At 37.7% G+C, this 144,179-nt stretch overlaps 1 protein-coding gene across 2 annotated transcripts; it reads right to left on the bottom strand.

Annotated features, from left to right (window-relative positions):
* Window positions 1–25,573: 25,573 nt before the first annotated feature.
* LOC149256981 (silicon efflux transporter LSI2-like) lies at window positions 25,574–130,135 on the bottom strand. Of its 2 annotated transcripts, none has more exons than XM_089368811.1 (3): window positions 128,964–130,135; window positions 121,330–121,519; window positions 25,574–26,359 (listed from the first exon to the last, which is right to left on the bottom strand). In XM_089368811.1, the coding sequence occupies exons 1-3, from the start codon at window positions 130,116–130,118 to the stop codon at window positions 26,097–26,099; spliced, it is 1,608 nt and encodes a 535-aa protein (XP_089224937.1). In that variant the 5' UTR covers window positions 130,119–130,135; the 3' UTR covers window positions 25,574–26,096. The 2 variants fall into 2 exon arrangements, 1 of the variants encoding a protein (XP_089224937.1); XR_016245893.1 differs by lacking the exons at window positions 121,330–121,519; window positions 128,964–130,135 and adding exons at window positions 26,482–26,610; window positions 26,856–27,094 and having other exon boundaries at window positions 26,233–26,359.
* Between the last annotated feature and the right edge of the window lie 14,044 nt (window positions 130,136–144,179).

Below are 144,179 nucleotides of genomic sequence, written 5' to 3'. Positions count from 1 at the left end.
CCTTTTGTAGTGCCATTCCTTTCCACATTTCCAGCACACCACCTTTACAGGTTTTCCTGGAGATTTAGATCTACCTCTAGATTTAGATCTCCCACTCGATGACTTATTTTTGTTTTTGTTCTAGGATCATCCTCGTACAGACAAGGCATCACCATTCTGGATCTCCATATTTTTCTGTCTCATCTCCTCCGTCAGCAAGGATGAGACTATTTTATCAAACTGCAAGGTAGTTGCATTGCTACCTATTACAATAACCAGACTATCCCACGAATCTGGTAGAGAACACAACAAACTGATGCACTTATCTTCATCTGAAATTTTAATATCAACAGATGCTAACTGACTTACCACAGTATTAAATGCATTCAGATGCTCTGTCACTGAGTCTCCATCTTTCATCCTCAGGTTATACAGCTTTTTCCACAGGAATAATTTATTCACCAGAGACTTAGATTGGTACAAAGTCCCTAACTTGTCCCACAAAGCCTTCACCGTAGCTTCCCCTGATACATTCAACAATACTGAATCTGAGACACACAATCGTATTTTGCTCTTTGCCTTCTGATCCAACTTCTTCCATTCTTCATCGGACACTCGCATTGGTTTAGTACCGGTATCTACCGCAATCCACTGATCTTTATCCTCCAATAGATCCTCCATCTTGAGTTTCCACAACTCAAAACTCTGACCATTAAATTTCTCGATCTCTAACTTTCCACTGCTCGCCATCTTATTTCACCACCAGAATCGATCTCGCAGTTCTCCCAGTGAATAGGGTCTACCACAGGCCTGAGCGAAACCCCTCAACAACAAAGGCGTACCCTTGAAACCAAAACAGTTCTCATACCAAATGTAGGTTTTAACCCCTTACAGAAATTACCTGCATACAAATTCTAAAACATAGAAAATAAACAATGCGAGAGCATAACACATAAAACACATATACACAAAGATTTTCCCCTGGATCCCAAAATCGGGGCTACCAGCTTGATTTTTCATTATGTTCCTTTCAATGTTGTAATACATATTTATACATGCCGAAGCAAACAATACCATGGACTGAAAACCATCGGGTCCAATACCATGGACCGAAAACCATCGCGTCCAAAAAACATGTGTGAAAATCATGCACAAAACCATAGGTGGGTCCGCCCAACCTAACATAGGTTCCAAAACCAAAATTTTCTGGGGCGCTACCCCGAACCCCATAAAGTGGGGTCACCTGCACCCGTCAAACCCCCTGTGACCCCCCCGCTACGTAATTGGCGCAACGAAGGGGGGGGGGGGGGGGGGGGGGCTCTGCCCCCCCTCTAACCCCCCCGGTTAACTATGTGGGCTAGTCGTGGAAAGAATATAACACAACCCTACATTAGCAAGGGGTGCACTCATCTCAACCCACATGTGTTAGAACCTTTCATGCACCTTCCTTGACTCACTGCAACAGTCACACCCTTGCTACCAACAGAGTTATGTTACTTGCCTCTGTGCGAACTCGCGGTCAAGGCATTACCATACGACCTACTGCTGGGACTCCTATACCAAACGGTATGAGGTCTACTTGGGAATTCTTACCAGGGATATCCCCTATATGTTGGCGGGTCCAACACCGTCAACAACTCCATAAACCAATTGTTGTTCCCCCTATATAAATATGCCAAGATTGCTAGAAAAATTCGTTGCAAATTCATGTTACTATCATAAAGAGAATCATGGTTAGTGTCATAAAGAGGATGTGAAAAATTCCAATCATTAGAAACATGAGATGGAAAAACCCTGACATAACTTATTTCTTTCTCATGATCAATGCAACCAAAGGAAGGAACATCATTAATAATTTTCTTCAATGTCCAATATCTTTTGGTTTTAACCATGTACAATTAATTATTGCAAATAGAGTGTGAATAAAAACAAAAAAGATGTAATCGCATATGCTCTCATTTAACATCGAAATTTTACCCAAGAAACCAACAACTTGGAAAACAAGAAAAAATTATCAATATTTTATGTTTTTACAATGTTACAATACAATATGTATATCCTACAACATCCATAAATCCCCAATCCATTAACCTTGAATTAAAATACAACTATAGTTATTTAATTGGAATTACAAAACCATGGAATGATCCACAAAACCACTAAAAGTGAAAACCTTGTACAAAAAAACACAAAAAACCACCCAAGGATTTTTTCTTAGGGCTTACCACCCCTTACGCCCCCTCTCTCCCCCAAAACAAAAGGGTTATCATCCACTCTATGACCTTCCCACTATGCCTAACATACGTTAATTGTTATGGAACTAGTCGTGTAAAGGATATAACATATACCCAACATTCTTCGACTTGTTTTCTTTACATATTGTTTTTCTACAAGAAAATTTCTTGGTGCTCATAGACTTTGTTAGTGAATTTGCAACATTCTTCAAGACACCCACCTACACTGGCAACACCATCTTGTCTTCAGCCATGTCTCTCAAAAAGTGATGCTAAGCATCAATATGCTTTGTCTTAGAATGATAAGTTGGGGTTCTTCATCATTGCATTATGACTATCAAAATTTATCCTTAGACAAAAAATTCATATACTTAAAAAAGGATAAAGTTGTAAAATGGGGAGACCACCTCAAATGTTTTAACAATAAAAACTTATTTTTTTCAATAGCGTTATATGACATACATAATTTTTTTAAACAATACATAAAATATTTTATATAACATGTGTATTGAGCCATTTTATAGGGCACATTAAAATGATTAATGTTTTAACCATAAAAACTTATTTTTTAAAATAGCTTTATATGACATATACATAATTTTTTAAAACAATATATAAAATATTTTACATAACATGTGTATTTAGCCATTTTATAGGGCACATTAAAACAATACTTTGGTTATTAATATTTTTAAAGATACGTCAATATTAATTCATATTAAAATATTTTATTATTTAAATTACGTGTTAAAATATTTTTGAAAAGTAAAAGGTTTAAACATATTACTCACATGTTTTTTTACTTTTAATTACTTTACATGAAATTATATTAGGTCATATGGACAATTAATTAAACATGCATAGCATATCTTTTTTTCTTTTTTATTATAACTGACATTTTTTTTTTGTTTAGATAATATTTTCTTTTTATTTTAAGAGGGACACGTGCCAACTCCAAGTTGAGCACAAACATACTTACATATCACCACACTGGCATGTAGAATGAGTCTCTCTACTCAATAACCCACATTGGATATTTTATTATGTACAAAATTAAAATATTTTCTTTTAACATTTCTGTTGTATATATTGAAATATATGAAGTTGATATCAACATAAATTAGTTAACATAGATCTTTAAATAGTTTATTTAAATCATGTGTTAAAATATTTTTGAAAACTATAAGGTTTAAGCATCTTACACACATCTTTTTTTTCTTACTTCTAATTATATTAGGTTATATAGACAACTAATTAAGCATGAAGAGCATATTCTTTTTTCAGAATAATTTATTTTTATTTTAAGAGGGACACGCAGTGACATACTTGCACAGATCCATCTCAAAATACATCAAGGTCATATGTATCGTCTTCATACTGTGAAATCTACATTATTTTTTCTCCGCGTGACATGACCATATAATTTTGTTCTTTAATTTAGTCTATGTTGCTTGCCTTGAATGGTTTCTACATTTATGTTTGGATCTTTTGAGTGGTTTGTGTGTGTCTGTGTTTGGATACTTTGAGTGGTTTGTGTGTTTATCTGTTTGGATTTGGATGGTAATGTTTGTAATATTATAGTTTTTGTGTTATATTTCTATATGTGTTGTAATTGTCCATTAGCAATTATTTGGTGATGAAGAAGGAAGTCAATAGCTTGCACAAGGATTGGTATTTTATTATATAGCCATGTGTTTTGCCAAGTATGACCGCGATGTGTAAGTATGTACGTGGTCAAAGTTAAATTTTAGCTAATGTTGACAAAAATAAAAATAAAAAATTAGAAATCTAAATAATGGTTATGTTCGTCTCTCCAATAAATAATAATAATGAAAATAGAAAAAAATAATGTTGGCCCGAAACAAAAATGAATATGATCTGAAGTTCTTTAGCATATATGTTGAATTTGAATGGATCATCCATTTATCTTCAACAATTTTTTTTACCACATCAAAATCATATATGTTGAATGGATCATCAATTTACCTTCAACAATTTGTTTTACCACATCAAAATTCCAAATTAGGTAAAATTTTAAACATCTTTACTCTTTACTAAAGCCACTACCATTTCTTAAAGTAAAAAGGTTAATTCAACACAAAGAATCCAAAATCTTGTTGTAATCTTTTAATATTTATTTTAATTAATTATTTGTAAAATAAATCTTTAAAAGGAAAACCATATCTTATGAATATATTTAAATCTCACATAAATATTTCCATGTCAAAGTTGTAATATTTGAAAATATTCATTTGATGTAGTTTTATTATAAATTTTGTTATCATGCCAATAAAAAACATCATTAAATATAATATTAATATTGAAATATTAATATTAATATTATTATTATTATTATTAAATCTAAGATATATATATATATATATATATATATATATATCTATATATATATATATATATATATATATATATATATATATATATATATATATATAAACTCTAGATATATATGGGAGGGAAGAACATAAACATAGAGTGATAGAGGTGGAGAGATAGAGGGAGTGAGAGAAAGGAGAAGAGAGGGAGGGATAGAGAGATGGAGTTGGAAGGAGAGAAAGGGAGGGAAGAAGAAAGACATAGAGAGAGAAAAGTGGAGAGAGAGAGAGAGAAGGAGTGACAAGGAAGAGATGGAGAGAGAATGTTTATGCTTGGGGGTGAGATAGAGAGACAAAGGAGAGATGGAGAGAAGGGGGGAGAGAAGGAGAGAGAAGGAGAGAGGGAGGGAGATAGTGACAGAGTTGGAGGGAAGAGAGAGAGAGAGAGAGAGAGAGAGAGTTAAGGGGGATAGATAGAGGGAGGTGGGAGAGAAAGGGGGAGAGAGGAAGGAAGAGAGCAAGGATGCGAGAGAGAAAAGGAGAGAGGAAGGGGGAGAGAGAGAGAGAGGAAGGTAAGAAGAAAAACACAAAGAGAGAAAGGTGGAGAGAGTGAGAGGGAGTGATAACGGAGATGGAGAGAGAGAGAGAGGAGAGAAGGAGGGAAGAGAGATAGAAGGGGAGGGAGAGAAGGGGAAGAGAGAGAGTGAGGGAGAGGAAGAGGGAAGGAGACATAGATAGATATGGAGAAAGAGTGTGTATGTTTTGGGGGTGATATAGAAATATAAGAGAGACAAAGGGAGATAGAGATATAGATGGAAGGTGGAGAGAAGGAAGAAGAGATAGAGGGAGAGATATATAAATATGGTGAGAGAGAGCATGTGTGTTTGGGGGAGCTGAGATAGAGAGACAAAGAAGGAGAGATGGAGGGATATATATATATATATATATATATATATATATATATATATATATATATATATATATATATATATATAGATATATATACACATGGAGGGGGGAGAGAGGGAAGAAGATTTCTTGCACTAGATGCATTGATTTCAGTGTAGATGGTGATTTCTAATCCTATTTGATTGCTTGCACTGAAGGAAATAAACTAAATTAGAGGGGAGAGGAGGAATGAAGAGAGAGAGAGAAGGACATGAGTGAGAGAGGGAGAGAAGTCTACGAGAGAGAGAGGGAGACACAAATATGGAGGGGGAGAGATGAGGGGAGAGAGAAGTAGAGAGGGAGGGAGAAAGTGTTAACGGGAAAAGTGTCTACTCAGAACGCCCCTATCCCACTAAGGTGTGACAGTACCTTAGAAACAAACAAGGAAAACTACTTTTGTATTCTTCTTTATGAACTGTAAATGAAGAGGAATAGGATGAACCAACCTGTGTCTAGTGCTAGTCCTTTGATCCAATCTCTTTCCTCTTTGACAGCTTCCAGCTACCTGCTCCCTTACTTTCCCAGCTTCACCAAGTTCCTGCAAGATCACAGAAGAGGAAAACTACACAAAGACATGGATTTACATTCATAAATAGCTTAGGATCAGATTTAAGCTAAACATGCAAATATAACAAAACATCATTGATACACAAGCATGTAGGAGAAACTCAAATAGTTTTATTGATATAACAAGAAGGTCCAGGAGGAGTTACAACCGATGATTCCTGATCCAGCATCAACCCCCCAGCAAAGGAATCCCCTCTTCACCTCCAACAAAGCATAAATCACCCAATGCACTGATCTCTATCTCAAAACCAACAAAAATTCTCTGCAAAGTACAAAATTCCAGCCTCTGGATCTCTGGGATGAGGGATCCATATATAGATGTATGCAAAGAGGATGAGTCAGCTTATGATTTGACTAGTGGCCTCTCTCTGTCAGTTCTTGCTTCCACTTGGAGACTGAGAGCCTCTTACTCATCCTTGGTCGAACTCAGTGAGGCAAGTGTCATTGGGGAAGATTCTGGAAGCTTCCATTGTCTGTCCACCTCGCGGAATGACACTGCCATTTGTCATTTCCCACTGAGCGCACCCTGGTAGTGCATTTAGGTGCATTGCAACGCACCTAGCTAGTGTACTCGGGTGCTATGCAACGCAGCTAGCTAGTGGAGCAGCTGAAATGATCCTGATTTGACTGATTCTGAGTAGTTTCTGGTGGAGAACTTCTGGGAGAAGCTATAATTGGTTGACCTTGTTCCTCTATGGGTAGGAACAACACTTTTAAGGACTTAGGATCCCTTGGTTTATGGACATTTCATGCTTAGAGTTGTAAGGCACAAAAATGTCTATAACAGTTGCCCCCTAAAGTATGAGGCCGTTTATCGGGTGAAATGCTTTATTAGGAGGATCCGAAGTTCTTTCAATGTTGGGAGGAGACCTGTAATAAGATACAATACAATACATTATCTTCATACTGTTTTCATGATCTAGCTGAGGCGGGCATTCCCATGCTCAGCTTTATAAATTCATTTTTATGTACACAAGACAGACAATCATCTGATGGTAGACTGATGATTCTGATGAAGTCATCATCCTTTTGGTAGGATGATTATCTGTGCTGCAATGTTGTACATGTCAATGTTTTATTTTTCCTGAATATATATCGCAGCCTGGATGGATGAAACTAGATCCGGGGTCTTCAATCTCGTCCGATCTTCACTCGAAGTACAAGTCGATCCATGTGAGAAATGTTTTGAAGTCGAACATGGAAAGACATCGCTTGATTACCAGTCAATGATGTAAACTGTTAACAAGCGCGAGAGGAATCACCGATAGTGATGATGACCCTCAAGGTACTGCAGTACAATTCACGTGGTGTGAATAAAGGACTTGGCGTCGAACATCACGCAAAATCTTTCGGTCGAAGTTCATTCATGTATACCTCTCGCCGGAAGTGAGAAACTTGCCATTGAGGCATGCAAGCTTCAAAGTACTGAATGGGGTGTTCCTAGATCAACTTCTTCGATAATGAGCTGATGTCGACAAGAAGCGATCCGTCAAAGGAGGGCCTTGATGAATCCCACATCAATGACACGGAATGGAGCAAATGGTTTTGATGGAGGTGAAAACGATCTGATGATATATGGTTCAGGATGGCGGTCATGAAGGAATGAAGTATAATGTATGGTAGTGGATGGGACACGGGTGACTTCTCTGGATGACTTCTCTTGAACATGTCGGCAACACTTATGTGATGGATTGGTAGCATTTACCCCAAATGTGGATGGTATGGCGTGACCATGATGATGTGACCGGTGAATGAAACAACCCAACCCGACTCAGGCACGGAGTGGAAGTGTCATGTTCAAGAGCGACTTGCTACCAATAAAGATTCTTTGAGTTTCTTCCCAATTTTTCCCCAGTTATTGCTGACCAGTACCTCTTTATTTTTGTCAAGCTTGAAGAGGATAACATATGCTTGTTCTATAATTTGCCCATCGGGCAAACCCATCGCTATGTTTTAACAAGCCTAGCGATAGCGAAACTCGTTCTCGTCTAAAGACAAGTTTGTCGCTATTAATCTTTTTAACGAGTTTAACGACAAAGATAACTCGGTCCTTTTCATTTTTAGAGAGTCTGAAAAGGTACGTGAAGGTAACTCCGAAATTCCTTTTTCGTCATCTAGTCCCTTAAGTCCGAAAAAGTATAAAACAATACAAAAGGGATGAATTTTCGATAGTTTTAACGAGCCGAACAAAACAAGCGCTCAATCTTTTTGTGCAATAATCCCTCAGGTCCAAAAAGATTAAAATCTAGAGGAGGGATAGCACTTCCGGTCGCTTTAACGAGCTGGAAGGCCAAAACTCGGCAATCTTTTCATATTTTACGAGTCAGTTGAAAAGAGCTTAAAGAAGACTCGTCTTTTGAGGAACGAGTGATAAAATGGGTAGCAGCTGATTCCAGGTAATGGTTGGAATTTTCCAATCATGGCAGTGTCACAAGGATGGCTAGTGAAATCACTCTTCGCAGCTATTCCTCAAAATGGGTAAACAATCAAATGGAGGTGAATGATTGGCCAATGGAAAAGTGGAGGTGACGGTGCAAACACGACCAAGGCTTTAATGGCTGAAATGCTTCATTCACGGTGGTTATTTACTAGAGAATAGTTCATTTTTTAATGAGCTTAAACGCGGGTGGAAACACTTGCTCATGTCTTATGTTTATTTTTTAACGAGCTTGAACTATGCGCTAAAACTGCTCGATTAGATGGTCTTGTTTTTATTTTTTACCATAAATAGCTTCGTCTTTCCAAAGATAGTACTGTATTTTCAACTGCTTCATCAAACTAGTTAGAAATGAACAACATTTGCTTGAAAATGAGATTAAAACGCTAATATTTTACTTTGAACTAGGTAAAAAGCAATTAAAAGGTGTTTTTACCTCTCATTTTACCATTTCATTTGAACTTGGTTTGTTGGAGCTTTGGAGGTGCCTTTTCCCCCTTGATTTTCATCAGCTGATTTCGGGAGATTCTGTGGACGATTCTCGGTGCCGTCTGGACCAGGTAGGAGCTAAACCCGAGCTCTTTCATTTCATGGTTTCCTTTTTGCATTCTGTGCTTCATTCCCTGCTTTTCTGAGCCCCTGGGGTTTGATGGGTTCGTTCTGCCATCAACGCACCCTGAGTACATCGAAACCTGCGCTGAATGTTGGCCAGTATGAAGGCAGTTTGACATTCAACGCAGGTGGAACACTGCTTCAGGTACGTTGGGCGCAGAAGCGGAATTTGTTGCACAGTTTTTGATGAAAATTTTTGCCTGTTTCTCATCAAAATCAAGATCTAACTCCTCTCTTGTTTGTTTTTCAGAGATCTCGGAGCAAGATGACCCTTACATGGCGAGAACGAGAACATGAAGAAGAGGACATGATTTCCCTACATGATCCGGTTACAGTGAACGCGCTGCGGAACTGTGGCTTGCTGAAGTTCTTCCGCATCTCTAGCATGAGACAGCAGATCAACCTACTGCAGTATTTGCTCGATGCTTGGGATCCTATCAATCAAGTTTTTCAGATTAGGGGCAAATATATCCCCTTGACTGCAGTAGACATTTACTTCTTGACTGGCTTGTCGAGGCGGGGTGCCCCCATCTCTTTGTCAGGTTCGGCCCGAGGAGGTGACTCTGTGAGAGATTATGTCCGCCAGTATTGTAGGGAAGGATCTCAGCCGAGTAAAGATGGCAAGATAATCATCGGTGATGTCACTGACAGGTCCCTTAGGTCTATCCTGTTTACTTTTGGTAGGATGGCCGATAGTGCGTCTCTTCATGTAGCCAACAGATGCTATATGCAGCATGCCTTGGAATGTCTCCAACCGAAAGTATTCAACTGGTGCGACGCAGTACTTCTTGTGATGAAAGATCAGTTGACCAAGATAAAGGACGGGAGGTTGAAGAACTTTGGGTTTGGTTCTATTTTGACCGCCTTTGCCTTGGAGAAGATACCACTGATGCAGCCGCAGTACATTGCACTCGACTTACCTTCTCCTACTGAACCACGTATGAAGAGATGGGTTGACCACATGTCTAGGCATAATGGCCAGTCTCAGATTTTGTTTTCTGATACCTTCTTCAGGTGGTTTGATTGTCAGGAGATGGTTTATGCCGAGTATCCATACACTGGCATGGGCTTCCGGGGTGATCCATATTTAGTACTGCCGGAGGGCGAGCAGTGGGGTGCTATTGGTAAAATCTCTGACCATATCACTGTTTACTATTTTTTATTTATAATGTCTTTGTGCTTTATTCTATCAAGACTTTAATCAAACTCATGTGTACATGCAGATGTTGGTCCTGTTCGTCCAGTAGTTCGCCTGAGAGTTCCATCTGTTGCCCCAACAGGAGAGGCCGCCGGGAGGGTTATTCTTCGTGCTCTCACAGCTGTGCAGGAGCAGGTTGAGAGCCTTACTCTCAGTATTCCAGATGTGAGGATTGACGAGATACCTTTGCAGTTACAGCGGCATACTACTGGTGTGCCTAGACGATGGACTCGTCTCTTACGCATGATCGCACAGGCTGTGACTTGCTATCACGAGCATCATTAGACTAGGGTGCCCCCTAGCATTTTGAGTTTTTGGGTCATGTGACTGATTTTGTCTTAGTTACAGAACATTATATGTAAACCATAAACAGCTATATATATTTTGATTTTCGGGGTTTTATTTTGGTTGAGCTATATGATCCACATGTAAAACATTGATGATGTGTTTCTTTTTATAAATGTTGCAAATGTCTATCTAACACATAGTTTGCTAATGAGTCGGTTAATGTGTTTAAGTTTCTGGAAATATGTTGGTATTGAATAAGATCAAATTGTCTTTCCAAAATCTTAACCCTTAGGAACATGTGATAAATAGCTGGGTTTCGGATGGAATATATACCATTGAGTTGTAGTATTACGAGTTGTGAGTCTAGCCTGACAATTAGTCGGCGTATACCATGGGTGATGGCATCAGAGAGAAGTTCTATCAACGCGCTATACTCAGCGATGTTATTCGTTGATTGACCAATACATACACCTCTGAAACTTACTAACTCGCCGCTTGGATCAAAAATGGCCCAGGCTGCGGAGGACAGGTTCCGCGAACTACGACTCGCTCCGTCGGCATATCCAACACATGTCTCCAAAAGGTTTGACCTCTGCAATAAATGTAAAAAGGTGGATTACTCGACCAAAACAAACACTTTAGCAAAAACAAAATACAACAAAAGCATATTGGTTACTATTTAAGCATAGTAACGCTTGAGGTACAACCCATTACGAGGTTGCGCCAGTGGAATTCCGTCATAATCCATTAACTCGTAGGCTCATTTTGCTAACACTCATTTAACAATATAGGGGCCCATCCATAAAGACTTAAATTTACCTGCTCCCAATTTATCGGGTTCTTGGTCGTAAAGCAAGACCAATTCACCTTCTGAGAAGATACGGGGTTTGACATTTTTGTCAAACTGCGCCTTGACTCGTTTCTTATGGGCTTCGTTAGCCAAAGCGGCATCACGACGGGTTTCATCCAATTGGATTAATTCCAAGAAACGAGCCTCTTCCTCTGAAGTTCCGGGGAGGAGATCGATTGCGAGTTTAAGAGACGAGATTTCGCACTGGACTGGTAAGACTGCTTCCAGGCCATATACCAGTTGGAAGGGTGTGAACCCGGTTGCATTTCTTACCGATGTTCAGTAAGCCCACAAGGCTGAGTATAGGATTAGGTGCCACCTTATTTTGTGAACTCCGATCATCCTTTGCAACATGCGCTTCAGGACCTTATTGATCGCTTCAACTTGTCCGTTGGCTTGCGGATAATACGGAGTAGAGCTGTCGTGAGACAATCCTAGTTTGGCAGCTAATTCGAGCATCATGTGATTGTGAAAATGCGATCCATGATATTTTACTATAGCCTGTGGTACACCGAATCTGGTGACTACATGATTGAAAAAGAAAAGGGCAGCTGTTTCACGAGTATTATCTAATGTAGGCATCGCCTCGGCCCATTTGGTAAAATAGTCAACTGCGACTATGATATACCCATGCCCCCAGGTCGAGGTGGAGTTACATGTCATGAAATCGATGCCCCATTTGGCGAACGGCCCAACAACAACTATTGGCTGTAGAGGTGCGGGTGGTCTTCTGGTTTTGCTATCAAAAATTTGACAAGCATGGCAACTTCTGACTGCGGTTATGCAATCTTTGAACATTGTTGGCCAGAAGTATCTTGCTCGTAAGATTTTTTGTGTTGTAGCATATCCAGATTGATGCCCCCCACAGGCCCCTGAATGACACTCATTCAGGGCTTTTTCGGCCTCCTCATGGGTGAGGCACCTTCTCAGAACTGTATCAATACCACGACGGTAAAGTGTATCACCGACGATCATGTAGTCTTTTGCCTGGTATTGAATACGTTTTTGTTCAGAGTGTGAGGTGTTAGGCCTAAAATTTTGGGTTTGGAGATAAATTATTATATCTCCATACCACTCATTGCTTGTAGATATCAGAAACAAATTTTCATCCATGATTGATTCTTCGGATGTTTCATCGTTGGACGACGATGGGAGATCGCATAATAGTTCTGCAAAAACTAGAGCTTTCTTTGATTTGGATTTTACGAATTCCAGATCAAACTCTTGAAGGATTGCTATCCATTTTGAATATTTTCCCCCCAGCAACTGTCGCAACAATATATAAGTCATGGGGTTGCAATCGGACAGAATGGTAGTTTTCCGAAAGAGGACATAGTGTCGAAATCTTTGTATCGCTTGAATAGCTGCAAGCGCTAGTTTTTCAACGTAAGAATATTTGCTTTCTGTATCATTTAAGTTCTTACTTAAATAATATATAGGATGTTCAATTCCATCGACTTCTTGAACTAAAACCATTGCGATGGTTGTATCTGCTGCAGCCAGATAGAGGTTAAAATCTCTTTGATAATCGGGGGCGTACATTAAAGATGCTTTCATTAGGGAATATTTTAAAGCATCAAAGGAAGCTTGCGCGACCTGATCCCAGATGAAGGGTACCTCCTTTTTCAAAAGACGTGTATAACCTTTAGCAAGTTCGGCGTAATTTGGAATGAACCTCCTCAGAAAGTTTGCTTTCCCTTGGAGTTTCTGAATCTGAAGCAAATTTGAATGTGGAGGCAAATTTATGATTGCTTGGACTTTGCACCGGTCGAGACGAATCCCATCCTTGGAGACTATGAAGCCAAGTAAACGACCAGAACTGACGCAAAATACACATTTGTGTGGATTGAGTCGTATCTTGTAGTATCGGCAACGTAGAAATATCGCTCTTAAATGCTGCGGATGATCAGTCCGCTTTCGCGAATGAGCCGGAAGGTCGTCGAGGTATGGTTGAATGATGTTTTTGAAGTCATGGAAGGCATTATTCATTGCCCTCTGAAACGTTGCCCCTGCGTTCTTTAAACCAAAGGGTAATTTTTGATAGGCGAATGTGCCCCACGGACAAATGAATGCAGTCTTTGACTGGTCCTGTGGGCGGATATTTATTTGATTATACCCGGAAAATCCATCCATGAATGAAAATATTTCGCATCCGGCGCATTCATCAATTATCTGGTCGATGAAGGGTGTAGGGTAGTTGTCTTTTGGACAAGCTTGATTTACATCCCTGTAATCGACACACACTCTAATTGTCCCTTGTTTTTTCATAACAGGGACAATATTCGATACCCAATCGGTTAGAGGAACCGGGTAGATGAAACCAGCATGGAGAAGTTTTTCAACTTCTGCCTTAATGGCAGCGGCTTTCTTGGGGTGCACCTGCCTTAGTCGTTGTCGCACTGGTTTAACATCTGGATACATCCTAATTTCGTGTTCAACGATACTCGAGTCGATGCCTGGCATTTCACTGTATGACCAAGCAAAGACATCTCTGAATTCGCGAAAAAGAGCGTTATATATTTCCAGTTCTAAAGGAGAACAACATTTGCCAACATAAATATTCTCTACAACATCTGTTTTAGTCGAGATATTTATGGCTATAGTCTCTTCAATGTTGGATAAGTTTCACTTGGAATCCACTGTATTTACAGTATTTGAAAGGAAATCAAATACTGATGGATGATAAAGGTCATGTTGAGTCTTTTCTTCACAATCCGGAAGAAGGGAACGATGGTGGGAATCATTCCATGGTGCTCCTTCAACTACCATAGCTTGGAGAATTCCTTCGTCGGTGACATGCACTTGCGACCAAGGATCTGAAAGAGTACCATATTCTCTAGACCTATCTATCCAAACGCTTGATGAGCATTGATTTGGGTTTGCCTCCCATGCTAGAAACATTGATTGCAATAATATTTCTATTGGGCTTGGGGGCAAAACCATTGCATGATCCATGTTGATATCGTTTTTAGAGATCTTTGTGGAAGATATCATATTGCAGGTTCCTATCGACGCTACTTCCGCCAGATTGATTGGAGGTGGAAGAGCGAAAGTTCCCATTAGTATAGGATCTTTTAGTAGGCCTACTCCGATATTCTGAAGCGAATGGGGGCTTCCATGGATCATGGGAATGCTTCCTGTAACTTGAGAACCATTGGGGAGGAAGTTTTGTTGATCGACAATTGTAATCCCTCCTTGAAAGGGAAATGCAATCTTTCTAAAATAGGTTGACACAATAGCTGCCATGGCATATATCCATGGTCTTCCTAGTAGGATGTTGTAATCAAGATTCCCATCGATGACTTCAACATCTATTTCTACCGTTTTTCCCCTTAGTTCAACTTTCAAGTTATTTAGGATACCATATGGGGTATATGTCCTTCCATCGAATGCTTTTAGCGTTGTCACAGATCGCGACAAGGTTGGAGATCCTAAAGTTTTCCAGCAACTCATCGACATAATGCATGTAGATGCCCCCTCATCAATAATTGTTCGATGAACAGTTTTGTTGAGGGCTTTCACTTGAACAAGGAAAGCTAGTTGAGCCGGTAACTGAGGATCGTACCCTTTGTGGTTGAAGGATACAAGATTGGAATCCTTTGGGTCAATCCCACCAATCGCTGATAACAAAGCCTGCCTTTGGGATGGGCAATTTTGTAGTACTTCAAGAGTCGACATAGCGGATGGCGATTGGGCCAAATCTTCCACTATGTTATAATGCTGCGCCGCTCTAGCGCGGGGATTAAATGTCGACTTGTGTACTACTCCCTTCAACGATTTTATTGTTAATTCAGGAATGATAGGTGGTACAACTTCTGTCGAAGTTGTTGTCGAACTACTTGGTTGATCTTTATCCTTGTTGTTCGATAGCTGCGGATTCCCGTAATCTTTGTTCCTTGTCGAAATCAAAGCATCATTCTGTTGTTTCGAAATCGACAACATTAGCACTTGAGACGGGGAAGCATTTCCACTCTCAACCAGATTTGCTCCTGGATTTGGGAACGGATCAGTTAACACAGCTGAGGTTTTCTAACTTTTAAGGAATTTCTTAAGCTCAGCTTTGTATGGACAATCTTTCTTCCAATGATCCTCATCGCATATATGACACCCTGTGGAGGGTTTCCTATTTCCAGGAGGGTTTGAAGAATATTTTTCAGGTGATGATTCATCCTGTTTCTTCTTCTTCCCTTTGCCTTTCTTCTTGCTTCCTGGTTGTTTGGTTTCTTTGCCCTTATCTGTCGACATGGCATTTACTTCTGAAGCAAGAAGTTCGTCTTTTGCATTTTGATCTGAAATCTTATGGGCCTTCTTAGATGTAGCCTTTGTCGATTTTGTGTCTGTTGTGCCAATCACGCCGTCGCCGACGTGAGAGTCATTGTTCGATTTAGGAGGAGGAGGAATTGAGAATTCCGGTCTAGCGGCGTCAGGTATTTTGTCGTAGAGCGTGCCAGACTGAGTATAGATCAAGTCCAGATATTGCGCACGAGCGATAACTTGCTCTTCCATTACGACTCCCCCCTTTGCCACATCTTCCGTAATGGAAGGTAGTAATGACTTGATAAACCATTCAGCTAAGATCTGATCGGGAACGTACGTTTTTACCATCCTACGACGACGTTGCCACTCATGTATATGGTCAGATATGTGAGTGGCTGTTGTCTGTTTGAAGTTGGTAAGGAGTTCTGTTCCCGTTTCATACCTTATCGGTAATTGAAAATGGGTTAAAAAGGTTGTGGCTAAGGTACTGAAGTTGTCGAACGAAGCTCTAGGCAGCTCAATATACCATTTTGCCGCTGGACCCGTTAATGTCCTCTGAAAGAGGTGAAGCCTTATCGAATCATCATTTACGGTGTTTGATGAACACCATAGATGAAATGTCATCACGTGATTCGATGGGTCTTCACCCAGATTTCCATTAAATTTAGGAATATCTGATGGAAGTTTATGCAGAATTGCTGGCCACCAAGGGGCATAAGCAATTGGATCGTTTGTTAAACGGTTTAAATCAGGTAACTCTAAAGTTGCCACGAATGGTAACTGCTGATTCAGATTAGGTGAAGCATACCCAAGGTAAGATGGGATTGCCTGAGCAGTTGGTCTTTGCATGCCAGCATAATGCATTTGATGCTGGTATGACTGATACGGTTGGTGGACATGATCATTGTAAAATGGTTGATTTTGACCGTTTTGAATGTACGACTGTCCACTGTTCGCAAAGATTTGCTGCTCAGAACCTTGGTATACTTGTTGGAATTATGGTTGTTGGTATTGCACCAGCCATGGTTGAGAGGCCATGTGTTGTTGCGCTATACTAACCGTTGGACCAAGGTGTGGGGTAATTGTACCCGTCTGGACCTGTGTCACCCCACCAGTTGGTGATCGCGGTTGAGTCACAGGGTCAAGGGGCTGTTGCATTACAACCTGAGAAATCTGAGGTTGACATACAACAGGCAGCGTTTGAACTTGTGACACCGTCACAATAGCTGGTGTAGTCGAGATATTCGACATAGGTACACATTGTTGCATCGAATACACAACCCTTGGTTATTGAGGTAGTAGAGGTACCCAACCACTTGAGGTAATTCCAGTATAACCTGAATATTGTTGTGAACTCCCGTATGGATATCCTCCTGGAGGGGATAATGAAAGGGCATACTGCCCCCCATACGGTGGTAATCCAGAACTCAAGGGGATTGTTTGCCCTTGGGGACCAGACTGCCCAAATTGACCTCCAAATGGATCAATTTGTTGAGACTCAACACAAGAGTTTCCGGATATTATTCCGGATGAACAAACAGGAACGGACCAGACTGTCGAAATAGCCCCTGGGTGGGCTCCTTCTAGCGATTGAGAGCTATTTGGGACAAATGGTATGCCGGCGAACATTGTCGGAGTGACGGCAGGGAGTTCTGTTGTCGCTGTGTCAGACGGCACAGTCCTAGATGTTGACAGTTGTTCAAACATTTGGAGTCTATCCAAAAGATTACCTAGAGATTCTATAGGAACTTCCACTGGTGGTAGACTAACTTCTGATGAAGAAGGATATAGAATGGTTCCGACTCCAAAGTGTGTTGGAGTACTTGTTTGAGGATCTTCTAAAATTTCTTCAATTTCAATCAGACCAGGTGGAAGGGGAAGACTGTCAGGTCCGTAAAATATTTCTGGTGCCGAAGAAGGGGTGGAATCGACAGCGACAGATGTTTGAAGAGCAAGACTCTCCAAACCAGTTGTAGATGGAACTGGTTCGGTAACACAAGTGTTTACTCTCAGACTAGGATCAGTATCACTGTCCCTCTGTGGCTGTTGAACTTCTTCTGTAGAGGCAGGGTTTCCAGAAATGTTTGGAGTAACCGGAATCTCAGATGTTGTTGGAACACTTGTTCTAACTTTAATAGGAGATTTCGAACCGGTTAAACAAGTTTTCTTTGTCCGTACTAGTTTCGATTCCGGAGACAAAGACGGTGGACTCGTAAGCCTCCGCGAACGACGGGGTTTCAATTGAATTTCTTCCATGATTGCGGATTACTCGATCAACTAAACTAAAAAGGGGAAGTATGTTTCCGAATTAAATGAATTTTAGACGCTTTTGACACAACTTGTTTTTTCAGTTTTAAAGAGTCGAGAAAAAACAAAAGATGACTCTAGTCTCCTTCGATTTTTAATGAGCCTGAAGTGACAAGTTCTCAGATGGACCTTTTCCGTTAAGGAGTCTGAAAAGGAACGAAAGGGACTGCTCTGGAGATCTAGGTAGAGGGAGTACCAAACCAATCGCAAAACTGCAGAATACTTTTTACGGTACGACAGTCAATCTTCCTGAATGCTGTGTTCAGTGCATTGCGATCAGTAGGGCGGTCGACACGGCTTCCTATAGATAAAAGGTTTTAAGCCTATAGGGGTCTCCCAATATATACTCGACGGTACGTGGGAGCACAAGTCCGTACTGGCACTTATCGCCTCAAAGTGGAGGAATCGCCCAACCATCAGTGAGGACTACAGTTACCAGGCTTTACGACGCCGGAATACGTCTCTAGCCTAGACCTCTAAATGTTGTGCGTTAAGTTCCAAAGCATTGTTAGATTCATTCAGTTTATTTTAAGTTGATCTTTCTTAGAAGTTTGCCTTTTGAGATCACCACGAGATGTAGATGTAATTCCTAAAATGAAATCTAAAGATGATAAGCAAACTTTTATCTCTTTTCAGCAATGAAAATCCTAGCTACAAGGGGAAAAGAAAGACACAATATTTTCTCAAAGAGCAAAGAGCACACTGTAAATGCACTTTTCCTAAATCAAGCCAAACAGATTATCAATATGCAAATGCACATATGCATGTATTTGTCTTCACTTTCTTAATATTGATGCCTAAAAAGAAAGTTGATGTACAAATCTGAATTTGCTTTCAAGTGACAAACACAAACAAGCTTCTTTTCGAAATCAAAAGGTAGAGAAGATTACGACACTTTATGATTTTGAAATAAACACTCGTTTCGACACTAGAAAGTGACAAATTCAAACCAAAGGTAAAAGTAAAAACATAATCGACTGTCAACAGCAAATGAACTTTCTCCTAAGATCAAAATCGACACTTACGACAGATCTAAATCCAAGGATGACAGTATGACTATTCTACTTTTTCAATGGAAAACTGTAAATGATGTAACAAACACACAAAGAACATCTATAGTCTTTTTGTACAAAGGAGGCGGAATTAAGGCAAAGAAAAGGGGCTTTTAAACAGACACACACTGATCACAGGCTGCAAAATCAGAGACAAAACTGAAAAAATGAAGCAAAGAACCTCAGCTGCACAGGGCTAGGCTGATCAGCGCACCTGCTACATAGAGAAACTGAATTGCAGTGCAGGTAGCCCTCTCGGGAACTGCGTTGAAATGCAGAATCTCTTCATTGTGCCTGCGCTGGGGCAGAAACGAGACTTCTATCCGGGTTTTGGGTCATGTTTGCAGTTTAATCTATGGATTTTGGCCGAGTAAAAGCAATCAGTAATGCACAATCAGAGGGTGGATTTGAAGGAGGTCTAAGAGCTATCATAAAGGGTAATCAGTTCATTTGTGAATCAGCTGTTTAAATCATAAACAAATACAGTGAATGGATTGAAGTAGCAGGTGTCTACTTTGCATTTGATAATGGCAAATGCAGTTCGATTGCTACTTCTGTGTTTATGAAACAAACAACAAGAGAAACACAAACAAACTAACTAGACACGATCCCCAGTGGAGTCGCCATTTTGTTAACGGGAAATGTGTCTACTCAGAACGCCCCTATCCCACTAAGGTGTGACAGTACCTTAGAAACAAACAAGGAAAACTACTTTCGTATTCTTCTTTATGAACTGTAAATGAAGAGGAATAGGATGAACCAACCTGTGTCTGGCGCTAGTCCTTTGATCCAATCTCTCTCCTCTTTGACAGCTTCCAGCTACCTGCTCCCTTGCCCAGCTTCACCAAGTTCCTGCAAGATCACAGAAGAGGAAAACTACACAAAGACATGGATTTACATTCATAAATAGCTTAGGATCAGATTTAAGCTAAACATGCAAATATAACAAAACATCATTGATACACAAGCATGTAGGAGAAACTCAAATAGTTTTATTGATATAACAAGAAGGTCCAGGAGGAGTTACAACCGATGATTCCTGATCCAGCATCAACCCCCCAGCAAAGGAATCCCCTCTTCACCTCCAACAAAGCATAAATCACCCAATGCACTGATCTCTATCTCAAAACCAACAAAAATTCTCTGCAAAGTACAAAATTCCAGCCTCTGGATCTCTGGGATGAGGGATCCATATATAGATGTATGCAAAGAGGATGAGTCAGCTTATGATTTGACTAGTGGCCTCTCTCTGTCAGTTCTTGCTTCCACTTGGAGACTGAGAGCCTCTTACTCATCCTTGGTCGAACTCAGTGAGGCAAGTGTCATTGGGGAAGATTCTGGAAGCTTCCATTGTCTGTCCACCTTGCGGAATGACACTGCCATTTGTCATTTCCCATTCAGCGCACCCTGGTAGTGCATTTAGGTGCGTTGCAACGCACCTAGCTAGTGTACTGGGGTGCTATGCAACGCAGCTAGCTAGTGGAGCAGCTGAAATGATCCTGATTTGACTGATTCTGAGCAGTTTCTGGTGGAGAACTTCTGGGAGAATATGTAATTGGTTCACCTTGTTCCTTTAGGGGTAGGAACAACACTTTTAGGGACTTAGGATCCCTTGGTTTATGGACATTTCATGCTTAGAGCTGTAAGGCACAAAAATGTCTATAACAAAAAGTGAAAGGGTTAGAGAGAAGAGAGAGAGAGAGAGAGAGAGAGAGAGAGAGATATGTGGGGAGAGAAAGGGATAGAGGGGAAGGACGAGAGAGAGGACGAGAGAGGGAGGGAAAAAGAGACGGAGTTGGAAGGGGAGAGAGGGAGGGAAGAAGAAAGACATAGAGAGAGAGAATGGAGAGAGAGAGAGGGAGCGACAAGGGAGAGATCTAGAGAGTGTGTGTATGTTTGGGGGTGAGATACATTGACAAAGAAGCAGAGAGGGGGGGAGATATAGATATAGATTGGGGGCGGAGAGAGGGGGGGAATTTCTTACAATAGATGCATTGATTTTAACATACATGGGAGAGAAACATCTTACTTTTTCTCTCTTGCTCTCCAATATTAATAGTTTGAATTACTATAATACTAAAATCAATGCACATTGTCAATAAATTTTTTTTGCTTACAATAAAATCAATCACATTGTTAATATAATCACTTTAAAATTAATGTACCATCATATATGTAGTTACATAAAATCAGAAATCAACATCTACACTGAAATCAATGTATCTAATGCAAACAATCAAATATCATTAAAAAAAAAACATCTACAATAAAATCAATGCATCTAATGCAAGTGATCAAATAGGATTAGAAATCAACATGTACACGGAAATGAATGCATCTAATGCAAACAATCAAATATAATAAAAAATCAATACATCTAGTGCAAGAAATCAAATATAATTAGAAATCAACATCTACATTGAAATCAATGCATCTAGTGCAAGCAATCAAATAGGATTAGAAATCACATTTACATTGAAATCAATGCATCTAGTGAAAGCAATCAAATATCATTAGAAATGAACATCTACATTGAAATCAATGCATCTAGTGCAAGCAATCAAATAGGATTATAAATAACAATCTACACTGAAATCAATGCATCTAGTGCAAACAATCAAATAGAATTAGAAAACATCTACATTGAAATGAATTCATCTAATGTAAACAATCAAATAGGATTAGAAATCAACATCCACACTGAAACCAATGCATCTAGTACAAGCAATAAAATATCATTAAAAATCAACATCTACATTGAAATAATGCATCTAGTGCAAGCAATCAAATAGTATTGGAAATCACCATGTATGTTAAAATGAATGCATCTAGTGTAAGTAATCTTCTTCCCTCTCCATTTATATCTACATCTCCCCCCATCTCTCCTTCTTTGTCTCTCTATCTCACCCCAAACATAAACACACTCTCTACATCTCTCCGTTGTCACTCCATCTCTCTCCACTTCTCTCTCTCTCTATGTCTTTCTTCTTCCCTCCCTCTCTCCTCTTGTCCTTATTCTCTATCCCTTTCTCTCCCCCCATCACTCTCTCTCCCTCTCTCTCTCTCTCTTTTCCCTCTAACCTTGTCACTTTCTCCCTCTCTCCTCCTCTCTCCCCTTCCATCTTTTTGTCTCCCTCTCTCTCTCTCTTAGCCTTCTCTCCCGCTCTAACTCCTCTCCTCCTCTTTCTCTTCATTCCTCATCTCCCCTCTAATTTAGTTTATCTCCTTCAGTGCAAGAAATAAAATATGATTAGAAATCACCATCTACACTGAAATCAATGCATCAAGTGCAAGAAATATTCTTCCCTCTCTCCCCCCTCCATCTGTATCTATATCTCTATCCATCTCTCCTTCTTTGTCTCTCTATCTCACCCCCCTAAAAACCACATGCTCTCTCTCTCCATATTTATCTATCTCTCCCTCTCTCTATCTCTCTCTTCTTCCCTCTCTTCACCTTCCATCTATATCTCTATATCCCTCTATCTCTCTTTTGTCTTTTTATATCACCCCCAAAACATACACACTCTTTCTCCATATCTATCTATCTATCCCTCCCTCTTCTTCTCCCTTAGTCTCTCTCTTCCCCTTCTCTCCCTCTCTCCCCCCTTCTATCTCCCTTCCCCCCCATTCTCCTATCTCCCTCTCTCTCCATCTTCGTTATCACGCCCTCTCACTCTTTGCACTTTTCTCTCTATGTGTCTTTCTTATTAGCTTCCCCTCTCTCCCCCTTCCTCTCTCCTTCTCTCTCTCACATCCTCGCTCTCTTCCTTCCTCTCTCTCCCTTTCTCTCCCACCTCCCTCTATCTCTCCCCCTCAACTCTCTCTCTCTCTCTCTCTCTCTCTCTGCCCTCCAACTCTGTCACTATCTCCCTCCCTCTTTCCTTCTCTCCTTCTCACCCCCCTTCTCTCCATCTTTCCTTCTTTATCTCTCTATCTCACCCCCAAGCATAAACATTCTCTCTCCATCTCTTCTTTGTCACTCCCTCTCTCTCTCTCCATTTTCTCCCTCTATGTCTTTCTTCTTCCCTCCCTTTCTCTCCTTCCAAGTGCATCTCTCTATCCCTCCCTCTCTCCTCCTTTCTCTCACTCTCTCTATCTCTCCACCTCTATCACTCTATGTCTTTGTTCTTCCCTCCCATATATATCTAGAATTAATATATATCATTATAATATAAAAAAATTAATATTGTATTAATTAAAAGTTATTAAGTTGAATAATATTAATATTATAATATATTAATATTAGATTTAATAATAATATTGATATGAATATTAATCATATTAATATTATATTTAATGATGTTTTTTACATGGCATGACTCACCAAATTTTATAATAAAACTATATTTTCGGAAATATTTATGTGTATAGAGATTTTAATATATCCATAGGATACAATTTTCCTTTTAAAGATTCATTTTACAAATAATTAGTTAAAAGAAATATTCAAAGATTTTACACCAAGATTTTGGATTCTTTGTGTTGAATTAACCTTTTTCTTTGATTTAAGAAATGGTAGTGACTTTGGTAAAGAGTAATGGAATTTTAATGTGGTAAATTTTTTTAATTGTATTGTGGTTTTTTCTATTTATATAGTTATTTTCATTTTTGTTTGAGGTCAACATTAATTTTTTCTATTTTCATTATTATCATTTATTGGAGAGACGAACATAAACATTATTTAGATTTCTAATTTTTAATTTTTTAATGTTTATGTTGGCCGACATTAACTAAAATTTAACTTTGAACAAGGACATACTTGCACATCAGGGTCATACTGAGCTGTAGAATGCAACTATCAACAGCTCTCACCATAATGATAAATCTTCTTATTTTTCATGTCTCATATATCATTAGAAATCCAACAACATGATATCAAAGTCATATGGAATAGTGAAAGTTAAAGAACAAATTGCAGAGACATAAAAAGAAAGGCAATAAAGAATCATAGACATAAAAGAGAGGCTTGAAGAAATAATAGAAGTGAAAGAAATCATATGCGGCCCAATCAAAGAGATGAAAAGGAATAATTTGACACTTTGCTATAACATATTGCCCAAAGATTGCAATCCATATCCATATGAAGCAGAAAAACCCTAGTGGAGGAGAGAAGAGGTAACATCAGAGAAGGGTAACAAAAATAAAAGGATAAAAGAAACGGTATCACCAATAACAATGAATTAGGGTAGACCTCGGGGAGAAAAACAGATGACTTGCAAAACAGGCACAGATGAGAAGAGCTCATTTACCAAATGCAGGTGACAAAACACAATAAAGTAAGAACTGAATTGCATCCTAGTGATAAACAAACGCAAAAGCAATATAGTGATATGGATAGAGAAGACAGATTTGTCTTCTACAACACTCGCAAACAGATTTTCTAAAATAGAGATTTCTTCTCCAAATTTACATAATTGAAGCTTGTGTCGGAGTTCTGGAAATTTCTTTGTGATAATCGGATAAAACTTCTCCCTAAATATTCAAAGAGAATATTATACAAATTATTTAGATTATTCTAGACAGTTTCAGTCCAGCAAAGATTCTATTTTTGAAAATGGAAAGTCGTGATGTTAGAACAAGTTAACTGTTGTAACAGCCACAAGGCATGGAATAAAAAATATGTGCATGATTTAAAAGGTGGCCATTTATAGCAACTGAATATTTACCTGCAAACATTGTTGTGTTTCGCGGTGAATCAAAACAAAGTATCGGTGGAGTCTCGGCATGGCATCAAATAATCAAGCGGAGTAGTTTGCTCTGACAGAGGGAGTCAACATAATTAAAAACATCTGGTTTACAGATTAAATATCATTCGGCATTTCAATCTAAACAGCAGCCCACGAGATCTTCAGTTGCAACATATACCCAAAAAAGAAATGCCTTATAGAGTACTACGCATTCCATGTCCTCTACAAATTCAACTCTGAAACAGAGTCAATGACAAACTTAGCCACCAAGTGGGCCACAGGTACCTTGAGTATAAACGGAACCCTGTGGACGTGCCCAATGGCACGAAGTGGTTTGAGGTTGGGTGGCAACATGGCATGCATTGGAAGAAGGAAAATAGGTTTATGGGTGCATCATCTCTGATTCAAAGGCAAGAAGGTGAAATTGACAAGTTAAGGAAGCAATTGGAAAAACTCTAGGTAGCAGTATGACCTCCTTTGGCAGCAATGAGCTCAACATCTTGAGCAACCCAGATTTGCTACTCCTCCACAGCCCCTTTGAATATCCTCCACAACCCCTTTGAATTGAATATTCCTGTTCCTGATGATACTCAGGAAAAAGAAGATGGCTTTTTTGTTTGTTTGAAGAACTCCATGAAAGAAGATGCCTTTTTTTTTTTTTTTTGAAGAACTCCATGTAATTTTGGATTTTTGTTTTGGATTAGAAAATTAGCTAAAAGCAGGCCATGGATAAGAAATATATGAAAAAGTTGGCTTTGCAAATTCTGAACTGTAAACCAACTCTGGATAGTTACAATATTTTCTACTAATAAAATTTCCCAATCATTATTTAAACAAAAAAGGACATTGCATTAAAAGAAAATTACAAATATTGCTGTGTTTTCCCACCTCCTTGGAGGATAAAACTTGATACAGCGTAAAAAAGGTCCTCTATCTTTTGTCACTCAACCAAATAGTTGAATATCTCTATATTCAAATATTTGTTTTATCAAATGCCACGATGGATGAGAGTACCTTAAGATATTTGAAGATTACTTTGGTAGGGGCATGATGGATCACACTACCCCATGCTATTTTAAAAGTATTGAATTCCTATCATCCTATGCTACCATCTGTGCTCAGGATCACAGGAAAACAATGTAAAGAAAAACAAATATATATTACATCCATTTCACTTAGAAACAAACTTGCAACCATTTACATCTAATTGCATGTCAAATCTGTAAAATTATGAAAAACAAAACCCCATAACTAGAGGAACATTGAAACTTCAGAGTTCAGCATGTTCTAACAATACACATATGGCTAAAAACAAATACAGGAGTACTAAGCCAATTTCTTTAGCTTTCAACCCCTTATAAGGGGTAAACCAGCAGCCACAACAATCAATGTTGCCGGAAATCCAAATCGCAAATGACGCCAAAATGACATATTATAGTCAAAGAACTGCACCCTTCTGGCCTGCTCACAGACAATTAAGTTTGCAGCTGAACCTATTAATGTTAAATTGCCTGCCACGGTGCTAACCCATGCCAAAATGAGCCATATTTGAGTCACACTTGTTCTGGATGCTACTGCAGATGCTGCCAGTCGAGTGCCCAGCAAAAGCACTGATACAAACAAAGTAGCCCATCAAAACATTCCCAGAAAATTTATAACAGTGAGGCATCAAAAAAAAAAAAATTAATTACTGCCGGAAGTAATAGTCAGATACAATAGAAATAGTTCTTACCTACAGATTAATTTATATCAGGCACCTAAAAATGAGGAGACGATAGGAATAACATGTCATACATAGTTTCCAAGTTGAATAATATCGATCTTGATACTTCCTGAAATCTTCTAAGGCAGCAAACTTAACCTAAATTTAGCAGTCAATTATACAGTCAATCAATTTTCACAGTGGAACAGTATATGAAATAATGCAGATCATTGAGGACTGAGTTGTGTCAGCTATTCTGCCGAAAATAAGGGTCTAGGCAAATAATTCATTATGGACCCAATATGGAATACTGAAAAGAAGAAAACGCAATGTTGAGCTATATGGAATATAGAAAACGCAATGTTGAGCTATATTTTCACACATTCCAGTAGAACAGATATTACCATTCTCAAGTTTATTGCCAATAGTCCTTTGTCAAGTTATGAATTGAGAGATGCAGTCTTCGACGGTTCTCAGGGTACAGGAGCTGACGGGCGGGCGCTTAGAGTAAGATCTGAGTTCTGGTGGCAATGCTAGCAGGAAGTAGCTCGACAAAACAAGTAGCTATAAAGTGTAAATTCCTCTTGCTAAGGCTTCACCTGGACTATCCCTCTGGAGACAAAGCAAGGCAGCAGACTATATGACTTGTCGAAAGCGGATTCGGGGTCGAAATGGTTGTTGCTGCCCATAGGAGACCCTCCTTAAAGTCGAGTTCTTCATTGACCGCCATGGCAACCTATCCTGATTGAATCCTAACCCTCCACCACACTAACGCGAATTTGATTCAATTTTTCAACCGCTGAAAGAAGCTATGCCGGTAGCTGAACGACTCAAGAAGCAGGGTGTTATTCTTGATTTCTTATCGCGGATGCCTTTCCCCATTTTCCCAACCGGTCAGTCACATTCAAGCAGGAGTTAATGCAGAAATTGAAAAACCTTTTGTGACATTGGTCAATGATCGAGACACCAATTATTATTAGACTGATAGACCTTTCTTTCAAATCAGTTCACTTCTACTTTTAGTTTACACTTCTTGTTTCAGTTAGAAAAACTGTAAAGAGAAGAAATGAATTGAATTAACCAGCAACTCATAGGTGAGCACGCTGCTCTTCTTTGGAGGCTGCACAAACTGGAAGATACACTCTCTATTCAATTAACCAAAGATGATTTAATAAATACATCACAAAAGAATAGGGAGGTGAGTTGAGAATAAGGAGGTGAGAATAAACTCCTACAACCTAGGAACTAATCCTAACTTAAGGAGTTACTTTACAACCATGTAACCATTTCTCCATTAACACAATATAATATTAATTATTTTCAACTCTCCCCTTAATGGAGAAAAGATTATTTTGAAGTCCTAACATCCCCCTAAACAATTCAAACTTCACTTTCCCAAGAGGCTTAGTAAAAATATCAGCCACATTGTCACATGTTTTACAGTGTTCAATAAAAATTTCTTTTGATTGGACCTTTTCTCTAACAAAGTGAAACTGAGTATCTATGTGTTTCATGTTCTTATAAAACACTGGGTTGTTTGCCAGCTTAATGGAACTCTGGTTGTCACATTTGATGACGATCGCTTCTTTATGCTCTTCTCCTGCATCATGGAGAAGCCTCCTCAACCAGATAGCTTCACATGTCGTTGCACATAATGCTTGGTACTCGGCTTCAGCTAAAGATAAAGACACAGTGCTCTGCTTTCTACTGCTCCATGCTATGACCCCAGATCCAACACTGAATGCATAACCCGTGATAGATCGTCGATCATCCAGGTTAGCTACCCAATCAGAGTCTGAAAAACCTGCTAAAGTAACATCATATGTATCAGTGTATAAAATACCATAATCACTAGTACCATGAAGATACCTTAGTACATTTTTTGTTGCCACCCAATGAATTTCAAGAGGTTTAGACATAAACTGGCTCAACACACTAACAGAGTATGCTAACTCTGGTCTACTTGTAGTCAGATATATCAGACTACCAACTAGCTGCGTGTACATCGTCACCGCACAATTTTAGATTCTGCTGCAAAGGATTTGATGTTGTCTTACACTGTTCCATTTTGAACTTTTTGAGTAGTCCTCTGACATACTTTCCTTGAGTAAGGAAAGTCTGCCCAGAGTCTCTCCACACTTCCAGACCTAGACAGTAATGTAAACTTCTGAGGTCTTTCATTTCAAAAACCTGTGACATATGCAATTTGATTTCTTTGATTAATGCATCTGCATTACCTGTTATAATCATGTCATCCACATACAAGGAAATCAAAATTATCTGCCCCTGTTCATCATACATGGTATATAGATTTGGATCATTCTTACTCATATGAAAACCATGCTGTAAGAAAAATGAATCAATCTTCTCGTACCAAGACCTGGGTGCCTGTTTTAAACCATAAAGGGTCTTTTTCAATCTACAAACTGAATGCTCTTGCCCTTGTTTAACAAACCCTTCAGGCTACATTAAATAAACCTCTTCCTTTAGATCACCATTTAGAAATGCAGATTTAACATCTAATTGGTGTAGCTTCCATTGATGTTTTGTAGCTACAACAATTAACATTCTAATAGTATTCAGTTTGGCTATAGGAGCAAAGCTTTCTTCATAGTCAATTCCCTCTTTTTGTGAATAACCCTTTGCTACGAGTCTAACTTTAAACTTTTCTATACTCCCAACTACATTAAATTTAGGTTTGTAAAGCCACTTGCAACCTATGGGTATTTTTCCTTCACGCAACTCAACTAGTTCCCAAGTATTATTTCTAATAATAGATTCAAATTCTTCATTCATTGCGGCCCTCCACTCATGAGATTGACTAGCTTCTTTATAATTTGTGGGCTCTATAACATTTAAAATGTTTGACATTAAAGCATAGTCTTTCAATCTAGCTGGTAGTTGAGTCTGCCTACTTGATCTTCTCGGTAAGGGACTCACCTCAAATCTGTCTGCTTCAGACCTTAGCGGGCTTGACTTACTGATTACATCACCTGCCTCTTCCTCTTTCTATTGTTGTTGTTGTTGCTACTGCTGATTGTCCTCACTGCTTTCTTCCATCAACAATGGAATGTGCCACTCTTCAAGGTTGTTCTCCTTATTTCCTTCCTCAACCTGCTCATGAAATAACACATCTCGACTTGCAAAAACTTTATGAGTCAAATGATTAAACAACTTATGAGCTTTAAACTCAGTGCAGTATCCTACAAAGATGCATTTCATGGCCTTAGGGTCTAACTTCTTCTTATCATCCTTGGGAATATGGGAAAAGGATTTTGATCCAAAAACCCTTAAATGATTCACCGCATGCTTATATCCATACAATGCTTCAAAAGGAGTTTTAAAGTTGAGACGTTTAGTTGGACTCCTATTTTTCAAGTATATTGTAGTGTTGATGGCTTTAGCCCAAAAACCATTGAATAGACCCTTACCTTGAAGCATACTTCGTGCGCACTCCACAAGGGTTCTGTTCTTTTGTTCTACAACTCCATTCTGCTACGGAGTGTGAGGTACTGTGAACTGTTGAATAATCCCATGATTCCTGCAAAATTTCATTAACTCTCCCAACTTGTGTTCTCCCCCTTGATTAGAGCGGAGAATCTTAATGAATTTCCATGTCTACTTCTCCACCATATTCTTAAATTATTTAAAGCATTGAAATGTCTGGCTCTTTTTTCTGATAAAGTATACCTAGGAGAATCTAGTGCAATTATGAGTAAAGAGTAAAAAATAATATGCACCACCTAGTGACCTAGTCTGCATAGGTCCGCATATATTTGTATGCACAAGCTCCAAAATATCTCTTTTCTTCATATCAGCATTCAAAGGAAACTCTTACCTATGCATTTTCCCTAATGCACATCCATCACAATCTAAATGAACATTCTGAAAAGTAGGAAGTCCATCAACCATACCTTTCCTTTTCAGTAGCATGAGATCTTGTAGGTTAAGATGACCGAATCTCTGATGCCAAAGATTCTCAACTATCAATCCTGTTGAAGCCAGAGCTTGGTGTGGCATGCTCTTGACGTTCAACCTATACAGGCCTCCCACACACACTCTTGCTGCAACTGGTTCCTTCTTGCTGTCCTTTATGACACAGTATGTTCTGAAGAATTCGACTTGTAGGTCCTAATATGCCATCATTGAAACAGAGATCAAGTTCTTCTTGATCCCAGGTACATACATCACATTTTTAATATATATGATATTACCATCAGGCAACATCACCAGAATATCACCGTACCCCTTAATATGATAACCTTTGTCATCACCTAGATAAATGTTAGCTCTTGTTATAGACATATTTGGGCACTGCAACCCCAATCACATATGTCCATAAACCAAGGGCTTCTAAACCCCTAAAAGTGTTGTTTCATACCCTAAAGGAACAAGGTCAGTTGATTACATCATTTCCCAGAAGTTCTCCCTGAAAAACTACTCAGAACTGGTCAAAACTGGACCATACAGACTGCTCCATGCTGAGGGTGCGATGCATCTCACCTATTACACACAGGGGGTGCGATGCATACTGAAAAGCCCTTCTGTAGGGTGTGATGAGTGAGAGCAGACAAATGGTAGAAGCTGTTTTCTAGGTGGAAACTCAAAGAATCTTCTAGAAACTGCTCATATGACACTTGCCTCTATGAATTCGCCCAGGGATGAGTAAGAGATCTGAAATCTCCAAGTGGAACCAAGAACTATTAGTGAAATGACACTAATCAAAATCCCAGAAGCTGACTCACTCTCCTGCAAACATCTATATATGGATCCCTCATCCTAGAGATCGAGAGGCTGGAATTTTGTAATTTGCAAAGAAGTGTTGTTGGTTTCTCTTTGAAGACATTGTTGAGTGATCTTGCTTTGTATGAGGTGAAGAGGGATTTCATGCTGGGAGGATGATGCTAGATCAGACAGCTTGGTTGCAATCCTCTCTTCTACTACTTCTATCAATAAAGCTATTTGAGTTTTCCTCCATATGCTTGTATATCTCTGAATCTTGTATTTGTATATGCATTTATATGGTTAATGTACATTTGATCCTACATTGTTTATGGTTATATATCTCTATGCTTTGATGGTATTTTGCTGCCTTGACTCTACAGGTGTTCTTTGAAGCGGGACAAGTGAGAAAGGAGTGGCGAAAGCTCTATCAAGGGAGAGAGGAAACGAGAAAGGAGACTACCGAAACACTGAGGTTGGTACTCTCTGCTTCTCTCTCATCTATCTCTCATAAAGGAAAACACAAGTAACTTTAGTTTGTTTGTTTCTAAGATAGCTACACGTCTTAGTGGGACTAGCAGCTCTAAATAGACACTAGTTTTCCCGATAACAAAATGGCGACTCCACTGGGGAATGAATAGTTTGTTTGTTTTGTTACTGTCGTTTGCTTTATAAACCACAGCCAGAGCCTGAAGTTAAGCCAGCTAGCCTTCGAACTGCTTTTGCTATGCAACTGCAAAGTAGATCAACGTTGCTTTAGTCAATCTCTAGGTTGGTTTATGAACTGAACATCTAGCTTGCAAATATCCTAAGTGCCCTGGTGGTAGCTCAAATAACCTCATTAGATTAGCCCCTATACTTTGTGTGTACTGACTATCATTAGCTCAGCTTAAATCTCTGAACTTAGCTGCAAACTGTGAGTGAAAACCAAGCTCAATCTCGTCCCTGGACCATCGCATTGTCTCTTATTGGCAATCTGGATGCATCGCACCTCCCGTGTGTTGCAGGTGAGATGCATCCCTGTTTCCCTGTGTTATAGGTGCAATGATTGAATGAGACCATTTCTGCCTCCAGATTTTGGTTTTTTCTTCATTGTCTTCAGCTTTATTCAGTTGTTTTTTTGTCTATGATCAGTATATCTCTGTTGAAACCATCTTCTTTTGCATTATTCAGCCTCCATCAGAAGGAATTGTAAATGTTTTTTTATGTATTTTTCATCATTTACAGTTCTCCTTTGCAAATAGTAGCTTAATCGAACTGTCGTCTTTTGATTTGAAAGTGTCACAAGTGTCGTTTTCAGTCAAGAGAAAGAGTGTCGCAAAGCATTCCTCTTTTAGATAGTCGATTACACTTTTGCCATTGTATTTGATTTGAATTAATAGTATTTCAAGTGTCAAAAGCAATTTTAAATTTGAAATCACAAGTGTCGATGTAACCTTACTTTTGTTTTTTGAAAATGAAATTGTTAGTACTGTCGCTTTGAAAGAAGATAGTTCAGACCTATACTTAGTTTTCTTTTTTTCATTCTCACATTAAGGAAACTGAAGAAACAATACATGCATGTGCATTTGCATTAAGACTACATGCTGAAGTTGATTTAGGAAAAGTGCATCTAGTGTGTGCTCTCTGCTCTATGTTGAAAGAATTTCATCTCTCTTTCCTTAGTAGCTAGGATTTTCATTGCAAAAAGAAAGTAAACCACTATTTATCATCTTAGATTGCATATTTAGGAATTGTATATTTACATCACGTGGTGAACCTTAAAGGAAAACTTCTTAAGAAAGATCAACTATAAAATAAACCTCAATGAACATAAAAACGCTTTGGAACCCAATGCACAACATTTAGAAGTTTAGGCTAGAGACGTATTTCGGCGTCGTAAAACCTGGTAACTATCGCTTTCATCGTAGGTTGGGTGATTCCTCCTCTTTGAGACGACAAGTGCTAGTACGGACTTGTGCTCCCACGTACCTTCGAGTATATATTGGAAGACCACAATAGGCTACATCCTTTATCCTTAGGAAGCCGTGTCTGCTGCCCTATCAATCGCAATGCACTGAACACAGCATTCGGGAAGATTGACTACCGTACCGTAAAAAGTATTCTGCAGTTTTGCAATTGGTTTGGTAATCCCTCTATCTAAATTTCCAGAGTAGTCACTTTCGTTCCTTTTCAAACTCCTTAAAAGAAAAGGTCCATCTTAGCACTTGTCACTTCAGGCTCATTAAAAATTGAAGGCGACTAGAGTCATATTTAGCTTTTTTTCGACTCTTAAAAATTGAAAAAGCAAGTTGTGTCCAAGCGTCATAAAATTTATTTTAATCGGAATAACGTCACTATTCCCTCGTTGGTTTTAGGTTGAGAAAATGGAGTCTACCAATCAAGGATTTCCCCTTGGGGGAAATCCTAGCCCTTTCTCTTCTTGGGGAGATGTTGGTGCTCCACATATGGCTACATTGTCCCTTCTAGGACTCACAATTGGCCTGCCAGGATTGCTTTTCTCGACCTCTATCATTCAAAACACCGCAATTCCTCAGCAATCCAATCAACAAACAGATGAAGTTGCTCCCCCACCTTTCTACTTCATTTGTTTCTCCCTCTCCTTCTTCCTCATCACTTGGTGAAGCTAGTAACGCTAAAAACCAAGTAACTGAGAAGAAGAAGAAGAATCCAACAACAAAAGGGGGCAACCGTGCATCGTCTGGAAAAAATCCACACGCTGCCCCTTCCAAACCTAAATCTCCATGTGTCATTTGCAAGGGAGACCACTATCATCGAGATTGTCCCTGCATCCCACGGATCCTGAGGGACTAGTCTCCCTGCTTGCACAATCCGGTGTCTTCAACCTTTGACGATCACGTTGAAAACACACCATCAACTAGTGAAAACGAAGCCAACGGAAAGAAAGGAAGATCTAAATTTTCTTGTATACTGTGTGAAGGCAATGATGTCCTCCATCGTTGTCCTTTCCTAGAAGAAGCTAAAAGAATCTTGGATAACCGTCCTGCGTCACCGCAACGACTTCCTCCTGGATACAAGAAACTCTTGCTGAGTCCATCGGTAATTGAAAATCTGACTGACACACCGTTGTTGTCGGTCGAAGCACCTATCATTGAAGATAAACCCTTTGAGTTCGCACCGGACCAAAGTCAACAGGTCGAGACGGCAGTCGACCCAATCTTTTCTTCAGAGGGTCCACCTTCAGATGATACTGTCACCAAAGAGAACGAGAATGACACCATTCAAATTCTTTTCGTAAACACATAATCTGATTAACATGGGGGCAATCTACCCATTCCTTTACTGCAGGAAGGAAGTTCGTCAGAGGTTTATCCAGCCGTTTATTCGGTCCCACCTCCAAGCAATCTAGTTGTTTCCTTCGATTGGAATCTACTAGGCAGACCCCGCCTACCATCTAATGTACCATTCTGAATCATAGTACAAGCTTACAGAATGATCATGGTTGGTACTATTATAGATGAAGGGGCTTCTGTGAGTATCCTTTCCTCAACTGCTTGGAAAGCGCTTGGTTCACCATCGCTTCTGCCTGAGATTCGAAATCTGACAGGCTTCAACAAAGGAACCAGTCGACCGTTAGGGATCCTTCCAAATTTGCCTATAACTTTGAGAAGGAAAACCATTCATCTAAACGTGATGGTAGTCCAAGGACCTCTAGATTATAATCTACTCCTTGGGCATGACTACATTTATAGCATGGGAGCTATCGTTTCCTCACTCTTCCGAGTGATGTGTTTTCCACATGAAGGTAGAATGGTCCACCTAGTTGACCAACTTTCATTCCCTGGTTCAAACACAGCTATTAGTCAAATTCCATCCCTAACTAGTATTTTTGCACAAGGAATGTCTCATTAATCTCCAGTCCGTCCACCTGATGATCGCGAGTGATTTGGTGATTGTGACTGAAACCCAGGAGGCATGCGCCCTAGTCTACTTCAGCAGGAAAACCTCGGATATAAGGTAGGTTTCCGCGTAGGAATATGACTAGTTTGACAATCCTATCCATCTAGGAAAATGGATCGAACTGGAAAAGGATTCCCCCGTCAAAGGTTATGTGATTGGCACTAACAACAATCACCTTTTTCCATTTCGATGGACATCGCCAAGGAAGTGTTTTGTTTGCGACGCAAATGGAACAATCTTGCTAATGCAAGAACTTCCATATGGTGACCTGGAAACTCTACTTTATACCTGGGGGCATGCAAACCTTTTTGCATGCAAGTGAAAAGCGACCATTTATTTTCTTAGTTTGTAGGCTCTTAACCCTTTAAACTCGTAGGTTGGTCGTTCCTAGCTTGCATAACGAAAGGCTCAGGAGCAAAGTTGCACATGGGGCAAGCTCCCTAAAAAATGAACCTACTAATGAGACATCCTTATTATACGACTGGCACGAGCAATTTTACGCGAAGTTCAAGCTCGTTAAAAAATAAACCTAGCCATGAGCAGTTTTACGCGAAGTTCAAGCTCGTTAAAAAATAAACCTAGCCATGAGCAGTTTTATGCGAAGTTTAAGCTCGTTAAAAATAAACCTAGCAATGAGAAAATGTTCCCCCAAAGTTTAAGCTCATTAAAAAATGAACCCACCTTCAGTAAATAATCTTTGCGATCGCATAATTATCATGTTTTGAACCTTGGTCGTGTTCTTACCATCACCTCCACTCTTTTTTAGCTGATCATACACGTCCATTTGATTGTTTACCCTTTTGAGGAACATCTGCGACGAGTGATTCTATTAGCCACCTTCTTTACACTATCGTGATTGAAAAGTTCCAAAACTTACCTGGAACCAGTTGCTATCCAAAAACATCACTCGTTCCTCAAAAAAAGAGTCTCCTTTAAGCTCTTTTCATTTGACTCATAAAATATGAAAAGATTGCCGAGAAATTGGCCTCTCCAGCTCGTTAAAGTGATCAGAAGTGCCATCCCTCCTCTAGATTTTAAGCTTTTTGGACCTGAGGGATTATTACACAAAAAGATCAAGCTCTTGTCTTGTTCGCCTCGTTAAAACTATCGAAAAAGTCGTCCCTTTCTTATTATTTTATACTTTTTCAGACTTAAGGGATTACATTACGAAAAAGGACTACTGGAGTTGCCTTTCCGTCCCTTTTTAGACTCTCTAAAATTGAAAAGGACCAAGTTATCTTTGTTTTTAAACTCGTTAAAACAATAGCGACAAACTTGTCCATGCAGACAAGAGCGAGTTTCACTGTCGCTAGGCTCATTAAAACATAGTGACAGGTTTGCCCGAAGGGAAAATTATAGAACAAGCATATGTTATCCTCCTCAAGCTTGACAAAAATAAAGAGGTACTGGTCAGAAATGACTGGGGAAAAAGGGAAGAAAACTTGAATAGCTTCATAGGTAGCAGGTCGCTCTTGAACATGACACTTTCACTTCGTCACCATGATTGAGTCGAGTTGGGTTATTCTGTTCACCGGTCATATCGCCATTGGTCCGCCGTACCATCCATTTTTTGGGGTTAACGCTACCAATCCATTCCAGTGTCGCCTGATATGTTCAAGAGAAGTCGCTTAGAGAATTCACCAACCTAGCTAATGCCTCATCCGCTGCAATACCTTCACTCTCCATCTTTTCATGACCGCCACCCTGAACCTTGTATCATCAGATCGTTTTCACCTCCACAAAATCATTTGATTCGTTTCGTGTCATAGATGTGGGATTAATTAAGGCCCTTCTATGACGAGTCACTTCTTGTCGACATCAGCTCATTATCCAAGAAGTTGATTTAGGAACAACCCTTTCAGTACTTTGAAGCTTGCATGCCTCAATGGCAAGTTTCTCACTTCCGGCGACATGTTTACATCAATGGCCTTCGACTGAAAGATTTTGCGTGGTGTTCGACATCAACTCATGTATTCACACCACGTGAATTGTACTGCAGTACCTTGAGGGTCATTATCATTATCAATGATTCCTCTCGCGCTTGTTAACAGCTTAAATCATTGGCTGGTAATCAGGTGATGTCTTTCCATGTTCGACATCAGAACATCTTCTCACATGGATCGACTTGTACTTCAGGCAAAGATTGAACGAGTTTGAAGACCTCGGATCTAATTTCATCCATCTGGGCTGCGATATATTCAGGAAAATAAAGACATCAAATGTACATCATTGTTGCACAGATAATCATCCAAGGCAAGGGATGATGGCTCTACTAGAATCATCAGTCTGCCACACAGACGATTGTCTGTCTTATGTACATGAAAATGAATTTATAAAGTTGAGCATGGGCACCTCAGCTAGATCATGAAAATATTATGAAGATAATGTATTGTATTGTATCTTATTACAGGTCACCTTCCAGTTCGAAAAACCTCGGATCCTCATTATAAAGCATTTCACCCGACATCAAAAGATTTACGACCTCATGCTTTAGGGGGCAACTGTTATAGACATATTTGGGCACTGCAACCCCAATCACATATGTCCATAAACCAAGGGCTTATAAACCCCTAAAAGTGTTGTTTCATACCCTAAAGGAACAAGGTCAGCTGATTACATCATTTCCTAGAAGTTCTCCCTGAAAAACTACTCAGAACTGGTCAAAACTAGACCATACAGACTGCTCCATGCTAAGGGTGCGATGCATCTCACCTATTACACATGGGGGGTGCGATGCATACTGAAAAGCCCTTCTATAGGGTGCAATGAGCAAGAGCAGACAAATGGCAGAAGCAGTTTGCTAGGTGGAAACTCAAAGAATCTTCTAGAAACTGCTCATATGACACTTGCCTCTCTGAATTCGCCCAGGGATGAGTAAGAGATATGAAATCTCCAAGTGGAACCAAGAACTATCAGTGAAATGACATTAATCAAAATCCTAGAAGCTGACTCATTCTCCTGCAAACATCTATATATGGATCCCTCATCCTAGAGATCCAGAGGCTGGAATTTTGTAATTTGCAAGGAAGTGTTGTTGGTTTCTCTTTGAATACATTGTTGGGTGATCTTGCTTTGTATGAGGTGAAGAGGGCTTTCATGCTGGGAGGATGATGTTGGATCAGACAGCTTGGTTGTAATCCTCTCTTCTACTACTTCTATCAATAAATCTATTTGAGTTTTCCTTTATATGCTTGTATATCTCTGAATCTTGTATTTGTATATGCATTTATATGGTTAATGTACATCTGATCCTACATTGTTTATGGTTATAGATCTCTATGCTTTGATGGTATTTTTCTGCCTTGACTCTACAGGTGTTCTTTGAAGCGAGACAAGTGAGAAAGGAGTGGCGAAAGCTCTATCAAGGGAGAGAGGAAATGAGCAAGGAGACTAGTGAAAGACTGAGGTTGGTACTCTCTGCTTCTCTCTCATCTATCTCTCATAAAGGAAAACACAAGTAACTTTAGTTTGTTTGTTTCTAAGATAGCTACCCATCTTAGTGGGACTAGCAGCTCTGAATGGACACTAGTTTTCCCGATAACAACTCTACAAGTAGTTTCTTCAAAGTTCTCGAACCAATGTCTATTACCTGTCATATGTGATGACACGCTTGAATCTACGAACCATGTTTTGGCCTCATCCTCCTCAAGAGCTGAAAGAGCATAATCATCTACAAATAATCAAAGATCATGACTGTGACCTTCATCGGAAAAGTGCCCTGTGTGCTTTCTCTGTTTATTTCTAGCCTCATCTATTTGTCTCTTAAAACAAAACTTAGCTAAATGATCAGTTTTCCCACATTAAAAACATTTAATGTCAGATTTGTTACCACTGTTACTTGGAGACATACCTCTAAATGGTCTCTTCTGAAAAACGGCACCGCCTTTCTGTCCCTGTGGTTGTTTCCCTTTGTATGGCTTCTTCTTCGCCATGAGAGCAAGATCGGCACTCTGTGGTCTCAAATTTTGCCACCGCTCTTCTTCCTGTATCAGGATTCCTGTTAGCTCTTCAAATGCAGAGGCTTTATCCCTTGCAGACAAGCCTATGATGAACATCTAGTATTCATCCATCATCCCGTTCAATGTAATTGTGACAAGATCGGAATCAGACACCTTCTCCCTAATGTCACCCAAATCTGTCCTTCAGGTCCTTGACCCGTGCAATGAATCCAGCAACAGATTCATTCTCCTCCATGAAATTTTTTATATGAAATTTTTTATATTCTTTTATATGAATTTTTTTTGTTGAAATGTTAATATATTCACATTTAAAATAGGAAAGTCTGATTATTGGCAACTTTCGTTCACGAAAAGAGGCCCAACACAATAACAACTCTTGAAAATAGCGGGACATCCATATAGTGCTCTTTATCGCCGTTGCTTGTTTTATTTGAGGCAATTTAATGTAAAGATTATGTGGATCAAGAAAACACTATAAATGATGAGTTTTGATGTCCAAAATAAACTTGCTCTTATCAAGTCAAGTATAATTATTAGTTTTTGATAAACTCTGTTGTTGTCATTTGCGTTTTCGTTTTCTTGACTTGCTCGTATCAAGTATAATTATTAGTTTTTGACAAACTTTGTTGTTTCCATTTTCATTTTTGTTTTCTTGTATGCCACAGTTTAAGTTTCCTTTTGAAAAGCCCTTTTATGGCCTTTGTTCATCGACAACTTAATCCTCATTACAAAATATCATTATTCTAGTTAAAAAAAAAAAATTTGGTAGGGGTAATTTAATGGCCTTATTATTCGTTATATTTTTGCAGACTATGTTTTAAAACTCTGTAGTTTTGTTAGGACATAGATAAAGTTTTTTTGTAGATTATTCAAGGGCTTAGTTTTCAACTTTTCCAGGTAATTATCATTTTTTGACGAACTCTATCGTTTCCATTTGCATTTTTGTTTTCTTGTATGCCACAGTTTAAGATAATCTTTGTATTTTCATTGGAGAAAATGTACACATAATTTCCTTTTGAAAATCCCTTTTATGGCCTTTGTTCATCCAATGTTTAATCTTCATTCCAAAATTTCATTATTCTGGTTAAAAAAAATAATTTTTGGTAGGGGTAATTTAATGGCCCTTTTATTCATTATATTTTGCAAAGTATGTTTTGAAAGTCTGTGGTTTTGTTAGGACACAGATAAAGTTTTTTTGCAAACTATTCAAGGGCTTGGTTTTCAACTTTTCTAGATAATTATCAATTTTTGACAAACTTTGTTGTTGCCATTTGCGTTTTCGTTTTCTTGTATGCCACAGTTTAAGATAATCTTTATATTTTCATTTCAGAAAATGTATACATAATTAATTTCCTTTTGAAAAGCCCTTTTATGGCCTTTGTTCATCCAATGCTTAATCTTCATTACAAAATTTCATTATTCTAGTTAAAAAATATAATTATTCATAGGGGTAATTTAATGGCCTTTTTACTTGTTAAATTTTGCAAGCTATGTTTTTATTCATTATTTTGGGTATTTTGTGAGTGGTGTATCAAATCAGTTTTTTAATTTGGATTATATATGAAATTAAAATAGCACCACTTATCATTCATATATAAATTAAAATGGAGTCATCTACGGAGGCGGAGGAATTGCCCGAATGGCTAAAAGTGGCCGGAATCCAGGCAAAAAAATTCAAAAAATCTTGTAGAGGTAGTGTTTGAATCATGTTTTTGATGGTGGAAATGAATTCAGCACCATAAAAAACTTCTAGGGCCCCAAAAATTATGAAATTTGACAACTTTTACTTGGATTTACAAAAATCCCTACCGGATTTTTTCAAAACATGGCCAGAATTTCCATAACTTTCAGGGCAAAAAAACAGTCTCGTTAGACTATGACAATTAAAATACACTGTAAATAGATTTTATTTAATTTTAGAAAAAATAGTATTAATTAATAATATAATTTAAATTGCAGATTTTATAATCCAATCATTTTAATTGAGTTTAAATGGTGGTTTCCAACACTCGTTATTCTCTATTTTTATTATTTTGTTAGAGGTATATCAAATTAGTGTTTTTAGTTTGAGCTCTAGAAATAATATATATATATATATAGATAAAACGAAAATATCATCTTTTACCATATTTATATAAATTAAAATGTGTCAATACATATGGCATATGGCATACATATCTACAAATGTGTTTCTCATACAATTTTTCCAATTTAAGAAACCTATCGGTCTCTCTTTGCACCTTTTGGGACAATTGCTAGTTATATAAGGGCCATAAGTGTCGTTGTCGCTTAATGGAGAGAAAAGAGAGCATTCAAAGTGTAACAACCCTGGTGAAAATTTCATGTAATGCAAGTTGAAAACAATAACCACGGATGAATGGGACACTTATTCCAAGCTGAATGTTGGGCAAGACATCCTAGGGGGTGTTCATTTGGTTGTTTATGGCTAAGGAAATTGGCAAAGGCAATGGATAAGGCATTAAAAGGTATTTTGGCACAATTATTTATGAAAATAATGGAAATTAGGAGAAAAAGGAGGTGAAAGGTCACATATTGCATGTGAGGAGGAAAATGAAGGAAAATAATGGAAAATGAAGAAAATAGAGGTCTCATTCATAAAAAGGCTTATGAGGATCAATTGGTAACCTTTTGTCAGTTTAGCTTTGGAGCTCTCTCATTATTCTCTTTCTCTCAACTCTTGGACACTTAGAGTTTTCTTGGAGCACTTTGGCATTGGAGCAAGAAAGGCAAAGAAGGCAAGAGGAAGAAAAGATCAAGCAGGGAAAGGCAGGATCAAACATCTACAACAGGCTTCATTGCAGGTATCAAATTGCATGTGTATTTTCCTTGCTAGTTTTGGCATGCATGGGATTGCATGTATTTCTTTTCTACCATGGCATGGGTTTTACTAGGTGTGACAGTGTTTTCAGCCTAGCCTTTCCATTTCTTGATAGCTTTGATGAGATGGGTTCTCTCATGCGGTTTATGTGGGATGGTCGGATTGGATTCGAAGCTGAGTGGGGTGGATCTCCAAATTGACAAAAACATGGTGATAGTGGTCCCTAAACCAGACTGAGGATGCACGAAGCCATTGGCCTAGTAACCCCTAAACTGGACTGTGGGTTGAGGTAAAGCCAGATTGTGTGCCTCGGTGGGCCTAGGAATCCTTTTTGGTGAATGGAAAGATATATGGTAAAGCCAAGAGGTGTATTTTATCTCCGTTGGGCATAGTGATTCTGGGATGGAATGCACGGTAAATCCTGGAGAGTATTTCTCGGTGTAGGGCCTAGTGATACCTGGATGAGATTGCGGATGCACGGTAAAGCCTAAGAGACTAAGAGGCACTCAAATTCCTCACTGTGTAGGCAGAGAACTTTGGTGACATCCACATTGATTGGTGGTATTGATGTGTTCTATGAGTCCCACATTCATGCTTGGAATATGGCACAGGGGTGATTGGCTGAAGAGAGACTTGGCTCATCCAAGCCATAGTCGGGTGGAACGTGGTAGTCCCATCTCCGGTTGGTTCATTGCATTGATTAATGAGAAATTCATTTCATTGATTTTCATGTGTAAATGTACTGGTGTATATATGGATTTTGATGGCTAATATGTTAATTGTAATTTTGTTCCTATTATGCTGGTTATATGTTCATTTTATGGCAGCAATTATGTTTGGCTTTCAGCATGTTTTTACTTGTATTTGATTGGATATTGTGTCGATGACCTAATAAGTGATAAGGCAGCAAATGACATGAGGAAACAATGGTTCATGGTGATTCTCAGATAAGTAAGAGATCCCTACGCTTAACTATGTTATTTACACTTGTAGATTACATGTCGATGATATGTTTGAAGAAATGCCTATCATGGCTAGTAGGGGTCTGGTTAAGGCCTTGATCAACTATTTACTTTTTGCATCAAACCCCGGAGTCGCTGGCACAAAACAAGCAAGTTTCGTCTACATTCGCTGGCATGCAGGCCATGGAAAATTTTAAGGATGAAATTTTTTCTTGAAGTTTAAAAACATTGGCGAATCTCACTAGTGCCTAATATGCAAACTATAAAATGTTTATTAATGTATTTGTAAAATAATTCAAATTTATAATGATTTTATATATACTCTCTATATAATGTTGGCGATATTTAAGGTAAAATATTTTTATATTGTAAAATTGGGGCGAATCATTTTTATAATAAATGGTAATTGACGAATCTTTTTTTTGGAAAAATCATGGAAAATTAGCCCACCTGCGAATATTAGCCCGTAAAATTTTCCATGATGCAGGGCTATGAGAGCGAATTTAGGTCTCTGGTCGCTCCCTTTCCCATAACATGAGAGCGAATGAGCATTAAATTGTCCATAACAGCAATGGGACCCAGGGACAAGCTGTCTGAGTGGCTGACTTGTCTCCTGAGGGTTCTGTTGATGGTGTTGGATGGCTGTGTGTGATGTTCCATCGATTCCACTTCCTTAAGGTCACCTAGGAGGTCAAATCTGATCATAGTAGCCTCTCGTCTCATGTTTACCCCAGTTAGCACGGTTAATTGGGTGGATGTAGGAGGAGGGTGTTACATAGTGTTATCAGAGCATGGTTCAACTCTCAAACTGAATGGGTTGAATGCATGTTGGTCATGCATGCATGTCGGTTTCATGTGTGTCTCTTACACTTATATACTTGTTGCATTTTCTTGATGATGGATTAGGGTTGTAGTATGGTTATCATGGAGAATTTGATGTTGATTTCATGAAGAGTAATTGACATGAGTATGTGATTAAATGTATATGGTTATTTGTCACTTACATGTTGATTTTATGTCACCTACTTACATCCTTGTATGTTAGGCTACATTTTGAATATTTTGATTTCATGCATTAGTATTGTAGGTTGATTGCAAGAACTGATCGATTATGTTTGACTACATGCGGTTATGCGTATTTGTAGTTGGTTAGGCATTGCTTATGCATATTATCAGTTCCATGTAGAAATGTGTACAATGGGGTAATGGTTGTTGTCATGCATGAGGTCATAGCATGCAGTTTTGATATGGCCTTGCATTGATGACTGGATCCTAGTTAGAGTGATGTTTATGTGTTGATTCCTTTATTTATGCATGTCTATATGTTGTTATGATTATGTTATACATGTATCATGTTGATTTGGTGATCTTGCAGACATGGTATCCTCCCCAAGCTATACTAAGGTACGTCAATTTATTGTTTGGTTTATATGACATATTATGCATTGCAGGAAGAATGAGATCAAATGGATATCAAGGTGCTAGACTACGTAGAATATCCCTATGCATTAGATGAGCAGCATGGTGTGGGGCGTACTTCTGATTTGGCCGATACACTAAGGAGCTTGAAGGAAGATATAAGGAGTTGTAAGAAAGATAATGACCGGATCATACAGGCACAAGAGAAGCAAGCAGAGGTTAATGCTATACTTCTTCAGAGTTTGTCGGACTTGCAGCGATAAGGGCCACTTTGGATCAGCCATGCACATGAGGATGGAACTAATGGAGCATATGGTAGTAGATCTCCTGGTAGACATAGCTCGGATAGATCTGACACGGTGAGAGATGGCAGGTTGTTGGACACTCCAGAAAGGAGGGGCGATGAGTACAAGTATTATTTTAGTTTTGGTTCTGATAGAAATCACGATCTCCATCGCTATCATCCTTACATGAGGAATGATAGGGGGTACTTACCGGATGAATTCAAGAAATAAAAACTACCTACTTTTGATGGAGATGTGAAGAAGTCAGAAGATGTAGAGGCTTGGATACTTGGTATGAAAAAATTATTTGAGTTGCATGAGTACAAAAATAACATGAAGGCCCGGATAGCTATCTTTAGTTTGAAAGGTAAACTAGACATCTGGTGGGAAGATGTTAAGCAGGTTAGAGACATCAGGACATATGACTTGAGTTGGCGGGAATTCAAGAGGCTTTTCAGAAAGAAGTACTTGTCAGAAAGGTACTAAGATAGCAAGGCTAAAGAATTCTGAGTTAAATATGGGGTCAATGACAGACGAAGAGTATACAACCAAGTTTCTTGAGTTATTGAGGTATGTACCGTATCTTACTAATGAGAAGGCTAAAGTTCAGAGATTTGTCAGTGGTTTTCCATTATAATTTAGAGATCGGATTGAGTATGGTGAGCCTCGGTCACTTGAGGAAGTCATTGGGAAACTGAAACATTTCTATGAGAAATCAAAGCGTAAGAATGAATCTCATGGATGGAACATAAAAGACAAAGGTAAAGGTAAATGGAAGCCTAAGAGGACAAAGCCTCAACATGCAGATGGGAAAGAAAATGTGGCACCACAAAAGAGATTTAATGCAGCTAGACAAGGACATGGGCCACAACAGCAACAACAACATAGAGGTGAGGGCACTGGTCAGTTGGAGTGCTAGACATGTGGTGAGGAGAGGCTTAGGAGAGATTTTCCGCAGCATCAGGGTGGAATGCCTAAGATATACAGTCCACAGAAGGCACAGACTGTTGGGGATGTTGGTCAGAGTATTCCACGTATCTATGAAGCCGTGGACAACAAGAAAGCAGAACACCAGGTATCTATCATTGAGATGGACGGTAAGCTTTGTGATCAAGTTATTTCTATTTTGATTAACCCTGGATATAATTATAGCTATGTTAGTCCAAACTTGGTGGATAAGTGTGGGTTGAATAAGGAGTTGCATGCAGAGTCTTGGTTAGTGCAGTTGGTGTTAGGACTCTAGACACCACATATCTCCACAATGGTATGATATTGTCCACTTTGGGCCTAAGCCCTCATGGATTTGTTTTTGGGCTTTACCCCAAAAGGCCTCATACCAATGGAGATATTTGTCCATCCTTATATACCCATGATCCTCCCACTTCTAGTCAATGTGGGACTTTGGTCGTATACCCAACAATCCTCCCCTCGAACGAAGGACCATCGAGCCTCCCCTCAAATGATTATCCATCTGTCTACTCTCTACCAACGAGGATTCTCCGCTCCAATGCGTTGGAAGCACACGCCTTACATGGAAGCACCACCTGCCTCGAGAGCTTTCTCTATCCCAGGTCAACTCCTCTTCACTGTGTTGGGACCAGGACACGTCCATGAAGAATCCGGAGCACACCGCCTGTCTAACCGAGCTCATCCACGGATCCCATCGTGATATTACTGGGGCCCACCACCTTCGTTCAGCATTCCGAGGATTCATCCACTTGGCTAACTTAGGGGCATGGCTCTGATACCACTTGTTAGGACTCTGGACACCACATATCTCCACAATGGTATGATATTGTCCACTTTGGGCCTAAGCCCTAATGGATTTGTTTTTGGACTTTACCCCAAAAGGCCTCATACCAATGGAGATATTTGTCCATCCTTATATACCCATGATCCTCCCCACTTCTAGTCAATGTGGGACTTTGGTCGTATACCCAACAGTTGGCTAGAGGTACAAAGAAGCGAGTTCATCATTGGGTAAGAGCTTGAGCATTTAACTTAAATGATATGCCTACCGTAGCACATTTGAATGTTTTACTGTTGGGTTCATACAATATGTTATTGGGAATGGATTGATTGTATCTACATAGAACCAAGGTTGACTGCTCTGAAAAATACATTGAGTGTGTTGATGACAATGGAGAACCAAGAGTCTTGCAAGGTAAGAGGAAAGCCACATCAATTAGGATGGTGACAACTATGCAAGCAAAGTGTAGCTGCAAGAAAGGGTGCAAGCTATTTGCAGTACACATTTCTAGTGATAAGGGTAAGGAGGTTGAGGATGCATATGTGTTGAATAGGTACCCAGTGTTGCAGCAGTTCAGGGATGTATTTCCTAAGGACATTATAGAGTTACCACCTCACAGGGAGGTAGAATTTTCGATTGAGTTAGTGCTAGGGGCAACTCCAATGTCGAAATCACCTTACAGGATGAGCACACCTGAGTTGGTTGAGTTGAAATTGAAGTTGAAGGAAATGTTGGACAAGGGATACATTAGGCCAAGTGTATCACCTCGGGGCGCACCGGTCTTGTTTGTGAGGAATAAGGATGGTTCCCTCAGATTAGGCATTGATTACATGCAGTTGAACAAAGTGACTATCAAGAACATATACCCTTTGCCGAGGATTGATGACTTGTTCGATCAGCTGAAGGGAGCAACAGTGTTCTCGAAGATTGACTTGAGATCCAGATACAATCAGGTACGCATCAAAGAGGAGGACATCTACAAGATTGTGTTCAGGACTAGGTACGACCATTATGAATATGTTGTTGTTCCATTTGGCTTAACTAATGCTCCAACTACATTCATGTGTTTGATGAATAGTGTGTTGCATCCATATTTGGATAAGTTTGTTGTTGTGTTCATTGATGATATACTGGTATATTCTAAAATGAGGAAGAGCATGTTGAGCACTTAGCAACAATATTGAGGTTTTTGAGAGAGCATCAGTTGTATGCTAAGCTTAGCAAATGTAGCTTCTTTCAGACTGAGGTACACTACTTGGGACATGTTGTCTCCAAGGAGGGCATTGTAGTAGATCCAGAGAAAATAAGGGCCATCATGGAGTGGGTAGCTCCTAAGAGTGTGGATGAGGTGAGATCTTTCATGAGTTTGGTAGGCTATTATAGGAGGTTCATCAGGAACTTCTCATAGTTTGCTTACCCCATTACATCATTGTAGAGGAAAGGTAAGAAGTTTGAATGGATTGAAGAGTGTGAGGATAGCTTTGAGCAGCTCAAGCAGTTGCTAATACATGCACCAGTGCTACAGATTGCATACCTAGACAAAGAGTTCGTAGTATGTACAGATTCTTGTAAGAGATGACTTGGTGGAGTCCATTTTTAGGATGGACAGGTGGTATGTTATGAGTCCCGAAAACTGAACGAGCATGAATAGAACTACCCAATGCATGATCTTGAGTTAGCAACCATTATACATGCACTGAAGATGTGGAGGAACTATCTTCTTGGCAGGCGGTTTGTGCTTATGAGTGATCACATTGGGCTGAGGTATTTGTTTGACCAACCAAATCTGAATGCTAGTCAGGTTAGATGGTTGGCCACGATCAACGAGTTTTACTTCGAGATTAGGTACATCAAGGGTAAAGAAAATAGGGTGGTAGATGCTCTCAGCAGATGGGTACATATACATCACTTGGAAGCTATGAGATCCTATGGGACAGACTTAAAAGATAAGATCTTGCAGGCAGGATAGTAGGATTTTAGGTATATGGAGATTGTGCACAGGTTGCAATAGGGTGATGGTACAGGTATAGGTACAGGTCATGGTACAAGTACAAGTACAAGTACAAGTACAAGTACAAGTACAAGTGTGAATACAAGTACAGGTGGCAGTACAAGTATAGGTATAGGTGCACAAGGCATGGACTATTGTCTTATACCAGAGGGATTGGTCAAGTTCTAACACAAGATATATCTACCGAATAGTAGTGAACTCAAGAAGGTGATCTTGAGGGAATTTCATGCGAAACCTTACTTGAGTCACCCAAGTTATCAAAAGAAACTCACAACAATAAAGATATATTACTATTGGCCGAATCTAAAGAGGGATGTAGCAGAGTTTGTGGCGAGATGTTTCGACTGTCAGCGAGTGAAAGAAAAGTGAAAACATCCAGGTGGATTGCTACATCCGATCGCTATTTCCAAATGGAAATGGGAGCTCATTTCCATGGATTTCATCGCAGGGTTTTCGAAGACAATGAAGCATCATGATTCCATCATAGTCATTGTGGACAGGTTAACAAAGGTTGCACACTTTGTTCCAGTAAGGTCTACTTTCTCAGCTAGTGATATGGCAAAGGTATTCATCCAAGACGTCGATAGACTACATGGTGTTTTGAAGTAGATTGTGTTAGACAAGGATGTGAAGTTCACTTCCAAGTTTTGGAAGGAGTTATTTGCAGGTTTGGGTATAGAGTTGGCCTTCAGCACAACTTATCATCCGCAGACACATGGATAGACAGAGAGGGTCAATAGGATATTAGAGGACATGTTGAGGATGTATGTAATGCATCAACAAAGGAAGTGGGAAGAGTATCTCCCTTTGGTCGAGTTTGCATACAACAACGGTTATGAGGAGTCACTGAGGATGAGTACTTTTGAGGCATTATATAGGCAGAGTTGTAACACTCCCATTAATTGGAGTGATCCGATTAGAAGAGTATTGTTTGGACTAGATAATTGGTAGACATGGAACATGAGATGCAAGTGATCAAGAAGAATATCAAGGCAACACGAGATATGCAGAAGATTTATGCAGACATGAATAGATTGTTCAAGGAGTTCCAGGTTGGGGAATAGGTGTACTTGCACATCAAACCGAAGAAGAGTTATTTGCGGATTGGCTCACATGCCAAGCTGGCACCACGGTTTTTTGGACCCTTCAGTATTATTGAGCAGATTGGGCCAGTAGCCTATCGACTTGCATTGCCTCTAACAGTGAAATTCCATGATGTTTTCCATGTCTCATTTCTTAAGAAGTATGTTAAATATGTTGATCATGTGATTGACTAGTCTGTATTGCAGGTGGAACTAGATGCATAATTCCAGTTGGAGCCTTAGTGTATATTGCAGAAAAAGGTGTTCATTCTCCGAAACCGAGAGATAGAGCAAGTTAATGTGTATTGGAAGCACTTTGGGCCCAATAAAGCTACATGGGAGATGGTGGATCATATGCGAGTTATGTATGCTTCCTTGTTTGCCTGTTGAGGAAAAACAACTTTGATATGGTTCGGTGATTGCTTATGGTGGTTTGATGATTGCTTATGGTGGCTTGCTATTTTCTTACGCTGGGTTGGTAGTTTCTTTATGGTGGTTTAGTATTTGCTTATGATGGCTTAGTATATGCTTCATGGTGGTTTAGTATTTGCTTTATGTTGGTTTAGCATATGATTTATGGTGATGATATATGCTCTATGATGATTGATACATGTTATATGATGTTTTGATATATGCTTTCTGATGTTCTGATACATGCTATATGATGTTAGCATATGTTTTATATATGTTTGGTATATGATTTGGCATATGTTTTGGTATATATAGTTTTGATGATGTTGCTATATGTACACCCATGTATGGATGTAAATACCGTAACGAGCTATGTTATAAATCTCCATGAGGTATATGTGTGATTGAACACCGAGGACAATGTCCCCCAAGGCGGAGGGTTCTGTAACAGACCTGGTGAAAATTTCATGTAATAAAAGTTAAAAACAATACCACGGATGAATGGGACACTTATTCCAAGTTGAATGTTGGGCAAGGCATCCTAGAGGGGTGTTCATTTGGTTGTTTATGGATAAGGAAATTGGAAAAGGAAATGGCTAAGGCATTAAAAGGCATTTTGGCACAATTATTTACGAAAATAAGGGAAATTAGGAGAGAAAGGATGTGAAAGGTCACAGGTTGCATGTGAGGAGGAAAATGAAGGAAAATAATGGAAAATGAAGAAAATAGAGGCCTCATTCATAAAAAGGCTTCTGAGGATCAGTTAGTAAGCTTTTGTCAGTTTATATTTGGAGCTCCTTCATTATTATCTCTCTCTCAACTCTTGGACACTTAGAGTTTTCTTGGAGCACTTTGGCATTAGAGCAAGAAAGGAAAAGAAGGCAAGAGGAAGCAAAGATCAAGTAGGGAAAGACAGGATCAAGCAACTAAAAAAGGCTTCGTTGCAGGTATCAACTTGCATGTGTATTTTCCTTACTAGATTTGGAATGCATGGGATTGCATGTGTTTATTTTCTACCATGGAATGGATTTTTCTAGGTGTAACAGTATTTTCAGTCTAGCCTTGCCATTTCCTGATAGCTTTGATGAGATGGGTTCTCTCATGCGGTTTATGTGGGATGATTGGATTGGATTCAAAGCTGAGTGGGGTGGATCCCCAAATTGACAAACACATGGTGGTAGTGGTCCCTCAGCCAGACTAAGGATGCATGAAGCCATTGGCCTAGTAACCCATGAACCATACTATGGGTTGCATTAAAGCATGATTGTGTGCCTCGGTGGGCCTAGGGATCCTTGTCGGTGAATGGCGGGTTATACAGCAAACCCAAGAGGTGGATTTTCTATTTGTTGGGCCTAATGATTCCATGGTGGATTTCATGGTAAAGCCTGGAGAATATGTCTCAGTGTAGGGCCTAGTGATCCTAGATAAGACTGTTGATGCACAGTAAATCCTGAGAGACTAGGAGGCACTCAAATTCCTCACGGTGTAGGCGAAGAACCCCGATGGCATCGAAATTGATTGTTGTTTTTTATATGTTCTATGAGTCCCACATTCATGCTTGGAATATAGCATGAGGGTGATTGGCTGAAGAGAAACTTGGCTCAGGGAATCTATGGTTTGGTGGAACATGGTAGTCCCATATTTGGTTGGCTCATTGCATTGATTAATGAGAAATTCATTCCATTGATTTTCATGTGCAAATGTACTAGTATATATATGGATTTTGATGGTTGATATGTTTATTGTAATTATGTTCCTATTATGCTGGTTATATGTTCATTTTATGGCAGCAACTATGTCTGGCTCTCAGCATGTTTTTACTTGTATTTGATTGGATATTGTGTTTATAACCTAATAAGTGATAAGGCAACAAATGACATGAGGAAACAATGGTGATTCTCAGATAAGTAAGAGATGCATATGCTTAACTCTGTTATTTAGACCTATAGGTTACATACAGTTGATGATATGTTTGATGAAATGCCTGTCATGGCTATTAGGGGTATGGTTAAGGCCTTGATCAACTATTTAATTTTCATTGATAAATGTTGGTTTCTGCTGAAAAGTAGAGTAGATTCTTGTCTTGTGTTTTAGCATATGACATAAGATGTTGAATCTACAGTAAAAATCTACAAACCCTTTTAGGAGAACCAATTTTATTTTTTTTATAATTCTTTGTAGGCACCAACCTAATGCTAAAAATAGTTGTAGGCACCAACCTATTAGAGACACAAATCCCCATTGTTATAGATATTTGTAGTGACCAACCTACTAGAGACATCAATCCCCACCACTACAACTATCTGTAAGAACTAACCTCCTAGAGGCACCAATCCCAAATGTTGAAAATATTCATATGCGCCAACTGACTCAACTAAGTCTATTTTCTACTCTTGTGTTCACTAGGTCAGCTAACTTCTTCTACCCTCACCATGTTTTCTTGTTGCTTCTGCTTTCACTAGCTCTACTTCTCTCAAAACTTCTTGTTTGTGGCCTCTTCCTATGAATGAAATTGTACAACATGCAACGTATACAAATTGCAAATTTTATTATGAAATTTTTACCTAAGACACTTCTATGTGTCTTTTGATATCTCTAAAAATTCAAATATGAAAATCCTCAAAAAATAAGTTATGTCAAAAATTCTAAGCTGACCTGTTTGAAATTGATTTCAAAATTATTCAGAAACCATAACTTCCATAAGTAATATCTCTGAAAGTATACCGAACCAATGTTTGAAATTTTTACCTAAGGTACTACTATATGTCTCCATAAGTCTTTTAAAGTTTTACAATTTAAAACTCTCAAAAAATAAGTTATAGTGAAAATACCAAATTATCATATTTGAAAATGGTTTTAGGACTATTAAGAAACCCTAACTTTCACAAGAAATATGTTTGAAATGATAACAAATCAAAGTTTGAAATTTTGACCATATTTACCTAAAGAACTTGCCTCTATTTCCTCAAAGCTTCAAGGCCTAAAATGTCTCAGGACTTGACTTATAGTGAAAATCTCAAGATGACTCATTTGAAGAAAATTTCAAGATCAATCACAACTCCTAACTTTCATAGGGAATATACAAAGAGAATAGCAAACTAATGTTTGAAAATTGGATGAAATGTAAAGAAATATATTGCCTCTTTCTCATCAAATGTTCATGATTTGAAATGTACCAAAAGAAAAGTTATAGTGAATATGCCAAGATGACTCGTTCACTTCACAAATCACATTTTTGCTCAACCTTTAAAACCCCAAGAGTCCCTAGCTTCTACTACACACCCCATATTTCTTCTTGTTTGGATCATATTCAAATGCCCTCATATGTCATTTATTTGCAACGTTTCTACATTCACTTATGGCCAACTTGTAAAATTGGTTGGGTCAACCTATACTTTCTGGATGGGTTGACCTAATTTAATATTTCATATCTCCTCATTCCTTTGAAGTTAGAGGGAGTGCCATATATTGTTAGAAAGGTATTAGAATAGGATTTTCAATCATGTATCATATTCTCTTATTTGAGCTAGGTATTTAGAGTAAAAAGGCCTTCAAAGATAAGGTATCCAAATTGGGCATAAAAAAGTTGGGTATCCAAAAATATTTCCAACAATCATTTTCTTGCAATCTTTATTTTGGACATATTTAGTCTCCCCATATATTTGACATCAATAAAAAATATTTCCAACAAACACACCTTTTTATATTATGTATGGAAGACCATCAAAGTGAGTGACAAATCTGATGAGTTTTCCAATTGCTAAGCATGTGAAAAAGCATATATGTGGAAGCATTTGTACGATATATGAGAGATATGCACGAGGAGACAAGGAAATGGTTACAACAAAGTAATGGGAAGTACAAAGGGAAGGTAGATAAAAAAAATAAAAAATAGAGTGAGGAAATCTACAGAAGGATAATTATTGATGCTCATCTAAGAAAGGAGATATTTCCTAGGAATAGTTATAACAAAACGAAGTATAAGAAGATAGAACCATGCAAAATACTTAGGAACATTTTTAATAATGTGTAAAATTTGGATTCACTAGAAGACAAAGAAATTTAAATAGTTTTTAAAATTGCAAATATTTGTGATTATCATGAAGGATTTGAAGAGACAAAGTTATTCAAGGAAAAACAAGCGGAAGATTCACAAAAATGGGTTCTGGTGAAGAAAAAAGAGGAAGTTGAGGAGGTGTTTGCCAATAGGATTAGTCAAAATATAAATAATAAAGAAAGAGTATTTGATCAAGTGATCATGAAAATTTTCAACTAGGAGAATCTGATGTTGGAGCATCTATAGCTAAGAAAGTTATCCTGCATGCATTTTGAATTCATAAGTGGGTCTGGAAGCCTTATGATAACTACTCATTCAATTCCAATATGTGAGCATGTTTAAATTTCCTTGCACATGCATTTTAGTGTTCTGAGTGTTCATTTTTCTCTAAGTACCATAAATTGTCAAATTTGGTGAAAACTCATTTTCACGTAACAACTGTGTACATTTGGGATGAATCAAGGAAATCTAAAACACAAATTTTGTGCCTAGAATGACATCCCATTAACCTGTGTGATCGATTCCTTCTATCACTCTAAAATAGATTCAATATTATTTTTTAAATCCTCCTAGACTTTTAAATATGGCATAAAATATAGAAAGATTTTAATGTTTTTGCACAACAATAACTTTTTGGTTCAAATTAAAAATGCGAAAATGTTAAAAGGTGAAGATGACAAAACAAAACTCCCCAATTTGACATACTCAAAAGTCCCCAAAAATGAGCCTTAGGCATGCATTTTAGTGAAATCATGCAATTTTTATCAATTTCAAGAAGAAATTTAGGAGTTGTTGACTTTTTCATTGGATTGCCCGACCCTTACTCACATTCGCTCTCATTTTCAAAAAAAATTCCACACCACCAACCTTCTTGAATTGTTAAGTCAGCAAAACTATAGTGAACTCAAAACACTTCTCTCTCTTATTTTTTATCACAAAAATAAAATATTAAAAAGTCTCAATTAATCGCTTCTTTCTTAAGGTCCGATAGACCATATTGGTCTTAGTGGACGTTAATCATCATCATCATCATCATCATCCTCAAAATTATGAGACATGGGTTTCATAAAAAATGTGAAATCACTCATCCATTGCATATGGATTTCTCAGAAGGAAACTCATATGAATTTTTGTGTCCATGGTTCTATGCCCTCTCACATTGATATGCACTCTATGCTTTAACAAGAAAGTTGAATTTGGGGAAAATTAATGCAAATTCCCATTAGTGCATGCATTCTAATCATAAGGAGTCATATGATGGCCACTTTGGAGTATCTCATACGACTATGGAGCATTCATTATAAATGGAGTGCAATTAATGATGTATTTTAGCCCAAACTTATGATGTAATTTATTGACCTTCATTCACTTTATCCTTAAATAATGAAAAGCTGAATTTGAATAGTTCAATAGTTGGAAAACCATGATACAAAGATTACAAGAAAAAAGATGAGTTTTATACATGAGTAAATATTAGCCTTCTATAGTTGGGTCTATGTATAATTCAGAGACCATAATGGTTCTATGAATGTAACAAAGTTACAAACATAACAAGAACTGTAACCTCAAAACGAGAACTCTAGCCCAAATAACTCTTATTTTTGTGCAAAAAACATGAAAAAACATCCCAAAAATAGAAAAAGTTGATGTTGCATAAACACCTTTTTTTCTAATTCCAATTTTTTTTAGTAACAGAATGAAAAGAAAACATATCCTTGTCAGGAAAGGAACAGAGCTTATTCAGCAAAAGGCAAAGCCACAGGAGGCTCGGTTAACGCTCAGATGGCGGAAGATCAGCCAACATTACCAGTTGAACGGGTCAGGCGGTATGGCAGAGGAACGGGAAACAGAGGAATGGGAGGTAGAAGAATGGATGACAGAGGACCGAGTAACAGAAAGGTCGCGGGCGACAGGAGAGGCCGGAATCAGAGCAGAAGCCAAGGGGAAAGAGAAGAAAAGACGGAGCAGGAAGCGGGGCCCGCAAAAAAGCTAGAAGGTCGATGGAGAAAAGGATTCGCGAGGCGGAGAGAGCCTACCAGCATAACACTAACCCACAAGTCAGGCGACTCATACAGAATTTGGAGGAGGAAGCTCTGCAGGGCCAATCTGACTCCGAAATGGAGGATTGGGAATTCCTCCTGCATGATCCCGGAAACACCAGAGGAAGGATGTCTCTGTTTAAACAATCTTTGCATATTTACTGGGTTATGAAGTGGTTATTAGCAAAGGCCCTTGAACAAGTTGCTACTGAAATGGAGGAGATAGCTCAAGGAGGTCAGGAATGGAGAAGGGAACTGAGATTCATACACATTTCCTTAGAGATGCAGGAAAAGAAGTTGGATGAATTACAACAGATGCTGAAGGGAGAACAACGGGGCGCAGATGGAGAAGCTAGCCAGCAACCAGGAGCTGAAGACGATTGAGGAAAGATATGTATAATTTTGAGAATGAATCTACATAGCTTAGTTAACTGCAGATTTTTGAATGCTTTAGATAAGGAAAATTGTTTTCTGCATACTAGTAGAATCAGGAAATCTCAGGACTGTATAGTTTATCTTGCTGCGAAATTTAGACTTTGGACTTTTTATTTTTGGTCTGCCATAAAAAACTTGAGATGGAAAAATACTCGGTTTCCCCAAGAGGGTGAGTTATTATTTTTTGATATCATGTACTGCTCTGATTTTATATAAGTAATAGAAAGAGAACCACCCCAGCTTACAAAAAAAAAACAGAATGAAAAGAAAACTTTTTCGTGCATTAAACATGAAAAAACACCCCAAAAATGAAAAATGTTGATGCTACATCAACAATTATTTTTGGAGTTAAAATTCCAACTTTTTTAACAATGGCATTAAAAACTAAACTTTTTGTGCAATAAACATGAAAAAACACCCCAAAATAAAATTAAAAAATGTTGATGTTGCATCAACGTTTTTTTGGTTAAAATTCCAACAATTTTTTAGCAATGGCTTTAGAAAACCTTAAAAGTCCAATAGATTTTGATGATAGCATTAAAGATAAAATATCACGAGTTTAAAAAACCTAAAAATTCTAACAATTTTCAACCATGGCGTTAAATATGGATATCATGAATTCGAAAAACCTTAAAATTTTGACATTTTTCAATCATGGTGTTAAAATATCACGACTTTGAAAAACCTTATAATTTTAGCACATAGATTTGCACAATTAAAAATATAATCTTGAGAGCTTTTGGAACACTGTGTCATTTTGTTGAGGTGTCTAAGAAAATCACACAGTCTTCCATAAACCTTCAAATTTCGTCACTTTTCAGCCATGAAATTAAAACCAAATATCATGAGTATAACAAACCTTAAATTTTCAACATATTTCAATCATGACATTATAGACCAAATATCATGACTAAAAAAAACCTTAAAAATGAATACCTAAATCAAAGAGTCATTATACCAAGAGTATTTTTTTTTAAATGCCAAAAGTATAACTCTTTTAATTTAGCCCAAGACAACTTGACACATTGTAACGAAAACTTAAAAATCTACCATAAAATTAACACACAACAGAGATGGACTTGACCCATTGCAATGAAAACTTAAAAATCAACCATCAAATTGACACATAGTGGGGGGAGACTTGATCCATTGTAATGAAAACTTAAAAATCAACTATCAAATTGACACATAGTGGGGTCAAGTTGCTAGTCGAGCATCGACACAACCTTTGCAACCAAAAAAACATAAAAAAAAATAAACGGATAAAATTATAATAATAATAATAATAATAATATAATAATAATAATAATAATAATTAAAATCAAAACAGAAACAAAAAAAAATTAAAACATAGAAAAACAACAAAAAATTAAAAACGACAAGAAAAACTCACGGGCATAGAGAAAATGGTGACAGGGTGTTCAGTTAAGGAACTCTGTGGTGAAAAGGTCACTGGTTTGAAACTCAGTGGACAAAACTCCATCCATGCTAAGGGTTGGTGTGGCCCAGACTGAGTGTGATTGGTGGGATGAATGTGTCCAATGCTTTGGATGGACACTCCGCCCAACCTTAGGAGCCAAATGAAGTAGGATGATTAGAAAAGAGTGCAAGAAGATTATATAAGTGTAGGGACAGGAGAGGATCATTTGCGGAATGTTAGGAGTGGACCATTAGATCTTTGTTAGGAATTCAAAATCTTCAAAGGGGGCGATGGTGGAGAAAGTTAAGTTAATAATAAATGGATTGAGAATGAGTTCAAAATAATAAGATTAAAATTAATGATTTAAAACTATGAAAAAATGTCCCTCGGTCAGGATGAGTGCTGGTAAACTAGTGGCGATGGGATCTAGGCCATGATCAGAGACATTATGATCCATAATAGAGGGTATCAAGATGGCGGCCCTCATTTAATTCACTGCATGCTCAAGGTGGAAAACAATAGATATGGATGTGTCAAACACCTACATGGCAACAACAAAGTATGAAAGATAAGCATGAGACTACATCTATTATTGACAATGATATACATTTATAGTACATGGTGTGACCCTTGGATTCATATTCCAAGTGGTCTCTTGGACTCCCTTTGGTTGTTTAGCTTCCACACCAACCCTTAGAGGATTAGGTGTCCAACATTCCCCACCTTAATCCGAAGGGGCATGTATGAGTCCAAGAAGAGAGTTGTTTAATACAAAATGTGCAAAAATGTATGGTGGCACTAGGCTGAATGTGCTCTCTAGAATGTTGGTATAAGGGAGGTGGTTTAAGGATGACCACTAACACTCGAATGCTTAGTGAAGTTCCTAAAACTCTTCCAAATCTAGCTAGAAGCTGAGGTCTTCTACTAGAGGAAGTGCTCCTGATGTTTTCAAGAGGGAAATCTTCAACCATGAAAGGGTGGTCTCGCCCCACATAAAAGGGAGAACCTCAACCTGAAAAGGGAGGTCTCAGCCTGTGATAGTTTAAGGATGACCAAAAACTCTGGAATGTTTAATGCAATTCCTAGAACTCTCCAAAACAAGCAAGAAGTTGAAGTCTTCTACTATAGGAAGTGTCACCACTTCTTTGAAGAGGCATCACCAACTGAAGGCATGCTCAAGGGCATCTTTGTCTCAGGCTACAACTCTGAATCTAGTATGGCAGTTTGTGGCTCAAGCTCGCTTGATGTGGCTTTGAAGCTTGTAGATGACCATCAATTCCCCCTTGTCAGATACAAGGTATGATGATGGAGAAAACTCAACTGCAAGACTGTTAAATATTCGAGAACAAATCCAGTTGTATGAGTGAAATATATTCTTGGTTGTTGAAGCCCATTGCCAAGAAGCGATCCATCCAAGATGAATCTTTGTTCTTGCAGGAGGTTTGTTTCTGAAGCATCTATTTGAAGAATGTCTGGTTTTATGACAGTGCTTACATGGATGGAGATCAAAACAACGATCTTCACATGGCCAACTTGATCACAGTGTTGGCATTTCACAATCTGTTGTTGTTGTTGTGGAAAAGGAGCAGAATCTGGAACAATCGAAGGTGAATTGTCATGAAGGAATCCAACACTTTGAAACTGGATGGGCTTTGAATAATCTGAAATATGAAAGGACATGCCCTTGTCATATCCAAGACCTGTTATGTGCTTCTTATGGACAAGCTCTTCCCTTGATCTGATGATTTTCTTGGGAAGTGCAGGATGAATTTCTGCATCTTTATGTGAAATTTCTCTTGAATTGGAACTTGATGGGGATGAAAATCAAAATTACTAACTTGATGACTTGCTGGTTGTTGATAGGATCCTGTTTCAAAGTCAAATAAGGGATTTTTCTGAACAAGTTTAGAAGGATATAATTTCTGTTGTAACTCCTCTTGCTATAGCTTTGTCTCAAGCTGCAAAAACTCAATATTCTCCTGTGCATTTTGTAGACACATTTTAATATTGGAAAGAGAGATTTTGTTAATCTTAACCATCTCATCAACAGTGGAATGTATCAGAGTATTTAACAACTCTAATGCATTATAAGGCTAGGCATTTTTTTCATTATCAAACTTACACTTTAAAGAAACTGATCACAACTATTAACCAATGAGGAAGAAGCAACAGTCACTCACAATTCAATGTTATTGCAATATCCTCTATAAATGTGCACCAAATAACCAGTGTGAAATAGTTATATTCAATGTACATACCAAGACTTAAACACAAAGAATTAATCCTCCAAACAACAAGCAACAATGATTATAATCCACTACATATGCATAACATTTCACTCATGAAGAGCTTATAAAATTAAATAGAGTGACCAAAATTATTCACTACAGATATAACTAGCCTATACCTCACATCAGAAAAGTATTCATCAATTTCTTGAGTTGATCCTTCCGCGATAATTTGTGGGAACTCATCAATTTTCTTTACTTAAAAATAATCCCTCACTATAATTAGCCATATATTATGAGGCACTTGCTTTGCTTTGAGGCTCAAAAGGAACTCTATACTCTTCAAAGTTCTTATATCCAACAACTTTCGTTGACATGCAAATCCTTCAAATAATCGATTATGACTTTAAAGGTGACTTATTTTCTCCACTGCTAAGGATGAAAACTACATTATTAAATGGAGAATCAAACAGTCAACGTAAGCCCCATAGTTCCAGACACAGATTCTGGAGACACAAACTTTTCAACTTCCGTAGGCTGTTCGACTGTCCTTGGTTCGAGTTGTGTATAGAGACGAGACGTAAGGTAATACTTGGAGAGGAAGGGCCGTTATGCACCAACAACTATGAAACCAACCATGATGGAGAAAATGAGGTAGTGAATCAAAACATTTGGAATCAAAGGGGTCAAGGGCTAGGTGTGCAAAGAATAATCGATGGAGAACTAGAATCCAGAAGAGACGCAGCAACATAGGGAGGTGATTCCACAACTCAGGCTTGTGGATGATGGATGGGATGATTCAATCCGAAACCCATCTGAATTCATGGACCCGGGCCTAGAACGCTGGCTCTTGCAATCGAACAATCCCCAAACACTCGTTGTTTTTTTTTACTTCAAAACCCGAAACGTCAGCAGGAGTGTTCAACTCTAGGTTTACCGAGAGGGTGACATCAAGAGGCTCCAGGTTGGTCCCAATTTATTCATAAATTTATACATAATCGACCAACGCCGGGCCGAGGAGTTTCGCTTTCTGTGCACGGACCGATGCGTCTTTGTTCATGAGTGCTTTTGAGGAAGCTGCTAACCAACTAGAGTACGATATAGAAAAACTTGATATCGTTGCAGAGAAGTCGCACTGGTAGGTAATGTTGCAGCTAAGATGCCCAAACAGGTAGTAGGCTCTTTGCTCCGATTCCGACACCAAGAAGACCTACCTTTGGAGTGCCCCTCGAGTCCAGACAGAATACGTCCCCATCGACAACGACAGCGGCATCATGGCTGATGGTGACGGATCACGACAGGTGTGGATGATATATGACCTTCATGGATGGATAGTCTGATCACACAAAAATGATAATGACAGCAATGTCGATGAAGGACAATAAGAACAAGAACAAGGGTACTGGGAGAGGGCGAAACCGAACCCGTGTCGCAGAATAAACAAGGACTTCCCCAACAAGCCTCCCAAATATCTTGAAATCACGAACTACATTGATTTCTCCAAAACCAACATCGTGGAATCTCTGTACAAGAGATTTCAACTCACCCACTACACCCTCTCATACAATCCTCGCACTAGGGCACCTAAGTCCCAATGGGTGGGCGATATATCACTCTTCCTTCAACAAAGAAATTACCGATGACAGTGCTGAGGACGTTTCAGGCCTAACACATTGACAAAGAAATGACCACCGACATATTATTCAAGTAGGCACAAAACTAAGAGGTAAATAAATGCAATGCAGGAAGAGAGTTACTGGGTGTAGATGCGAGCGGATATTGCAGCTAGAATTTAGCTGAGAAAACATTTATGAAAGGCAGAATTAATGGCAGAACTAACCTGTACAGAAAGGCCATAAAACAAGTGGCTCAAATATGATCAGGGCAGGATATCGCCCGCTCTGATACCATGTCAAACACCTACATGGAAAAAACAGAGTATGAAAGATAAGCATGAGAGTACATCTATTATTGACAATGATATACATTTATAGTACATGGTGTGACCCTTGGATTCATATTCCAAGTGGTCTCTTGGACTCCCTTTGGTTGTTCAGCTTCCACACAAACCCTTAGAGGATTAGGTGTCCAATAGGATGTGAGAGATGGTGTTAGGTCCAAATGACATAACGCCTCTAAGGTATGGTGCAAACAACCCAGTTGGGTATGGTATAGCTATTTTCTGCCTCTCTAAAGTTTCAAGGGTGAGTGGGAAAGGTTTTTTCTAGCCCAGTCACACTCCTCAGGCTACAAGCGATGATTGTGGGTATGTTCTTTTCGCTTGTCCTAACCTTTCCTTTATCACTGTGTTCACCTGCTTCTTCTTAATTCATCGGAGGGTTGTTTCTAAAATGGCACTACGAGATAGTCATGAATAAGCCCTGGTAATTTGGTGGGTAAGTATATAATATTATGGAAATTTGATGGTCTATCTATATAGTCTTTATGTTTTTTATGGCATCATGATATCACTAATGTCTGTGCATACCTAAAATTTGCTTGGGGTTTTGATCAACATTTTTCATATAAAGGTTTTTCATCTAGTGGTCTTCTCTATATTAAATTATATGTTTGGAATGTCATGGGGAAATTCAAAGAGGTATTCCCACAATGTGTCCATAACTCCTGTTTCAAGCAGATTATGTAAACCAAGGGTGAATGTGGGTGGCATGTTGCCTCGCGGTTGGGTCAACTCAATGAGAAGAAATTGTTTGCATGGGATTTCTACTTACTTTCCTTTTGCATTATGTTACATTATTGTTACAGGGTTTCTCCGCTCCCGATCTCATAAATCGGCCACACGAGGCCATCTCTCCTGGGAAGTAGTGTGGTGGTCACTTAATTATCAGGTTCAAGTGCACCTGTGTGGATGGTTCTTTAGTGCCATGGCTCAACCCTCTTGCAATGATTCCATTGGTTGAGGGGGTAGTGGCCGGAGCCAAAACAATGGAGCTAGACAAGGAGGCCAAAATTCCCATCCATAATAGACTAGGGTCTGAGGGTGCCACAATATCTCAAGTCTGACCTCAGAGGCTTCTCAGGCTTTCTAGGCCAATACGCCTCCACAGGTTCGGAAATTGATTTATGGGTGGGAGACAAATATAAAACAACAAGAAAAGAATATTTATCTGGGCATGGTAGAATGGAAGACACTAATCATAGAACTAGGCTACTCTAGAGGTTGATATACCCAATTCCAATCGACAATGTACTTATACTGGATAATGAAAAATATTGTGGCAAAAGAAATGATGGATTTCGTTGCTGGTTCATTTAAGGATGCTTCAAACTTGCAAGAAATTCACAGGGAATTTAAACTCATCCAACGTCAGATCCAACTTCAAAATGCTCACCTTAGCTGCATAAAGAAAGACATCTCGTGCCTCCCTCAAACAGAATTACCGAGCTCTAGCACTAAAGATTTGACGCCCATAAACTCATTTGATGAGTAATATGATAATCTACATGTTTCTTTTTAAAATTTTGAGATGTCAACATGATGCATCTATAGATTTTGATATTTAGGTAGAAAGCTAATAAGAAAACCAAAGACAATGAGACGTATATAACAATGCTAGATAGTCTTAGACTTTTTAAGTTTTAGAGAACTTATAATGTAGTCAGATGGCCAATAGACCTGGTTTCCCAATGGGCAAGTTGAGGCAATATGATCCTAATGGTTTTGAATGCAAAACTTGTTTGTTGATGTTTATGAAAATGGAATAGAAATGTGCTTCCAAGCTTACCAAAAAAAAAACTATGAAATACGTAATAATTTGGAGAATAAAATGAAAGATAAATTATAAATTAATTAATTGATAAAAGTAGAAAATTCAATTAATAAAATAATAATAGGAAATTTAATAAAAGAGAAATTAAATTAATCAAATAGTATGAAATTTTCAAAATTTCAAAACAATTTAATCAAGTAATAGGAAAATTTAACTGCAATAAATAATAAGATAATAGATAAAGGATTAGGAATGAGGATCAATTAATCCTATATTAATCAAGAGAAGGATGAAATTAAATAAGGGGGAGGGGGGGAAATTTTTAGTAAGATGGGGGCAAGAAAGATGTAAGGAGATTAATATAAGAGCCAGGAAGGTAAATTAGATTACAAATTAAGGCTATCAATGAGAGGTTTCCAAGATTGGCTTAACTTGTAGCCATCTTACCGATTAAAGTTTTTAGGATGCTTTTTGTTTTCAATGGCTTATCGGATGATTCGAGTGGAATAGAAGGGAGTGGGGGAAATGATTTTAGATTGATCAAAACATATAAGGTGCTTAGATTTATAGGAGTGATCAACAATGATTGGTTTGGAGAAGTGATTATGAAAAGTATCGACAATGTGTTTTTTTAGATGGGATTTTACTGATCTGCCTGTTTGACCAATATAAGAATTACCACATAAGCATGGCATTTTGTAAACTCCTAGGCCCGTCAAAGGATCTGATGTAGGAGCATGAGGCTTGAAGGAAAAAGGCTTCGAACTTATTCCAAAAACCCAAAAAACGTTACAAGGAAAGGAGTGGGATCCTTTAGCTGTCAATTTACAAGCTTTCTAGATAGGATTTGAGCTAGGATTTAGGGATTGAATGGCTTTGTAACTAATTCATGCAGTTTTGATTCAGTTGAGATTTCCAAGGAGAATATCGACTAGATTTGGTATTGTTCAAGATTAAGAAAATTCGATCCAGTGTTTAAGGATCTAATAGTTAAGATGGAATAGTATTTACGTAAGTTATGAATTATTGTAAAAGGATTTGGACTGATTCAACTTGTTTTGGCCATATATGATTAAAATTGCAAACATTAAATCTCTGTGCATTTCTGTTTAAATTGGTCTATCTCGGAGGTGTTGCATCCCTCCGTAGTATCTCTGTGTATCATTTATTTTCCAGTGTTTAGAGTTCTGTTTGATTGCATTTAATCTCTTTTTTGTCGTGTATTAACAACTGCAGGGTTTGGTGGTGTACAAATTCTTTAATCAGGTTTGAAGTCCCGCACTAGTTCCTCACCATTGATTCCATTTTCAATGTATTGTGCCATAGTCAATAGCGGGGGTTGGCCTTCTTTTTACCCTTGTGTTAATCGAAGTCCCGTGAGCTGTAGATGTGAAGACCACTTTCATCGGGCGTTAATCTCAAGTCTGGACCTGAACTGTTATAAATTGGGGTTTATAAGTCTATCGGCTCTGTGAGGCAGTAATGTCATGCAGATCTTTGTGCAATATCATAGTGACCATCGGATCATTGATGAATGCTGACCGTTGGATGGATATCACATCGCATCGGTCATAAGTGAAGGGGCCTTGGTCTGGAGGAGTTGTGAAATACAACATGCGATACAAGGAGCGGCGATAAACATTGCATCGCATCATTAATAAGTAAAGGAACCCTGCCGGTGAGATTGCGATTGCGATATGCGATGTTTAGAGGATTTGTAAAGCATTTGGTAGTTGCGGCTAAATTTAGCAGTTCTACTAATTGAGAAAAACATCTAACTCTGGAGGTAAATGACTGAGACTCCGAAGGAAATCCAAGAAGAAATTCCACCAAAACTTGAAGAAATTGTTTTTGGATTTGAACGTTTGTCACTTACACCTGCACCCCGGCCACCATTTGTGGTATCAGAGCAACCTACTGACATTGAACAGGATCTCAAGGTGCAGAAGAAGGAATCCAACATGGCTTTTAGAGTTGGAGGAAGAGGTGGTGGTCGAAGAAGAGGACAACCAGTTGCAAATGTTGAAGTGTTGGAAGCTATGCACCAGATGCAAGCTAGATTGGAAGCAGTGGAAATGAGAAGAGATGCAGATGTTAGGGAAGTCAGTGAACCTGAAGCTGGAGCCACAGAAGATGAAGAACCTACAGATGTAACTCATGAAATGAAATTATTTAGGTCAGTATTGAGATCCACATCCAAGCCTAGACTTGAAGTCTCAATCTACACAAGAAGCTTAAGCCCTGAGGAATTGATTGACTGGATAAATGACATGGAGAAATTCTTCGATTATGAAGAAACAAATGAAGGGAAAAAGGTGAACTTTGCTGTCACGAAACTGAAAGGACATGCAACACTTTGGTGGGATGGAGTGCAGGCAGAAATAAGAAGACTTGGGAAACAACCAATTAAGAATTGGAACATGATGGTGGCAAAACTAAAAGGTAAGTTTCTACCAAGTGATTATCAACAAAAATTATTTAGACAAATGCAGAATCTTAGACAGAGGTCTATGACAGTAAAGGAATACACAAAGGAATTCTACAAAGTGAGTATAAGAGCAGGACAAATCCAAGATACAGGTGAGAAGGTTGCCAGATATGTGAATGTTCTTAGAATGGACATTCAAGACGAGATAAGTGTACTGTATCCTAAAACATTAGAAGAGGCTTATTAGATGGTACTGAAGGCTGAAGAAAAACTCATAAGGAAGCAGTCTGCCAGAAATAGAGGTACCTTTTGAGGAAGGGGAAGACAAGGAGGTAGAGGAAGATCTACAACACCTGGAGATGGAGCTAGCAGCAGCTCAAGTCAGCATGCACCCACAAGAGGTGATGCAAGTGGTAGAGGGAGCTTTTCCAGATGAAGAGGAGGCAGAGGTAGAGGAAGAGAACTTAGATGTTACAGATGTAACAAGCTGGGACACAGAGCTTATGAATGCCTAGAAAATATAGGAACAAATTAGAGGATTGCAATTGTTGCAAAAACTGAAGAGGAGGCAACAAAGTAAATAGATGAAGAGAATGTATCAGAGAAAGGGGAATCTTTGGTAGTCAAATTTTTTTGTTAAACCCAGCTAAGGAAATTGTTGAACCAACACAAAGGAAAACCTTGTCCAGGACTGTGTGCAAGGTTCAAGGGAAGTATTGTCAGATGATAATAGATAGTGGCAGTATAGATAATTTGGTCTCCACAGAAGTGGTGGAGAAGTTGAAATTGAAAACAAAAAAACATCCAACACCTTATAAGGTGTCATGGCTTCAAAAGGGATATCAGTTGGTAGTGAATGAGCAATGCGAAGTAGAGTTGCAGTTGGGAAAATACAGAGACAAAATCCTATGCAATGTGATGCCTATGGATGTGTGTCATATACTATTGGGTAGACCATGGCAGTATGACAGAGGAGCTATGCACGATGAAAATAAGAACACAAAAAAATTCAACAAAGATGGTGTCAATCATACGTTGTAGTCGCTAGAGGAAGAGGATACATCGAAGAAACTTGATTCAAAGACCCTTTTGCTGAGCGTGATCCAGGTGGATGTTGGTGGCCACCCACCTATCCCATTTGGACCCCCACAACTGCCTCTTTCAGTTTTTCAGTTTCCTAAATTGTAGCACACTTTACTATTTTTAGCAGTTTTTCGGTCCTGAACTTCCGGAGCCGTTTTGAGGTCATAAACGACATTTTTTGGGAAATCTAGGAGCAACATGGGTCCATGGACTGATGTTTCTCTTCCCAAAGTTGTAGTGCTCGGATAGATCTTTCTAACGAGCTATTGTACGCGTCAAACAGAGATCGTATGCCAAAGTTACGACCCCGGGAAATTGATGTACCAATTTACACAAACGGGGCCCACAATTTGGCGTTTTATCTTCTAGGGTTAGGTTTTGGGATGTTAAGGGTTTTCCATTGTTTATCAACAATAAATAGGTCTTCGAGCCTCATTGTAATAGAGTTCAGAGGCATGTAGCCGCCACATCTCTTCTTAGGGATAAGCTACCATCGCCCTAGCTGGTTTATTTCCATTTCTGTTTGTGAGCATATTTCAATATTTTACATTAATGAAATTAAGTATTATTTCCGCTGCATATTTGTGTATATGGTTATCTCTATATTTTTTTCATTCCTGTTTAAATCCAGATCAGTGGTATCAGAGCGGTCTGCTTTTTCTCTGTCTCTCTTTGCATGTCCCCAATGAGGTCGGGATATAAGGAGTTAGGGCTTGAATTGGTTGAACTTTGCAAGACCAGCCTCACAAATCCCGACGGCCTCCCATGGCAGATGAAAAGAAAGATGAGGGGGCAGGAGATCCTATCAAAATATTGCTTGAAGAAGCCCTCGAGTGATAAAGGAACGTGATGATGGATAGCTTTGTGCAGATCCTTCAGTGGCTACCCAGACGCAACGCATTGACTTCCAACAACTACTCGGGAAACGCCACACCGTTTAAGGTTCAAGTTAATTTTGAAATCCCATTTTCGAGGCTGAAATAGACACTGATGTCGTAGATAAATGGTTAAATTTGCTATATGGGTATTTTTCTGTTCATGAATTTTTGAGTCGGGAAAAGATTGTTTTCACTCTTCTCAAAGCAGCCCCCCACATCAAGGATTGTGGGAAACCTACTGCGAGCAGAAGGATGAAAGCACAGGCTCATTATTTTTAGCCACACCCACTTGGGATTCTTTTCGGGATGCCATCAAGGAGTAGTACTACCTTGTCAAAAGCTATGAGGACAAATACATCAAATGGACCACACTATGGCAGGGAAGGGACCAAGATGGGCCGGAGTTCACAAACATTTTTCATACCCTTTGCACAGAGTTGGGTATCAGGGACTCTAAGCTGCATTTGGTACTCAAATACCGTGGCTTCCTACACAGATACATCCAAGAAGAGATGGAGTTCTTGAACATCTGCTCGCTCGGCACGACATACCGATATGCTATCAAAATCGAGCAAAAGTTCAAACAGAAGAAGCAAGACTTTGGATCTGCAAATCCGAAGACCAAAGGACAAAGCCAAGTCTAGGTGACCCAAGACAACTTGTCGAAACCGCAAGAAAAGAACAATACCACAAAGTCGAAGAAGGACAAGGAAAGTGGTGTGAGTTCCACAAGAGTCCCACTCATAACACAAGTGAGTGTCAGACCAAGCAGTCACTGGTGGTCGAGTTGAAGGCTTCCGAATCAGATGCATGTTCCGACCCTAAGTCAGAACCCAACAAGGGGAATGGAAAAGGGAATTAGATCATGGATACGGAGCCCAGCGCCACTATTGCCACCGCCAAGATCCAGAAGAATGAGCCTGAAGACCCAGAGGAGGGGGAGCACCTTTTCCACTCACAAATGTGGGTGACGGGTTCGCCGCTGCAATTCATTGTTGACAGTGGGATCCAAAATAACCTCATTTCAGTAGAGGTCGTGAAGCATTTGGGCCTACCGACTACACCACACCTGTAACTGTACAGTATCGGGTGGCTTCATGAAAGACGAGATCTCAAAGTTCGCCAGCAGTGTCGCATTCCCTACAACATCAAGCCCTTCACAGACAAGGTATTGTGTGACGTTACACCTCTAGATGTTTGTGATGTATTATTAGGCCAACCATACTTGTGGAGGTGACATGTTGTGTATGAGTCAAGGGCTCATGCTGTCATTATTTCTTATACAGGATACCGGAGGTAGCCCCACCTACCACCACCTCTTTGATCATTGCTAATAAAGGCAGCAAGCTCATCTCCCAGACTAGGAAATTCATCTGTCTGGTTCGCTCCCAAAGTAAGGGGAAGATCGTCACCACATCCATGACCCCCGCACAGGTTTCCCCCACGCAGTAGCAGCAGCAAAGGGATATGGTCATGACAAGACACAGGAACAACTTCTCCTCACCCACAGGGGTACCACATAAACTTCAGGTGGGCAACAAAGTCTGGTTGCATCTGCAGAAAGAACGCCTTACAAGAGCCCATCAGAAGCTCTGACCATGTCAACATGGTCCTTACACCATTACCAAGGCGGTGGGAAATAATGCTTTGCAGCACAACATTCCTCCATTCTTTCACTTGCACCGAGTGTTCAATGTGGAACGCCTTCGACCATGCTTCCCACCATTACTGGACACATTAGAGATTGCAGAACAACTCACCAGGGACCAAGTTCTTTAGATGGAGGAACTCAACGCAATGGGGACCATTGCTTCCTAAGGGGGGAGGAATGATCCAGGTGGATGTTGGTGGCCACCCACCTATCCCATTTGGACCCCCACAACTGTTTCTTTCAGTTTTTCAGTTTCCTAAATTGTAGCACAATTTACTATTTTTAGCAGTTTTTTGGGTCCTGAACTTCCAGAGCCGTTTTGAGGCCCTAAACGACGTTTTTTAGGAAATATGGGAGCAACATGGGTCCATGGACGGATTTTTCTCTTCCCAATGTTGTAGTGCTTGGATAGATATTTCTAATGAGCTATTGTACGTGTCAAACGGAGATCGTATGCCAAAGTTACGACCACGGGAAATTGATGTACCAATTTACCCAAACGGGGCCCACAATTTGGTGTTTCATCATCTAGGGTTAGGTTTTGGGATGTTAAGGGTTTTCCATTATTTCTCAACAATAAATAGGCCTTCAAGCCTCATTGTAACAGTTTTCAGAGGCATGTAGCCACCACATCTCTTCTTAGGGATAAGCTACCATCACCCTAGCTGGTTTATTTCCATTTCTGTTTGTAAGCATATTTCAATATTTTACATTAATGAAATTAAGTATTATTTCCGCTGCATATTTGTGTATATGGTTATCTCTCTATTTTTTTCATTCCTGTTTAAATCTGGATCAATGGTATCAGAGCGGTCTGCTTTTTCTTTGTCTCTCTTTGCATGTCCCCAATGAGGTCGGGATATAAGGAGTTAGGGCTTGAACTGGTTGAACTTTGCAAGACCAACCTCACAAATCCCGACGGCCTCCCATGGCAGATGAAAAGAAAGATGAGGGAGCAGGAGATCCTATCAAAATCTTGCTCGAAGAAGCCCTCGAGTGACAAAGGAACGTGATGATGGACAGCGTTGCGCAGATCCTTCAGCAGCGACCCAGAGGCGACGCATCGGCTTCCAACAACTACTCGGGAAACGCCACACTGTGTAAGGTACAAGTTAATTTTGAAATCCCCATCTTCGAGGGTCAAATAGAGGCAGATGTTGTAAATAAATGGTAAAATATGCTAGATGGGTATTTTTCTATTCATGAATTTTCGAGTCGGGAAAAGGTTGTTTTCGCTCTTCTCAAAGCAACCCCCCACGTTAAGGACTAGTGGGAAACCTACTGCGAGCAGAAGGTTTAAAGCACAGGCTCACTATTTTCAGCCGCACCCACTTGGGATTCATTCTAGGATGCCATCAAGGTGCAGTACTACCCTTTCAAAAGCTATGAGGACAAATACATCAAATGGACCACACTGCGGCAAGGAAGGGACCAAGATGTGCCGGAGTTCACAAACATTTTTCATACCCTTTGCACACAGTTGGGTATCAAGGACTCTAAGCTACATTTGGTACTTAGATACCGTGGCTGCCTACACAGATACATCCAGGAAGAGATGGAGTTCTTGAACATCTCCTTGCTCGGCACGGTGTATGGATACGCTGTCAAAATCGAGCAAAAGTTCAAACAGAAGAAGCAAGACTTTGGATCTGCAAATCCGAAGACCAAAGGATAAAGCCAAGGTGGGGTGACCCAAGAAAACGCATCGAAACCGCAAGAAAAAAACAACACCACAAAGTTGAAGAAGGACACAGGAAAGTGGTGTGAGTTCCACAAGAGTCCCTGTTAGGCCCCTATACTACTAGTGTAACCCCTTATTGTTATTAGTACAACCCACTTATTATATTGATGTACCCATGTAGTGCCCATATTGTTACTAATGTGCCCCATAGAAGCCCACTATTGTTATTATTGTGCCCTTACATTATTATTGTTATGTCGGCTCTGATTATGTTATGACCCCTTAGACTCCTATATATAGAAAGGAGGTATTTTCATTTGTATCATCGAAGAATTGTTCATTTATGTAACGTAAAGGAGGTTTACCCCTCGAAGAGGCTGAATTATAAGGCGTTGATCTATCTTTTCTATCTTTTCTTGAGCTGGTTTCATAACATTTGGTATCAGAGCTTTGGATTCTAGGGTTTCGCTACTCCAAACAGGTCATCGTGGCATTTTTGCTATAACCTTTTTTCTGCGACGTTTCAGAAGTTGCAAAAAAACACCCATTTGAGAAGAAATCACACTGAACCTTGGGTCCGAATTTCAGAGCTTTTTACACTACATTTGCAGAGATGTGATCTGAGGAAGTTGGTATTTTTGCAGACTCCTGAATTACATTCCAAACAGGTGACCTGGAGAAAATAGTCATAACTTTCTCTCTGAGCATTGGATTGAAATTTCATAAGAAGGTAAAGAAATAGGACGTACTGTAGTTTCTTGTATATCATTTTCAGAGCCAAAGGTCGAAAAATTGACACGTGGCACTTCATACAAGTTTGTTCTTCTGGAAAGGTCTATAATCAGGTCATCTTGGGAGATTGTGCATAACTCTTTTTTGGAGAATCCAATTTGGATCAGACTGGTGGCATTGGAAAGAGGACACAGAGGGCTACTACAGGTAGCAATTTCAGAACTTAAATATCCACAAGTACAGAGTTACAGTCGTTTCAAGATAGAGGTCCTAAAATCAAGAAAAAGCAAGATGAGGAAGTTTGATGGCAAGGATCCGGTAAATTGGATACTTCAGATGGAGCAATATTTTGATCTACATGGTGTACCACTGTTACAAAAGGTATGTATTACATCTTCATATTTAGAACCGGACCAATTTTTATGGTATAAAGGGCTTTGTTCTCGTAAACAACTTGTTACGTGGTCAATTCTCATGGAGGAAATGATAGCACATTATGAGGATACAAAGAGCAACACCTTCTTTAGAGCAACACCACAACAATTGGAAAGAGTAAAAGGGCTTTGTGACATATTTGAAAGTAAAATTATGGCAAAAAGGAAGTCTACCCCTCACAACTTTAAAGATGGACGTGTTGTTTCTCCTAGCCTTCCACAACCTACAAGGGTTACACCACAACAATTGGAAGAAAAAAGAGAAAAATGGCTTTGTTACAATTGTGATAGCATATGCACTAAAGGTCATAAGTGTGCTGAGAAGAAATTATTTTACATAGAGTGTGAAGAGGAGGAAGAAAAGGATCAAGAAACATCAAAAGAAGAGGATATATGCCAGGATCCACCCCCAGAGAAAGAAGAAATGAATAAGAACATATCTTGTAAACTATTGGCAAGAATGACCACTCCTCAAACTCTCAAGATAGAAGGACATATCAAGAATAAAAAGGTGCAAGAAGTGAAAGATCACATTAAGAAAGAAGAAATGAATCCAACCATATCTTATAATTCACTGGTCGGAATTACCACTCCTCAAACTATCAAGATAGAAGGACATATCAAGAAGAAAAAGGTTCAAGCAGTGAAAGATCACATCGAGCATCAACAACAAGTTCTCCAACTTTTAAAGGATAATGCCACTTCGGTGAAAAATCAAATGAAACAACAAGTAGATCAACATCATAGTGAAAAATGTTTTGATGTAGGAGATTGGGTATTTTTACTACTACATCTAAAGTAAGCTATTTATGAGAAGGAAATGTTGGCAATACTACATGCACTTAAAAAATGGCGACCTTACCGAATGGGAAGACTCTTCAAGGATGAGGATGTGGAAGCATTGTTTTGTGCTATTATCCAACCAGATTGGATAAACAAAGCAAGGGATGAATGGAAGAAGGACAAAGAAGTATGGCCACTTATTCAAAAGTTGCAAAAGATCCCAATTCAAACAATATTGCCAGATATTGAAAAGGAAGGAAAAATCATATTAGAACCTGGAGCAGTCATAGAAACAAGAACCCGAAAGCTACGAAATCGATCAATTTCAGAGTATCTCATCAAGTGGAAGAACTTACCCGCTTAATATTCCACATGGGAGGACAAGAATTTTATACAGAATCATCAAGAACTACTCAAGCGTTGAGGACAACGCTTTTTGAATGAGAGGGGCATGTTAGGCCCCTATACTACTAGTGTAACCCCTTATTGTTATTAGTACAACCCACTTATTATATTGATGTACCCATGTAGTGCCCATATTGTTACTAATGTGCCCCATAGAAGCCCACTATTGTTATTATTGTGCCCTTACATTATTATTGTTATGTTGGCTCTAATTATGTTATGATCCCTTAGACTCCTATATATAGAAATGAGGTCTTTTCATTTGTATCATCAAAGAATTGTTCATTTATGTAATGTAAAGGAGGTTTCCCCCTCGAAGAGGCTGAATTCTAAGGCGTTGATCTATCTTTTCTATCTTTTCTTGAGCTGGTTTCATAACAGTCCCACTCATAACACAAGTGAGTGTCGGACCAAGCAGTCGTTGGTGGCCGAGTTGAAGGCTTCCGAATCAGATGCATGTTCCGACCCTAAGTCAGAACCCAACAAGGGGAATGGCAAAGGGAAGTAGATCATTGACGTGGAGCCTAGCGCCACTGTTTCCATCACCAAGATCCAAAAGAATGAGCCTAAAGACCTAGAGGTGGGGGAGCACCTTTTCCACTCACAAATGTGGGTGAAGGGTTTGCCGCTGCAATTCATTGTTGACAGTGGGAACCAAAAGAACCTCATTTCAGTAGAGTTCGTGAAGCGGTTGGGCCTACCGTCTACACCACACCCATAGTCGTACAGTATCGGGTGGCTTCACAAGGGACAAGATCTCAAAGTTCGCCAGCAATGCCGTCTTCCCTACGGCATCAAGCCCCTCATAGATGAGGTATTGTGTGACGTTACACCTCTGGATGTTTGTGATGTATTATTAGGCTAGCCATACTTGTGGAGGCGGCATGCTGTGTATGAGTCAAGGGCTCGTGCTGTCATTATTTCTTTGTGTAATTCATTATACAGGATACCAAAGGTAGCCCCACCTACCACCACCTCTTTGATCACTGCTAAGAAAGGCAGCAAGCTCATCTCCTAGACTATGAAATTCATCTGTCTGGTTCACTCCCAAAGTAAGGGGAAGATCATCAGTACATCCATGACCCCCGCAAAGGTTTCCTCCATGCAGCAGCAGCAGCAAAGGGATACGGTCATGACAGGAAACAAGAACAAATTCACCTCACCCATAGGGGTACCACATAAACTTTAGGTGGGCAACAAAGTCTGGTTACATTTGCAGAAAGAACGCCTTACAACATCCCATCAGAAGCTCCGACCACATCGACATGGTCCTTACACCATTACCAAGGTTGTGGGAAATAATGCTTTGCAGCACAACATTCCTCCATTCCTTCGCTATCACCGAGTGTTCAATGTGGAAAGCCCTCGACCATGCTTCCCACCATTACTAGACACATCATAGATTGCATATAGCTCATCCGGGACCAAGTTCTTCAGATGGAGGAACTCAACGCAATGGGGACCATTGCTTCCTAAAGGGGGAGGAATGATCCAGGTGGATTTTGGTGGCCACCCACTTATCCCATTTGGACCCCCACAACTGTCTCTTTCAGTTTTTCAGTTTCCTAAATTGTAGCACAGTTTACTATTTTTAGCGGTTTTTCGGGTCCTGAACTTCCGGAGCTGTTTTGAGGCCCTAAACGACATTTTTTGTGAAATCTGGGAGAAACATGGTTCCATGGACCGATGTTGCTCTTCCCAAAGCTGTATTGCTCAGATAGATCTTTCGAACGAGCTATTGTACGCTTCAAACGGAGATTGTATGCCAAAGTTACGACCTCGGGAAATTGATGTACCAATTTACCCAAACGGGGCCCACAATTTGGCATTTCATCTTCTAGGGTTAGGTTTTTGGATGTTAAGGGTTTGCCATTGTTTCTCAACAATAAATAGGCCTTCGAGCCTCAATGTAACAGAGTTTAGAGGCATGTAGCCGCCACATCTCTTCTCAGGGATAAGCTACCATCGCCCTAGCTGGTTTATTTCCATTTCTGTTTGTAAGCATATTTCAATATTTTACATTAATGAAATTAAGTATTATTTCCACTGCATCTTTGTGTAGATGGTTATCTTTGTATTTTTTTGTATTCCTGTTTAAATCTGGATCAGAGTGGAAAGGAGTACTTACAGCAGATGGAAGAAGATGAGGTAAGTTTTGCGTTGGTTTGCAAATCCAAGGTAATAATTACTTCCACAAAAGTTTTTGATTTACCAATTGAAATTCAAGAGACGCTGGAAAGTTATTGTGATATCATTGTAGATGATTTTCCTGATGAGTTACCACCCATTAGAAAAATCAGTCATCACATAGATTTGATTCCAGGAGAAAATCTATGTAATAAAGCAGCTTATAGGATGACTCCCACAGAGAATGAAGAGATCAGGAAACAGGTTCAGGAACTGTTAGACAAGGGACTGGTTAGAGAGAGTTTGAGTCCTTGCGCAGTGCCAACAATGTTGAGCCCAAAGAAAGATGGAGGCTGGAGAATGTGCACTGACTCGAGAGCAATCAATAAGATAACAATCAGGTACAGATTTCCTTTACCTAGAATCGAAGATTTGATGGATTGTTTGAGTGGAGCTAGATATTTTACAAAGTTAGATTTAAAAAGTGGTTATCATCAAATCAAAATTAGAGAGGGAGATGAGTGGAAAACTGCTTTTAAAACCAATGAAGGATTATATGAGTGGATGGTAATGCCTTTTGGATTATCGAATGCCCCTAGTACATTTATGAGACTTATGAATGAAGTTCTGAAGGAATTTATTGGTAAATTTGTAATAGTATATCTAGACGATATATTAGTTTACAGCAGATCTAAGGAGGAACATGTGAGACATCTGAATTATGTCTTACAGAGGCTACAACAAGAAAAATTACTGTTAAATTTAAAGAAGTGTTCATTCATGAAGGAGGAGTTGGTGTATTTGGGCTTCATTGTTTCTGTTGAGGGTTTAAAGATGGATCCAAAGAAGATCAAGGCTATCATGGAGTGGCCTTCACCAAAAAGCGTCTTTGAGGTAAGAAGTTTTCATGGTCTTGCTAGTTTTTACAGGAAATTCATAAGGAATTTTAGTAAGAATAATGCTTCAGTTATTCACACAATTAAGGACAAACAACCATTTAAATGGACTACTGAAGTAGAAAATAACTTTTGGTTGTTGAAGAAAAAGATTATTGAGAAACCTATTTTGATTTTGCCTGATTTTAATAAACCTTTTCAAGTGAAGTGTGATGCCAGTGGAGAAGCCATTGGAGCTGTTTTGAGTTAGGAGGATAGACCTATAGCTTATTTTAGTGAAAATCTGAATGAGACAAAGAAGAAATATTCTTCTTATGCCAAACAATTTTATGCAGTGGTGCAGTTGTTGAAGAAGTGGACACATTACTTGATGATCTAGAAATGGGGCTCTTAGGCTTCTTGTCTAACTTACAAGAACCTCTCCCACTTCCAAAGCTTGAATATTCCCAGGTCTTAATGATTAACCAATGCGGAATTGAGAATATAGTGGATGCTTAGGCTTCTTTTAAACTAAATATATGCTTTAAAAATCTGATGTTTTAGCTGATATGTAAATGTGATTAAACATATATATAAATGCATATAACAGTGAATAAGGCAGCCATAAATAATCACAAAGAAACAACAATTTAATTAGGAGTTCACCCACAACTCTTGGGCTATATCTCCGTGAGCTTTAGTTAATTCAACTAGGCTCTCTGGGATTATGGTATAAGTCTTTTTTACAAGCTCTTGGTTCAGACACCATTTCATTCCCTGGCTCTTGAAGCTCTGGTTCTTGGCTCTGGCTCTTGGCTCTTGGTTCTGGCTCTTGGCTCTAACTCTGCCTCTTTGGCTCTTGGTTCTAGCTCTTGGCTCTGACTTTGGCTCTTTGGCTTTTGGCTTTGACTCTGGCTCTTTGGCTCTGGCTCTGGCTCTCTAGGTCTTTAGCTCTGGCTTCTTTCTGCCCTCTATCAGTTCACATCCCTCTTGGCTTTTCACTTGGCTTCCAAGTGAATCCCTTGGCTGCTCTTTTGCTTCTGCGCTGCCTCTTTGGATTTTGCGCTGCCTCCTTCGCCTTGGCTTCACTTTCAGCAACAAAAACCCACAACAATCAACAACAACAACCAACAATGACCAACCCCTGTTCTTTGTCATTCTGTGGCTTTAAGCCAAATCGGTGTTGTTTGTTCATTATCCCTCTCGAGCTCTCTGTCTTCCTGCCACAGTCCACTCAAATCCCTTCTCTGAGTGTTAGCAATCATTGATAAATGCCCTCAGGGATGGATGCCACCTATTTCGTAACAGAAGGGAACTATCGGTGCTTGAAATCCTTAGAAACAGTCCTTCTTTCTTTACACAGAGAATGCTGTAAAAACACGGGAAAATCCACAGAAAACACGGTTCCGGACTTCAAATTTTCATAACCCCGCTTCATAACACTATCCAGTCCGCCCTTAGTCGTTGTCGCAAGTCGCAAGGGTCTACCCCTTTGTATTTATAAAATACATTAAAACGCTACAAATCCCGCTTATATCACGATTTCCCTTTGTATTATAAATACATTAAAAACATTGAAAATCCCGTTTACCGAACTTGAAATCATATGTAACAGTATTAATAAGCCCTTTCGGGTCTGCAATATCGCATCGGCGCATTTTCTTTGTAATTCATTTAATAAACGAAATACATGAAATACACAGAAATCTGTCATTTGACGGATCTCAAATCATATCAAATAGTGTTTATATTTGTTATCGGGTCCGGCTGATCGCATCGCATATATATATATATATATATATATATATATATATATATATATATATATATATATATATATATATATATATATATATATATATATATATATATATCTCTGTGTGTGTGTGTGTGTGTGTATGTGTGTGACCTCTCCTCTGTGTAACTTTGATTGCGATATCGTGATGCGATTAATCGCAATCGCATATCCCTCATTCCTCGAGCCGGTGTAACGCTCTATTGTGGTTGTCGATTGCGATATCGCTTCATTGCAATCATCGATTGTGATGTCGTGATCACAATAACCATAGATTGTGCTCCAATATCCTCCGATAGCAACTGCTGATTGAGATGCCAATCGGATCTGGACCGTTGATCAGCCAGATCCGACGGCTCCTGTTTATTTTTGACTTAAGCCTCTGATATGCCTTATTTTCGTTGTTTTTTCATGTTTTTGCCTCTTTCCAAAGGACAAATGGGGAACTCCTTTTTATGATAAATCCTTCATCTGAAATCCATTTTCGCCCTTTCAAGTTGCATTGGATTCAAAATGAGGAGATCTCTGCAATGAGACTATTTCTGAGAGCAACCTGCAACTTTCATTTTCCTATGATTTACAAAGGATTTGTGCCATTTGGCACCTTTTACCTCTTATATGAAGTCTTTTAGACTTAGAGGTTTATTCAGGATCCATTTTTGGATCACGCCTTCCCACTAAGAGAACTTTTGGTCTCCAAAAGACTGATATACTGATCTGAATAGTACATGAGAGTGATTCACCCTCTTCTTTCCACCTCCCTACACTTGCCTTTGCATAGTGCCTCTGAACCAAAGTTTCTGACCACTTCCCTTCTTGGATGGGCTGGTCTTCTTGGGAAGAACTTTCTTCCACCTTGCCTTCCTGCAAAACTTTTGCTGAAATGGTCATAGAAGGTGGCTTGAAATCCTTTTCCTTGATCATTGATCCAAGGTGGCTCAAACAAACGTGAAGTACATCTGCTCCACAAAAATTTCATTCGTACTTGTTTGAAAGGCAGCCAACAACAGACATATAGACAACAACTAGATGGCCTAAACTCCTGCTTCAACTAAAGAAACATATTTCACATCTTTTGAACACCTCCATGTCTTACATCTACATACAAATGATGGACTAAACAATAAGCCCACAAAACATGCCCTTAAACAAATGACCCTTCAAGTCAAGCATGTAGAAAAAGACCATTAGGACTCTTTTTCAAAATATGAAACTTTCATCTTTGTCTCCATCTGGAGACCAAGTTAACTTCTCCCAAGTCAACATGGCATCACATGCATGCCAAAGCAATCAACTCTGCAAGTTAATTACACATACATGTTCAAAAACAAGGAAATCGTCAACATCCATGTGTTCATGCCCCTACATGCATTTCATCCTTCAACTTTCACTAAAACACACTGTACTTTCGAAGCTGTAATGAAATATAATGTAGATGCATCAATAGACATGCAATCTTAATCGAATAAGAACTCTATCCGTTTCTTACCACTCCCTTTCAAAGGTACTACCTTTGTCTACACATCAACATCAACACGTGAATCATTTTGAGACACATCATTCATGGAATCTTCACTTCCTTTTCTACCATTTTCTCTTTCCACTTTCTTCAACTTTAGTGGAAGCATTGTTGGATTCAGTGTCCAACATTTTGCAGCAAGATGTCCTTGCTTATGGCAATAAGTGCACTACATGTGCATCCTTTTGACAACATGATTTTCCTTGTCCAATGGACCTTTGGCTGCTTCTTTTCCTTCAAAAGTTTCCTATATGTGGCTATTCTCTTCCAACATCCAGAAACATTATTGTTATCCAAACCACAAAAGGAATATGCAATTCTTCTCCCATACATATGTGGGAATTTATCACACTTTGCAAAATCAAAGGGAATGTGTTTAGAACCAAATTTATACCTGCCTCTTTCACCTTTCTTGCCTTCATGAGGAGGTGAAGCAAATGAAGAAGTGGCTCCCATTAGAATCTCATCAATCTCTTCAAGGCTGTTAGAGTCTCCCCAAATCTCTTGTTCAAGTGTGTGCTTCTGAACACTTGCACCCTCCAAATGATGTTTCAAGCTATTGCATTCTTCCTTAACACAATCTTCACACTCTGTAATATAACCCCTTCTTGGAGCTGTTTCAATGGCCTTCATGGCAGCCTTGGAACTTTCTCCATAAGCTTGTCCATAGCCAAGACCCAAATACTTAGGTCTTTCCTCAATCATTATTGGCTCAACAATACGTTGTGCATGTCTAGCCAAGCCTTTTCCTTCATAGCCCATCTTGGGCATTAGCTTGGAACCTATGCCTCTAGTATGTTTTTCAAAAGAACCAATACAAGCATTCTCAGAAGAATTTGAAGACAAACTGGAATGGCTTACCTCCTCTTCAAGTTGATACTTGGCTAAGACTTCTTGGGCAACAAAGAGCTATGACTCCAACTCATGCATCCTTTTCAGGTTCATATTTTCAATATGAAGTTGCCTTTCCATTTCCTGCAATTTGTTAGCAAGCAACTGCTTCTCTTCCTTCATGGAATTCAACTACTTTCTAAGCATGCTGCTTTTCCTTCCATCCTCATACATTTCTCTCACCATATCCATCATGGTGGACAATTCTTGCTTCATGTCTTCATCAAAGAATCTTGTGAGGAAAGGAGGATTTGAGGACTCACTTGAAGTTTTCATTATGCCAATGAACAAAAGAACTTCAAACAAGAATAACAAAGAGCTTTATTCAAGCAACCTTTTGCAACAAACCTCTTGTGCTTCAAGGACTACTTTGAGGTCCTTTGGGATAGAATAATGCCTTCAGCCCCTCTCCTTCTTGTCCTTCCTGGACTGAGCTATCAATAGCTTTCCCTTCACCTTTGCAACTCAGCAAATAGTCAGCAATCTTTGCTCTATCACTTAAGCATTCTGATATAACCTTCACTGAAGGTGGGGTTAATCAATCTTAAGCTCCGATACCACCTGATCTAGAAATTGGGATCTTAGGCTTCTTGTCTAACTTACAATAACCTCTCCCACTTCCAAAGGTTGAATATTCCCAGGTCATAATGATTAAGTAATGCGGGAATGAGAATATGCTTGACAATATAGTGGATGCTTATGCTTTTTTTAAACTGATTATATGCTTTAAAAATATGTTGTTTTAGCTGATATGTAAATGCGCTTAAACATATATATATATATATATAAATGCATATAACAGTGAATAAGGCAGCAATAAACAATCACACAGAAACAACAATTTAATTAGGAGTTCACCCACAAATCTTAGGTTACATCTCCGCGAGCTCTAGTTAATTTAACTAGGCTCTCTGGGATTATGGTATAAGCCTTTTTTACAAGATCTTGGCTTAACTCCTGTTGTTTTACACAAAAACAGTGGGTTCAAACACCATGTCATTCCCTGGTTCTTGAAGCTTTGGCTCTTGGCTCTGACTCTGGCTCTTTGACTCTTGGTTTTGGTTCTTGGATCTCACTCTGGCTCTTTGGCTCTTGGTTCTAGCTCTTGGCTCTGAGTCTGGCTCTTTGGCTCTGGCTCTGGCTCTCTAGTTCTTCAGCTTTGGCTTCTTTCTACCCTCTATTAGTTCACAACCCTCTTAGCTTTTCGCTTAGCTTCCAAGTGACTCCCTTGGCTACTCTTTTGCTTTTGCGCTACCTCTTTGGCTTCTGCACTACCTCCTTCACCTTGGCCTCCTGCCTTGGCTTCACTTTTCGCAACAAAAACCCCCAACAATCAACAACAACAACCAACAACGATGAACCCCTATTCTCTGTCGTTCTATGGCTTTAAGCCAAATCGGCGCTGTCTGTTCATTGTCCCTCTTGGGTTGTTTGTCTTCCTGCCATAGTTCACTCAAATCCCTTCTCTGGCGTTAGCAATCATTGATAAATGCCCTCGGGGATGGATGCCACCTATTTCATAACGGAAGGGAACTATTGGCACTTGAAATCCTTAGAAACAGTCGTTCTCTGTTTACACAGAGAATGTCGTAAAAACACGGGAAAATCCGTAGAAAACATTGTTCCGGACTTCAAATTTTCGTAACCCCGCTTCATAACACTATCGGGTCTTCCCTTAGTCGATGTCGCAAGTCGCAAGGGCATGCCCCTTTGCATTTATAAAATACATTAAAACGCTGCAAATCCCACTTATATCGTGATTTCCCTTTGTATTGAAAATACATTAAAAATCCTGTTGACCGGACTTGAAATCATATGTAACATTACTTAATCCCTTTCGGGTCCGCAATATCGCATCGGCACATTTTCTTTGTAATTTAATAAATGAAATTCACAAAAATCCGCCATTTGACGAATCTCAAATCATATCAAATAGTGTTTATATTTGTTATCAAGTCCTGCTGGTCGCATCGCATATATATATGTGTGTGTGACCACTCCTTTGTGTAACTCTGATTGCGCTATCACGATGCGAATGATCGCAATCGCATATCGCTCATGCCCTGGGCCGGTGTAGCGCTCTATCATGGTTGCCAATTGCGATATCGCTTCGTTGCAATCGCCGATTGCGATGTCTCGATCGCAATAACCATAGATTGTGCTCTGATATTGTCCGATAGCCACTGTCGATTGCGATTGCCGATCGGATCTGGACCGTTGATTGACTAGATCTGATGGCTCCTGTTTATTATTGACTTAAGCCTCCGATATGCCTTGTTTTCGCTGTTTTTTCATGTTTTTGCATCTTTCCAAAGGACAAAAGGGGAACTTATTTTTATGAGAACTCCTTCATTTGAAGTCTGTTTTCGCCCATTCAAGTTGCGTTGAATTCATAATGAGGAGATCTCTGCAATGATACTATTTTCGAGAGCAGCCTGCGACTTTCATTTTCATCTAATTTACAAAGGATTTGTGCCATTTGGCCCCTTTTACCTCTTATATGAAGTAGTTTAGACTTAGAGGTTTATTCAGGATCCATTTTTGGATCACGCCTTCCCACTAAGATAACTTTTGGTCTCCAAAAGATTGATATAATGATCTGAATAGTAAATGAGAGTGACTCACCCTCTTCTTTCCATCTCCCTACACTTGCCTTTGCATAGTGCTTCTGAACCAAAGTTTATGACCACTTCCCTTCTTGGATGGGCTAGTCTTCTTGGGAATAACTTTCTTCCTCCTTACCTTCCTGCAAAACTTCTACTGAAATGGTCATAGAAGGTGGTTTGAACTCCTTTTCCTTGATCATTGATCTAAGGTGGCTCAAACAAACGTGAAGTACATCTGCTCCACAAAACTTTCATTTGTACCTGTCTGAAAGGCTTCCAACAACAACAGGCATACAGACAACAAATGGATGGCCTAAATTCCTGCTTCAAACAAAGAAACATATTTCACATCTTATGAACACCTCCATGTCTTACATCTACATAAAAATGATGGATTAAACAATAAGGCCACAAAACATGCCTTTAAACAAATGACCCTTCAAGTCAAGCATGTAAAAAAAGACCATTAGGACTCTTTTTCAAAAGATGAAACTTTCATCATTATCTCCATTTGGAGACCAAGTTAACTTGTCCCAAGTCAACATGGCATCACATGCATGCCAAAGCAATCAACCCTACAAGTTAATTACACATACATGTTCAAAAACAAGGAAATCATCAACATCCCTGTGTTCATGCATCTCATGCTCATGCATGCATTTCATCCTTCAACTTCCACTTAAGCACACTATACTTTTGAAGCTGTAATGAAATATAATGTAGATGCATCAATAAACATGCAATCTTAATTGGATAAGAACTCTATCCATTTCTTACCACTCCCTTTCAAAGGTACTACCTTTGTCTGCACATCAGCATCAACATGTGAATCATTTTGAGACACATCATTCATGGAATCTTCACTTCCATTTCTTCCATCTTCTCTTTCCACTTTCTTCAGCTTTGGTGGAAGCATTGTTGGATTCAGTTTCCAAAATTTTGCAGCAATATGTCCTTGCTTATGACAGTAAGTGCACTGCATGTGCATCCTCTTGACAACATGATTTGCTTTGTACAATGGACCTTTGGCTGCTTGCTTCTTTTCCTTCAAAATTTTCTTGTATGTGGCTATTCTCTTCCAACATCCAGAAACATTATGGTTATCCAAACCACAAAAGGAACATGCAATTATTCTCCCATACATATGTGGAAATTTGTCATGCTTTGCAAAATCAAAGGGAATATGTTTAGAACCATATTTATACCTACCTCTTTCACCTTTATTACATTCATGAGGAGGTGAAGCAAATGAAGAAGTGGCTCCCTTTGGAATCCCATCAATCTCTTCAAGGCTATTAGAGTCTCCCCAACTCTCTAGTTCAAGTGTGTGCTTCTGAACACCTGCACCCCACAAATGATGTTTCAAGCTATTGCATTCTTCCTGAAAACAATCTTCACACTCTGTAATGCAACCCCTTCTTGGAGTTGTTTCAATGGCCTTCATGGCAGCCTTGGAACTTTCTCCATAAGCTTGTCCATAGCCAAGACCCAAATACTTAGGCCTTTCCTCAATCATTATTGGCTCAACAATACCTTATGCATGTCTACCCAAGCCTTTTCCTTCATAGCCCAACTTGGAAATTAGCTTGGAACCTATGCCTCTAATATGTTTTTCAAAAGAACCAATACAAGCATTCTCAGAAGAATTTGAAGACAAACTGGAATGGTTTACCTCCTCTTCAAGCTGATACTTGACTGAGGCTTCTTGGGCAACAAAGAGCTATGAATCCAACTCATGCATCCTTTTCAAGTTCATATTTGCAATATGAAGTTGCCTCTCCATTTCCTGCAATTTGTTAGCAAGCAACCGATTCTCTTCCTTCATGGAATTCAACTGCTTTCTAATCATGCTGCTCTTCCTTCCATCCTCATACATTTCTTTCACCATATCCATCATGGTGGACAATTCTTGCTTCATGTCTTCATTAAAGAATCTTGTGAAGAAAGGAGGATTTGAGGACTCACTTGAAGAAGTTGTCATTATGCCAATGAACGAAAGAACTTCAAACAAGAATAACAAAGAGCTTTATTCAAGCAACCTTTTGCAACAAACCTCTTTTGCTTCAAGGGCTTCTTTGAAGTCCTTTAGGATAGAAGAATGCCTTAAACCCTTCTCCTTCTTGTCCTTCATGGACTGAGCTATCAATAGCTTTTCCTTCACCTCTGCAACTCAACAAATAGTCAGCAATCTTTGCTTTGTCACTCAAGCATCCTGATATAACCTTCCTTGAAGGTGGGGTTAATCAATCTTAAGCTCTGATACCACCTGCTCTGGAAATGGGGCTCTTAGGCTTCTTGTCTAACTTACAAGAACCTCTCCCACTTCCAAAGCTTGAATATTCCTAGGTCTTAATGATTAACCAATGCGGAATTGAGAATATGCTTGACAATATAATGGATGCTTATGCTTGTGTTAAATTGATTATATGCTTTAAAAATATGTTGTTTTAGCTGATATGTAAATGTGCTTAAACATATATATATATATATATATATATATATATATATATATATACATATATATATATATATATATATATATATACATATATATATATATATATATATATATATATATATATTTATTTATTTATATATAGATATATAACATTGAATAAGGCAACAATAAACAATCACACAGAAACAACAATTTAATTATGAGTTCACCCACAACTCTTGGGGTACATCTCCATGAGCTCTAGTTAATTCAACTACGCTCTCTGGGATTATGGTATAAGTCTTTTTCACAAGATCTTCGCTTAATTGCTACTGTTTTACACAAAAATAGTGGGTTCAGACACCATGTCATTCCCTGGCTCTTGAAGCTCTGGCTCTTGGCTCTTGGTTTTGGCTCTTGGTTCTGACTCTGGCTCTTTGGCTCTTGGTTCTAGCTCTTGGCTGTGACTCTGGCTCTTTGGCTCTTGGTTCTGGCTCTTAGCTCTGACTCTGGGTGTTTGGCTCTGGATCTTCAGCTCTAGCTTCTTTCTTCCCTCTATCAGTTCACGACCCTCTTGGCTTTTCACTTAGCTTCCAAGTGACTCCCTTGGCTACTCTTTTGCTTCTGCACTGCCTCTTTGGCTTCTATGTTGCCTCTTTGGTTTCTGTGCTACCTCCTTCACCTTGGCCTCCTGCCTTGGCTTCACTTTCAACAACAAAAACCCCCAACAATCAACAACAACAACCAACAACGACCAACCCCTATTCTTTGTCGTTCTGTGGCTTTAATCCAAATCGGCGCTGTCTGTTCATTGTCCCTCTCGGGCTCTCTGTCTTCTTGCCATAGTCCACTCAAATCCATTCTTTGAGCATTAGCAATAATTACTAAACGCCCTTAAGGATGGATGCCACCTATTTCGTAACGAAAGGGAACTATCGATGCTTGAAATCCTTAGAAACAGTGGTTCTCTATTTACACAGAGAACGCTGTAAAAACACGAGAAAATCCGCAGAAAACATTGTTCCGGACTTCAAATTTTCATAACCTCGCTTCATAACACTATCGGGTCGGCTCTTAGTTGTTGTCACAAGTCGCAAGCACCTGCCCCTTTGTATTTATAAAATACATTAAAACGCTGCAAATCCCGCTTATATCGCGATTTCCCTTTGTATTGAAAATACATTAAAAACATTGAAAATCCCGTTTACTGGACTTGAAATCATATGTAACATTATTAATAAGCCCTTTCGGGTCCACAATATCGCATCAACGCATTTTATTTGTAATTCATATAATAAACGAAATACATGAACTACACAGAAATCTGTTGTTTGACGGATCTCAAATCATATCAAATAGCATTTATATTTGTTATCGGGTTCGGCTGGTCGCATCGCATATATATGTGTGTGTGACCACTCCTCTGTGTAACTCTGATTACGACATCACGATGCGATTGATCGCAATCGCATATCACTCATGCCCCAGACCGGTGTAGCGCTCTATCGTGGTCGCCGATTGCGATGTCGCGATCGCAATAACTATAGATTGTGCTCCGATATCCTCCGATAGCCACTACCGATTGTGATTGCCGATTGGATCTGGACCGTTGATCAGCCAAATCCGACGGCTCCTGTTTATTGTTGACTTAAGCCTACGATATGCCTTGTTTTCACTGTTTTTTCATGTTTTTACCGAGTCTTTCCAAAGGATGAAAGGGGAACTTATTTTTATGATAAATCTTTCGTCTGAAGTCTGTTTTCGCCCATTCAAGTTGCATTGGATTCAGAATGAGGAGATCTTTGCAATGAGACTATTTCCGAGAGTAGCCTGCGACTTTCATTTTCCTCTGATTTACAAAGGATTTGTGCCATTTGGCACCTTTTACCTTTTATATGAAGTCTTTTAGACTTAGAGGTTTATTCAGGATCCATTTTTGGATTACTTGATGTCTAAGGAGTTCACACTATATTCAGATAAGCATGCATTACAGTACATTATGCAATAGCCAAAGCTTAACCAGAAGCATGCCAAATGGGTAGAATACCTATAAAGTTTTAATTTTGTATTAAAACATATAACTGGTCAATCAAACAAAGTAGCAGATGCCTTAAGTAGAAAAAGCATTTTAGTTCAAGAAAGTCAAATTCAAGTGTTGGGTTTTGATTTTCTTAAAGAGTTATATGAGAAATATCTAGATTTTAAGGAGGCATTTGAAGCTTGTATAAATCTGGTTTTGTTAGACAGAAGCAAGTGGCTGGATTATTTCCTGCAAGAGGGACTGTTGTTTAAAAGAAATCAACTGTGCATACCAACTTGTTCTATGAGGGAGAATTTGTTCAGGGAGAAACATAGTGGAGGACTTGGAGGGCATTTTGGTGCAGAAAAAACTTATGAACAGTTGAACTGGTTTTATTCTTGGCCGAAAATGAGGTCTGAAGTAGAAAGGTACATGAAAAATTGTAAAGTCTGTCAGTACGCAAAGGGAAGGAGTCAAAACACAGGTTTGTACGTTCCATTACCTATTCCACATATGCCTTGGGATATTGTAAGTATAGACTTTGTTTTGGGTTTATCGAAAACTCAAAGAGGTAATGATTCAATTTATGTAGTAGTTGCCAGATTTTCAAAAATGGCACATTTTATTCCATGTTATAAAACCAGTGATGCTGCTCATATTGTTAATCTATTTTTTAAAGAGATTGTAAGATTACATGGGTTACCTAAGAGCCTTGTTTCAGACAGAAACACTAGCTTTGTTGGATATTTCTGGAGGACCTTGTGGAAGAAGCCTCGAACTAAATTGAGTTTCAGTTCTTCTTATCATCCTCAGATTGATGGACAAAATGTAGTTGTAAATAGAAGCTTGGGTAATCTTTTGAGAAGTCTTGCAGGTGAACAATCAAAACAATGGGATCAAGTATTGGCATAGGCAGAATATGCATATAATGATTCTCCTAACAGGAGTACAAGGCAGAGTCCATTCCATATAATCTATGTAAAGCACCCAAGAGGAGTGTATAAATTGAGAGACTTAGGAAAAGCTGAAAGGAGAAGTGCTAAATGGGAATATTTTGCTATAAAATTTCAAGAAATACATGAACAGGTAAAACAACAACTACAGGACAATGACATAAAATACAAGGGCATAGCAAATTTGAGACTTGGTCTGAGCACACCTGAGGAAAGAAAGATTTCCAAAAAGGGAGTATAATAAACTAAAGTTTAAAAAAATTGGACCATGTAGAGTCTTGAGAATTTTTTTTGCAAATGCATATGAAATAGAATTACCCCCTGATATTGGAATATCTCCAATTTTTAATGTTGCTGACTTATAGAGGTATGAAAAGGAATAGGCAAATGAAACAACAAAGGATCAAGAAGAATAAGAGATTGATTGGGTAAAACAATTACCTATAGCAAAGGAATTAAAGTCAGAGAGGATTTTGGACAAGAAATTGTTGAAGAAGACAAGAGGACAAGAATAATTTCAGTATTTGGTCAAATGGAAGGATTAACCAATTGTTGAAGATGACAGATTCCATGCTACAGAAGTTGGGTAGTTTTGTAGAAGACCTCATGGACAGGAGCCCATGAAGAATTTTGTCCTCAGGAGTCTGATGCAGGAGCATGAGGCTTGAAGGCAAAAGGCTTCGAACTTATTCCAAAAACCCTAAAAAAGTTACAAGCAAAGTAGTGGGATCCTATAACTGCCAATTTACAAGCTTTCTAGATAGGATTTGAGCTAGGATTTAGGGATTGAATGGCTTTGTAATTAATTCATGCAGTTTTGATTCAGTTGAGATTTTCAAGGAGAATATCGACTAGATTTGGTATTGTTCAAGATTAGGAAAATTCGATCCAGTGTTTAAGGATCTGATAGTTAGGATGGAATAGTATTTATGTAAGTTATGAATGATTGTAAAAGGATTTGGACTGATTTGGCTTGTTTTAGCCATATATGATTAAAATTGCAAACATTAAATCTCTGTGCATTTCTGTGTAAATTGGTCAATCCCAGAAGTGTTTCATCCCTCCGTAGTATCTCTGTGTATCATTGATTTTCCAGAGTTTAGAGTTTTGTGTGATCACATTTAATCTCTTTTTTGCCGTGCATTAACAACTGCGGGGTTTGGTGGTGTACGGATTCTTTAATCAGGTTTAAAGTCCCCCACTCGTTCCTCACAGTTGATTCCATTTTCCATGTATTGTGCCATAGTCAACAATGGGGGTTGGCCTGGTTTTGACCCTTGTGTTAATCAAAGTCCTGTGAGTTGTAGATGTGAAGACCACTGTCATCGGGCGTTAATCTCAAGTCCAGACTTGAACTGTTATAAATTGGAGTTTATAATTCTATCGGCTCTGTGACGTAGTAACGTCGTGTATATCTTTGTGCGATATCATAGTGACTGTCAGATCACTGATGAATGCTGACCATTGGATGGATCTCACATCGCATCAGTCATAAGTGAAGGGACCCTGGTCTGGAGGAATTGCAAAATGCGACATGCGATACAAGGAGCAACGATAAATGTCGCATCACATCATTAATAAGTAAAGGAACCCTGTCGGTGAGCTTGTGATTGCGATATGCGATGTTTAGAGGATTTGTAAAGCATTTGGCGGTTGTGGCTAAATTTAGAAGTGATGCTAATTTAGTAGAACATCTAACTTTGGAGGTAAATGACTGAGACTCTGAAGGAAATCCAAGAAGAAATTCCGCCAGAACTTGAAGAAATTGTTTTTGGATTTGAATGTTTGTCACTTATACCTGCACCCTGGCCACCAGGATCCAATTGGTCTTTGGGAGATTTAAATAATTGATTTAATGTTTTGTAGGGTTTGAAGAGAGTTTTAATGTTTTCCTTGGCTACAATTTTGGAGATGTGGTTAGTGGTCCCTTTCATATAGGGGAGCGAAACCATAGCTTTAGGAGAGGGCAGGGGAAAGGGGGGATGGCAGTTGTTTAGGGGAAGGAAATTGAGCTACTCAGTAAGCCTTATTAATTAGGCTAGAATAATAACCATTATTTTTTAGGGCTTTTAAGAGATGAGATTTTCTTTGGAAAGGAATTGAGGGTCAGAAATATGAATTTCCCTAGTAAAGAGGGGTTTTAAGATGACAAATTTCTGGGCTAGATGGTGATTGGAAGGGCATGGAGGTATTGGTCAGGATGAGACTTTTTTCGGTACACTTGATGAGAAAAGGAGCCATCAGGACAACAAAAAACCAACACGTTCGAAAATGGATGAAAGGAGTTTTCCTCTAACTCCATAATAAATTGGATGGAGGGGACGGGTTGTTGGGATGATTCAAGAAACAAATTAAAAATAAATAAATGAAAAACAAAAAAATATCTCACTAAAAAAAAGTAAGAAATGAATTAAAAAAAAATTCCTATTTTATAGGAAACAATGGAAAAAAACATAATTAAAAAAATAAAATAAAATATTTTAAAAATAGACAAAATAATTGAAAAAAAATAAATTAAAAAATTAACACACATATAATGAATAAAAAAATAATTAAAAGCAATAAAAAAAAATTAAATAACATTATCTATATATATATATATATGATTACTAACCATTAGATTTTATTTTTTTTAACTTTGTGAATTTTTTTTTTCAGCGCCGGGGTCGATTTCCATAATCAACCCCGTTCAGCTGGTGCCAAAGGGCCATAACAGGGTGGGTGGGGTGACTCATTGTTGCTCCAGCTACCCTGTTGGTGATCCTTTGGCACTATCTAGGCGAATCGACCCTTGGCCCAGTTGGTGCCAACTATTAGCAGGCTCATTGGAGCCCAACCACCCTGCTAGGGTCCTTTGGTGCAGTCCAAGCAAGGGGTCGATTCACTTGGTCATAATGCACAAAGTTGTGCGCACACAACTTTGTGTTGATCCCAGGAATTGTCCCTGTCTCAATTTTTTTTACAAGATTTTTTTAATTAATTTATGTTCTATTCAATTTTTTATTAACTTTGTATTTCAATATATATATATATATATTTTATTTTTAATTATGTTTTTTCTATTTTCCCTCTACTTTGTTTCATATTTTGTTTCTTTTTCAATTTTTTTTTATTTTTTTTTATTTTTAAGCTTTGCAGGACTTTTTCATTCATTCATTTTGAGCAAAAGCAGGTTACAACCATAATCAAGGAGTTTAGTGGCCTCAACCTGCCCAATGGGAAACCAGGTATGTTGGCTGTGGAACGACATTATATGCCATCCTAAAAAAAATAGTTTGAGTTTTTCTAATAGTGCCTTGTAGAACTGAATGTCTAGAAACCATATACACATTAAATAACTATAACATAATAGCCTAATCATCATATACATCATAGAAAATTAAATAAAAAAGAGATCAACTATAAGCAAGCATACTACTATTCATTAGAGGACGTCACTAGAGTTGGGTCCTTTGCACTTGAACTTGGTAATTCATACTGACGAAGACACGAATTGTATTTTTCAATGCGGCTGAGACGAACATTTTGTTGCTGAATTTGGAACTGTATGAGTTGAAATTCTTTCTAAATTTCCTGGAAGCCAAGATCATATTTAACAAAGCCAGCGAGAGGGTTCATTATAGCCTTGGCCACAATTTTTTTCATCAACCAATAGAAGTGAAAAATTTTCTTATACTGAGTGGTGTGGCCTCTGACATGTCTCGAGTCAGGTACTAGGTCGTGCCAGTCTTCCAACTGAAATTCTACTTCTTCCCAATGATTCAGATCAACTTCCTAGTTTGAAATTAATTGTCAAACTTGAGCTGGAGTACCTGTTTGATATGCATGGGATGCATTGTGGATAAGATGAGCAGTCAGTTTATGATCCACTTCCCCACTTGCCTCCCCAGATTGCGACCAACTCTGCTTGAAGAATTGGCACCGGAGATTGGGCGAGCCATAATATTTTCAGCCAAATTGTTGGACACATAATCCACTAAGGGTTGGTGTGAAATGTGAACAGTCACCAGAGTCCAAGATACCACTAGATATATGAATACCAAGGGTCACAATAATGTAATATAAATGTACATCTTTGTTAATAAAAATGCATTCACATTTATCTTATTTGGTTGTCTTCTCCATGTATATGTTTAACATGGTATCATAGCAAGTTGATTCTGATCCTGCTCCAATTTGAGCCATTGCTTTTTGTGGCCTTTGCGAATGTCAGTCTGGCACCTCAGCCCATAATACCAAAATAGCAAAAAAAAACTGATGTCCTAGGTCTGCAAATCCAAACATTTTCTGTCACACTGCATTACCAGAGTCTTTCAATTGCTCTGTTGAAACACACAGGTTCTATTGATACACTGACGGTCAGTTTGTACCTTCTTTACCCATCTTTGAAATCCTTTCCTATTTTCACTCTCTTTTATAAATTTTGCCTGCATAGAACTATTTTATGTCCATATTAACTGCAAGTGTATTTGGGGGATTTCCTTTTGGAATCTTGTTAAGATCTTTTGAGAAGAAACTTGAATTGGATCGCCGCTTTAAAAATGTGCAGACCTTGCATTTGAGATTATAAAAAAAGAAGAAGGGATGTTGTACTTATTTTTGGACGTATGAGCCTGAATGGAGAACTCAAAGGCCACAAAATACGGTTGGTTACTCGTCCGCGTTGAATTGGAGCAATATGGTATGTTTCTTTTGGTGTAATGGCATATGGTGAGCCCATGGTGCATTGAACCTTCTCCGTGGATGTTTTTTTGTGCATTACTCTGACAAAACAATGTGCTAGTTATGATACAATGAAATTAAGCGTGTTGAATTGATACATTAAATCTGTGTGTTGATTGGTTTGTATGTTTCCTTGGAATTGTTTTATCATGCATTAATTTAAAATCAATGTTGTGCATGAGGGCTATGTATTGAAGTTTATATGCATTGTAGCTATGGTTTATGCTGTGAATTATTTGTATTAAATTCCTTTCTTGAAGGCAGTGCTGGTGTATTTACAATTGGTTGAAGTTTCTATGGTTATATTATATGTAATGACATATATTATGTTGAATTATATATCCATAAAGGTGTTAGTATGTGAAACTGGGTATATGAATGGAGCTATAATGTATATGTGAAGATGGGCATAATATTTAAATCTTATATATTGAAGTCGTGATCCATGTTGTATGATGTGAATATGTGCATTAAGTTCTCCTTATGAGAGCCATCAAATCTTTAACAAAAGAGTTTGAATAGTTGGACGAAGGACTCAACATTATCTCTCGAAAAAAATTAAGTGCGTAGTAAGTGCCTACGCAAAAGTTCGGTTCATTGGGAAGTTTTTGCAACATTGTGAAGTCAACTAAGAAGGCCCCATCTAATGGTTTAGTTTACCCTAAAACTATTGTTGTATTGTTGGAGCATCGTGAACACGTTTTATTTACCCTCATTCCAGTCGTCTTATTTATTGAGTTAATAGCAGAGAAAGAAAGAACATCAAGAACAAAATGAGAGAGAAGACCAAGAAATAGAAACTGAAATGTGAATCTGTTTTATTCGATGATCAATTTCCTCCATGACATTCGATATATTCATGTCACTACCGTTACATAACTAAAAATTTATTCGTTACAAATAAAACTATTTAACTACATTTGATAACCAAAGTTCGTTGTCAAACTAACAAACTCCACCTTGACAACAACTTTCCCATTCATCATCTTTCCTGCAAGCCAAGAGAAGCTAAACACCACCGTAACTTCTCTACTGTAACTGGCTTTGTGAATATGTCTGCACAATTTTCTCGTGTGTGGACCTTTTTAAGAGCTACTTTTCCACCATCGATCACATGTCTCAGAAAATGATATCTCACATCAATGTGCTTGGTTCTGCTGTGATAGGCAGGGTTTGTGGCCAAGTGAATAGCACTTTGACTGTCACAAAGTACACTCACTTTCTCCTGCGTTCTTCCAATTTCATCGAGCAAACCCTTTAACCAGATTGCTTCTTTACTGGCATCTGAAGCAGTTATATATTCAGCTTCGGTAGTGGACAATGCAATCGTGTCTTGAAGCTTTGACATCCAACTAATTGCTCCACCTGCAAGAGTAAAGACGTAACCTGTAGTAGATCTTCTTTTGTCCAAATCACCTGCATAGTCAACATCTACATATCCGCAGACTGATCCTTCACTACCATTAAAGACAATGCAATGATCTCTTGTGCCTCTTAGATATCGAAGCACCCATTTCACTGCTTGCCAATGTTCTTTACCTGGATTTGCCATGAACCTGCTGACAACTCCAACTGCATGTGAAATGTCAGGTCTTGTAGATACCATCGCATACATTAAGTTGCCTACCGCATTTGCATATGGTACATGAGACATATACTGCTTTTCTTCATCAGCTCTAGGACTCAAAACCGAAGAAAGCTTAAAATGGGAAGCTAGGGGAACATTGACAGGTTTCACATTATTCATAGAGAACTTTTCAAGTACCTTCTCCATGTACTTCTGCTGTGATAACCAAAGCTTACCATTTTTTCTGTCTCTGTGTATCTCCATGCCCAAGATATGTTTTGCTGCTCCAAGATCCTTCATATCAAACGCCCTAGAGAGTTGAGCCTTTAACCTGTTGATCTCTTCCATGCTTTTGCTTGCAATAAGCATATCGTCAACATACAAAGCTAAGATAATGAATATGCCATTGAAACTTTTGAAGTACACACAATGATCATACTCACTTCTTATAAAGTTCTGGCTCACCATGAAGGAATCAAACTTCTTGTACCATTGTCTGGGAGACTGCCTCAGACCATACAATGATTTCCTGAGCTTGCAAACTAATCTTCTGCTGCGACCTCGTACAAAACCTTCTGGTTGTTCCATATATATCTCTTCGTTCAAATCACCATGTAGAAAAGCTGTTTTAACATCTAACTGTTCTAACTCAAGATTAAGCAACGCAGTTAGTGCCAACACAGTACGTATAGAAACAAGTTTTACAACTGGAGAAAAAATCTCATGAAAGTCTATACCTTCAACCTGAGAATACCCTTTTGCTACCAGTCTCGCCTTATATCTCTCGATACTACCATCAACTTTCCGTTTTAGCTTGAAGACCCATTTACATCCAACAACACTTCTCCCTTCAGGAAGCTCTACAAGATCCCAGGTATTGTTCTTGGCTAAGGAGTCCATTTCTTCTTCCATAGCCTTTTTCCATTTTTTGCTATCTGTATCATCTATCGCTTCCTGATAACAAGACGGTTCCCCATCTTCAGTAACCAAAGCAAAAGATGAAGCAGAATCTTCATACCTTTTAGGAGTTTTCCTTTCCCTTGTTGATCTTCTCAGAGTGACTGGTTGCTGAACTGGTTCAGAAACTTGTACTGGTTCAGAAGCTTCAACGGCTTCCTTTGTGTCTTTAACACCTTTGTCTCCAGAAGTCTCTCCTTCCTTTCGACTGTCACCGAAAGATCTAGCCTCCAACTGAACTCGTTGACACGGAGATACCTGTTCCTGTTCAATTCTTTCAACATTTGATTTTAACAAAGAGGATTCATCAAATGTTACATCTCTACTAATGACTATCTTCCGCAATGTAGGATCCCACAACCTATATCCTTTCACTGCATAGTCATACCCAACAAAGACATAACATTTCGAATTTGGATCTAACTTTGAACGCTGATTTTTCGGAATCAGAGAATAAGCATCACAGCCAAATATCCTCAAATGAGAATAGTCACAAGACTGACCTGTCCAGACTTATTCAGGAATTTTACAATCAATTGCTACTGAGGGTGATCTGTTAACTAAATAACAAGCAGTAGATACTGCTTCCGCCCACAACTCCTTTTGCAAGTTAGCATTGTTGATCATGCTTCTGGCTCTTTCCATAAGAGTCCGATTCATACGCTCAGCAACACCATTTTGCTTAGGAGTATAAACAGCAGTTTTGTGTCTAACAATGCCCTCATCCTTACAGTATTGTTCAAACTCAACAGAAGTGAACTCACCACCATTGTCAGTTCTTAGACATTTAATAGATTTGCCTGTTCTTTTCTCTACCATTACTTTAAATTGTTTAAAAACATTGAATACATCAGCTTTCCTTTTTAGCATATAGACCCAAACTCTACGAGAGTAATCATCAATGAACGTTAAAAAATACAATGCACCTCTATATGACATAACAGGGGAAGGCCCCCACAGATCAGAATGAATGTAGTCTAAAACATCTTTACTATTATGATTACCAAGTTTAAATCTCTGTTTACACTGTTTCCCATACACACAATGTTTACAGAAATCTAAATTCAAGGATTTCAGACCAGGAAGAGATTTACGTTTCATCAGTATGTGAAGACCTTTCTCGCTCATATGACCCAAACGCTGATGCCACAGACGAGTACCTGCTTCTTCCTTTTCTGACGCAACCGCTGCTTCACCGACCTGAGTACTTCCTTTTAACCTGTAAAGATTCCCGACCTTCTCTGCCTTCATAACCACAAGAGCACCTTTGAAGACCTTCAAGACGCCATCCTGACCTGTAAACTTATAACCATCTGAATCCAACACTCCCAAAGAGATTAAATTTTTCTTCAAATCAGGTACATGTCTAACACTAGTTAATGTCCTAACTGTGTTATCATACATTTTAATCATGATATCTCCCATCCCAACAGTCTGACATGACATATTGTTACCCATAAACACAGAACTACCGTTTACATTTTCATACGAAGTAAACCAGTTTCTATGTGGGCACATATGATGCGAAGCACCAGAGTCTAACAGCCAGCTATCAAAACTCTGAGAGACATTACATTCAGGTGAAGTTTCATCTATCATACACAAATCTTCAGCAGATAAAACTTCGTCTACAATACCTGAATCAGCCTGATTCGCTTCGTTCTTCAGGTTTTCGGATTCCTTCCGTTTCCAACAGTCCTTCCTCAAGTGTCCAACTTTACCGCAGCTCCAACATTTTGCCTTACACTTTTTGCCCTTCGATTTCGACCTGGAAGACCCCCTTGGTTTGTCTCCTCTTTCCTTTGAGCGTCCTCTAGCAACCATGGCTTCTGATGCAGTTGTATCAGTGCTGGATTTCCTTCGTACTTCTTCAGACAGAAGAGCTCCCACGACTGATTCAAACTTCAAAGAATCAGCAGAGCTGAAGCTGATTGAGGTTACGAAGTGATCCCATGATTCAGGCAGAGAACACAGCAAGGTTATGGCTTTATCTTCTTCCTGTATTTTTACTTCCATATCTGTTAATTGACAAATTAGTGTATTAAAAACATTCAGGTGTTCTGCAACGCTTGAACCTTCTTTCATTCGAAGACTGTATAATTGTCGTTTCAGATAAATTCTGTTGGTTAATGATTTTGTCATATAAAGGTTTTCAAGTTTTTCCCACAAACCTGACGCCGTAGTCTCTTCAACGATGTTGAAGAGAACTTCATCCGCTAGACATAGCCGGATGGTACTGAGAGCTCGGGCATCCAAGTCCTCCCAGTCTGAAGTAGTCATGGTTGTGGGTTTCTTAGTAACCCCATCCAATGCCTTGTGCAACCCTTGTTGCACAAGCAGATCCTTAACCTTCAGTTTCCAAAGAGCAAAATTGCTCTTTCCAGTGAACTTCTCCACCTCGAATCTTGCATTCGACATCTTGGCCATTTTCCCTCCTTCCTAGGATTTCAGGCTTAAAAAAAATAACTTCCCCCTTGCAAACTTGTTCTTCTACAATATTTAAAAAAAAAACAACGACAACACCCTTTCCCTTTTCAATCTCTGCTGCTATCTTTAAAAAACCTTTTCAATCTCTGCTGCTATCTTTAAAAAAAGAATTCTGCAAACCCTTCCCTTTTTTTTCAATAATTTTATAACAGACCACAACAACAACCTCTGCTATCTTTTTTAAAAAAAAAATTCTGCAATCTGCTATCTTTTAAAAAACTCTGCAAACTGCTATCTTTTTAAAAATCTGCAAACTGCTATCTTTTAAAAATCTGCAATCTGCTATCTTTTAAAAAAAAATTCTGCAAACTGCTATCTTTTAAAGAATCTGCAAAACCCTTCTTTTTTCTTTTAAAAAAAAATTCTGCTTAAAAAAAAACGATACCCGGATTGGGTCACACCGTCAGGGTTCTTGCCGTCCACCACACCGTTTCAAGCCTCAACAGTCCGTCCTCAGGGATTCAACAGCCTCACCCACGATTCTTCAAGCTCTCACAACGTTCTTGCCGTCCACGCCGTCCACAGGGCTGTAGCAGCCTCACAACGCGTCCAACAATTCAGCAAGATCTGACAACGCCGTCACGTTGTCTCAGGAAACCGGATTCGACTCAGGGATTCACTGCCGTCACGCTGGATTCAACTCAGGGATTCACTGTCGTCACGCTGGATTCGACTCAGGGATTCACTGCCGTCACGCTGGATTCGACTCAGCTCTGATACCACTTATTGAGTTAATAGCAGAGAAAGAAAGAACATCAAGAACAAAATGAGAGAGAAGACCAAGAAATAGAAACTGAAATGTGAATCTGTTTTATTCGATAATCAATTTCCTCCATGACATTCGATATATTCATGTCACTACCGTTACATAACTAAAAATTTATTCGTTACAAAGAAAACTGTTTAACTACATTTGATAACCAAAGTTCGTTGTCAAACTAACATTATTTAAACATGACATCTTGTTGTATATAACATGAGTTGATCCCATGAGAAGTAGAAAGGGTTTTATTGCTCTTGAGGGTCTATTCGTCACTTCATCCATTGCAATTTCCTGGAAAGAAATTGAGAGGGTTTGCCTAGGGATGATATGGGTGATTGTCTTTGAAGAGAAAACACCATGGAAACCTTTTCGAATTTCTAAGTTTCTCTATATTTTCTAAATTATAGGCATCAACCTTTGAACATTATTTTGAACAAGGGAGGAACATTGATCTATTTGATACTGTTTCTGAAAATGACTTTTATCTAGTATCCAAACAAGATAATGTTAGATACTTCAAAGAAATATCCCGAATTTGTTACTCATCTATTTCATTGATTATTTTATTATTGGCACATTTTCTACACAAGCTCACACTTTCATTTGTTGAGTTTGAGTTTTTGAGAAAATGGTGGACATTGATAAATTATCAGAGTTATTGAAGACTTTGATACATTCTACTAGTCATAATACAGTAAAACTCAACAAAACCACTCTTGTTGATATTCAAATATGCCTACAAGATGCACATGAAAATATATGGCTTTTGCAAATCGAGTCACAGCTTCAATAAGATAGGCATCCTCCTGAACTTGATTTTTTTCAAAAAATCTTGTGTTTGAATCTAAGACAAACTCTCATCGGCTACCAGAAAGTGGTCAAATCAGTAACATTGAGGTTGACTCCCATCACGTGCTCATTTCAAGATCAGATGTGCAAACAAATGTAAAAGGTTAATTTTCACTTCCCAAGCCCATCATCAAAGCATGGGAAGAGATTATTAACAACAAAAACTGAACTGGTCTTGGATATGACAAGGAGGTTTCTCTTCTCACTCCAGACTATACCAAGCCAATCAAATTTCAAAGTTTTGGGTTTCTTTATGGCAGTTCATCTTCACATGTTCTTGCTCCTCCTCCAAAAAAACAGATTGTGAAATTCCAACATTGTGACCAAGTTGGCCACGCGAAAGATCATTGTTTTGATCTCCACCCGTGCAACCATTGTGGTCTGAACACTCATTCTTTAAATAGATGCTTCAAAAACAAGCCTTTTGCAAGAAGAAAGATTCACCCAGATATTTCACTCATACAACAGGATTTGTTCTCGAATATTAAAAAGCCTTGCACTTGCTTTTTCTCCATCTTATCACCTTGTATCTGATAGGGGGGAGATTGATGGTCATCTACAAGTTTCAAAGATAAATCAAGTGAGCTCGAGCCACAACCTGAACCTGTTGCCTGAGCCTACAACTAGAGATAGCCATACCTAGATTCAGAGTTGTAGTCAGAGACACAAAAGCCCCTGAACATGCCTATGGTTGGTGGCCTTCCTTAAACCATCACAGGTTGCAGACCTCCCTTTTGTAGGTTGAAGGTCTCCCTCTCCAAAGCATTAGGAAAACTTCCTATAGCAGAAGACTTCATCTTCTTGCCATATTTGGAAGAGTTTCGAGAATTGTACTGTGTTCCTTTGGTTGGTGGCCTTCCTTAAACACCTGCAGGTTGTAGACCTTCCTTCTTGCAAGTTGAAGGTCTCCCTCTTCAAAGCATTAAGGAGAACTTCCTCTATCAGAATACCTCAACTTCTTGCCAGATTTGGAAGAGCTCCAGGAACTGCACTAAGCATTCCAGTGTTGGTGGTCATCCTTAAACCACTGCTCCCGGTTGAGACCTTGATTTCTCCCACCTTATACCTTTATCTTAGAGAGCACAAAAATTGTTGTCAAGCATTGTTGTATTTTTATATTAGAGCTCCCTTCTTGGACTCGTAAATAGCCCTTCGGATTAAGGAGGGAAATGTTGGACACCTAATCTGCTAAGGGTTGGTGTGGAATGTGAACAGTCATCAGTGTCCAAGAGACCACTTGGTATATGAATACCAAGGGTCACGAGAATGTAATATAAAGGTACATCTTTTTCAATAGAAATGCATTCATGTTTGTCTTATTTGGTTATCTTCTCCTTGGACACAATGCTTTTCGTCAACCAATAGAGGTGAACAATTTTATTATACTTAGTGGTGCGACTTCCACAATGTCTTGGGTCGAGAACTAGGTCGTTCCAATCTTCCATCTAAAACTCTACTTCTACCTGTTGATTCAGATGAGCTTCCTAGTTTGAAATTAATTATCAAACTTGAGTCAGAATACCTATTTGATATACATGGTTTTCATCATGGATAAGCTAAGCAATCGGTTTACGATCGTGACCTCACGTCTTGTAGGCGTGGACTAGCCTATTGCCTCCCTGCTTCCCTACTTTCCTCGCCTGACCATGACGACCTCTGCCCGAAGAATTCGCACTACAGGTTGGGTGAGCCATAATATTTTTAGCTAAAAAATAGAGACGAAGAAAGCCTTGAGACACAATGGAAGGCCCATGAGCTCAGGAAAGCCTATCCACTTGAGGTCTCGGCAATTACAATGGCTGTGAGGACCTGACAAATTATCACAACATAAAGGAAATGTGAAACTAACGTTAGTCATGAACATGTCAAATAACCTGGGAGTTGAATGAGTCGACCATCCACGACATGAGACACCATACCCCGGTTCCCCGAGCCCAATTGAGACCACACACAGAGGCAAGATAAGACGAGTCTGCCACCCAAGGAAGAAGGAAACACACATCGACTCGCTGAGCCTAATTTCAGCCAAACTCGAAAGAAAGATGAAAGGAATCAAACACAGGATGCTCTGGATCCTTCCCACTCTCAGGAAAATCAGTTCAATTAAATATCCAACACAAACAAACAAGCATGCATCAACCATATAACCCAAACCAAAGAAATGTAGTACATTCCCATGCGAGATAATGAAATGCCAAAGAGAATAGATACAATCACATTAAAAGCAAACATAACAGAGGAAAATACTGCAAAAGCTTTCTATTTTTCATGACAAAAGTTGCATTTCCTTGCATATACCATATTATGAAACTTGCCTCTTAAGATATGAGAGACAATAGTAATCAATGAATTGAATTGAATTGATTTACAATGAGCGGTGAAGCTCAATAAATAATACAACTGTCTTTACAGAAACAACAAGTTTCTACAAAGAAAGTAGAAACAACAAGTTTCTACTAAGAAAATAGAAACAACAAGTTTCTAAAAAGAAACTGCTAATTAAGATCACAGATGAGCATTAAACACTAAAATAGCATTATTCTAATACCCTCCCTTAATGCTCAATCTATTTACAACATCGATAGAACCTCTGAATTTTACAAACTTATCAGGACCAAGAGGCTTGGTGAAGATGTCTGCTGGTTGCTCCGTTGTGGGAACATACAACAACTGAATGGATCCGTCTTCAACAAGCTGTCGAATGTAGTGACAATGGGTTTCCACATGCTTTGTTCGTTCATGGAAGATTGGATTCTTGGCGAGTTTGAGCACTCCCTGATTATCATAGAACAAGGGAGTAGGACCTGCCTGGGAAACATGCATTCCACAAGCATACGTCGAAGCCAAACTGCCTCACCAGATGCCTTAACTGCTCCTGATACCCTGCTTCTGTCGAGGAGAGAGCTACTGCCTGCTGTTTCTTACTATTCCATGTGACAGCGCCGGATCTCAGACTAAACACATACCCAATTGTAGCTTTACAGTCATCAACTGAACCGGCCCAGTCTGAATCTGTGTATCCACTGAGTGTAGGATCTGAACTCCGAGTCTATACAAGTCCATAATCAGGAGTGCCACTCACATAACGCAGCACACACTTTGTTGCTATCCAATGATCAGCCTTAGGCGCTGACATGTAGCGTGAAATGTAGCTCACTGCAAAAATGATATCAGGTCTAGTGGCAGTAAAGTAGATGAGGCTACCCAATAATTGCCTGAATAAAGTTTCATCCACAAGTTGTGAGGATGACTGAGCTGGAAGTTTGAGCCCTGGTTCCATAGGAGTCGTGGTAGGTTTGCAATCCTGCATTTTGAACCTGTCCACAAGATTTCTAGCATACTTGGACTGAGAGAGAAAGATGTTGTTCTCAGTCTACCAAACTTCAACCCCCAAACAGTAATGAAGAACAAATCTGCCGTATCAAAAGTGCTGCACAAATCCTGTTTGATCCCATGGATCAAATGTGTTGAACTGCCATTAATGATAAGATCATCCACATAGACAACCACAAACATAATATCATCACCAATATGTTTTATATACAGGTTTGCATCAGATGGACTCCGCTGAAAGCCATGATCTGTTAGGTACTTATCAATTTTCATGTACCAAGCCCGACGGGCTTGTTTCATACCATAGAGTGCTTTGAATAATCGACAAACTTTTTGTTCTTTACCAGAAACCTTGAATCCTGGACGCCGCGTCATGTAGACTTCTTCCTATAAGTCACCATTAAAAAAAACACCCTTTACATCCATCTGATGGACTTTCCAATTGAAGTGAGCTACTAAGGCAAGGACAAGCCGTATGGTACTCATCTTGGCTATAGGAGAAAAGGTCTCCTCATAGTCTATGCCTTCCTTATGTGAGAACCCTCGAGAAACAAGGTGAGTTTTATACTTTTCTAGAGTTCCTTCATCTTTGTATTTTACTTTATACACCCATTTGTAGCTAATGGGCTTCTTCCCTGCAGGAAGATCAGAAAGGGTCCAAGTGTGATTCTCCTGAAGTCTCTAGAATTCAGCTTCCATAGCCTGTTCCCACTCAGGTGTACCCTTAGCCTCTGAATAGGTTTGAGGCTCAAAAACACTGTGTAAGTTAGCCATAAGAGAAAAATTTAGTGTAGTCTGTTGTTTTCTCTGATTTTTGGAAATTCTACCTTCAAGGAGCTCATTATCCTGGAGATCACCAATAGTTTTAGCCCACCATTTAGGCCGAAGAGTAGAAAGAACCAATATCTGGAGTAGGTGGAGGAGGTTCAGGAACAACATGAGCAGTGAGAGGAGGATTATTTTCCGGAGGCAACTCCGGTAGTGCATCATCAAATACTGATGTTGCATCATCCCTCCCATCAGGTGGACCTAATGGAAGAAGAACACTGGGAGGCTAATCCTCAGAACACTTCTCAGAAGGAGGGGACTGAAAGAACCCTCTGTCTTCATCAAATACTATGGCCCGACTAAAGATAATATGATCAGTGCCTAAATCTATCAGCCTATAGGCCTTGTGGTGATCACTGTACCCTGTCATCATGAGTTTCTAGCTTTTGGAATCCAACTTAGAGCGCTTAGTAGCTGGAATCCAAACATATGCAACCAAGCCAAACACTTTGAGGTGACTGATCTTAGGCTTACGGCTAGACCAAACCTCTTTTGGAGTCTTTCCCTTAACAGCTTGAGTAGGTGATCGGTTAAGAAGATAGACAGTAGTAAACACTGCTTCAGCCCAAAATTTGTTCGAAACACTCCTGTGTTGTAACATGGAACGAGCCATTTCAACAACCATACGGTTGCGACATTCAACAACATTGTTCTGCTAAGGAGTGTAGGGTGTAGTTAACTGGATTTTGATGCCATGGGTATCACAGAGGTTGGAGAAAGCAGAAGAACAAAATTCCCCGCGTTATCTGTCCTAAGAGTTATGATATTACAGCCAGACTCTTTTTCAACTAAGGATTTAAACTTCTGAAAGATACTAAATACATCTGATTTATGTTTTAGAAAATACACCCACATCTTTCTACTGAAATCATCTACAATAAGCAAAAAATATTTGCAACCAGTAATTGAAGATGTATTTATAGGACCACAAATATCAGCATGAATTAACTGGAGTACCTCATATGCGTGCCAAGATTCTCCATCCTTGAATGAAGACCGATGTTGCTTGCTAGCTTGACAGGTGTCGCACACTCCCAACTACTGAGTTTGAACATCAGGTAACCCTGACACAAGTCCCTTGTGAGATATCTGAGAGAGATACTGAATGTTGAGATGCCCATATCTCTGATGCCACAGAGTGCTGATGGGAGAAACACGAGCTGCTAAAGCCACTTCTGGAGAATCACCAGTGTCAAGAAGCCTGTATAGACCATGATCCTCTAGGCCAACAACAACCGTAAGACGAGTTTCCCTGTCAATAATGGAACACTTGTGTGCACTGAACACTACATCAAGCTGAGGAGAGTTCCTCATAATCTGGCTGAAAGACAATAGATTAATTTCCATACTAGGAACATAGTACACATTTATGAAGATGAGTGTGCGGCCATCAGTCTGGATCTGAACTATACCTCTGCAAACCACTGTATACTCTTCACCGTCGCCAAATACCACGGAACCACTGAAAGATGATAAGTCAGTAAACTAGTCATGCCTGTGAGAGAAATGACATGATGCACTAGAGTTAATGTACCCGTAGAAGATGGGGCATGATCTGAGGACGTCTTAGCCATAAAGGTGTAAAAGGCAGATTCCCGCTGCTCAGAATGTTCTGCAACATTCGCTTGCTGATGAGACCCTCCCTGCTTCTTCTGTTCCGAAGCAATTCTCTGTCGACAATCTTTCTTCATGTGGCCGAACTTGTGACAGTAATTACACTGCACATTTTTCTTCTTAGCAGGATCAGAAGGTTGAGAAGAACCTTTCTGCTGAAAGGAATAAGAGGACTGATATTTGGCAGCAAAATCATTTTCTAAAGAAGCTAATGAAGCACCACTCAAACTGTTGTTTCCAACAATCCTGCTGCATGAGTTTGGTGCATAACTGCGGAAACTTCAGATCAACATTAGTGGATGTAATTTTGAGTGTATCTATGAAGTGCTCATAAGGTTTTGGTCGACTTTTCAGAGTGATGACTACCATATCTTCTTCCTCCATGGTCTGACCAGTGGCTTCGAGTTGATTTCGAATGTCTTTAATCTTGTTAAGATGTTCCTGTAAAGACACACATTCGTCCATCATGATGGAGAACAATTGATTCTTTAGAAAGAAAGCTCTGCTCTTATTGGATGTCTCATGCAGTTCCTTCAAATTTTGCCAAATTTCGGCAGCTGTCTTCCCAGAAGGAATTTGTGGTAACTGATCATCAATCATAGAGAGTTTGAGAAGCATAACAGCCTCTCGATTTCGATCGTCAAACTTATCTTGATTGGCAACAGCTATACCAGGACTGATCTCTTTGCCCAAAATGAGCTGGTCAAGACGCCTATATTAAAAAATGGTCAACCTTCTCTGTTTCCAGATGTTATAATTGGTGCCATTAAAGCGTTGACTGCCTTCCAACATCAGATTGGTTAGTGAGGCCATCTGCACGTGTCCCAAGACACAAAAAACAATAAAGGAGTCCGACACAGATTTCAATGCAGAGCCGGCTGATCCAGAAAAAATCTGACAAGAGCTCACCTGCTAGGTGATGTAGAATCCTGTGTATCTTAACATTTGCCTGCTTCGCGTCGATACAAAAATAAGTCAAAGATGAGTTGATCCTAAAAAAAAATTCCATTGCCACAAGAAATACCTCAACAAGTCTCTAGTAACCCCTCAGTCAGGATCCACTGTCACAAAGTGACCCCAGAAGGGATCTGCTGCCTCTGTTAGCCTTTGATCTCCAATGCTGCCACAGTTTGTGCCACAAACTAGGGTGTTGCCACAAATTGTTTTACAGAGGTAAACCGTTATCACAAATGGGTTTCAAAACCTTTCCATTTACCATAGGAGGGGACAAAAATAACAGTCAATGCACGACCAACAAGAAGAAACAGAACTGAAAAATACCCAACAGATGCACTAATGAATGGTTGATTTGCTAGTAAACCGACAAAAAAACAACTAAAGCTAGCACAAATTAACCCTTTGGAAAAAACTACACTGCCTCAGGAAATGCTGTTATTTTAAAATTCTAATATCGTCCGCGGGTTTACTTTGGCAAAACCTACGCACAAAGAATGAATCAGTCATTGCAGCACTTGGACTTTACAATGACTTCGATGGTTTCGTCAAACCTCTGGACCTGGACATGGACCTGCCGGCTCCAGAGAATCGAACTGTGGCTGCAAGGTGTTGAAGCCCTCACAGGAGTCGCACGTGGGACCTGCCAGAATCCCGACTTCCATTGCCACGTCGACTCCCAGCCGGAGAGTGAATTCCGATGACGCGAAACCATGATGTTATTCGTCGGGAACTGTTGAATCTTGTAGACGCAGTGTTTCTATCCAGCAGTTCGCCACAATAAGAGGTGGCACGCAGGCTTAGGCTCAGGCTCTGGCTGCTAGAGAAGTTCTGCAATGGAGCAATCACTGCGTGATGCTTGTGGCTCTCTGGTGAAGCGAATTCTCTACCATTCCAAATCCCACCGACATGTTCCTCCAAAGCCAAGTGCCACCGCGGGCGCATGGACTCCTCTATCTTTTCTACACCACATGGTGCAACAAAAAACAAAAAATCCGAGTTCGAACAACGTCTGGTCCAATGAGGCGAGATGGGAGTAGTTCGAGCCTGGCCAGCACGAAGCACGAGGGCAGTGTATCGAATCTCTCGGATGACACCAGAAACCCTCACGAGACCACTGGAGGGCAACTCAAACAGCGAGCAAGCAATTTTGAAATGAAGCATGAAATTTTTCAAACAATGAAAAATTATTTCGAAAAAAATACCCAAGCTCTGATACCATAATCAATGAATGAATTGAATTGATTTACAATGAGAAGTGAAGCTCAATAAATAATACAACTGTATTTACAGAAACAACAAGTTTCTAATAAGAAACTGCTAATTAAGATCACATATGAGCATTAAACACTAAAATAACATTATTCTAATAAATAGAATAAGTTGCAGACTGTGGGTAAAGAGGAGGGGTAAAATAATTACATACTCAACAGATGATGACATTACAATGAGGAGACCAACTACGTTCGAGAGACCAACCTGCAAAGCCTTCCTTCCAAACAAAAGCAAGTTAACCAGGAGCCTTCAAACACCACCAATTACTAAAACCAAGCGCGAAACGGTTGAAAGCTTATAGTTGCGAGCCCTTACCACCTAGAGGGAGATATCACTATGGCTCATTGCATCACTATTAATGAATAGCATGTGCGTTGCTACCCAACCTTCATTGTCGAGCATGCGAGGGCTTTGGGTAAGCTGCCCTCCGGCCCCATCATCATTCATCGTACTTATGGCACGGATCTCGACGAGATCCATTAGCTGTCTCACACCTCGATTGTGGATTTTTTATTTTTATTTTTGTAATTCTTATTTAAACTTTTATTTTTATTTTTCAATTTTTAATAAGGTTTTAATTTTTTTCTATAATTCTAAGTTTTGAAACATTTGATTTAATATATATATATATATATATATATATATATATATATTTCTTCCATTTTTTTAATAATATTGATTTTAACTGGTTTACTTTCATAATGTTCGATAGACCATATTAGTCTTAGTGGATGTTAATCATCATCATCAATATCAATGTTTTATTTTTATTTATTTATTTTTTTTCCTTTTTTTTGCTAATATTTTTTGTTTTAAATTGTTCTATTTTTTTATTTATTTATTTTGTAAACCTATTTTGTGTTTTTGTTTTGTTTTAAGTTTATTTATTTGTTTTATTTTAAACCATTTTTTTTTTGTTAAAGCTATTTTAATTTTTATATTTTAAACTTTTTATTTTGTTATTTTAACTTCAAAATTTATGTGAATCATTATTTTTGGAAAAAAACTTCAAATATTATCATTTTTTGACATAAAATTCATAAAAAAATCATAAAATTTGATATTTTTCAACTTCTTTTTGTTCATGTTTTTCCATAAAATTCTTTTATTTGACATGCCATTTTTAGCGAAAAGGTCTAAAATGTGTATTTTTTAATTATATTATATGCAAAAGGTGTATTTTTTTGTTAAGTGTTTGAAAAACCCTAATGTCAAAATATTATTTTTATTATTGTTTTTTTAACTTTGAAAAAAAATGAATATTCATTACAAAAAACATTTCAAAGAAAAACAAAAAAACACATTTTTTTTTTAAATATCCGAGCTAGGTTGAACATAAGTCAGGGCCATCCCTAATATTGGATAAAAGAACGATATGCCTACCAGTGCGATGCTATCACCAAGATTGTGTGAAGCTTGGTCGAGCTTGGACGCCCCATGAGATAGTTTAATTCCCCCAAAGGTGGCTCCCATCCTCATCTCTTCCCCATGAGATTTGCACCAATGACCTCGTGGGGATTAAACCCCACACAAACCAATTGATCTGCACCTCATGGGTTAAAAAAACACAAACTTGAAAAACACTTAAAAGAAAAACATCTCAAGAAGAATAAGAAGAAGAAGAAGAAAACTTGAAAAATGGTTAAATAATCAACATTAAAAAAATGCACAGATTTAAGACATAAGAAACTATGCCTCCCAAAAAAGTGGATGCTACATCAACTCTTTTCAAAATCAACATGAAAATCACCAAAATTTAAAAAAAAATCATACTTAACACATAAGAAAATCTAAAGTGTCTGAAATATGCCCCCAACCCCCTCTCCCCCCAAAAAACGACAATGTTGCATCAACAATTTTCAAATTTGGCATGAAAATCACCAACATTAAAAAAATGTTCATACTTAAGAAAATTTAAAGCGTCAAAACGTGCTTCTTCAAGAAAAAGGTTGATGTTGCATCAACATTTTTCAAAATCAACATGAAAAGCATGTCTCAGATTGGAGGGTTATGTAGTTCATGATTTAAGAAAAAACATGATTTGATGCGACCTCTAAAAAAATGTGAACTTGCCACAATTCTCGTTAAGTTGGTAACTCTGTTATGTGACAAAATGAGAGTTGATGCATTGCCATTTAAAAATACACGAGTTATGGGTTAATGGGCTCTCTCTCTCTCTATATATATAGACACATACACACACACAATTGGTTTCTATTCAAGGCATTGTTTTTCTTATAATAAATTTTGTTTTGTGAATATGAGTGTAGTTGCAAGGAAGGAAGGTTACCAGCTTATGAGATTGTCGGAAATGAAGAAACTGATATTTTGATTTTTGGAAATATGTTTGCTTCTTTTTGAATAGGTTTTGAGGGTGGTGGTTGTGCTAGCAATCAGAAATTGCTAAGAAAGTATTTCTTATTGAAGACAATACCAAGAGTGCATTGGTCTATGGATGGTAATTGCAATGAGAATTAATAGGAGAATGTGAATAAGTATGCCGCCTAGGAATAATCACTATTTTCAATTTGATGAATCCATTATATAAATCTAATTGTAGCCCCACACTACATCAATTTCCTAAGAGGACATGACATCCATCATACTTTTCATATTTACAAAACCGCTCTTTCTGAGTACTCATACAAAAAGAAACACCCAAGTTAATCAACCAGACATCATGATTTGTATACATTGTATTTATATATTCTAAGTATACATCTTTTCCTTATTCCAAGGAGGTCTTCATTTATATTGAAGGATCATCATTTGACACCTTACTTGTGTCACTATCTTAGGTCAACGAACTTTCTTCAATTCCCAACTTTCACATTTATGTGATTTCATTAGAAATTTCCAAGGGATTTTATTCTCTCTCTAGACTTTGATATATCTCTATACTTGTTTTTATCTGTATCCTAGATGTGACCTCTTAGAAACAATGCATATTTGGTTATACCCTCCATGTATAACCTCATTTCTTATGATAACAAGGATGTCAACCCTAGCTTGGTATCCATAAACCCACTTAACATCTTTGTATCTCACCAACAACTAAGTCTCTATAAAAGTTGGGTATCTGTAAACCCACTATTTGATGGTACTCGAGTTCTTTTTGTCGTATTCAAGCTCTCTCAAGTGAACTTGATTTTTATCTTTAAAACATAGGCATATGGTTTATCCATCTCATTAACATGAATACTAAAGTGTAAAGTTAATTTGTAAATCTATGCTTGTTATTTCATTGTGCGTAAATTGTGTTTAAGATTGTAATTAAAATGCAAAAAACTTAGTGATGAAGGAATCAATCATACACACAGTAATTACATGGAGTTCTACCTTGGAGACCCAATCTTGGGGAAACAACAAATAATGGTCTTTGGTTCTTAAAGTAATGAAAATAAATTACCTATAGAATAATGGAATAGTTATGCTATTAACAAAATCTTATAGGATATTTTCATGGTTTTTTATATAATCCAGGTTTACAAACTACAATATACCATTGTAGTGCTATGGATGAGGACTTCTTTGGTTGTAATAATCTTTTCATTCTTGTACAACAACTACTCTTGGGTCTTATTTCTCCCTCTTCTTTTACAAAAAATATAGTCAATTGGGTCTTCTCTAGTAGTTTTTATAGAGAAAGTTCTAAAGAAAAGTCTTCAATAATTTCATCCATATTCATTCTCTTTAATAAAACCTTTTGTATGAAGACCAAGGGATACGGGGCAAGAAAATAATTCCCTTGGATATCTAGCATGCTTCACTATAAGACAAACTAGTGCCCTCAACCATGGATGATAATTAATAATCCATTTAGTCTTCAGGGCAATTCTCTTTCTCTGCTTAGCTTTTGCTTATTTAGAAATTCCCTTAAGCCACTACTTCTCTCCTGTAAATATTTTCTCCATTTTTCAAACTTCAAGTTTTAAACACCATCCATTTTCTTTTTTTGGCTGTAATGGTCATTCACCTTCCTCTCCCAATTTGCTTCTACCTTAGGGGGGTGCAAATTATTTTGCTTCTAAGAATGCCAAGATATTCCTATCTATTTTCTAGTTAATAGAAATAATCCTATTTCCACCTTTAGATGGATGAAATGGATGCATATGATATTGAAATTTGGTGGGAATATAGAGATGGTTGTAAGGCACATGCTGTAAAAATATCATTGCTAACAAATATTTTATCACCAATTTGTAACAATTTGACCTTCACACCCATTCCACAATTTTGAGGGGTAAATAAACAAATTTATGGGATAGCTAAATTTATTACAGATTTCATCTTCATTTGACTTCATATGGCCCTATCATGGAAAAAATATGAAACCGATTTTTAAACTTCTATAGTGCTACAACAACTAGGGTAGTTCTATAATGACTACATTTTAGGGAGTTTATGCATATTACTATAGAGTCTTCAACAACCTATATCATCTTGCATTCGAGCTAACTATAACAAGAATCCTATATTTTGTAGCATGGCTTCATTCTATAACATCTTCCCTACATGCATGTTTAATGATTTTTGTGACTTTAAACTCAACCCAAGTTTAATTATGAAACTAGATAGCACCAAATCTATTTTGGATTAGTGTTGTCTATCCATAAACCTGCTCTCAAACTATGTTTGATCTCTCTCAACATTGTTCAAGACCTCTTAGAAGTATTTGAGTTGGGTATACATAAACCCACTCTCATTTGTAATTTATCCAACATTGACCTTATATTTGGGATGGGTATCTATATAAAACCATTCTCGCATTTGCATTTCATCATTTTGCATGGCTTCTTACTCACTTAACAAGGGATGTTGAAATGATGATGGAATCTTAACATTTGGCTATTGTCGACCTAACTTTGTTATTAAGTATTAATATGTTTCTATATTTTGTATTAAAACCAACCTATTTAATGTACATTTATTATATACCTAGGTGGCTAACAATGGCCTAATAATGATGTGGGTCCATAAGCTCTCTTAGAAAGGGTGCCCTATCTCTTGAGTTTTGTTCAATACACACTAGAGTCATTTGTAAGATAATCATTGTAATATACAAGTGATTTATTCTTTTGCTTATTGGAACAATAAAGTTCTTTCTCTCTTACCCTTAGGGTTGCATTTTGTTCTCTCTAATGCACTTATGGATTCTCTCTTAGTGGAGTGATGGATAAATTCTAAGGCACACTTGTTAGGATTGTATGATGTGCTACCTTAGTGCTATTTTTAATTGTTTATTGTAGGAATTGGGATTGAAAATGTGTTTCATTCTATATTTTAACTCTCTTAAGAATATCAACAAAAAGATGAAATGTATTAGAAGAGAGATGCCCGCTAAATAAAAAAAGTGTTGAAAATCTCCCTATAAGATTGTTATAGAAATGACAAATGGAAAGGAAACATGAAGAAAAAAAAGAAGGTAATAAAACCTAGAGAACCTCAACCTGGAAAGTGACATTAAAGTACAAGAATATCCAACAATAAACATATGATGGAGATAAAAACAAATACTAGCTTAATTAAAGACAAAGATAATGTAGACTAAGATTTGAATCAAGGAGATGGAAGGAAACAAAGGAGGAGTGAAAATGCAAAACATTAGAAAACATTAGATGGAATGCAATTTTTTGAGATTGACAAAGAGAGGATATGACCAAAAAAAAGAAAAGAAAAAGAAAAAGATATAACTTAAGGATAAGGTGTTGTAAAATAACCGAATAGAATAAATGACCCTCCTCAAAGTCACACCCAATTAAGTAGAGAAACACCGTATTGATACCTTAGTACAAGGCATAGTCTCTCTTATACTTCTCTTCTTTTTGACATTCTAATTTTCTTCTATATGAAAATGTTAAAAGGATGTAAATAATATTTGACCCACATAGTTCTAGTTATGTTATATTATATTATATTTTCCCTCTATTTCTCTGTTTATAATATGGTGTATTCTCATTTCTAATACTTTTACATTTATGTCTTTGATAATGGTACCATTTCCAAATTTGAAACATTTCTATGTTTCTGTTGAGAAATGGCAATGAGAAATTCTAGTTTAAATTTGTCCTTGAATTTAAACTGTGAATTAAAATCGAATACTATTCTCATAACAACTTGTAAATAGTTAATTAGGTTTAATTAACATAATTAGCTTAGGAATTTCGAGTTGGAAGTCTTTTTTTAGTCATGTATATGTTCTCCTTAAGTTTTAGGGGTTCAGTATGAGTTTAAATTGAGTTGTAATTAGATAACTCAATTTACTGAGTTATGTTCAGTTAAAGTTAGTTCCAAACTGTTTGTGGAACTAATAGAGAGTTAACACTCATTTGATGTACTAGTGCATCCACAAGTGTCACTCTGGTTAACTGAAGATTCCCTCATGAGAAACTCATGCATGTCTCTTTAGAGAAAGAGCTAGTTGAGACTAGAGTGCAGGGACAATGTACTATCAATTGTATTATTTATTGGAGTGTAAATATCATGCATGCATCAGAGATTGGTCCTATGTTTGGATTGCATAGCTTTGGAAGCATGAACTACCTTTAAATATATGCTATTCATCCTAAGAATTACGCAAAATATTAGGGGCTTGGAGAGTTGCAGAATTGGCTAAGTGTTGGCCAAGAGCTAACTTGTGAGCTGAGAGAGTTGAGCATACTAGTGCGGAATTATTCTAGTGAGAACAAGTTTTGTATCTTCACTCATATTTCTAATATATGCAATACAGATAGCGGGATTTTGAGCAGTGGCTTTCTCCAGATACATCTTGTGTTATGTGTCAATGATTTATCTTCTTCTTCTTCATATTGTTTTCATCGATCTATTGGCTTCTGCTGGTTGAAAGTAGACATAGATTCTTGTCCTGTGCTTTAGTACATTGCATGAGCCTGTGAATCTATAGGAAAATTCTACAGTTTCAAGTGATTTAGCTTCATAACATAGGACTGTAGAATTTTCTCTACAAATCAACTAGCTCACTGATATCATGTAGAAATTTCACCTGCAGATCAAACTGATATATGCAATGTACTAAAGCATAATACTATATCTACATCTACCATAAACTTAGCGGAAGCTTAATTGAACATGAGCAACATCAAGTATGAACACATATAAATGATAAAAAGGAATCAATCACACATAACACAGAAGAATTTATCCAGGAAAAGCATCAGCCTAAAACCCCATCTCTGTATTATCAATCAAGTGGAAATCCTTAATAACATACAAAAAGAATCAACTCAAAAGCTATCCTGCTCTCTCCGTACTTTGATGATGTAGCTCATGGACTATCTAGGCCTGTATATATAGGCTCCACAAGTCCTCTAAGCCCCTATTTCCTTGCGTAATTTTGATTGGGGTCCAATTACATAACATGTGTGAATTGACCCAAATCATACCTGCTATCACCTTAGGTCCAACTACGCAGTCATAGAAGGAAGAAGATTCCTTCCTCATGCAAGGAATATTCACTAGGAATATCCTAGCATATGATAGTACACTATCCCTCATCTGATCTCAACTGGGTCTCTGTCTAAACTGACATGCATCAGTTATCCATGAGAGAATACTTAGTTATCTGAAAATAACAGTTGTCACATGCATGCGAGCATCAACAAACTGTATCTCATTAATTTAGCAACTTGTTAAATTAATCTAACTGAATTTGACTAAGTTAAACTAAGTCAACTGATCCTCTCAATATAGAACTCATCCTTAATTCCTCAATCAATGGAGCAAATCAAGGACACATTCCCCAATCAGTGGAGAAATTATTGCATGTTCTCACAAAGACTTTAAGTTTGATTTTCCTTAACTAATTAACTCATGGAGAATTAATTAATTAATATTCAAATTGTTGGTAAGACCAAATTCGAATTTTACTTCATATTTTAGGCCAGGGATAGTCTAAAAATAGGGATCCAACTTGAACTGCTAAAAATAGAACTTCTATTTTTAGCACTTCCATTTTCATTCCTTGTTGCCCAATCCATCACTGATGCCCAAACTGCTATTTTTAGTAGTGCTATTTTTAGCAATTCTATTTTTAGCAATTTCTTGTTGCCAATTTTCAACACTCCCTCTCAACAAGAAAGGCTTCCTCTCAAACCCGATCCTGTACATTCAGAATGTTCTACATGCAACACATCTTCCAAGTGGGGTTGCTCCAGCAACTCTCGGAACAAAAAAACCTTCCCATCTGACCTCTCTATTAGGCTAGAAACATACTATGATGTTGAAGCTCTACCTGCTACTTACACGTGCTCCCTCTCTGACCTCTGCGCTACTGCAACATCTCCATGCATCTCTCACTGTTGCACCCTTCTCTGTGCTACCATGCACTGTGCAACACACTTGTCCCTCTCACATTGCTGCAGCCTGCATGCTCTGTGATGTCCTGGGATTCCTTGCACTGTAGCTCTCTCTGTCGCTCCATTCGCATCTGTTTCTACACAATCAGTCAGTTTCTGCTACTCCACATCGGGGCCCCCGTAGCAAGGTCTCATCCAAGAGGTTGGGTACCTCAAGTATCCTGCCCCTCCTCCTTGGAACAATCACTCTACATCGCCCCACCTCCTACCTGGAGGTATGGCTGCATGTGATCCCTCAGCCCACTTGGCTCGAAGTTTCCCCCTACTGGAGGTCTCTGCATGAGTATATGTCTCTACTCGATCTCCACTCAGCTTCCCTTGTTGTGGCTACTTCACAACCTCCTGAAGCTGCTGCACCAATTGTGGCTCCTCCATAATCGTCTGAGACTTCTTCTGGTGCTGCATGTTGAGAGGTAATATACTCTCCCTCTCAACCACCAAGTCTCCATCAGTTGCCTTGCTGCTCAAGGCTTTTCATGCATCTTGAAACTCAAGAGCATATAGGTTTTTGACCCATGAACCAATCTGCTTCACCTGTCTAGTGATGATGTGTCTAAGGAGAACCTTTCCCTTACTAAAGACTACATCATAGCCTCTATCTTCCAACATCGCGATCGACACCAAGTTTCTCTTCACTCCTGGTACATACTTGACATCGTTCAAGATAAGGCGAGCTCTATGCTCCCTTTGAAAAATAACTACGCCTACACCTGAGACACTATACTTTTTATCATTACCCATCACTATGAGTATCTGGAGATCTTTCTCCTCCAAAGTACTGAACAAATTCTTCTCGCCGGTCATGTGGAAAGAAGATCCACTGTCAAGAAACCAACCACTTCCCACCATGGATGAAACCATGCATGCGAAGAGTGTGAAATCCAACTCGAACTATGAAGCAAGTGCCTCACCTTCAAATCCTTACCCGGATCCCTTCTTGGATTTCCTCTGTGGACAATTTGTAACAAAATGGCCCACCTCATGACAATGAAAGCATCGTATTTTCGATTTGTCAACCTTCTTCCCACCATGGGAAGAACTAGATTCAGAAAGAGAAACCTTCTCCTTCCCCTTCTTTGCCTTACTCGCTAAGGCACAATTCTCTTCATCCTCCATGGATGAAGAACCGTCTCTGGTGCTCCGTCTTATCTCCTCCTGCATCAAATCCGACCAAAGTCATTTCCAATTTGGCAGTTTCTCTCTTCCATTAACCAAGTCCTGGTAGCTATGCCAGCTTTTAGGAAGTCCGAGGAGTGCAAGACTCACCATGTCATCATCAGCTATCACGACCCCTACACTTGCAAGCTCATCCCTACATGTGATGAGCTTGGTCAGATACATAGAGATCGTGTCGCCCTTTTCACACTTGATCTTTCGAAGTTTGTCTTTCAGTGCCAACTTCCTCTGATCTTTGTTGTTCTGATAAAGATCTTTCAATGTTTTCCACATCGAAAACGAAGCCTCCTTTCCATGGAGGCTCGAGACTATGTGATCTTGAACTCCCTCTAGGATGATTCTCCTAGCTCTAGCCACACACTTCCTCCATTCTGCCAACTTTTGGGCATTAGATCTTGAGGGCTTGGGGACTTCTTGATCAATGAAGTCCTTCACCCCGTTATCCTCTAATACTGCCTCCATACGATCTTTCTAGGCTATATAGTTTGAGCTGCCATCGAGTGCATACTCAAGCCTCAAACCATAGAATGCCATTGATGAAATTTGAAATGTGATAAGAACTCGATATCTATATCTAGAAACCACAAACTTCTTTCTTCTTGTATACTATTCTTCCTTGATCACCTATGCTCTGATACCATGTAGAATTTTCTTTACAAATCAGCTAGTTCACTGATATCATGTAAAAATTTCACCTGCAGATCAAATTGATATATGCAATGTACTAAAGTATAATACTAGATCTACATCTACCATAAACTTAGCGGAAGCTTAATTGAACATGAGCAACATCAAGCATGAACACATATAACTGATAAGAAGGAATCAATCACACATAATACAGAAAAATTTATCCGGGAAAAGCACCAGCCTAAAACCCCATCTCTGTATTATCAAACAAGTGGAAATCCTCAACAACATACAAAAGGAATCTGCTCAAAGCTATCATGCTCTCTCTATACTCTGATGATGTAGCTCATGGACTATCTAGGCCTATATATATATGCTCCACAAGTCCTCCAAGCCCTTGTTTCCTTGCGCAATTTTGATTGGGGTCCAATTACATAAAATGTGTGAATTGGCCCAAATCATACTTGCTGTCACCTCAGGTCCAACTACGCAGTCACAGAAGGAAGAAGATTCCTTCCTCATGCAAGGAATATTCAGTAGGAATATCCTAGCATCTGATAGTACACTGTCCCTCATCTGATCTCAACTGGGTCTCTGTCTGAACTGACATGCATCAATTATCCATGAGAGAATACTTAGTTATCTGAAAATAATAGTTGTCACATGCATGCAAGCATCAACAAACTGTATCTCATTAATTTAACTTGTTAAATTAATCTAACTGAACTTGACTAAGTTAAACTAAGTCAACTGATCCTCTCAATATAGAACTCATCCTTAATTCTTCAATCAGTGGAGCAAATCAAAGACACATTCCCCAATCAGTGGAGAAATTATTGCATGTTCTCACAAAGACTTTAAGTTTGATTTTCCTTAACTAATTAATTCATGGAGAATTAATTAATTAATATTCAAATTGTTGATAAGATCAAATTCGAATTTTACTTTCTATTTTAGACCAAGGACAGTCTAAAAATAGGGATCCAACTTGAACTGCTAAAAATAGAACTTCTATTTTTAGCACTTTCATTTTTCATTCCTCATTGCCCAATCCAACACTGATGCCCAAACTATTATTTTTAGCAGTGCTATTTTTAGCAATTTTTTGTTGCCAATTTTCAACAAGGATGACCATGAAGCATTCTAGGATCTCAGATGGTGGAATAACTTTTTTTGGAAATGAAACATCCCTAAAATGTTAAAGTGTTTCACTTGGTTAGCCTTGCAAAAAAAAATAATAATTTGGGAAAATCTTGGGAAGAGAGGTTTTTTTGGGCCAAATCTATGTTGTCTCTATAGGCTTTAGGCTGAATTGGTTGACCATCTATTTGCAGGTTGTAAGATTACCCAGAAAACATGGCAATCTCTTCTACTGGTTCTGGTTATTAGAGAGAACTTTGAGCAGTCCTTTGAGGATACCCTACAACACTAGATGGAGAAGTACAAAAACTTTTGTTCTCTTCCTATTTTTGTGGCTTGGGGGATCTGGCTACTTAGGAACATGGTCACTTACAAAAGTTCAAACATCTATATTCTTCAACAATCCTCTAAAATGGCTTCCCATTCTAGGGAGCATAACCTGGATCAACACAGGAAAAAGCAGTGACATAATTTTGATCTTTCAGTTGGTTTTTTTGACGGGGCAGCTCAATGGAATAAATGCAGGTGGTGGGAGACGGCGCGGGGATGATTATAATGGAAAGAAAAAAGTCTGTGCAGTTCACAATCAGAATGGAACAAATAGAAAAGCTGAACTAATTGCTTGTTGGGCCCTAATATTCATGGATTTGTTGAAAAATATAAAATGTATACAAATTCTAGGTGACTGCAAATGCTTAATTGACTGGTTGGCAAGTAAAGCCAGCTGGAAGTTTTAAATCTGTCCTCTTGTAAAAACAGGATAGCTGAGATAAGGAACAACTTCCAGTTATCAGTTTTCATCACATATACAGGGAACTAAATTCTACAGACACAAGCTATATATACTTTGAAGATCTTGTTGGAACCTCTGTCCAAAGTGCTCATTTGGTGCCTATAGGTTGGAGATCTTGTTGGGACCTTAGTTCAAAGTGCTTTTTCCGCTACATTTCCAGTATTTCTGTGGGCAATGCTCAGTTTTTGTTTTATATTGCAGGGAGCTTCCAATGTTGGTTTCAACACCCTGAAATTTCTGCTCTGTAGTATCAGAAAATTCTGTGTATCATTTTTTGGTGACTTTTTCATCAAAATTTCTATTAGTTTTCAAACAGTTAATTTTCTATCCGTTTTTTGAAAAGTGTTGTCCCACTTGACAGCCTTCTGTATTGATCGATGTTACAGACCTTCCGTTCATGAACGTACTTTTTTCTTTTTAATTCTAAATGAATAACAAAAAAGTTCCTTTTTATTTTTGAAGAAAAATACTTCAATGTTGCAGTCCTTCCGCTCATGAATGTACTTCTTTTTATTCTAAATGAATAAAGAAAAAGTTCCCTTTTTATTTCTGAAAAAAAAAATACTTCGAATAGTGAAGTCACAAGCTGCAGCCAGGGATCAATTTCGTTTAGAAACCTCAAAATCATTGCAAAGTGATTTCAAGTACAGGTCAAAATCATCCGCTTCCGAATTTTAAACCATTTCTATGTATCAAGTGACTATGCTTCACAACATAGATAAACATGTAGAATAATGAATTCACAAGTTGCAGCTAGGGATCAATTACATTGCAGAAACCTCAAATCATAGCAAATGTGATTTCAAGTACAGGTCAAAATTATCATCTGCAAATGGGAAACGCTCACCTGTGGGCACATTGGAGACTACGTTTGAGAGAAGAAGTACAACCATAGAGAGAATGACCAATCCAGGCACATTATCGATATGTGCATGAGGCTCCACAGCATTCCACAGCGCACCAGGTATGCCTGTCTTGTTGAACCCATCTACTGTGATAAACATACCCGAGAAAAAGACCAAAAGGGAATACGAAACCTGCTCCCAAAAACACCATTTCAGAAAATTCCCGCTTCCAAAAATACCATTTCAGAAAATACCTAGAAAAAGTAAGCAGTGTTGCAATATATCTCGAAATGATTTGATAATTTGATAAACTGGAATTCAAGCAGCATTCAAGGCCGTTTCCTTCAAAATCAATTCCCGGTGTAGCTAGGAAATGGGATTTCGAGCCTGGAACATTGGCCTCCGAGATAGAAGTCTACATTGCTGGTGTCTGGGTTTGGCTTATTAGTTTGCGAATCTTTGTGACACTGTATTGCGTATGCACAAGTTTTGATCCCTTTTGAGTCTAAATCGATTACCGAGGTTTATATTCTACCAATCGGACTACTAGCTTATTTCATGTCCCTTAGTTTATTTGAGGTTTTTTTAAGTAGGATTTAAAATAAAAAGTGGTGGAACGTATAACATCTCATTACGCCAACAACATAAGTCTTTTTTTTCTTTTTCTACTATGGTGAATCAACAATTTATTGGAGTGATTTGGAGTATAAAATATCTAATTGCTCCCAAATACACTGCAAGTGGTCTTTCAGTGGATTTGAAACTAGGTGGAAGAGATAACATTCCACTTTGCCAACAAGATAACACCAAGAGTATATCCAACCAAATGTAAGCAATATATACCAGGGATTTATGACTTAGTAGGAGCCTAGACTCCACGAGGGTGGGGAGCCTATTCACAACAGGCCAAAGACGTCCTTTGGTGGAATTTGAAACCAGGTGGAGCAAATAACATCTTATTGTGTCAACAAGATAAATCTAGGCTACTAGAATTTATCACTACTTGTTGGGAACCTACTCATTGAACTTTATTTATCACAGGGGGCCAAAGATGCCCCTAAGATTTCTCCTCATAAGATTTGAAACCAGGGGAAGGGGATAACATCCCAATGTACCAATTAACTCAACTATTTGACTTTTCTCATATCTATCAAATTTCTCAACTATTCACTTCAATCAATTTTTTCAATATTTTTAAATCTACGAAAAAATGTCATTTCTCCTCATAAGATTCCAAACCAGGGGAAAGGGATAACATCCCAATGTACTAATTAACTCAACTATTTTACATTCCGCATATTTATCAAATTTCTTAACTATTCACTTCAATCAAAATTTTCAATATTTTTAAATCTATGATCTGTAAAAATATATGAAGGAGATGTTGTCACGTAACATAACGTTACATTAAAAAAATATTAAAAAAATATTGTCGGCTAATATATATTGTATATGCAGAAAATATGTGTTATCCGCTAATATATATTGTATATGCGGAAGATATGTGTTATCGGCTAATATATATTATATATGTTGAAGATATGTGTAACATTACTTTAAAATAAATAAAAAAATTAATTTAAAAAAAATATGAGGGAGATGTTGTAACGTAACCTTGCATTAAAAAAACATATTAAAAAAATATGTGTCGGCTAATATATAACGTTACTTCGAAATAATAAAAAAATAAATAAAAATTATTTATAATAAAAAAATGTGTTAGCTAATTTTAACAAACTCATGTGATGTTCCTTAATAATAAATAATAATAAAAATAAATAATTCAACTTAACTTGGGAAAAAATTCCTTAAAGTGGGGGAGTATATAATGTCCCTTAATAATAAATAATAATAAAAATGAATAATAAAAATAATAAAAATAAAAAAATATAATATAATATAATATGATAATACAAGAAAATAAATAATAAACAATAAATAAATAAATAATAGTAATAATAAATAAATAATAATAAAATAATAAATAACAATATTAAAACTCTTCAGTAAAGCTATCAAAAAGTAAAAACAAAAGAAATAAAACAAAAAAGCAATAAAGTTGCATGTTGACACATGGAGTGTGTGCATGTAGCTCCCCTCCAATGTTTGCTCTATTTAATAGATGGCGAGGAAGATGAGAGGCATTCCATGATTCCATGATTCCATCATCCATTCTCTTGGGAGAATGGTGTTGTGAGACAAAAGATTCCTCGGCAGTAGTACGTTGATTGAGGGTTCGGGGGTGGCCAGTTGTAGCAAGATTTTGTGCAATTGAGCCTACGGTTGGGTGGAGAGTCGTCCCCAAAACTTTGTTGCAGTTAGCAGAATTCAAATAGCGTTCAACTAGCGTTCCACAGGTAAGTTGTCTCTCCTCAAATTTCTTTTGAAATTTAATGTTAACTAGTTGATAAATTGCGTGTTGATTATAAATCGCTTGATTAATCTAATTAATTACGTGTTGTTATTTTGGAGCTGTTACATATGGTATCAGAGTGGGTTTCAACTCTGTGTGACCTCTAAGTAAAATTTTTGAGAAAAATACTAAATTATTTTTTCCAATTATTTTGTTTGTGATGATCAAGAAAAATTTAGTCGAACTAAATTTGAGAGAAATAAATACAAATCTAACCTTTCTTATTACAATAATTATATATATATTTTAAATAAATTTAGATGCATGGACGTACTAATTAAAAAAAAAACAAGCCAAGCAAGGTACATCACTTGGCGATGACTAGTCTATTAATATAGATTAAAAAATTATAGGGAGACTCCATTACTTTCTGAACTCTGGTATTTCCTTCATTCTTGTCTCCCTCATTTTCCACTCCATTTTCTACTGCACTTACTCTCTGACTTGAAGGTAGTACATGTTCACCAGGTTTCACAGAGATCCATACTATTGCATGGACGAATGATTGAATTTAACTGCTTAGAGCTTGTTAGTAATCCTTCTTGTTTTTTTTTAAAGAATGGATGATGGAATCATGGAATGTCTCTCATCTTTCTCACCATCTATTAAATAGAGCAAACATTGGAAGGGGAACCACACGCATAGACTCTATGTCAACATGCAACTTTTTTGCTTTTTTGTTCTATTTATTTTTTTTTAACTTTTTGATAGCTTTACTATTTTTTACTGCTTTCTTGTTTTATTTCTATTTATATTTATTTAGAACTTTAGTATTGTTATTTATTATTTTATTATTATTTATTATTTATTTACTATTACTATTTTTTTATTTATTGTGTATTATTTATTTTCTTGTAATATTATATTATATTATATTATATTATTTACTATTTATTATTAAGGGACATTACAACTCAATTTTGAAATATATATATATATATATATATATATATATATATATAATTTAAAAAGAGATCGATTGGCTTATTTATTGAATAACAAAGAAAATTAGGTAAAAAAAGCAGACTTTGGATTCAATTGGCATATCCTGTAATAATAACAAGGTAAATTTCTTGGCGTTGCGTTTATGTAATCAGGTAAATTGATATTTCGTTGCGTTCAGATTTTCAGTTTTAGGAAGGTAAACTCAATATAATGGAAGGTACTCAATAAAATTAGTAGGAGCGAGGGGAAATATTGAGTAGAATGTAATATTTAGAGTGACGTGTAATCTCAAATATTAGGTAAAATTTAACAATATTACATTTTAATTAGTATTTCTCCACACTTCTGGTCACTATTTAAGTTATATTTTATGTAATCAATATATTTGTAACAATTAATATAGATGTGTTCCATCTATAAATTTAATTAATAAGCAGAAAAAACTTAATATTTACAATATGACAAGATTTTAAATCATGGACATTTTTAACTTCTAAGTAGGTTTTTTTACAATACCATAGGTCAATACCCACAAGAGAAAGATAGATAGAAGAAACTTAAAATACCATGGGCTACTACCATGGTTTATCAATACCATGGGCCATTTAGACTTTGATTATTATGTTATGGATCTAGGCTTTTAATCGTTACAATACCATGGGCCAATACCATGGCTTATCAATATCACATGCCCAAAAACAATAAATTATTTCAAAATAAAAATATTTTATTTTAATTTAATTTTATAACATTTTTTAATTAAATCTAAAAGCAAAAATGTTATAATTACTCTTAAGGTATATCTAAACCCTCCATCCTCACAATGACTAACAATATTTTCATAGAGATTAAATGGAGGTTTTAATAAATTAAAAAATGAGAATACTTTAATATATACATATGTGAAATTTATATAATATAAATAATATTATAAAGAACTAAGATAGATGCATCTTAACTAAGGATCCAAGCGATCAGAAAGCAAAGTGATTAACAATGATAGAGGAAAGATAGTGAGGAATTTTTTTATTATTTTATTTTCTTTAACATGATTGATCCAAAATATAGGTTTAATATTTTACAACCAATTATGTTTTTTATTAATTTAGATACTTTCTTAAATACAATACAATGAGATTATATTTAAGAAAGGGAGTGAGATGGAAGGAGAATAGAGTGTGGGAGAGAGACATAGAGGTGAGAGACATAGTGAGAGAGAGAAAGGAAGAGAGAGAGGAGGGGGAGAGAGGAAGCGAGAGAGATGGATTTGGAGGGGGAAAGAGAGAGAGTGACCAGGGAGAGAGACAAATACGGAGAGATGGAGGGAGGTATAAATATAGATAGCAAGGGGAGAGAGGAAAGAAGAGAAAGATAGAGAAAGGGAGAGGCAGATAGAATGAGACAGGGGAGAGGGAGGGGAAGAGAGAGGAGAGGGGGGAGGGACGTAGACACATAATGGAAGGTGGAGAGAGAGGGAAGAAGAAAGAGTCTCACAGAGACATATACATACATAGAAGTTAGATATAGAAAGTCATGAATGTTTAAGATTTTCAATGTGGTTGTTGATTTCTAATCCTATTTGATCACATGCACTATATGCATTGATTTCACTGTAGATGTCGAATTATAATTCTATTTAATACCTTACATTATATGCATTGATTTTAGTGTTGATGTTGATTTCTACTCCTATTTGATTGCTTGCACAGGATGCATTGGTTTTAGTGTAGATATTTATTTCTAATCCTATTTTATCGCTTACACTAGATGCATTGATTTCAATTTAGATGTCGATTTCTAATCATATATAATACCTTACACTAGATGCATTGATTTCAGTGTAGATGTTGATTTCTACTCATATTTGATTGCTTGCATTAGATGCATTGGTTTCAGTGTAGATAATGATTTCTAATCCTATTTGACTGCTTGCACTAGATGCATTGATTTTGGTATAGATGTTGATTTATAATCATATTTGATTGTTTGCACTAGACGCATTGATTTTAGTGTAGATGTTAATTTCTGATTTGATGCAACAAAATGTATGATGTACATTAATTTCAAAGTAATTAGATTAATAGTGTGCATTGATTTCAGTGTAAGCACGTCTCTACTTCCTCCATGTATATCTCTATCTCACACTGTCTCTCCTTCTTTATCTCTCTATCTCATCCCCTAAACATACATTCTCTCTCTCGATATCTATCTATCTATCTCTCCCTCCCTTCCTTTCCCCTGCCCCTCTCTCTCTAACATTTCTCTCTCCATATTTATATCTCTTCCTCCCTCCCTGTCTTTGTCTCTCTCTTCTTCCCTCTCCCCCCCATCTATATCTCTATCTCCCCTTGTCTCTCCTTCTCACCGCAAGAACATACACACTCTCTCTCAGTGTAAGCACATAAAAATTATTCAACCATAAATAAAATACTTGAATTTTCATCCTAAATAAATTATTCAACCATAAATAAAATACTTGAATTTTCATCCTAAATAAAATGTTTGCTTACCCCAAATGTTTGCTTCTTGAAACAATAAACTATTTATAATTGGGTACATTCTTATTATTCCCCTTTTCCATCATTCAACATTGTTAATTACTTTGCATTCAAACGCCCTAATAGAAAATAACTACCATTGAAAATTATTTGGGGTTTAACACTCCATAAGTCATAATGATTGAATTTCGAGAAAACTACTATTAATATTATTGATATGAGAAAATGGAAAAATTAATAGGTGTGACAATAGGAAAAGTAGAAGAAAATAGTTTCATATTGATTGCAATGAAGATTGTTTGTAATTGACTATATTCTCAGTATTCACATTTTCTATATATCAAAATTATTATATTGACACTTTGCACTCAAAATTTGTATTTCATCATTTTTTATCATTCAAGTTACTAACAGTCTCTCTCATCCCAACAAACTGAGGTAACTAAGCAAATTTTAAATTAAATTGATCAAATTAATCTTAAATATATTTAGCATATTTAAAATGATCAAAATAATTAAATGTTCAACAATTTTTGTGTTACTGCACATGACTGAAACCAACCTAGGTCCATCTTAACACCGGATCTATCGAGTGTCGAGAGGGATCAAATCTCTAGAGGTGCAAACCTTTCCTCAAGTCTTGCACTCAAAAAATAGGTTCGCACCTAGAGAGATTTGAACCCTCTTGGGGCTTGATAGATCCGGTGTTAGGATGGATCTAAGCTGGTCGTAAAAGTAAATTTTTAGATCAGCACACTAACACTAAAATTGAGATACAAGACCCCTGGGTGGACATGCCCACTTTCCATTGAGATACAAGACTCCTTGGGTGGACATGCCCACCTTCCCTTGTTGTTTATTCACTGGCATAGCCCAGGAGCAAACCGCACTTTGCCAGTACACGTACACCCTCAAAGGCAGGCTTCAGCTTAATTTTGAAAGGGATCCACTTCTTCTTTTCATATTATCAATATCAAAAAATGGAAAACTTAATAGGTGTGACAATAGGAATAGTAGAAGAAAATAGTTTCATATTGATTGCAATGAAGATTGTTTGTAATTGATTATATTCTTAGTATTCACATTTTCTATCTATCAAAACTATTATATTGACACTTTGCACTCAAAATTTGTATTTCATCATTTTTTATCATTCAAGTTACTAACAGTGTCTCTCATTTCAACAAACCAAGGTAACTAAGCAAATTTTAAAGTAAATTGATCAAATTAATATTAAACGTATTTAGCATATTTAAAATGATCAAAATAATTAAATGTTCAGCAATTTTTGTATTACCGCACACCACTGAAACCAAAATGTTCAGCAATTTTTGTATTACTGCACACCACTGAAACCAACCTAGATCTATCTTAACATCGGATCTATCAAGTGCCAAGAGGGATCAAATCTCTAGAGGTGCAAACCTTTCCTCAAGTTTTGCACTCAAAAAATAAGTTCACACCTAGAGAGATTTGATCCCTCTTGGGGCTTGATAGATCTAAACTGATCATAAAAGTAAATTTTTAGATCAGCGCACTAATACAAAGCCCCTTAGTTGGACATGCCCACCTTCCCTTCTTGTTTATTCACTGGCATAGCCTAAGAGCAAACCGCACTTTGCCAAGTACGCGTACACCCTCAAAGGCAGGCTTCAGCTTAATTAAGAAAGGGATCCACTTCTTTCTCTTTTATTATCAAGGTGGATTTCATCTTTGATACTTGCAGTTGAACATTTCTAATTTATTGAGACTGCATAAGGAAGTAGTTAATTGATCTTACCTTATCAAGGGAAGGACAAGCATCTGTGAAATCAAGAACAATAAGGGCAACTGCGGCAGTAATAGCAGTCCAAGACATATTAATGCCACATAACAGTGCAACTAGCATTCCAATAGTGACCAAGTAGACGCAGGTTTTCCATATGATTCTTTTCCATTTTAAGAACCGAACTTCCTCCTTTTCAGATAAAGCAAGAAATGGCATCTTCGCTCTCAATGAACTCCACAAGGAAACCCCACCATCCCCTTTGCCGTTTGAATGCTCTTTGATACCCACCCCCACCATCTCTTCCCTCGATTCCTTCACACTGCTCTCAACTCTCTGAAATTCACTGTCGTCCAATTTTCTGTTTCTCAGGATATCATTTCTTTCTGCAACAATATCACATTGATAATTTTCTGAAGGACTTATGCTGTCAGTTATCATATCAGGGGACTGCATGTGAGAAAGCACGACTGGGGAAGATTTACGAGAGTTGACATCCTGTTCCCCCACCTCAACATCTACAGGTTCTTCTACGTTTTCCTCTGCAGAGAGCTGTTTCCAGTAGATGGCTAAAAGTAGAGCCGTATTCAGCGCAATCCCAACAAGCATGGAAGGAAGAAGACCCAGCACGAATTTGCCGAAGGGGATTTTGCTCTGTATCGCAATTACTAAATTCTGGGGATTCCCAATTGGAGTTAAGGAAGACCCAATGTTTGCACTGGATGCCAGAGCCAATAAGAACGGCTGAGGTGGCAGATTTTTGTCCTTACACAGCTTTAATACAAATTCTGTCAACACCACACAGCATGTGTCATTTGTGAACAGGGCGCTTGCAATTGCTGTAATGAAAGAAACTCTACATAACAAATCCCTGCCACCTTTGTTACGCCAGGAGAGGAGTTGGGTCAAATATTGGAACATGTCTGCTCTTTTCAAGTAAACACTGATCACCATCGTCCCAAACAAGAGACCCAGGATTGGAAGATCAATGGCTTGATACGCTTCATCTGGTGAGACTACTCCAAATATGACCATAAGCATTGCCGCTAGAATTGATCCTGCTGTTCTCCCAATGGGAAGGAGTGGCACTGCAGGAAATACAGATAATATCCAAAACACTAAAAACCCAATACATCCCAACACCACCTTGGGGGTTGAAGCCATTGCCATCCTTCAAACACTGTTTTCTCCAATTACTTGTTCTTCCTTGTTGCAATTCGAACGTACAAACACGCTGTAAACACCATGAAAACTCGATTATGTAAGCTTTTGCATGATTGACATCACTCCACTCGTGGGATTATATTATGTTGTTAGTAACAACCTCGGACTCCGGTGCTTATCCAAGTCACGTTCTCACTACAATGTCGCTGTCATATTGCTCCTGCTGAGCGCCCATAAACCCGGCCAAATACCAACAACAAACATGTATACATTAGACGTTATATTTTTGACAATTCAAAAATTGTATTAAATCATCTTGTCGGTTGGATTCTAGTGGTTATACAACTCACATTGTGTAATGTTCTCACCCCATTGTTAATTAAATATGATGGGTGCCCAATAAAAGTCGAATATAAGCTTTTGCAGGATGGACGTCACTCCACTGGAGGGATTATGTTAAGTTGTTGGGAACAAACTCGGAATGCGGTGCTGATCCAACTGACGTTCTTGGCGGTGGGAATATATTATGTTGTTAGCCACAACCTCGTACAGCTGTAATAATCCAACTGACATTCTCACTGCATTGCCACTGTCATATTGCTCATTAAATATGCTCTGGGCTCCATAATGAAACCAGCGCAAATACCAACAAGAATTCAAAAATGTATACCTTTGACTATACGTCTGATAATTTAGGATTCTAGTGGTGATCCTCGCATTGACACTGACATACTGCTAATTAAATATGATGGTTGCTCAATCATCAACCCAGGCCAAATAAACACAACTCAGAAATTTATACTTTTGCCGGTTCAACCATTCCACTTCGCGCATTAGATTATGTAGTTAGTAAGAATCTCGGATTCTAATGCTTTTTGGATTTTAAAATTCAATAGGAAGTAGTTATTTTACTAGGTAGATTTATGTCATTAATTTTTTAAGGGTTTGAAATTATTTAAATTTTAATATGTTTTTTCATGATAATTTTTTCATTATTATTTATAACATTCATTTATATATAAGTAAATTTTATTTAACAAAACTGTCCATTTTACAATAAGATGTGTAATTCTTTTTTTTTTCCTCAAGTTAAAGTTGACCCATAACATTTTTATACATAGTAAATGTGTATATTGGTAAGACATTATTCCATTTTATAATAAGATGTGTAATTCTTTTTTTTTTTTTTTTTTTCTCAAGTTAAAGTTGACCCATAACATTTTTATACATAGTAAATGTGTATATTGGTAAGACATTATTCGTGTTGTAATAGTTTTTTTGTTATATTTATGAAGTATTCAACTATATCAACCACATTAATATTTTTAATGTGGTTGTACTAGTTGCCGAAGGCTTTTTATTTCAGCTTAAGGTGGATGACGATCTGTTGACTTTTTGTTTACTTTTTTAATTGACGGCCTAGATTGGTTCTCAAGGGAATATGCTATTTTTTTAATTGACGGCCTAGATTGGTTCTCAAGGGAATATGCTCAACGTATGCTTCGTTTGATTACTTAAAAACAATGGAGAAAAGTTGTTTTGATTCTTTTCAAAGTTTATATTTAGATCCTATTTTCTAAGAGATTGTTGTGATCTCTTGAACATAATGTAACCATTATATTTGTGGATTTGAATTTGCTCTAATTAATGAATGCAACGTTGTGGCAGCCTAAGGTGCTCCTCACCTGAGAGCTGCGGGTTTCATTCTCAATTCGATTTATCTTCCTATTATTTTTTAGTTGGTATTAGAGCGTCAAGGTTGAGTTGAGCTCTTGTGGCTGAGATTGATGTGATAAGCCTTTGTGGCTGAGAGAGATTGGTAAGTGTGGAGCCTCCTTTGCTAGTGAGTGTAGGTGTGAAGATTTGTTGGCAGAATCAAGATCCACCATATTTATGCTTGGAGCAACGTGATCACATTTGAAGGCTACATTGTCCGTTTGAGGATCAAGCCATTGTCTGCAGCATAGTGGATCTTGGTGTGGATCAGTGGAGGCGAGCCAAGTTGGGATTTGTCAGGAAAAGAAGGTTAGAGCTGATCTGTGCACCCTTAGTGAATTATATAGTGTGTAGATTTGGTAGTTTGTGCAACTTTTCTTAAGAAAAAGTGAGTAGATCTACGTAGGTTATATTAAGGAAAAGTGCGAATTGTGCAGTTTTTATGAAGAAAAGGTGCACATGTTTGTGTGCAAATACATTTTTTGGAATTTATAAATTGGTTGAGCTTAATTTGGTTTTTTGTTTAAAGCTGTGGAGCTTGGTCATCGCTAGAGTTGTGGATTTGTATATCAGGGATTCATGGAACTACAAGTGGTGCTCATGAAGTAAGAAGCTGGGCGCTATTGAAAAATGGGATTTTTTGTCAAGATAACTAATCCCCTTATAAAGATATACCTGAATGAGGCCAATAAATTCGGCAGATCCAATTATGTTAATTGGAAATTCAAGTTGTAGACATTGTTGGAAGGTTATGGTGCTTGAACCATCACGAAGGGAGAAGAAGCGAAACTTATTGCAGGCATGACAACTGCATGAATTCAAGATTGGGAAAAGCGGGAGAACAAGGCAAAGGTATTACTAAGAATGTCTATTGAATATAATATAATCCCTCATATTCGTGATTGCAATACATCTAGTGAAACCTAAAGGAATTATATGAAACCAAAAATACAAATCGAGTCCTCTTCTTGAAAAGTAAGCTCCTGTATGTTAAAATGGAAGAAAATGAATATGTCAGTGCCTTTGTTTCAAGAATTGAATATGTGAAAGATAAGTTGGGAGATATAGGAGAATTAATACCCAGTACTGATATGGTAATAATTACGTTAAATGGAATGTCAGAGGACTATCAAATGTTTATTATAGGTCTTGTAGCAAGGGAGAAAGCACCAAATTTTAAGGAATTGACAGATATATTGATGCAAGAAGAAGAGAGGTGCAAGAATTTGAGGCCTCAACATCCAGACTAGGCATTTATGGCAAAGAAGAAGGTCTTAAAAGGGAAACAAGAAGGAGGAAGTAAAGGTAGAAGTATATCTCAGAAAAGGCCATTTTCAAAACCAAATCAAGGTATGTCATCGTTCAGAAATGATTCTGAAATAAAATGTTTCTATTGTGGTAGAAGTGGGCATCTTGCTAGAGACTATTATAAGAAGAAAAGTGATGAATCTAGGCATAAACATAGAAGACAATCAATACATTTTGTACGAGAAGCCCTGAATTCAGATCTCAAAAATCTTAAGTTGTTTGTGTCTAATTCCGCGTTGGCTACTGAAACAGATGATGCTAATACATGGTTTGTGGACTTTGGAGCTTTGATTTATATGACATGCAATAAGAATTAGTATGAAAACTTCAAGGAAATAACCAAAGGAGGAAACATCTACCTTGGAGATGATCGTGCATATAAGATAATGAGATATGGAGATATACCTATGACTTTACCAAATGGAAGTATCAAGTGTATCCATAATGTTATGTATTTTCCTGGGATCAAGAAACATTTGATCTTTGTGTCTACAATTACAGATCAGAATTTGAAGGTTGAATTCTTCAAAACACAGTGCATAGTGAAGATTTGTTGGATCACTACAAACTTGTTTCTACAGGAGTCAGAGTTGGAGGCATGTACAAGCTTGATGTTACTAGCAAAATTCATCAAGCATTGACTTCTCAACTATGTCAACATAAATTCTTTGGCATCAGAGGTATGACCACATTAATTGTCATGATTTATTGTTGTTGCAAAAAAAAAGTATGGTTGAAGGACTCCCTATGTTAAAGAATAAGTATGTTGCTTGTGAAGGTTGTGCATTAGAAAAAATTCACAGGGATGAAGTCCTCTCTGATAGGAGAAGAAGAGATGCATTAGAACTTGTGCATTGTTATGTTTGTGGACCCATGCAGACCAGATCCCTAGGAGGTGCCTATTATTTTTTGTTGTTTATTGATGATTGTAGAAGGTACAATTGGGTGTACTTCCTGAGGAAAAAGAGTGATGTTTTTGAGTATTTCAAAAAATTAAAAAACATGGCAGAGAAGCAGACATGGAAGCTTATAAAATCCTCCTTTCAGATCAAGGGGGAGAATACAAGTTGGGCAACTTCATCAAGTATTGCAAGAATCATGGAATAGTGCAACAATTTACAGTACCCTACACTCCACAACAAAACAATATTGCCAAAAGGTAAAACATAACATTGGTGGAGTGTGTATGGAGTATGATCAAAGGTAAGAACCTCTCAAATTATTTTTGGGAAGAAGCCATTAATATTGTTGTTTATTTAAATAACAAAAGATTCACAAGGTATCTTGATCTTAAGACCCCATTCAAAGCCTTGTATGGTTTTAAACCAACAATTCATCATTTGAGTGTATTTGGGTGTAAGGACTTTGCACATATTCCGAAGGAGAAAAGAAAGAAACTTGATGCTAAATGTATCAAATATATTTTTGTAGGATATTGTTCAAAATTTAAAGCATATAAAATGTTTGATCCATCTACTCACAAAGTATTTGCAAGTAGAGATGTAATTTTCCATGAACGAGAAGATGAAGGCAACAAGGACAACAACTATGAAAAGTGGCATATACTTTCTAAAGTTGAAGGAAATAATGTAGAAGTAGGAGCATAAAACAATGAGTATCAAAATATTGAGGAATAATCCAATGATATGGACATCACTAGCAGTTAGAGCCCTATCATAACTGGAGAAGTACTTTTAGAGAACCGAGGTGAAAACAGTGAATTGAGAAGGAGATCTACTCAAAAGATTCAACAACCTGAAAGGTATAAGGACTATGCTCTGATGAGTAGTGTTTTGAATGTCATAGAACCCATGAGTTTTAATGAAGCTAATGAACATGAAGAGTGGAGAAAAGAAATGGAGGAAGAATATGAATCTATAATTAAAAATAAAACCTAGGAATTGACTGAACTACCTAAAGGAAAAGAGCCCATAGGATGAAAATGGTTATACAAACCCAAGTTTAAAGCAAATGGTAGTATAGATAAATATAAAGTTAGATTGGTGGCAAAAGGGTACTCATAAAAGGAGGGCATTGATTATGCAAAAACATTTGCACCTATAGCTAAATTAAATACCATTAGATTGTTAATTGCATTAGCTACAAAGTAATATTGGAATTTACACCAATTAGATGTAAAATCTTCGTTTTTAAATGGTGATCTAAAGGAGGAGGTGTATTTGACACAACCTAAAGGGTTTGTGAAAAGGGGGCATAAACATTTAGTTTACATATTAAAGAAAGCCTTGTATGGCTAAAGCAGGCACCTAGGTCATGGTATGAGAAGATTGATTCCTTATTTCTTTAGCAGGGATTTATGAGGAGTCAAAGTGATCCAAATCTGTATACCAAGTTTGATGAAAATGGGCATGTAGTACTGATTTCTTTGTATGTTGATGACCTAATTATTACAGGAAATTGAGTCAAATTGATTGGTGAAATTAAGGTGCAGATGTCACAAGTATTTGAAATGAAAGATCTTGGTGAGTTACATTATTGTCCAGGTCTTGAAGTGTGGAGAGATCTAGGACATACTTTTGTTACTCAGGATAAGTATGTGAGATAAGTACTTAAAAGGTTAAATATGGATCAGTGCAAAGATTCTTTTGTTCCAATGTAGCAGAATGTGAAACTTCATTTTGATGATGGCTCAAAGGAGGTAGATGGTACATTGTATAAACAACTGGTGGGAAGTTTGAATTATCTTACAACAACCATACCTGATTTAGCATACTCTATTAGTGTGTTAATTCAATTTATGGCAAGGCCTCTTGAAATCGATTGGAGAGAAGTAAAATAAGTACTCAGGTATCGTAAAGGAATAATTGATTTTGGTATTAAGTATACTGATTCATTTGATGTTGAGATAACAAGTTACTTAGATTCAGATTGGGCTGGTAATCTAGATGATATAAGATCAACTGTAGGTTATGCATTCAGTATTGGATCCAGGATTGTTTCATGGAGCAATAAGAAGCAACCTAATGTATCGTTGTCATATATTGAGGCAAAATATAAAGCTTTGTGTGCAACAACTTGAGAAGTTGTTTGGTTGAGGATAATTGTTCAAGATGTTGGAGAAGAACAAAAGAAGGCTACAATTATCAAATGTGACAACCAGATCTTGATCAAGTTGGAAAATAATCCAATTTTTCATGTAAGGACAAAGCATGTCGATGCTTAGTTTTATTTTATTAGAGAGAAGATATAGTCTAAGGAATTTTTTAATGAATATTGTAAAACTAGTGAAAATGTTGTTGATATTTTCGTAAAGACCCTTGGGAAGATGAAATTTGAATTGTTTAGGGAGATATTAGGTGTGGAGGTTAATCCTTTCTCCTTTAAGGGGGAAACTTAATGTTAGCCTCACTCTCTTAAAAATCAATAATAAATCCAATTATTAAATTAAATAAATAAATCATGAGAATTCCTCAAACTAAGGAGTTTAGTTTGGATGAGAGATTCTCTCCAACTAGCTCTCCTAAATTAGTGTGTAAGTTGAGAAATTGTTTCAATCAAGTGAGTCTAAGATAGACGCACTATCTTAAGACCACTTACTCATGTACTTAAATGTATTATTAAATTTTTTGAATAATGTGAATTACATGAGCATGAGAGACCACATGATGACTCTCTGCCTTTTTCGCCAGTTTAATTTTTGTGTGTTAATTTGCTGTGCATATGGTTATATGGCTTCGTGATTCTTCTTCATGTAGTATCAGAGCATTATAGTTCTTAGGGTCTGAATGATTTTGTGGTAATTTTCCATGGAAGATTATGAGTGATGGCGATATCTTAACTAGAGCCATATGGGCCTGAGACTTGTCCCCTTCCAAGTTGAGGGAAAATATGTATTTTTTTTTAGTTATGCGTTGTAGACTGTATGAGAATTTTATGGCTAAGATGGGAGATTGCATGCAAAGAGTTGCATTCCAGCCAAGGGATATATTTGGAAGATAATTTCTTTTGAAACCAGACGTTGCATTTGATTTATCTGTGCATTATAAGGAAAGGGTCAAATATCCTTTGTGACTAGTAATTCGCTCCAGAATAACATCCATTGGGCAACTTCGTTTGTTGTAGTAGACTTATTAACTTAACAGTGAAATCCACGGTGCCAAAACATCCATACAAGGAGGATCAAATCAGTCTTTTGGTGGAGGTTTTCTTCTCCTATTTTCTAGCAATTTATTGTGATATCAAATCGCTGACAAGCCCATACTTCAAATCAGAACTTCTCTTCTGAGGCCGAATCTATACATGCCTGTAGCAACTTCTCTAGAGGCTGTGATCATATTCCTGTAGCAACATTTCTCTCACTGAGGTTGTGTTTATATGACTGTAGTGACGTCTTTTCTGAAGCCATACATATGCCTATAGAAGCTTATTTTGGAGGAGCCGAGTTAGTCGAGAGTTGGTGTGAAGGTCGTGGTGCCTCTTTCCCTTCGCTGGACCGAGTATTACTTCACTAAGGGCTAAGTTCAATACATTGTGGAATGAGTTCAACTCCTAAGGGAGCCAAGAAAATTTAGAGACTAGTGTGAACGATCCAGCGTGAAAGTGCTGACAATGCGTGGACAGGACCGGCCTGAAAGATAATACCATACCAGATTTTTTTTGCTGCTGCCTGGACTTCTACAACATGAATGTATCGATGAACCAGCGTGGAGGAAGTAGACATTTAAAAATACCAGCGTTGAGCCACTTCTCCAAATAATATTTTTAAAGGGGCAACATTTCAAACGAATTCCATGGATCCCTTTGATCAACATCGTCATGGAATAACAAAGACAATTGACCTCATATGCTATGCCTGCAAAAAAAAAACTATTAGATTTCGCTTCACAACAAAAGTGAAGGTTCGAATCTCACGTGGACACTTCTGAAGGTGTCGGAGTCTTCTACATATCAGATTTAGCGCAGCTCGAATCCTCTCTGTGAGCAGGTTGTAATTCGTTTCACCTTCACCATATGCTGCCGTAGGTAACTTCTCAAAATACATTTTTGTGCTTTGACTTTTTTAAAGGAGATACGCTCACTTTTAAAGTGACTCCATTCACTTTTTAACTCATTTTTAAAAAATAATTTCATAAAATTATATTAAATGGGAGTTTAAAGAAATTATAAAAATTTATTAAAGTTTTGGAGTGATAAGGTGTGTTTTTATTTTGAGTGATAAGTGAGTGAAATAATAAGGTATATTTTTTAAATGAGTGATTTTTAGGAGAGATAAGGAGTGGATAAAATCATTTATTTTTAATGGAGAAATAAGGAGTATATTTTGCATTTGGAGAGATAAGTGAATATTTTTTATTTCTAGAAGGTTGAGTCAGTCTTTGAAGACAAGTTGCTTCAAAGGGTTACGAGTTTGGCATTCTCATTGTTTGAAGAAATTTCATTCATGATGTTGAGAAGGCGAAGGTTGATGTACTCCCATATTTATATAAAAACATATCTTTTTGGTGGTGATTGTGTCCTAGATCCGCCCGAAATTGAATAAGGGGATCTTAGGTACACCATGTGTATGTTTGTGATGGCGCATAATTCTTGATAATGTTTCTAATATGGTACACATGTAGCATACAACACATGAACGACTTGCATGCACATTCCATTCAAGCTTATGTAATCAAGCAAACTACAAGAAATCAAGAAGAAACAATCAAGTTGTCCACGACATTTCTACATCAACACCCAATCAAGCTGTCATCAACATCCAATCAAGATGTTGATATTTCAATGAATCTACAACAAGCACATGAAACAATTGAGTTCCTTCAACTGGAGTCGCAACTTCAAAGAGATGAGTTGCTAGAGAAGAGTGATGCTTCCAAGTCTTTCAACGACACAAATGAAGGTAAAGATGTTGATTCTAAGTCACCAACTTCAAGTGTTGAAGTGGTCCCTAATCCAGTTCAATTTTCTTCCAAACCAATCATCAAGCCTTGGGAAGAACTTCAAAGTAACAAAAATCGACGAGGATTAAGATATGACAAAGATGAAAACCACTTGCATATCCTCGATTATTCTAGGCCGATCAAGTTCATCAGTGAAAGGTTTCTTGATCAAATAACATCAACAAGCCATGAGAAAGTTGCAGACAAACAGACATGTGCGCGAACTGAAGTTGCAAACAAACAGAAATGCACACAAACTCAAGTTGCAGACAAACAGAAATGTTCTCATTGTCAAAGAACCGGTCATCTGGAAAATCAATGTTTTTATCTCCATCCTTGTAGCCATTACGGCAAGTCAAATCATACATCAAAGAAATGCTGCAACCAACGACAGTCAGCCAGATTGAAGATAAATTATTCATGGATTGATCCCTGGGAATGGTCATCCACATCCAGACGATTGTCCAAGTTTTACAATCGGATTCACTCACACATATTGCAGCCAACAATCAAATGAAGATGGTACTCTCATGCAATTGAACGGGGGAGTACACCAGTGAAATACTCCTCCACCTACAAGGGGGAGTTCAGATATATTTTGGAGAAGATTGTCTCTCCTTTCAGCTGACAAAGGGGGGAAATGTCAATGAAATTGACAAGTGCTTGTCAGACTGAAAGTCTCGACAACATCAACAAAGCAGCCAACGGGCATCTCCATCAGCCAGTGGGCGATCATCTTCAACAAATATGCCAGTGGGCGTTCATCAAATTGTGTCAGTGGACATCAGATGTTGTTTTCAATCAAAGGACAGTTGGATCCTTTTGTGGCTTCGCACATGATGGAGTTGTCAAGCGACATTTAGAGATGAATCAGTCATGCAGCTAACTCATGGTCTTTTCATATTGTAGTTTCTTCAACATCCAGCTTTGGTGGTTTTTTAGGCAAATGTTTTTTTGAGGATCAACTTGAGAACTTGGAAGATGGTTCCTTGTTCGTTTTGGATTTATCATTGAAGGGGGGAATGTTAGCCTCACTCTCTTAAAAATCAATAATAAATCTAAGTATTAAATTAAATAAATAAAATCATGAGAATTCCTCAAACTAAGGAGTCTATTTTGGATGAGAGATTCTCTCCAACTAGCTCTCCTAAATTAGTGTGTAAGTTGAGAAATTGTCTCAACCAAGTGAGTATAAGATAGATGCACTATCTTAAGACCGCTTATTCATGTATTTAAATGTATTATTAAATTTTTTGAATAATCTGAATTACATGAGCATGAGAGACCACATGATGGCTCTCTGCCTTTTCTGCTAGTTTAATTTTTGTGTGTTAATTTGCCGTGCATGTGGTTATATGGCTTTGTGATTCTTCTTCACTTAAAAATAATGGAGAAATGTTGTTTTGATTGTTTTCTAAGTTTAGATTTATATCCTTTTTTCTAAGAGATTGATGTGATCTCCCAAACAAAATGTAACCATTATATATGTGTATGTTTGATTTCTCTAATTAATGAATGCAACGTTGTGGTAGCCTAAGGTGCTCCTCACCTGAGAGCGGCAGGTTTCATTCTCAATTCAATTTGTCTTTCTATTATTTTTTAGTCTTATTAACAGTTGTAGTGTGTTACAGAGTTTGTTATTGCATTGACCTTTAATAAATTTAAAAATTTAGATTTGTGCCATGTAACTCCCTTCCCACAAATTTCCTAGGGATTTGAGATGATTCCAATTCTAATAGGTTCCTCCATGATATTTTCCTCACTATTATTTATAACATTCATTTATATATATAAAAAAATTTATTTAGCTAAATGATCCGTTACTTTTAATAAATTAAAAAAATTAGATTCTTGTCACGTGGCTCCACCCACCAATTTCCCAAGGATTTGAGATTATTCAAATTCTAATAAGTTCCTCCATGATAACTTCCTCATTATTATTTATAACATTTATTTATATATAAGCAAATTGTATTTAGCAAAATGGTCCATTTTAAAATAATGTGTAAGTCTTTTTTTTCTCAAGTTAAATTTGACCCATAACTTTTGTATACATGTTAATCAGGTAAAGCCGTAGTACTTATTGAAGAAATGACCTTTTTCATGACCATTTTTCAGGTTAGTTTTAATAAAAATATGAAATATTTTTAAAAGCTTGAGTTTAAATTGTTTAATTTGAATAATTTGAGTGCTCCAAGGGTTTTCAAGGGTGATGAATCTTTTAAGCATTCAAAAATGTATTTTAAAAAACAAAAAATATTGAATTGTATAGCCGCAATTTTGTAAATTCCGGTAAAAAATGTTATTTCGTCTATAAGTTAGACTACGCCATCAACTATATGTGTGCATTGGTAAGATTTTCTTCCTGTTGCAATAGTTTTTTTTATATTGAAATAGTTATTCTTGTTATATTTATGAATCCTTCAGCTATCTCAACCACATTAATATTTTTGATGTGGTTGTACTAGTTTCCTAAGAATTCTTATTTTAACTTAAGGTGGATGAGGATCTATTGATATTCTATTTTATTTTTTTAATTAGCCGCCTAGATTGATTATCAAGGGAATATGCTCAACATATGCTTAGTCTTAATGCTTATTAATAATTTCTCTGTGTTACAGAGTTTGTTAGGTTGCATTAACTTTTAATAAATTTAAAAATTTAGATTTGTGCGAGGTGGCTCCCTGTCCACCAATTCCTAGGGATTTGAGATTATTCTAATTCTAATAAGTTCCTCCATGATAAGTTCTTCATTATTATTTATAACATTTATTTATATATAAGCAAATTTTATTTAGCAAAATGGTCCATTACTTTTGATCAATTTAAAAAATTAGATTCTTCCCACTTGGCTTCTCACTCACCAATTTCCTAGGGATTTGACATTATTCCAATTCTAAGAAGTTCCTCCATGATAACTTCCTCATTACTATTTATAACATTCATTTATATATAAGAAAAATTTACTTAGCAAAATGGTCTGTTTTACAATAAGATGTGTAATCATATAAATATGTGCATTGATAAGATATTCTTTGTGTTGCAATAGTTTTTTTTTGTTATATTTATGAAGCTTTCCCCTATATCAACCACATTCATATTTTTAATGTGGTTGTACTAGTTGCAAAAGGCTTCTTTATTTTTAATAGACAACCTAGATTGATTCTTCAAGGAATATGCTCAACATATGTTTCATCTCAATGCTTATTGATGGTTGTAGTGTGTTACAGAGTTTATTAGGTTACATTGACTTTTAATGAATTTTAAAATTAGATTTGTGCCAAGTGACCTCCTGCCCACCAATTTCCTAGGGATTTGAGATTATTGCAATTCTAATAAGTTCCTCCATGATAAGTTCCTCATTATTATTTATAATGGTCCATTACTTTTAATAAATTTTAAAAATTATATTTTTACCTTGTGGCTCCCCGCCCACCAATTTCCTAGGGATTTGAGATTATTCCAATTCTAATAAGTTCCTCCATGATAAATTCTTCGTTGTTAGCTATAACATTCATTTATATATAAACAAATTTTATTTAACGATATAGTCATTTTACAATAAGATGTGTAATTACCTTTTTTTTCTTAAGTTCAAGATGACCCATAACTTTTTATACATGGTTAATCAGGTAAATGTGTGCATTGGTAAGACATTCTTCGTGTTGCAATAGTTATTTTTGTTATACTTATGAATCTTTTAGCTATATCAACCACATTAATACGTTTAATGTGGTTGAATTAGTTGTAGAAGTCTTCTTACTTCAACTTAAGGTGGATGAGGATCAGTAGTTTGTTAGGCTGGATTGACTTTTAATAAATTTAAAAATTTATATTTGTGCCATGTGGCTCCCTGCCCACCAATTTCCTAGGGATTTGAGATATTCCAATTCTAATAAATTCCTAATTATTATTTATAATATTCATTTATATATAAATAAATTTTATTTAGCAAAATGGTCCATTAATTTTAATAAATTTTAAAAAATAGATTCTTTCCATGTGGCTCCCCACCCACCAATTTCCGAGAGATTTGAGATTATTCCAATTCTAATAAGTTCTTCCATGATAATTTCCTCATTATTATTTATAACATTCATTTATATATAAGAAAATTTTATTTAGAAAAATGGTCTATTTTACAATAATATGTGTAATTCCCTTCTTTCCCTCAAGTTAAAGTTGACCCATAACTTTTTTATACATAGTTAATGAGGTAAAGGTGTAGTCTAGCTTATAGAAGAAATTACATTTTTTCACGACCATTTTTCGACTTAGTTTTAATCAAAATATGATAGATTTTTAAAAACTCGAGTTTAAATTGTTTAATTTGAATAATTCCAGTGCTCCAGTGGTTTTCAAGGATGCTGAATCCATTTATGCATTCAAAAATGTATTTTAAAAAACAAAAATTATTGAAATTGTATTCGCGCATTTTGGTAATTTCCAATTAAAAAATTTATTTCATGTTGCAATAATTTTTTTTGTTATATTTATGAAGCCTTTGGCTATCTTAACAACATTAATATTTTTAATGTGGTTGTACTAGTTTCATAAGGCTTCTTATTTCAATTTAAGGTGGATGAGGATCTATTGATTTTTTTAGTTTTTAATAAATTTAAAAATTTAGATTTAGGTGTTTCCCCCCACCAATTCTTAGGGATTTGAGATTATTCTAATTGTAATAAGTTCCTCCATTATGAATTCCCCATTATTATTTATAACATTTATTTATATATAAGAATATTTTATTTAGCAAAATGGTCCATTACTTTTGATAAATTAAAAAAATTAAATTCTTGCCACGTGGCTTCCCAGCCACCAATTTCCTAGGGATTTGACATTATTCCAATTCTAAAATGTTCCTCCATGATAACTTCCTCATTATTATTTATAACAACCATTTATATATAAGAAAATTTTATTTAGCAAAACCATCTATTTTAGAATAAGAAGTGTAATTTTTTTTTTCAAGTTAAAGTTGACCCATAACCTTTTTATACATGGTTAACCATGTAAATGTGTGCATTGGTAACGCATTCTTGATGTTGCAATTGTTTTTTTGTTATTTTTATGAAGCCTTCGGCTATATCAACCACATTAATATTTTTAATGTGGTTGGACTAGTTGCCAAAGGCTTCTTATT

This window comes from Pinus tabuliformis, chromosome 6 (assembly GCF_031772625.1).
Source record: "Pinus tabuliformis cultivar Carrire ecotype Pingquan chromosome 6, CPIR1, whole genome shotgun sequence".
NCBI classification, from domain to species: Eukaryota; Viridiplantae; Streptophyta; class Pinopsida; order Pinales; family Pinaceae; genus Pinus; species Pinus tabuliformis.
This window is presented reverse-complemented; position numbering and strand designations above follow the sequence as displayed.

Bases quoted from the DNA above. Each gene is read 5' to 3' on its own strand.
- LOC149256981 (XM_089368811.1), bottom strand. From the start codon at position 130,118: ATGGCAATGGCTTCAACCCCCAAGGTGGTGTTGGGATGTATTGGGTTT. The intron at 121,520-128,963 runs GTAAGATCAATT...TTTTGGGAGCAG, and splicing joins CTTGTCCTTCCCTTGATAAG to GTTTCGTATTCCCTTTTGGT. The intron at 26,360-121,329 runs GTGAGCGTTTCC...TGTTTGTATCAG, and splicing joins AGTCTCCAATGTGCCCACAG to TGCTTTTGCTGGGCACTCGA.